General features: G+C 36.7%; 8 protein-coding genes across 9 annotated transcripts; all 8 read right to left on the reverse strand.

Moving 5' to 3' along the window:
* Positions 1–25054: 25054 nt before the first annotated feature.
* On the reverse strand, positions 25055–28907 carry tyrobp (transmembrane immune signaling adaptor TYROBP). Of its 2 annotated transcripts, none has more exons than XM_056475900.1 (5): positions 28642–28907; positions 26796–26816; positions 26533–26691; positions 26389–26453; positions 25055–25487 (listed from the first exon to the last, which is right to left on the reverse strand). In XM_056475900.1, the coding sequence occupies exons 1-5, from the start codon at positions 28856–28858 to the stop codon at positions 25431–25433; spliced, it is 519 nt and encodes a 172-aa protein (XP_056331875.1). In that variant the 5' UTR covers positions 28859–28907; the 3' UTR covers positions 25055–25430. The 2 variants fall into 2 exon arrangements, with proteins under 2 accessions (XP_056331875.1, XP_056331874.1); XM_056475899.1 differs by having other exon boundaries at positions 26796–26819.
* A 6414-nt stretch (positions 28908–35321) lies between these two features.
* On the reverse strand, positions 35322–40530 carry hcst (hematopoietic cell signal transducer). The gene is made up of 5 exons (XM_056475593.1): positions 40455–40530; positions 39934–40003; positions 38207–38227; positions 37140–37271; positions 35322–37068 (listed from the first exon to the last, which is right to left on the reverse strand). Exons 2-5 carry the CDS (start codon positions 39974–39976, stop codon positions 37025–37027), a joined length of 240 nt encoding a protein of 79 aa, XP_056331568.1. The 5' UTR covers positions 39977–40003; positions 40455–40530; the 3' UTR covers positions 35322–37024.
* A 2553-nt stretch (positions 40531–43083) lies between these two features.
* Positions 43084–52921, reverse strand: wu:fe05a04 (zinc finger protein 28). Its single transcript, XM_056476023.1, has 4 exons — positions 52692–52921; positions 50445–51062; positions 47189–48165; positions 43084–44998 (listed from the first exon to the last, which is right to left on the reverse strand). The coding sequence occupies exons 2-4, from the start codon at positions 51055–51057 to the stop codon at positions 43847–43849; spliced, it is 2742 nt and encodes a 913-aa protein (XP_056331998.1). The 5' UTR covers positions 51058–51062; positions 52692–52921; the 3' UTR covers positions 43084–43846.
* A 2143-nt stretch (positions 52922–55064) lies between these two features.
* On the reverse strand, positions 55065–61699 carry LOC130243743 (zinc finger protein 436-like). Its single transcript, XM_056476031.1, has 5 exons — positions 61594–61699; positions 60647–60843; positions 59663–59778; positions 58524–58667; positions 55065–56508 (listed from the first exon to the last, which is right to left on the reverse strand). Exons 2-5 carry the CDS (start codon positions 60798–60800, stop codon positions 55738–55740), a joined length of 1185 nt encoding a protein of 394 aa, XP_056332006.1. The 5' UTR covers positions 60801–60843; positions 61594–61699; the 3' UTR covers positions 55065–55737.
* A 300-nt stretch (positions 61700–61999) lies between these two features.
* LOC130243391 (uncharacterized) lies at positions 62000–84614 on the reverse strand. Its single transcript, XM_056475552.1, has 10 exons — positions 84504–84614; positions 80348–80986; positions 76531–77051; positions 70565–74199; positions 68776–69001; positions 67274–67417; positions 67071–67160; positions 66282–66477; positions 65978–66182; positions 62000–64222 (listed from the first exon to the last, which is right to left on the reverse strand). Exons 3-10 carry the CDS (start codon positions 76775–76777, stop codon positions 62996–62998), a joined length of 5970 nt encoding a protein of 1989 aa, XP_056331527.1. The 5' UTR covers positions 76778–77051; positions 80348–80986; positions 84504–84614; the 3' UTR covers positions 62000–62995.
* Positions 84615–86604: 1990 nt separating this feature from the next.
* On the reverse strand, positions 86605–94557 carry LOC130243087 (snake venom serine protease NaSP-like). Its single transcript, XM_056475137.1, has 10 exons — positions 94448–94557; positions 94009–94165; positions 93526–93785; positions 91659–91795; positions 91431–91568; positions 87941–87998; positions 87630–87783; positions 87253–87503; positions 87026–87162; positions 86605–86953 (listed from the first exon to the last, which is right to left on the reverse strand). The coding sequence occupies exons 1-10, from the start codon at positions 94485–94487 to the stop codon at positions 86804–86806; spliced, it is 1482 nt and encodes a 493-aa protein (XP_056331112.1). The 5' UTR covers positions 94488–94557; the 3' UTR covers positions 86605–86803.
* A 1380-nt stretch (positions 94558–95937) lies between these two features.
* si:ch211-261d7.6 (zinc finger protein 208) lies at positions 95938–104542 on the reverse strand. Its single transcript, XM_056475583.1, has 2 exons — positions 104131–104542; positions 95938–102048 (listed from the first exon to the last, which is right to left on the reverse strand). Exons 1-2 carry the CDS (start codon positions 104480–104482, stop codon positions 97955–97957), a joined length of 4446 nt encoding a protein of 1481 aa, XP_056331558.1. The 5' UTR covers positions 104483–104542; the 3' UTR covers positions 95938–97954.
* Positions 104543–106068: 1526 nt separating this feature from the next.
* Positions 106069–113850, reverse strand: zgc:66448 (uncharacterized protein LOC327401 homolog). Its single transcript, XM_056475620.1, has 2 exons — positions 113461–113850; positions 106069–109917 (listed from the first exon to the last, which is right to left on the reverse strand). Exons 1-2 carry the CDS (start codon positions 113840–113842, stop codon positions 106235–106237), a joined length of 4065 nt encoding a protein of 1354 aa, XP_056331595.1. The 5' UTR covers positions 113843–113850; the 3' UTR covers positions 106069–106234.
* Positions 113851–115536: the final 1686 nt, after the last annotated feature.

Genomic DNA, 115536 nt, shown 5'->3' on the forward strand with positions numbered 1-115536 from the left:
AACTGTTCTAATCTCACAAATATTGATATGCAGATGAAATAAAATAAAAAGAAATATCCTAACCTCACCATAGATGCATAATAATATACCAATATGAGCCATTAAAATGGTCTCCACGACTCCGGTGTTAAGATAACTGAGATACTTAAGAAGACTGCAATTATTTACAGCTCTTTGATTTGATAACTATCATTCCTTCTCATACTGATCTTCTTTTAATTCGCTGCTCATTCTCTGAAGTTCAAATGGATAATGCAATTTAAATAGCTGCGTCAAATAAAAAGATCCATTTCAATAACATTATGCTAATTCTTTTAAATGCTCCTTTCGTGGGAAAAAAGGCTAATAAAGCTGAATAATAAAGAGTATTGTTCTGCTAATTTTTTTAGCAGCAGTAATTCCACTGCTGATGAAGGGTTGAATGCAATGTGAGGAAAAAAGCTCTTCAGGTTCACCTGACTGAAGTAATCCTGCAAGAATTGGTTCAGGATAAATACTATTTCTGATTTGTGCATGAAGCTCAAATATACAGAAATTATTGTGCATTTCATTTTATTAACTACTAATGACAGGTATGCTCCGTTTAGGATTTTTGAAGCCAATACCGAGTACTGATTCCTTGTCATTGTGATCAACCAATTCTGATAATGATATTTGATAAAATGATATCTGATAATGCATGAAGCACTTTTTCCCATTGAAGTATGATAGTTAAGTGGAGATCTGGGCTTGGAAAATAAATAATGTAGCATATAGTCCCTTAAACACAACTCTTATAAGCATTTAGTGTGGACATGTCATGGCCAGAAGCAGCTTTACAGAACAAAATAGATAAAACATAAACAAAAATTGGTAAGAAAAATGATTGACAATGCAATTTGGAAACTATTCAAATGATGGAAGAATCATTTAACATGTCTCACTGAAGAAAAAGTTTGGGGTGCATATTTGATGCATAAGTTAAAATGCACACATATGAACATGACCTTTACTAAAAGGAAAGAGCCTATACTTCTGTTAATTGCAAGAAGTATATTATAAAAAGTTATATCTATTAATTTAACCTCACAACTGTAATGCTTAGAACATCGATGTGCCTCTCGCGATCTGTTTTCTTGCTCATCCACTCTCATCGCCATGATTTGCGGATCTCACAGAACAGCTATAAATATGCGGAAGACTCGCGGAGCATCCGGCAGAGGTCATATGGTTGGATGAGACACTAATCACAGCAGCTCAAAACACTGGATATACAATTGGGAGCACAGCGATTGCTCAGGCCCCACGCATCATATTTGTAAACCATTGTAAAATCGTAAACACTTGGAATCGGTTCATGAGATCGGCCAGATTCGCTAGTACCGATGGACTCATAAAATGTGATTATCGGCCGATACCGATCTCTGGCTAATCGATCGGCGCATCCCTACAAATAAAATTTCTTCGAAATTCATAATGAAAAAAAAAAAAATCACTTAGAGCATTTTTATTTTGCAAGTGTCATGTTTTCACGTTTATAATCAATTTAGACAATAAAATTCCAAAGCTTTAAGAGGTGCAATGAAGCAAAAATAAAGCAAATGAAAATATTAGTTATTTTGACCAAGTGTAGATTTTAGGGGGGGAGGGGGTGGCGGGGGATATGGGAAATCGTCCAAATAAATATTTTAAACTTGAAAGCCATGTCAGTAGACCTTTATTAAATAAAACCAATTTTAATATTGTGGGCAACGCAGTGGCAGTAGGTAGTGCTGTCGCCTCACAGCAAGAAGGTTGCTTGTTCGAGCCTCGGCTGGGTCAGTTGGCGTTTCTGTATGGAGTTTGCATGTTCTCTCTGTATTCACGTGGGTTTCCTCCGGGTGCTTCGGTTCCCCCACAGTCCAAAGACATGTGCTACAGGTGAATTGGGTAGGCTAAATTGTCCATAGTGAATGAGTGTGAATGAATGTGTGTGGACGTTTCCCAGAGACGGGTTGAGTCTGGGTTGCGTCTGGAAGGGCATCCGCTGCGTAAAAACTTGCTGGATAAGTTGGTGGTTCATTCCGCTGTGGCGACCCCGGATTAATAAAAGGACTAAGCTGAAAAGAAAATGAATGAATGAATATTAATATTACCCAAAACTCACACAGATAAACTGATAATATTCAAGTAGTGTCTTATTTTTATTTTTACACTGTAAACAATTATTTGAAAAACATAAAATCTGAAAAAAGTTAGTAATTTTTTTACAGTGTTTTGAAGAAGGTTTTTATTGTCTAAAAGTCTGCAATGAACATGTCAACCTGTACTGTAAAACCATCTTTAGATGTAGACATGTATTTTGAGACAACTGGTGGTGTATTTTGAGAAGTAAGGTGACAACTGGTGGTGTGTGTAGAATTGGTGTCCTGTGGAGGAATGTGAGAGGTCACCATTGTGAGGAGATGCTAGAGAATGAGTTTAAATGTAAAACATTGATTGTACATGTAAAACACACATGTGAAGTTATATCTGTAAGAGGCTTTTAGGAGAGTGAGTGACATTATAAAATTAATGTACCATCATGGGAATGTATGGGAAATACTCGGAAGAAATTGCATCTTTGAGAGATAACTTTTGCAGGGGACAGGGCCCAGAAAACCATGAACACCTAAAGATATATTTAACCTTTCAGTAGAGGAAAAAAAACCTCCTAAAACGGTTGAACTTAAAACGAGAACACCTAGAGATGGTAGGAAAAAACTGTATAAAGATTGTGAAGAACACAAACACTTGAGATTGTTCTCGGGAGATGGGTCTGTTTATGGACGTCTCTGCTTTTTTGGAAAATATTCCAATAAAGTATATTCATCTGATATCCATATCCTCCAGACTGAGTTTGATTCATTAATGGAACAGCTGGAAACCACAACAGTTTTTTACTGACGAGTAGATATACTGTGACAAAAGTTAAAAAAGAAAAAATGAATGAATGCAACCCAGGCTCATTCTGAAAACGTACCTCTACATACACACTTCTGGAGTCTGCAAAATGTGTCTCAAAATTCTCAAGAATCTCGAAATTCTCTCGAGAGTGCAATTCGCGCCTGCTGTTCTCACATAAACCCACCAGAGGCTGACTGTTTGACTGACTGAGATGTTTTGACTGACTGACTGACCAATCAACTGACACACCCTCCTCCTTCCCTAAACCCAACCAATTGTATTGGTTGACCCACCCGCCCACTTCCCTAAACCCAACCAACAATTTTTAAAAGCAATGCAGAAAAAGAAAAGTGCTCGTCTGCTTTTTACCACATTTTCAGATTATACCACATTCTCACCCTGTTATTTACTTGTTTATTTTATTTTTTGGATTCTGTTTTTGTCTTTCTGGATCCGTTCTTAACCGGATTTGAACCCCTCGTCGTGGTCAACTCCTCTCTGCATCTCAAGTCCTCCGACATACATGGCGAGCTACTGGACAAACTGGTCACAACAGGAAAGCCGTCCATACAGTTGTAAGTTGTCAGCTGGTAAGCGCGAAAAGGAATGGCATCATATCGCCCCAAAGCGTTCGTTTAAAAAATGAACTCCAGCCATACGTACCTCTGGCTACATAATTTGCTGTCTCCAGAAACGTATATAGGGCTATGTTTTTAGAATGAGCATATGTTGTAAAAATTTGACCACACAGAAAGGTGTGCACAGCAGATTGATTTACAAATATGTTAAGACAATGTTGGGCTAACCACTGGAAATTTTTCTATGAAATAAGTTTCATGAGTTGTAAATAAGTTAAGGCTTTAGTTTCGTTTTCCAGGAAATGCAGCATTGCATAACAATAGAGCTGCAGATAGGATATTTATAGCTCTCAGCAACAAATTCACTCCAGTAAAATGCAGTTGAAATCAGAATTATTAGCCCCCCTGTTTATTTTTTTCCCCAATTTCTGTTTAACGGAGAGATTATTTTTTTCAACACATTTCTAAACATAATAGTTTTATTAACTCAATTCTAATAACGGATTTATTTTGTCTTTGTCATGATGACAGTAAATAATATTTCACTAGATATTTTTCAAGACACTTCTATACAGCTTAAAGTGACATTTAAAGGCTTAACTAGGTTAATTAGGTTAACTAGGCAGGTTAGGGTAATTAGGCAAGTTATTGTATAACGATGGTTTGTTCTGTAAACTGTTGAAAAAAATATAGCACAAAGGGGCTAATAATTTTGAGCTTAAAATGGTTTTTAAAAAATTAAAAACTGCTTTTATTCTAGACGAAATAAAAGAAATAAGACTTTCTCCAGAAGAAAAAATATTGTCAGACATATTATGAAAATTTCCTTGCTCTGTTAAACATCATTTGGGAAATATTTAAAGAAGGGGGAAAAAAAATTTAAGGGGGGCTAATAATTCTGACTTCAACTTATTTGAAGGTGAATCAATCATTTAGTTTTGTAGTCAAGGGAAACTTAATACATTTCAGTTTCTCAGACGGTACTATTTCTCCAAAAGTAAAACGGCAGTCACTCTTAGGCCTAAATACAGCTTTCATTTGAAGGGAAGATTATTCTAGTGCAACAAAGCTACACCTCCCAGCTGAGCGATGTGTTATTGCAATTTATTGTGAGACTAATTACATGGGATCATTACGCTCCCAACAGCAATCAGACCCCTCTCCCGCAAGCAAAAGACAGATTCAAATCTTTACACATTCAACGGCATGGTAAAGGGAGAGCGTAATGGAAAGAATTATTTGCACAGATGACAGTGGTGTGAGATGGTATGAAGGGATGAACTGTATCAAAGCTCGGTCAGAAGGGTATTAGCTGAAACTCAGATAAAGCAGACTTGGCTTTTGGGAGAAGTTAAAGGGTTATTTTAGTCTGAAAGGAAAACTGTCATCATTTACTCACCCTCATGTTGATCCAAACTAGTAACTTTTGTTTATCTTCAGAGAACAAATGTAGCTTTTTTCAAATCAAATCCGAGAGATTCCTATTCCTCCATTGAATTTTATATTGCCTTCATAAAGAGATCAAAATATAAATCTGAACTGAGTGGTTTAATACAAGTCCTCTGAAAAGGCCTAATCTCTGTATAAGATGAACAGACTTAAGGCATTTGGTCACATATAAACATCAGCAGACAATGATTCCAGCATTCAGATTTGCTCACAGAAACTCAACCATGCTTACGCCGGCTCGTAGCCAGGGGGGTTCGAGTAGATTAAGGTAGGTTAAGGTAAATAAACCTTCATTGTAAGAATGAAAAGCTCTCATATTTTATCAATAATACTTTGATTTTTGTTCCAAAGTTGAATGAAAATCTCAGTTTTGGAATGACAACGAATAATTAAACGTGTAAGAAAAGAAAATAGAATAAAAACAAATACTAATGTATCCTTCAGGTTTTTGGATGACATTGTTTACAAACTGGTCATTTACCCAAGTCACGATAAGGACTGGTTGACTTTTATCTGTTTAAGTTGGGTACAATAAGAGGAACAAGAGGAAGTACAACTCCCTTCCTCATATCCTTGCGAGATTTCAGACAATTGTTGGAAATTGCTGGGAAAGCTCAGGGACAGAAGAGGCAGAGCCATAAAGCCTTGCCTAAAAAAGACAGGACTTATTAGAAAGTAAATGAGCCATAGAACTAATTTCTCTTAATATGTTATTTGCATAATTTAAATTCATAATCTGTATACATTTAAGTGAACATTTAATATTGTACAGACTATACAGGCCCATGAGGAGAACAGACTGGAGAAAACATAGTCATCAATCAGGTCAACTCCCCAAGAATATCATCATATCCTCATTAAAAAAAAGAAAAAAAGGAAAGATGCATTACCTGAACCCACTGAATCCATTACGTGCTAATGAACAGAACCAAGACTCCTCCTTACAGTCTGTTCCTGGAAACATGCTATCAGAAGAGCAGTTCAACCTCCAGGATTTCCTTGGCTGAAGAAACACTGCCGTACCAGTCAGATCCTTTCTCTCAAGACATTCTGTCAGAGTTTTCAGAAAGTCAAGGCCAGAACCGAATTCACTTTCTCAAAACATGTCCTCTGAGCATTTCAACTTCACTGAAAAAGTACAATTGGAGTTTTTTAGATTTTGCAAGTACATTGGAATTAAAATTTACTAAGTCATGAAAAATCAATGCTGTTTGTTGAGTATATATATATATTTATTTATTTTTATTAATTTAAAGCTTTCTTTGCAAAACTAAGTTGGGATTTACTTAAAGTGGTGGTCTGCTATGATATATTTGAAACTAGTTGATGTGTAATGTAGCTGTGAAAACATAAACAACATCTCTGAATGTAAGACGCTCTAAGTTCAATGCAAAGGGAGACATTGGCTTTTACAGAGTTGGCTTAGAAAAGTCTACAACGAACGAAGTTTGGGGACTACAAAAAAATTCAACCGGCTAGTGAGATCACAAACGGTTCTGGTTACGCACATTCACCACACGCAAACACTCTGTGCAGTGAAGGGGCATGGCCAGAGGCGCTGTAATGCTATAGCAAAGAAAGCTAAAATGCCGTCCTAACGCTGCTATTTCCACAGAGCTTGTTTTGTTTCTGTATTTGGGATTCAAATGGAAACGACACAAAGAAAGAAGTGCTTACAGTTTAAGTTAAATTATGTTCTAGAGAATTACAAACAATATATAGCCAGCGTTTAACAAAGGACAGAATCTTCCAAAATTTCCCAGTTCACTGCTGGATTCGGGTAAAAACTCCAATTATTATAGCAGAAGCTGTGGATTGTGAGCCACAACCTGTAAGTACTTTAATTTGTTAAAATTGATCGATTACATGCACGTTTTTAGCATTAACAGTATGTTGTAGCAAGGATGTAAACAACAGGAAATGCTGTTTGGCACAGTTAACAATTTAGCTACAAATTCATATTTATCTGTCAAACCCCAGTAAACACCCACAATCTTAAGCAGCGCTGCACTGTCTCTCCTTGCAACCACTTTACCTGCATTCTACATCTCAAAAAACAAACTTGCAAAAAATATTTGAACAATTTATATTACTTAAACCTGCTTATAACCCAAATATATGTGAAAGACACTTGTCTGAATTGATTTTAGAGGGCAGGCATGAGGTTCAGCTGAGTCTTCTTTATTTTCTGTCTAATTCAGGCTCACACTGACACAGCTACACTGAAAGACATTATTACACAGCAGAGGCAGAGCGCATGCTAGTGACTGGACTTGACGCTTTTCCTGGTGAAGTGGAGCCAGTCAGCGAATCACAGCACATTATGTTAGCTGACCAATCAGAGCCTCTTGGGGGCGGGTTTTTGGAGGAACTATGACAGTCGTTTTCATGTTAGCTGAGTAGATGCATTTAATCAAAGTAAGATTTATGAAAAAATAACGTGATTTTTACAAGTGAAGCATATTGCAATCTATATGACAATATATGTTCACAAGTGGCGTATTGAACACAAAGACCTCAAATCTTGATACACAATGAATGGTAAAAGTCAATGTATTTTGAGCATGAACATATCATTTTGAGGATGATTAGCCCCTAACAACAACAAATTAAAAAAAAAAAAACTGCGAAAAATGTGCCGATATCAGTAATTATTAAATAATTTTTTAACAATCCATTTAGGAATATTATAATTTTTTTAAATTAACCACTGTATTTTAATTTACCAACATTACTAAGGCAAATAGTTTTAATAGTCAAAAACAATCTATTTTTAAGAAAATAAACTCAAGTGGTGGTAAGGTAGATCAACATGTGTAAGGTGTGAATAATAATGATACAGCAAACCTCAAACTTTGTAAACAAAACAAATTATGATAATCAAGTCTGAGCTTTTCAAGTAAACCAACCATCATTATTCAAATACATACTGCAGCATTACAAATTGTGAAGTTCAATGACTAAATTATCCCCTATGCTAAAAATCTTTCCTAACATATCTACTACATCAATGTTTTATTTAGTTTGAATTGAGTACTTTTTTTATTGTGGAATAACAATTTAATTCAATTCAATTCACCTTTATTTGTATAGCACTTTTACAATGTAGATTGTGTCAAAGCAGCTTTTTTGTGAGCGATTCTGAGTGTGCTTCATGTAGGTGAGTGGGCTTGACAAACCACCTGTAGGAAACACATACAACCATCTGCCAAATGAATAAATGTTTTAATGTTGACTTTTCTTTTTTTTAGCTTGTCTGAACTAAATACTGAAACAATTATTTCTGCAAAATTGTTGCAAACTATTTATATGTGTTGAATTTGAACAAACAAATTAAATTTAGCAATGTTCAGCTTAATTAGTTTGTTTAAATTCAGCCCAAATAAAGTGTTTACCACCACTTAAAAAAGTAGTAAATCCAAGGAATCATCATTGAATTATTTTGTTCTGTGTATTTACTTCAGCACAGAATCATTTTATCAGTAACTTTTGCTTTTATAAACACCACAACACCTCTTGTGGTCGGTCTGTCTGTCTGGGATAGACAGCATGCTGAGTCATGACGAAACCTCAGCCGTTCATTCATGACATGATCTCCACGGCCTGCTGCACAAGCATCAGATGAAGCTTTAAATCCATCCATTGCTCTTTTCGATGCAGACTTTGACACTCATCCTTTTCTTTTGTGTCGTCTCCTGGATCTCCTCTAATCTCATATTTGCCAGAGCACAGACACCCGTTCAGCTCCCTGATGTGCTTCTCGTCTGGATAATTTGTGGCCAGTCACTGGTGAGCCATTGATGTGCCCCCATGATGGCCACCAACAAAGCCAGTGAATGACGCTCATTATGACCCCGGCTTAATACCCTTTCTGAAAGAGTGTGGCTGATTCATACAGTGTGATGAAGAACTCGAGTATGAGGAGCCATACAATAAACAACGTCACAAACAAGCAGAGTTAGTCTTGTTCGAGCCCATAAGCAAAACGTTGTACAGGGGTTCAACTGTAAGTTGAAATGATCAGTACAATAAAAAAGAGTAAATTATAAATTATATTATTGAAGTTACTGTAGTAATTCAGTGAACGATTCTCTCGTTTTCTTGTAATTCTCTCGTCTGTTTGATTAACATTAAATAACTGTGTTACTTCATGACCAACTGAAAACAATCGATTATTTTCCTACAACAGTTTGTTTCTAACTGTTCATGCTGAATGCGCTTTCTGGACAACTTCTTGGCTGACCTCTCACTTGATGCATGATGTGAGATGCATTCAAAGCTCCAGTGAGAGTAGATGGAAAACAACTTAAAGCTGGTAACTAATTGAAAGTGGAAAAAGAAATGTTAAAATGTCAGAGGATCATCGGCGCAATTGCCTAGTTAGCATGCTGACATATGGTGCAGTAGCACTTCAGGACGTCCTGAGTTCGAATCCCGGCTCGAAGATATTTCGCATCCCTACCCCCTCTCTTTCTCCTACTTCGCTTCCTGTCTGAAATACTGTCCCATCCACTTACGGCAAAAAGGGCCAAGAATACAAATAAAATGTCAGAGGATTTCACTGCAAGAGAAGATGTGCTTGAGTTTTTTTGCACAGCCACATTTGTATGAACTGGAGTACACATCATCAACATTTCCAGTGGTGTAAAGTAACAAATTACAAATACTCAAATTACTGTAATTAAGTAGGTTCTCTCAAGTATTGTAATTTGCTAAGTAATTTTAAAAATGTGTACTTTTACTTACCCTTGAGTACATTTTTAGTGCTGTATCTGTAATTTTACTCCACTATTTTCCTTCAATCTGCAGTCACTACTGTATTTCTTTCTTGTCTATGGGGATTGGCTAAAGTAGATAAAGTAGAAAAATCAGTCCTTCGATTCCTGTCCAATCAAATCACACATAGAATATAAATCACATCACACCGAACAACCTCAAGACATGGACGCTTTATAATTGCAACAAACCCTTTGGAAAGATTAAAAATGTCCAAGAAGATGTCCATAATCTTTCCATGAAATGACCGAGAGATTGTTTACACACTGGATGTCACTGATGAGAAAATGAAGGATGTCGACTGTATGATGACTGAAATCACTAAACAGACTTAAACAATCACTATATGGAACAAATGAAGAATGGACGAAAGGGCCAAATGAAGGAAGGACCAAACAAGGAATGGAAGGAAGAACCGAACGAAGGAATGACCGAACTAATGAAGTAAGGAAAAAGCAAGTGAATGAATGAAGGATTCAAGGAAGTACTGAACAAACTAAGGAAGGAAGGAATAAATGAACGAACGAATGAATGAATGAATGAATAAATTAATGAATGAACAAAGGACCTAATGAAGGAAGGAACAAAATATGAACGAACAAACAAATGAATGAGTGAACAAATGAAGGGAGGAATGAAGGAAGGACTAAATGAATGAAGGAAGGATTCAAGGACGCACTGAACGAACTAAGGAAGGAAAGAAGAAATGAACAACTGAATGAATGAACCAAGGACCTAATGAAGGAAGGAAGGAAGGAAGGAAGAAACAAAAAAACAATGGAAGGAAAGTTGAAAGGAGTGAACAAATATGGCAAGATCACTAAATGCACTACAGAAAGTTACGTTTACACATCCCTGCACAAACTGCATGTAAACGCATCAGCTTTTTACAGTGTAATACTCTTTATTACTCACTACTCTTGAGTACTTTTAAAAAGGCTACTTTTTACTCATACTTTGAGTAATATTTACAACAGATACTTTTACTTTACTTGTGATCCATTGGGGCAAGAAATGGCACTTTTACTTGAGTATGTTTTATCAATATACTCTTTCCATACTGATCATTGTTGGTATATGTTATATGTTACGTCATTTACCTGAAGTAAATGATTTGAGTTTACAATTTACAAAAAAACAAAACAATCAAAGACTCTTCATGCATGCCTTCAAAAAGTTTCAAAAGGTGTGTTGACCAAAAAAACCCCAAAAGAATGAAATAACTGAAGAAAAGTCTGCACGCTCTCAAACATAAAAAAAAAAAAAAAAAAAAAAAAAAAAACACCAGCGATATAACGTGCAGACTTTAGTTATTTCAACTTATAACTTACAAAATAACATTTTTTGTTGCAAAAACACATCAGTTTGCTTCATAAGGCATTTCAGCATATGGGGTACTTTCAAGATGGATTTATTGTGCTTTTTGAAGCTTCAAAAATGGCCAGTACCCAACATCATTATACAGCACGAAAGAGGATAAAATTTAGAACCACTCCAAATGTGTTTGTCTGAAAGAAGAAAGTCATATACACTGAAGAACATGGCTGGAGAGTGAGTAAATAATTTAGGAATATTAATAATTGGTTGAACTATTCCAACCAATAGTTCGAAGCTAAAATAAAAAAAAAAAAACACAATCTCTTTCACTGCATCAGCTTTGAGAGCAAGGGGGACACCTGGTGGATTGGGGGCCATACTCAACATGCATACTGTGCAAATGGGAGGATCTTCAGGAATGTAAACACATTTTATGTACTGATTTTGGAGTTGTGACGTTGCATGAAGCAAACCTATAGCTGATTTAAACACTTCAGTAAATGAGAAGCAGGGAAATGTGGGACGTTTTGAATTTGCCCCTCAGGCCCTGTCAGTTTTCGCCGCTCCAGTGTTCTGACAAGATAAGAGGCTGACCCTGTTACTGACTTTTTTCAGGCCAAGGATCATCAATGTGACACGTATTCGCCCAGCTCACTCTGACTGGCACTTTAGTCACACAACACTCCTTTACTCACTGCTGCTGAACAATGCAGTGCCCTCCACAAACACACACACACACACTTACCGAGGCAGAAAATTACCAGGGCAAGTCAGAATCAAATTATCCAATCTATTTCCCAGCACTGGCTCAGGAAAACTCAAATTGGGTCAAAAACTTTGCTAAACTTTTGATAGAACTATTTCACTTGAAAATGTTCTTGGAGCTGCTGTGGAGCATCCTGCTTTTGGCTCTGCATCATCTTTCATCATATGTAATAATCCAAATGCAAATTAAATTAAAAGAGAATAACTAAAACACCTTTTTGACATATATAGCTCTCTGACTGGCGACACAGGGGCTCAGTGGTGAGCACTGTTGCCTCACAGCAAGAAGGTCGCTGGTTCGAGCCTCGGCTGGGTCAGTTGGCATTTCTGTGTGGAGTTTGCATGTTCTCCCCATGTTCACATGAGTTTCCTCCAGGTGCTCCGGTTTCCCCCACAGTCCAAAGACATGCACTATAGGGGAATTAAATAAGCTAAATTGGCCGTAGTGTATGTGTGTGAATGAGTGTGTATGGATGTTTCCCAGTACTGGGTTGCAGCTGGATGGGCATCTGCTGCGCAAAACACATGCTGAATAAGTTAGTAGTTCATTCCACTGTAGCGACCCCTGATGAATAAAAGGACTAAGCCGAAAGCAAACAAATGAATCTCTCTGATTCTGGCTGTGAGGTCTTTCTAGTTGTAATAGTCTAACAAACAAGCTACAATTTTTGAACTACTTCTGCTGCTTTTGCATTTGGTATTGAGAAATCACGCTCGACACGTGCACTAGAAAGTTTTACCTTTTGTTAGTGTCTGCAATTTCTCTGCTCAAAAGTTATCGATAAACATATCTCTGTAGTTCTCACATTGATGTTTGTCAACACAGAAATCTACCATTTTTATTGTCTTCAGTAGTTTGTTGTGGCTCTTTTCCATCTCTTTTCTTTTCCAAAACGTCCCAGTACTGTGTTGACACTTGCGCAAGCTGTCCATACATTGTGTGTGGTTACAAAAATTGTCTAGTGCTCATACAGTATGTGCAGACTGCTTCTGGTGACTAAATTTGCATTATTCTCACTGTATATCTCGCGTACGCACACCAAGTGTAGTATATTTTTAAGTTTTATGACTGTAATTTCCCAGCAAACAATTTTTGTGTTTAATTGACATCTAATAGACATCTAAACGTAGACAGCTTGGATAAAACAAGGCTAAACTTGGTCTGTCAGTGAAAATCTAATAGACATCTAAGAATAGCCCAAAACTAGTCTAGTCGTCAAATAGACAGATTAGACCGACTTTATATGTGAAGTTATTCACTTTTGGTTATTTGATGACTAGTCTAATTTTGGCCTATTCTTAGATATCTATTAGATTTTCACTGACAGCCCAAATTTAGCCTTGTTTTAGCCAAGACGACTATGTTTAGACATCTATTAGACATCTTTTAAAAACAAAAATGATTGTTGGGTTATACCCCTGAGATAACTTAAGCCTACTTCTTTATCCAGATAGAGGAACTTCCTCTTACACAAGAAAATATATTAGTATATTAGAATAACATCCAAAACCATTTAAGATTTTAATGTCTGTGAGGTTTTCTGAAAGCAGTTTTCAACGTTTAAGGCTACAATTATTTGCATAAAATACAAAATTAAATGGTAAAATTAAATTCTAGTTTTAAACATTATAATTTAAAGTTTTAAAATGCCCGCTGTTCATTCCAATGTTATTTATCCATCTGATGAATTTTTCAACTTGATGGTGTGGATTTTCTGCTTTATGTCCACTCCAGGATATAGTAACATGTATAAATTCTTGTCTTTATAAATATTAATAAAGTTGACTGTTTAAGAGCCTAGATTATATGATGACCTCAGTGTCATCCCACTACAGAGTAAAACTGGAATAATATGTGTGATTGCTTTTCTGTATGCCAAATGATTTGTTTCCTCAGGATCTACCCAGCCAGGTCAGAGGCCATGGAGACCTCTTGAGTGGACCTGGACCTTTGAAGAATTTCCTGAGTTATTTGCCATTTTATATGTTAAAGCTTTTAAATGAATTCCTTTGTATGTAAGATGCCAGTTTGGATGTAGATTGTACCGGTTTTGAACCAGTTTTGATAGGACGGCTGAGAGTACACTCAGCCTTGGGTACGAAACAGATTGTACTTTGTGTGTGTGTGTTCTATTCATTTTCGGATCATTTCACAGGTCTGGGGTCAGCTCTGAAGTGGCTGTCTGACGTTTGTATGCTTGAGATATTGAGATATTGTACACACGGACATGGAGCTTCTCTTAGTCTATCTGTGTTTTAACCAATCAAGTTAAAACTCCTACAGTATATGTATGACGCAGTTAATGACATTATGCAAGAGTATAATTGTTGATGTTTTTGAAATTGTAAGCGGAGCGGCCTACGAACTTTTTGCGAGTGTTGAAGCTGGCTTCTGCTGACGAGACTGCAAACTATTTTCAGTAAACTTTCTTTTTAATTGAATCTCTGACTCTTCTTCATCTGACAGTACAATGTCCCCTACAAAGTCTTCAAAGTTTATTTAGCAGAGTGTGTACTAATTTCCAATTATCAGTGTTTAAAACCATGACAACTAACATATAAAGGTTTTGTTTTTTAAATAGAAAGTTAAATACAAAAGTAAAATACAAACAACTACTGTTGTTACTGTCACTTTGGATCAATTAAATGGACTGCTAATAATAATACTGACTTTAAGTACACAGTAACTGATTTCATGCAATAACTAAATTGAACAGCTTTTTAGGGCACATAATAATATACAGTGCACAGGAAAAAGTTTTGTCCTTCATCGCTAAAGCAATGAAGATAAATTAGCACTGGTGTTGGTTCATGAGCATGACATTTTTTATCAACACCAGCCACCTGAGCGCCAACACACAGTGGGTTTTTTTGATTTGACAGGGCACCAAATCTTCCTGCACCCATCAGGACTCATACTGTAACAATGAGGAGGGCATGACGATAACGAGCAGAAGCTAATTACAGCACCCAGGCTTTTACAACAGCACATTCGCCATCAGGTTACTGAGAATTATTCTGCAATTTCAGAGCTGGGAGTTTCACAATAACAGTCATTTTCAATAACATGAGTGCGAGTAAAGCTCATATGTTTACAAAACTACTGTACGTGTTGCTAAACTAAGACAGTGACTGCGAGTCATGCGGCTGAATGGTTACGTCATGTTTGACAATGTGCTGGCTACACCAGTGGCGTCGCTAGACCCAATTCACTGGGGCACGTGCCCCAGTAAAAATCTCCAGTGCCCCAGTAAATGCTTTGAGATATGATTTACTTCATATGCATGTGTATTTATTAAGGGTGGTCATTTCGAAATAAAGACGTTATTCTCTGTGTGCAACCGAACCAATGCTGGTGAAAGCAATGTGTTTAATCAAAAAGCAAACTGACGCATCTCCGTGTGTGCGCAGAGAACCCGCACGCCTCGCGCCTCGCGCACGCGCTGCTCTCGCACGCGCTGCTGTTCTCCCGGTGCGAGTCCCGGTAGTTAACATGCGCGCCAAAAAAGCAGGCTACCTGCTTGTTACGCGCCGCTCATGCGTTGTAAAACCAGCGTAACAGCCTTTTTTGTTTTGCAAGTGGACAAAACGAAAGTTTAAACAATATGATGGTGATCTTACTAAGCATGCCTCCTGATAGATTTTTTTTGTATGAAGCAAAAAAGGACGGATGACGAGTCAGGGAGGTAAGACTTAATAAACATAATTATCTGCCATGTGTCAAGTCTAAGACAACAGATAATCCCATAACACATCTTTTTATTGTATTTTATTGAATTGTCTATAGAATTTCGTTCAAATTAAATTAATTTTTATGCAAAATATTTTCTTAAATGATCTTAGCATCACTCCAGTTGTCTTAATATTGTTTTCCAGTTACATTTAAGATTATTTAGAATAATAATTGTATAATAATAAGAACACTTTTATTTATAATAAATATTTATATTAAAAATATATATGTAGTGTGTGTATATATATATATATATATATATATATATATATATATATATATATATATATATATATATATTTATTTATTTATTTTTAGGAGGGGGGTGCCCCAGTAGAGCTTTATGTCTAGCAACGCCCCTGGGCTACACAGTTACAATATAAATGTAACCATCAGTCCTTGAAGGCTATTTAATCGAATGGCAATTGGTGAAACCACCAGCAGTTCAACATCAAGCACTGCAGGTTTACACAAGGATTTACTAAAGCTTTCATTTTTCTGACCCAAGTAAGGCTTGTGTGCTTAGTGAAAGGTCACAGAATGATTTCGTAATTCCACCCATTTGGTAGAAAGAAGTGTGTGTGTGTGTGTGTGTGTGCGTGCGTGCGTGCATGCGTGTGTGTCAGGAAGTAGCCAGGTTTGTCACATTTTTGGGGTCCCTGACACAATTCCATTGTGGTTTGCGCTTTTTGCAGCATGTTACTCTATTTGCGTGTACCTGTTTTGTCAAACTGATGAAGATGTTTTCTCAATTTATTAGTTTTTTCTATTTGTATGTGTTTTCTTAACTTGCAGAGTTTTTGAGCTCTCTTGGCCATTGTAGTAAACAGGTTTCAAGATGCAATACCACTATCGTCTCCATTTAAAAGAAGAAATTGTGGTTTTATGAAAATATGTCAAGGACTTTTTTATTACATGTACTACCTAAACAAGTTTGAGCTCTTGAAAACTAAAACAACAATGACCTGCTACAAGAAATGAAGTAACAAGCTGAAAGAGAAAACTAAAAGAGAAAATGTGACACTTTGAAGATTACTTTATAATAGTTTTCGATTTTTCATTAGTTTCCCTAGATTTACTAATTTTATTAGTTTCCATATTTTGAAGTTTCTAAGTTTTAGTTTAGTTTTTATTAGTTTCTATATTTTGAAGTAGTTTTAGATTAGTTTTTATTAGTTACAGTATTCGTTTTAGTTTTTTCGTTTACAAATTAGGATATTTGTTAGGTGACAGATTCAAAATTATCAGAATAAATATTGTATAATAAAACTCAACCTAAGATACATATTTTTTTAACATGTATTCCGAGGACACTTGACGACTACCGTCTACCACTACTGTCTACCCATCTTCAAATTCAAATACAACAGCCCACAAGATAGCTGCCCTAAGTACAATATGTGTGCAAGGCTGCTTCTGAGGTTAGAGACACTAGTGATGGGAAGTTCGGATTTTTAACGTGAACCAGATCTTTTGTGACAATCTTCTTATGTTTGGATAACATACCAAAAAAATGTAGTCAACAATCTTCATTTCAGTCAGTTAAAACATCGCCATGATCTGAAAAGTTTCTTACAGTTACGTTTTGCAACCCAACTGAAGCATGATTCACTTATTTAAATTCCATTACGATTTTCTGTTATGAAATAAACTTACATTTCGACAGATCCTCTCATTCAAGCCCTCGGCTAACCCGCGTTGCAGTTGTTCAGTCACATCAGGTTCTACTGTTTGTGTTCGGTCCACCTGCTGAATCACGCATGCGCAGCATTATCAGTTAACCGGTTCTTAAATCTGATCTCTGTGTAACCTGCTCTTCTAACAACTGAATAACTCTGGAAATTTGTTTATTTCGAGCCAGAGGGGTTTCAGGCGTGTTAAAAAGTAAATAGTTTGTGGATGTGCTTATTGGAGACGCGAATCGTTTCAAATGATTCCGTTTTGTGTAGAACTAAATCAACCGGTTCTCTTAGAACATCCGGTTTAAAAGAACGATTCTTTCGCCATCACCAATACGGAAATAAAACTCATTAATAGAAACAAATGTGTTAAATTATTACTTTAAAGTCTCTGCTCTGGTCGTTTTTTAATGCAGTCATCGTGCTGCTGTTATGTACAGTCTTTGTTTTTGTCGTGGGATCAACAGCGAGGCCTGATTGGAGGAGGACCGCCTTTATCTGGCCAATGGCATCAAGTTTACTGGCAGCGCCAAGTAGATTGACTTCTAAAAGGCTTACAGTATGTATGAAATACATTTACAAAGACAAAACGAAGAACATTTTTGCTATAATTTTAGTTAGTTTCAGTTGGTTTTGTATGTACACAATACAGTTTCAGTTAGTTCTAGTTTTTTTAAACTCGTTTTTATTATTATTTTAGTTAACGAAAATGTTTTTTACATTAACTTTTTTATGAACTCATTATTTTTTTTGTTCGTTTTCGTTAACATTAATATCCTTGTGTCGGTCCCCATTCCATAACATGGAGTATAAAAATGCTATTGGAGTCAATGGGATTCAGAAATAATATGAAGTATTCAAAATATGTAAAAGAGTGAACTACGTCAGAATTGTAATTTTTGAGTCAACTATCTGCCTGTGAGACAAACTGTATTTGTTTTAGTTAGGGAATGTATTTTGATAATTTGATAAATTATCAAGCTCCATAAGGCAGAAGCTGATAACAGGCTGTCAAGGTCAGAGAAAAAAACTCTTCTGGTTCCTCCTTCATTTGTCCTGCTAGAGCAATCTAACAGCAGACGAAGAGTCAGTTAACTCATCATTCCACATATTTCATAAATAAAAAGAAGTGAACTATGGAGTGAGAAATTAAGCAGAGGGTTTGGGGTCAGTAGGATTTTTAAATGCTTTAAAATAAGCTTGTCCTGCTCACCAAAGCTGCCTTTATTTAATCAAAAATACAGAACAAATTGTGAAATGTTATTGCTCTATTGACCTTATTCTTCAATGCGGAAGTGCGCACGTTTTAGCGATTGTTTTAGAACTTCCGATTCAGCTGCCAATGGGAGAAATTACTATGAATAATAAACGGCAGAAAACGGTTAAACTACTTACTCTACAAACAAGTATTTGCATGACAATACAGACAAAATAGAATTATATAATAAGAAAATATCAGTTTGCAACATTAAGCAGCAAAACGAGCTGTTTTTAACGTCTGAAAATGAATGGAAGTGAATGAGACCGGAAGTCTCGTGCCAAAATGATTCAAATTGCTGCGCCCACTCATACGCGGAGAATAAGGTGAATAAAATAACTGTTAAAAAGTAGTTTAAAATTTTATTTAATCATTTATTCCAGTGATTTTAAAGATGAATTTTCAGCTTCATTACTCCAGTCTTCAGAGTCGCATAATCCTTCAGAAATCACTCTAATATTAATTAATAATTTTACTATTATTATAATTATTAATGGTAATAGCAATAAAAGCAATAATGACTGGAGTAATATAATTTGAAACTACATACAATAAGAAAGCAGTTATTTAACATTTTAATAAATATTTAACAATTCAACATTTTTACATTTAATAAATGCTGCTTTGATGAACAGAATCATTTTCTTTAAAAAAAAATAAAAATAAAAAAAAAACATGACCCCAAAATTTTGACCGGTAGTGTACATCTGAACACTCAAATGTGAACTAAAAGCTGAAAGCATTTAAACAATCAAGTATGGTAGATTTCCTCTAATACTGAATAAGGAAAAAAAAAAAAAACACTTCAGCAAACAAACCAGTCCAAATTCAGAAAATAATTGGTTTCTTTCTCTGAATATGTTCCTGCTGTTTCTTTCTGAGTAGTTCAAGCATGCCGGGCTTTGGGTAAATAGTGTGCAGGAAGCAAAAGAAAGTACATGTTTGAAATCCTATTAAAAAACCTGATGTAAGATTATTAAAAGATTAGCTTAACCTACTTTCATCTGAACGCTCTCTTTGTTTGTCCATGTGTCCTGCAAACAAATAGCTTTTAGGCACAACTGTAAAATATGCACTCATATGTGCTGCTTGTTTCCAATTATAACTGTAAAAGTAATCCTATATTCAAGTTTAGTGTGGATTTGTCTTTTCCCAATAAATGCAACAGAAGTGATGGAGAACAGCAGCCATGTGCAAGACAAAATCTGCTGAATGGCTTCACACACACAGCTGAGTGAGGATGTACTTCAGAAAACACTCATTATTAGGCCTGAAACATCAGCTACAGCCAAAATAACAAAGAGTACTTCCCTGTTGTGTACTAGGGCAAAAACTGTGAGTGACAAAAGTGTGTTATAAAAGACGAGTAACTCTTTTATACTGTGCATAAAGAAGGATTTTTTTAAATGCATCTCACACTAAACTGCTTGGACCAACATATTTTTCAGTCACAAAATGGTGCCAAACACTCAGGCATGGCGTCACCCACTCACTCACATATTCATTCATTCATTCATTCATTCATTCATTCATTCATTCATTCATTCGTATTTCTTCGGCTCAGTTCCTTTTTTATTAGGGGTCACCACAGCGAAATGAACCACCTAGAATGGCTTCGTGAAAGATAAGCATAAGCAAGTATATGAATATGCTGGGTCAACCAGTCAAGATTATTTGTAGTACTCAGACAAGCCTGTGTTATTAGCTTTAGTTATTGTTATCTGGACAAATATCTTGAAATGTTATGACAGTCCAGTCAGAATCAAGTATTCGAGAGAGCTGTGCAATATCACATTTATTTAGCAGATTTATAGCATGGCCTACTTATTCAAAATAAGTACCTACTCAAGTACTTGAGTGTGTGTGTGTGTGTGTGTGTGTGTGTGTGTGTGTGTGTGTGTGCTTGTGTGTTTAAAGAGCCCATATTATGGGTTTTTGAAAATGCCCTTCCATGTAGTGTGTCACACAGCTCTAAGTGAAGTGAAATATCCAGCTAAGGCTTAAATCTGTAAGTGTACAGTGTTTAAAACTATTGATTCATCTATAAAAGAGTCGACTCATAGTGCTTCAAACGAGTCGTCTTGATAACGAGTCATTAGGTGTTTCGCGATGACGCAGCTACGAAACACAAGTAGTTGGGCGCGCAAACCCGAGAGATTTAAAACCTGCGGCCCCGCCCACTAACAGAAAAAAAGTCACACACACACACACACAGAGACACACACATACACTGGTCAAATGAAGTCACGCTGTGCAGATGGATATTATGGACAGTCTAATCAAAGATGAAACATCAGCAATATAGCCCAGCCTTGAGCAGTTCTGAGTGCTTCTGAAAACTATCTGCTTTCAAAGAAGACTTCATCAGTTTGTTAAAGGAAGGATCAGTATAGACTGTCAGAACATGGATCAGTGCATCATGGATCAGTTTCTACCCCCATTTCACCAGTGTAAGTACGTGCGATTAAAACTGTTGCCTCGTTTACTCTATCTTGCACATGATGTATTTAGTTGTGTTTTGTTACTTGTAACCGCGTGTGCTGTATCAGGTTAACTCTTTATATTCTCATATCGCGTGTAAAGCCACGTTGAAAACGCGACGCGTACCGCTTTGATTACGGATCGTCAGCTGTTTACACACATGCAACGGACAAGTTTCAAAATATTTCAGCTCAATATTATTGTCTCCTCGTGTGTGTAACGCACGGGTATTCGCGGATATAACAGCGCCGCTCCTCTATGGACGCGCCGGCCCTGTGTGTGTGTGTGTCTGTGTCTCCTCGTGTGTGTAACGCACGGGTTTTCGCGGATATAACTGAGCGCCGCGCCCTCTCTATTCAGCCGCTCCTTTATGGACGCGCCGGCCCTCTGTGTGTGTGTGTGTGTCTCCTCGTGTGTGTAACGCACGGGTTTTCGCGGATATAACTGAGCGCCGCGCCGCGCCCTCTCTATTCAGCCGCTCCTTTATGGACGCGCCGGCCCTCTGTGTGTGTGTCTCCTCGTGTGTGTAACGCACGGGTTTTCGCGGATATAACTGAGCGCTGCGCCCTCTCTATTCAGCCGGTCCACTATGGACGCGCAGGCCCTGTGTGTGTGTGTGTGTGTGTGCGTGTACGTGTGTGTGTGTGTGTGTGTGTGTGTGAAAAGAGCAAGAAGACTGTGACCTCCTCGCCAGTTCTTGGACTTTTTGCTCAAAAAAATAGTTAGTCGTCAGTATTTTCTAGTCCATCGTCTGTGTTTACATTCACCCACTGGCAGCCAAAATCCACTATGAAGCGTGTATGCACTGTGACTACTTTTATATTGTAGATTAGCAGCTGGGCATTTCACTCTGTCTGGCGCTGAAGCCTTGTCCGTGTCGACCAATCGCAGCAGGCTGTCATCGGTCCAATCAGCGCAGATTAGCTTCGCGCTAAGGAGGGGGTTGGGAACAAATGAATCGCTGAACGATTCATATGGGAGTCGCTGGGATAATTAGATAAAAATAAATGCAGATTATAAGACCATCAAAGTGTTTTTTGACCTTGCATGCATATTAGACTGTTGTTGGAGACCCTTACAACCTAAATATGACCCTATTTCATGTATAATATGGGCTCTTTAATGTTTTGACTGTGTGCGAAATTGCCTACTACTCAGTAGGTACTGCATTTAACTTTGAGTTTACTACTTGAACATTAAAAAAGTCTGTTTCCATATAGTATAATGTGAGTAGCATCAAAGAGCATAGAATCAAGAAGGTAATTCTAAGCTCTTTGGTAGTATGTATGGCACTTGGACGTACTACATCTGCCATTTTGTCATGATCACGTAACCTACCCATGTCAGTTGCGACGGTTCACTCCCGTTCATGAATTTTCTTGTGGTGCATCATGGGATAGTATAGCGTCCATCAAATAGCCTACTTCAGAATGTCGCCGGAAGTATAGGTACTTCTCGTATACTGTTTTTTGAATTCCATGAATACTACTTTGCTTGCATACTGTCTTTAACGTACTCTATAGTATGAAAGTATGCGATTTCAAATCGCATTTAGTTTTTTCTGAATAAATAAATAAATAAATAAATAAAATACATAAAAGTTTGTTTTGGTAAAAAAAAAAAAATAAATAAAAATCCACACCCTACTCAATTCCAACTAGAAATAGATCAATATGCTGAAATAAAGGTCTCAGCAACCTCCAGTTTATACAGATTCTAATATTCAAAAAAAGTGCCATCTACAGTTTAAATGGCTTGAGAATGACTGAGTGAGTGGGTGAGTGAATGAGAGTGATAATTCTGAATAAAAATCATTTACTCATCCTCCACCTTTTCCAAACCTGTTTGAGTTTTCTTGGTTACACTTTACAATAACAGTACACAAATAATGATATTTTAATATGTAAACTAAACATTATTTTGAATTAATGAAGAGTTAAGGTACTCGTTATTCATAAACTAACTTTAACTACAGCATGAGTCACAAGAGTTCATGAGTAAATAACAGTTACCTTAATTACTTGTTAGTGCATGTTGTTAACATGTGACATTTACAGTTAAGCTAAATGTATTCAACATGAACTCATGAGCTGTTAATGTATAATTATGTCATGACTTTACATGGAGGGGCGCATTATCATTCACTCATCCTTAACTACTCATGTGTTTAAACTGTTCATTTTGATGTTGACAGATCACTTTTCTATATTCAGTGTAAACGCTCTAGACTGACATGCATAAGAAGTTCATGAGTAGTTAAGAATGGGTTAATGATGATGTGCCTCTTCAAGTAAAGTCATGATATAATTATACATTAACATATCATTGGTTCATGATGGCTAAATGAAGCATAAACTAATAAATGTGGCAATTAATACATGAATTAACAAACAAGCATGTGCAAGCAATTAAGGTAGCTCATGTGACACGTTAAAGTTAGTAGTTGATTGGCGCATGCATTAAATCATCATTAGTTCATAATAAAGTGATGTTTAGTTTATGTATTTACACACCATTATTCATGTACTGTTATTGTAAAGTGTTACCGTTTTCTTTATTGTCAGAAAGCAGCAGCAATTGACTTCCATAGTATTTGTATTTGTTTCTTTAAATGTCAATGGCTGCTTTTCTCCAACATTCAGAATATCAGAATATCTTGATTATTTAGTTAAAGGGCACCTATGGTGAAAAATCTTCTTTACAAGCTGTTTAGACAGAAATGTGTGTAAGTATACTGTATAATCTGTCATATTGGGGTGAAATAAACATACTCAGTCCTTTTTTTTTTTCAAATTTAACAACATAAAATTGGTGGACCAATTAGAGCGGTTTTTAGATCGACCGCAACTTTACGTAGGAGTGCGGTCCCCCCGCCCACCAATATTGATTGACAGCTGCGCGTATTAACATGTTCGTGTGTGTGTCCTCGCTGTGTGTGTACGTGAACATTGTAATGACATTGTGTGTGACTCATTGTTGCAACTCCACAAAAAATGCATCAAATAGTGATTGTTAAAGTTCTTACTGTAGTATTTCTCACACACGTTACGTGAGATCTGCTTCCTGAGGCAGCCGAGGGCGGCGATTGTTGACAGGCACGTGGGAACGGTGGGCGGGGAGGACTAGCCTTAAAGGGCCAGTACAAAAAAACAGCAACAACTTTTTCCCAGCTATAATATAGACACTTCAAACAGCTATAATAAATAATCTGATGGGTGTTTTGAGCTGAAACTTTACAGACACATTCTGGGGACACAAAAGACTTATATTAAATATAAAAAAGGGGTAACCTATGTGCCCTTTAAACAGTAAATAAATGAATAAACATTTAGAACATTTGAGTTTGAGTAAATGATTTTTCATTTTGGGGTGAACTATCCCTTTAAATCAAATCTTCTCTTTTAGGGGAACTACCCCTTAAAGAGATTTCAAGCTTGTAGTGAAATACCAATTTCTTTTTCTTTACTTTCCCTTTATTTTCTTAAATCCTTTAAACCAAAGCAGCTGGTAGGCTAACAGTCTCTTGTTTGAAAAATCAACACAAAACCGCCTTGACAGTTCAGGCTCTGTGTAAATTGGCTAATTATGATAACAGTCTGTCTAGCATTTGCCTTTAAACGATCATACTTAGTATTCCAACAATAAACATTCATTGTATGCAAAGACAAACAAACACTGACACTGTTTTAGCTCAACGGCACACCAATACAGGAAGAAGCGCTGAAAGAAAACACAAAAGTCCTAAATAAATGACAGTGGATGTGACATTAAGCACAATGAGATAATAGTGCACTCTTGTGGACGCTGCAAGTGGTCGCACTTAAACTAAGAGTTTAGGTGTCAGGAACTCTTCAGTTTCATTTCCTTTACTTAAAAAACAGAGAAATATGTCAGTAAAAGTAGACCAAATATTAGGATCCAGGTGTTACATTTCATGATTCAGGAAGTTCTGCATGAAAGAATAAAAAATAAGTTTTTAAGTATTTCCCTTTTGTCTAACTCATGCGGTTTTTAAACAGGTCAGCTACATCCACTTTCTTAGACTTAAAAAACAAACTATGCTCATTATGCTGACAAAAACAGCACATACAAGAAAAAAATCAAGAGCCACAAATTAAAATCAAACATATTTATTTTTACATAAGGACCAAGGAAATCTAGTTCCATAACAAAGATATACGTATTATGAATAAATACAAAGATGCAAAAAACTTTTACAACTATATTAAAATGTGGAATTAAATCTACAAGTTCTGGAAGAACATTTCCTTTTCACAAACCATTAACATTTATTTTGATGATTTTTATACAACCTGACCAATAATATTAATTTTTGGATTTTTTTTTTTGCATGTTTCAATTATTATAGCTTATTTATTTCAAATACACATTTGTGTGCCAGAACCACCATGAAACCGTCATGTACAATCTCCAAATATTGGTGTGAACACAACCCATTATTAATGTTACACTACACGTGGTGACCTTGTTTATTTCCGATACTGCTGAAGATCACTGTATATGTCTGACTGGACTCCATAAAGCTCCTGTCAAAACATTGTGAGTGAAATGAGTACAAGTATGAGCACCAAGAAACCATTATATTTTTTATATTAAGGCTAAATTTGATCATTAAGACACTTCAGATGGATATAGCTTAGGGTAAAACAAATGAACTAATAGTGATCACGCAGATGATTGATTACATAAGGAATTGCACTAAAATCACAAAAATCTGAACATTGAACTAAGCCTGGTTCAAAGTTCTTATTTTAGAGCCAAAGGTTTTTACAGAAGGGAATTCGGGGAGTTTTTTCGTCACTTAATATTTCGGAAAATATTGCAGACAGCTGTAAAATAAGTCAGATTTTTTTTGGCTGAATAAAATCTTATGAACATATCTCTGTGTAAAATTGTGTAGTTCAATGTGTGTAATAATAATTCATTTATAATATCATTTATACAAATATACATATGTATATATGTAATTTAAATGTACAGATACACACTAATAAAGTGCGACAAAAGACATACTTAAAACTGTATTTTGGATGTTTTCAACAGGATTGAGAAAACAAAATTTAAGAGAAGCCAAAAAGGCAAAGATCTCCAAACAGGTGCATGTAATATAGTTTTGGCAAGCAATGGCTCGGCTTAGTTTGTGAAATTCAACAAAACTGAACTTTTTTTTTTAATCTCACATATACTGTATTGCATTAATTACACTGTAAACAAATGCTGGGTTCCACACAATCGATCTGTGTTGGGATAACATGAGGGAATTAAGTTCACTTATTTTTTTATGCTCAATCCATTTAAATTTGTAAAAACTATTAAGTTTTTTCCAAAAAAACCCTTAAGAATTGTGTGGCTTTAGCTCATTTTAAATAAGTAGTTTGAACAAATAGCAAACATAATTTTTGAGTGTACATATTTAGCTCATTTTACCTGATAAGGTGATTCCACTTCAATTGGTTTTGCCCTCATAGATGTCTGCTGAAGTTTTGCTTTGCCTTAAACATCAGAAAAACATGTGATTTAGACTGAAACTCATAGTGACCGTTTTTTAAATTCTCCTACACACAGGCTCACCTGAGCCACAGCATCTGCCGTGTGCATGTAAACCCCCTCTCCTTTTCTGACGAGAAACAAAACAGTAGACGGAGAGCGCAATGAGAAGCGTGAGAAAAATATCACATGTGATGATCCCCACAGCCACTCCAATGTCCATCTGGTAACAGGAACTGCAGTCTGAAAAGCAGAACATCCATTAGCATATAATATGTATTAAAAACAACCAAACAAACCAAAAATATTCTCAACTGAATATTAAAGATGTATGGAAAAGTTGTTACCTTGATTCGCCTCTACAGAGCCTGCTGATCAAAGTGAAAATTTAAGAGAAAATGTTAAAACTGTGTGATTTTTGATGTTGATCTACAGCAGTGTTTCTCAACCCTGTTCCTGGAGGCACACCAACAGTACATAGTTTGGATGTCTCCATTTTCTGACCCATTAACTTCAGGTTTTGGAGTCTCTTCTGATGTTATGATAAGTTGATTCAGGTGTGTTTGATTAGGGAGAGGTTGAAAATGTGTACTGTTGGTGTGCCTTCAGGAACAGGGTTGGGAAACACTGATCTACAGAACTAAAATGCAATTAGCTTGATTACTTTGCAGTAATGATAACAAATCTACATAAAAAAATTAATCCGCAATTTTAAACAGACAAAATCCACAAGTATAACACAAACAAATAGATTAGTAATTTTATAATGTTTGAAACTGCTATTTTTTAAGTTTAGTTCTATTTTCTATTATTATTAGTGGTTGCACTGTGTGACACGATAACTCCACTGCGTAATGGTTCAGGGCGAGGTTTCGGGATAGTACCCATAGTTATTTGTCATGTGATCATTTTTAGTTTAGAACAATTTGAGTGTAAGTAAAGGTGAGGAAATGTTCATGTTTTGGGGAGAACTATCCCTTTATAATTTATATAATTTCATTGTGAACATGGAGAATAAATGTATTTTCTACAAAACAGTATTAGTAAACATTTATAATATTCATTAACTTAAGAGTGTGTTCATATAAAAATAAGAATCTTTGTACTAAATAATATACACTGCAAAACTTTCGCAATAAAATCTAATATTTAAATATTAGACTAGAATATTTAATTGTAAAATCTTGATCTGTCAAACAAGACAGACACACATACATACAATATGTGGATTTTATTGCAATAGTCTCTACATATAAACTCATATGTGAAAGTGTGTAAAATATACTCAATATAATCCAGTCGTGTCATGTTTTTTTTTCTACAAAATGGTGAAATGTTTTATGAGGTTGGATCAAGAAATGAAAGTTCACCTTCTACCTTCAACACGGGTTACTAAACTAAATGTTAGTAGACTCAACTTGTAATGTTTGTTTCAACACTCAGTCGAGAGGACTGAAAGTTTCATTTCTTAAAATATATCAACTTTAGTTTAACATCCAAAACTTGTCTTAACAACTTAAATAATCGTGTTCATAAAGGCACATAGAATGCAAGACAGTAACATGACTGTAACTTGATATGGCTGCCTTCAAAAAGGAGGGCAAAAGCTCATTTCAACAAGAAGAAATTAGTTGAAACTTAAAGAGATAGCTCACCTGAAAAAAGGAAACATAGTATTTTACCCTAGTATTTTCAAACCTTTACGATTTTTTTTTTCTCAGTTGAACTTGAACAGTTTCTTTTGAAGAGTGTTAGAGACGGGTAACCATTGACATCCATAGACAACAAATATCATGGATGTCAATAGTTACCGGTTTCCAACATCTTTTAAAATACCTTATTTTGTATTTAACTTAAAAAAGATACTCAAAAAGGATGTGTAAATGACAAAGAGTTCATGTTTGTGTCAACCATCTTTTTAATGGGTTAAAATGTTTTGTACCAGATTATTATCTATTTGTATAAAAGTTTTACCAATATGAAACATTTTAAAAAGCTCATTTAAACTTAAAACCCTACAGTTTCTGAAAATTTGCAGTTTATAATCACCAAACAGTCTGGTTTTGTGTTCTAAACAACTATTAAATCACCATCTAGCTTGAGTTCTGAGAGAAAATGATGCCAACAGTCTGTTTTTAACAGTTTAAAAACCTAAACCCGTACAGTTCATAAAAATTCTCAGAATGTACTCACCAAACAGTCCGTTGACGGGGAGCATTATAAACAGAAACCTTCTCATAATGAGCGCAGACAGGTTTAGGAAAGATTGCTCAGGGTTTGCGCAGCCCTGACTCGAATAAAAGAAGCCTTTCTGGCCACGAGCTAAAACACCATGAATATCAGAACCAATGATATGGAAATTGTCTGTGTGTGAAAAATCACCAAGAGTGAGATGATGACTTATCGCCATCCATCAAAATAGAAGCAGCGGTTACTGAGGAGGAGCTACATGTGCTTGTATTTGCTATCACACACAGACACACACACGCACACACACCTTAGTTTTTCATTTAAACTGTTTGTATTTTATCCAATCACTGTTAGAATGTTTTTAGACTTTAATTAAAAGACATTCAAAGCTAAAACCGAGTGTTTTTTTTTCCATGTCACACAGTTGCCTTTTTGAATGTCCTTCTTGGTGTACTTTCACTTGGCAATGTGCGGGAGATGGATAAAGACTAGCAAAGAGGGACCTGGGTGTTAATGTGGTTAAAAGGCTCACAGCACAGGATGTGACTGCTAAAGCCAGTATCTGATAACCACACATAGGTAGAACAAAGCGAAAACAATTGTCTGATTCTGCTAATAATACTTATTTGACTGAAAAAGGATGTTGTACTTTTACTGTGCGTTTCAGTAATGCAGAAGTGATACGACTAAAGAACAGTCCTGTTTACAAGACATATAAACAAAAGTTCCGGATGTTATTGCCTTTCTGAAGCTTGACCTTTTAAACAATTGACCTTTGTCTTACAGCACATAAACTTCTTAAAGATTGTTATCTGTAGTCAGACACATCAGTCTCAAAAAGTCATGTTCTTTCGCTTATCCGGGGCTACTTGTGGTCACGATTCTCAAAATCCATCATAAAAAGAACTGATGCTTGTGTTCATGTATTAAATGTCTTTAAAGTGATGACCAGATGTTAAGTGTATGTCAGTGGACAAGTGATACAATGTTTTGTTGTTTTTGCATAAACGCTGAATCCTCATTTTTAAACATAATTAAGTGGGCTGCATGGTGGCGCAGTGGTTAGCACTGTCGCCTTGCAGCAAGGAGGTCGCTGGTTCGAGCCCCTGCTGGGTCAGTTGGCATTTCTGTGTGGAGTTTGTGTGTTCCCCCCGTGTTTGCGTAAGTTTCCTCTGGGTGCTTCGGTTTCACCAACAGTCCAAAGACATGCAGCATAAATGAATTGAATAAGCTAAATTGGCGATGAGTGTATGTGTGAATGCGAGAGTGTATGGTTGTTTCCCAGTACTGGGTTGCGGCTAAAAGGGCATCCGCTGTGTAAAACATATGCTGGATAAGTTGGCAATTCATTCCACTGTGGCGACCCATAATACATAAAGGAAAATGAATGAATAAAAGTTATTTAAAGGGCACATAGTTTACCTCTTTTTTATGATTTAATAATAATATTATGGTTCTTCTGAGTGTGCCAGTTTAGGTTCAGTTTAAAACACAATTCAGATTTTTTAATTATAATGTGTTAAAAAGTGTCATGTTGGGGGCGTGTCCACAGTTCGCTGCTTTAGGGGTGTGTTGCTTCACATGTAAATTAGTTTCGGCTTCCCGCCCAACGTAACAAGAGGGCGGGGCCATGAGCTTTGCAACACAGACAGGCAGATTGAAAGGAGGAGGAGAGGATCAGCATTCAGTCGTACATGTATGACTCGGACACAGACCAAGCAGAAAGTACAAAATCATTTGTGTCTTTGTACAGTTTTACAGCCAACTGTGTGCTAGTTTCAAGTGCCGAGCTTGTACACAGAAACTAATAACCACGCACAATTAACTGATTAAACAATGAATTAACAATGAATTAACTTTGACTGAGGCACCGGATGCGCCGCTCGAAGCCGCGACACGGCACACCAGACACTCTCTGTGGCGCGGCAGAGACATGAAGTGTCCTGAATCGTCGCGCCACGCATTTTTGAATTCTAAACATAGGTTTCTGCAGCGGTCTGCGGCGCCCAGCCGTGGACTTGAGTGTACCCTGATAGAAACCTATGTTTAGAATTCTAAAACGCATGCTAGTTAAGATCACAGGGAGCTTCTGGGATCGCGAGAAATGCAAACGGCTGAAGTATAAGGTAGACTCAATGAGAAGTACACATTTTTGCAAACCTACCTAAAGAGACAACCAATAATTCCGATTAGAGAGATAATGTGGAGAATATTGATCTTGTGTTGAGCCCAATGAGCCTTGCATCTAAAAATAGAGCAAGGGTGTTCCTTTAGTGATATCGCTTCGACTCACGCTGAAAAGGGCTGACGTGAATCAACAAACTGAGGATATGATGACGCGCCTGTCAATCAATATTGGTGGGCGGGGGGACCGCTCTCCTTCATAAAGTTGCGGTCGGTTTGAAAACCGCTCCAATTGGTCCACCGTTTTTTATGTTGTTAAATTGAAAAAAAAAAGCACTGGGTGTGCTTATATCACCCCAATATGACAGTCTATACACCATACATGCACATATGGCTGTCCAAACAGCTTGAAAAGTAGATTTTTTTTTTTACCATAGGTGCCCTTTAAGTTCAAAAATATTATCAATAAATAACTATTTTAAAGAGTAATAGTTTACGTGGGTATAATAGAACTGTCATAAATAAATTAGGGGGAAAATATACAAAAGAGTGAATTGTAGAGATTCTTTTCTTTAGACTTCCTCATTTTTCAGAGGAAGAGTCACAGTCTTGTGGTTGTTTTGGACATGGGAATTTCTGGGAGATTCCAGAGAACAGTCATTAGATCCTTTCCATATTTATAACAGTACACATAAAAATAACCCGCTAGTATTGAATCAAACATAAACAATCAAAGAAAATGTTTTCTTTGCTATGAATTAACAGTTCACAGAAGGGTTTCGGGAATTTGCATATTCCTGCAATTACACTGTAAAAATGCTATGACTAAGTCAAGACAATATATATATTTTTGCTTTAACTTATTTTAATCAAGTTAAATAATTGAGTTAATCAGGTTTCAACTAAAAAATTTAGTTTTATAAAGTTTCACTGTTTTTTTTGTCAGCTTCATTGAGGTAAGTTGAGATGACTAGAAAACTTAATTTGATTCAACTAAAAAAAATTAAGATAGCAAAAAATGTTTACAGAAACAATCCAGTATTATGACCAGTGTTGGGGAAAGATACTTTTGAAAGTAATGCATTACAAATTTGAGTTACCCCCCCAAAAAAGTAACTAGTTGCATTACTTAGTTACTTTTTATGGTAAGTAATGTGTTACGTTCCTTTTGAGTTACTTTTGCATTTTTTTAACCTGACTGAGGCTTGATCTCTTTCAAAACTTGTTTTTATTTCATTCTTCTTTAATAGAGGAGCTCTGCAATGAACAATGCACCGTATAACCTACACCTACATTTACCTTTAAAAAAAACACATGAAAAATACTATAGGATAATGTTATCTGAAAATTTCCTGAACCCAAAACTAAACATGCCGTATATACAGATTATTGAAAGTTTAAAGCAATGTGTTTGCTGACAATGTTTGAGGCAATTCCCTTTTACTTTTCTTCGATGCGTTCAAAATAATGAACACACTCTCTCTCATTGACTGCATGACTCATTGTTACTATAATTTTAATTCCGCAATTTCTTTTTTAAAAGCTCGCATTACATTTTCAAAAAAAAGTTTAGCCCCCCTTAAAATTTTTTTTCTTTTTTAAATATTTCCCAAATGATGTTTAACAGAGCAAGGAAATTTTCACAGTATGTCTGATAATATTTTTCTTCTGGAGAAAGTCTTATTTGTTTTATTTCAGCTAGAATAAAAGCAGTTTTTAATTTTTTGAAAACCATTTTAAGGTCAAAATTATTAGCCCCTTTTAAGCTAAATATTTTTTCGATAGTCTACAGTCTACAAACCATCATTATACAATAACTTGTCTAATTACTCTATCTTGCGTAGTTAACCTAATTAACCTAGTTAAGCCTGTAAATGTCACTTTAAGCTGAATAGAGGTGTCATGAAAAATATCTAGTCAAATATTATTTACTGTCATCATGGCAAAGATAAAAGAAATCAGTTATTAGAAATGAGTTATTAAAACTATTATGTTTAGAAATGTGTTGAAAACAAAATCTCTCCGTTAAACAGAAATTGTGGAAAAAAATAAACAGGGGGGCTAATAATTCAGGAGGTTTAATAATTCCGACTTCAACTGTACGTATCTCGCGTTACTTGTAACGTGTTCCCCCAACTTTGATTATGACAATGTTATGAGATGCAGAGCAATCAACAGTCAATCACCAATTTCTTCAATCATCAATGCTTTCAGCGTTGGAGCTGGAAAAGGTCAAATTTAAAAAGCATCAATCAAAGCCTTTATTTTTTTGTAATCTAAAGTATCCATTCAGGAAAGCAGCCTAATACAGTCTGTCATATATAAAATGAGGATCTGCAGTATTGAGCCTTTATGCAAACACAGACACTGTGAATATACCAAATAAGGATGTTGAGTCAGGTTTAGCTTTGGACAGTGTGAACCATAAGCGTATGAACACAATGATTCATTGTTAACCTGCAGGTAAATTACGAGTACTGTGTAAAGCAAACAAGATAATCCAGGATTCTCTTTATCCAGGTCTAGAATGACACAAATGAGTAAAGCCTGGAAAAATACTGGAGTAATAGTTCTGAATAACATTCAGAGTGTAAAATCAGTTTTATAACCACAGATTTAATGACAAAGATGTACACTACCTGACAAAAGTCTTGTCGTCGTTTCCAGGTGTAAGAGCAACAAATAATTACTTCTAGTTGATCATTTGTAAAAGTGGCAGAAGGTAGATTTTTCTGATGAATCATCTGTTGAACTGCATCCCAATCGTCACAAATACTGCAGAAGACCTTTTGGAACCCACATGGATCCAAGATTCTCACAGAAATCAGTCAAGTTTGGTGTCAGCCTGAGGTATCAAGACATTTGTGCTGCCCATTATATTACAAACCACGGGAGAGGGCAAATTCTTCAGCAGGATAGCGCTCCTTCTCATAATTCAGCCTCCACATCAAAGTTCCTGAAAGCAAAGGTCAAGGTGCTCCAGAATTGGCCAGCCCAGTCACCAGACATGAACATTATTGAGCATGTCTGGTGGAAGATGGAGACATTAAAGATAAATCCAAAGAATCTTGATGAACTCTGGGAGTCCTGCAAGAACGCTTTCTTTGCCATTCCAGATGACTTTATTAATAAGTTATTGAGTCATTGCAGAGATGTATGGATGCAGTCCTCCAAGCTCATGGGAGTCATACACAATATTGATTCTTTCTTCACTGCACCATGACTTTATTTTCTATACTGTACATTACTTCTGTTAAAAATAATTGTTTCTGAATTCTTTTTTTTTCCCAGATAATTAACAGAAATTCTGACAGCCAGTCAGAATCCATTGAAACATAAAGGGCTCGGGGAGATGTTCACAGATTAATGTTTAGTCCTCTTTTCAAAGATTATTTAAAGATCATGTCTGTCTTGAAAACAACTGGGTGAAAGGGAATAATGTAACTTTACATGGAAGCCATGCGAGCAAACTGTAGTATAACAACAACAGTACCTCAGATATCCAGATGTTTTTATTCCACTAAACTGATTTTGATCGCTAAGTTCACTGTTTGATTGGATAAATTACACAAGCCATATAATATAGCACACTGACGACATCTGCTGGTTATAATAGGTATTGCAAAAATAAACAGATAAACTTAAGGGGATCATTATCTATTTTTTGTTCTTGACACAAATACAGTTATATTTATATTAATAGTTACTGTCCTTGGTATGAACGTCCCTTAATTTCTTTCAAATGTATTTAAAAAGTTAAAAAGCATTTGATATGTCATTTTTTCACACTGGAAATTAGTTAAATGAAAGCAGAAATGTCTGTAATAGATGTTTGTTGGATCAGCTGTGTTAAAATATCTATATATTGTACACTAAAAAATAACACTCTCATCCTCAATCATTCTGACCCAGTCATATATGACCATCTTTCTTCAGAAGAACACAAAATATTTTAGTCCATGTCAGTGTTGTGAACTGCCTCAAAAAAAAAAATTAGCAATAAAATATTAGTATTCGTCATACAGGTGCCTGTTGTTTCGCATTACAAGAGCTCTTCAGTTTGTGTACTTTATGCGTGAGGATGAATCATTTCTTTACAAGAGTCTTTATTCATGTTCATCTGAAGAAAGTCACATGCAGGCTACTGTATCATGTCACAAAGGAAGGATTGTCCCTTTAAGGGCTGCATTTTAATTGTTGTTATATGCACTAGAAATATGTTTTTGTCCTGTGCGACTGCATTGTTTCCCCCTTTAACCAATTTTATTTTTTCGTGTTTGTCTGCTAAAACATTATGTGCAATTTATTTCCGCTTGTGTTGAGGAGATGATTCAATATGATGAAACAAGAATTTCCACTCTCATTTTTATTTTTGCTTGCTTTCTTCTTCTTTTTTAATAATTAAGTACAGTTTAGAGTTATACTTTTTCACTTTCTCTCAAGTTCGTTTTTTGGCCACATATTTTTTCATCATTTCATCATTTAGTTACTAGAATAGAGTTTGTTTTCAGTTAGACATAATTTTTCAATTGGAGATGGAAAATGAATCACAAATCCACTTCTAAGAAAGATGACTTATTTATTAATTGTTAAATATGATGCATAGAAACTCAAAGCTCTGCATAGCAAACAATGCTGTTGAATATAAATCTTTATATAACTCTTTTTTTTTTGCACGATGCCAAAGACTTACTTAACTAATACCCAGGGGCAGACTTAACCAATAAGTGAGGTAAGCAGCTGCTTGGTGCCCCAGGGAATTGGGGGCCCTAAACAATGTCAAGAAGCCTATATTAATCATCTAGCTCTTTTATAAATTTTCTATCTTTTGTTGTAAAATCTGTCTAGAACCATTAAGATTTTAACGTTATTACCTCTTTTCAAAACTAGGAGTCCCCATGAACAGCCTAGTGGAATGTTCCTTCTGTACTGCACACGCAAATATTAAAATCGAACCACAAATACGGCTATTTTTATTTTATTTTATTTATTTCTTTATTTGTGAATTTATTATATTTAATTTTACATTAAGAAGATAAAGGTTTCACTTAAAATATATTTTAACATGCTGTCTATTGACAAAAAAATTAAGAATTTAGAGAGAAAAAAAAATAATAATCTAGACCATTTTGAGGGATGTAAACGAAAACAATGGTCCCAACGTATTTCCTGTTGTACATTTTTATTTCTATAGCCTCCGACAATCCAAAAGGAGCCACATATTAATAAATAATGTTATGATATCTGTTTTAACATTATGTTATGATTGAATTGATTCTTATTACAGTTATGAAATAGTTTGATAACAAGCAGGAAAAGTACATGTGTCAATGACATCACCACATTGAAATGGTCTATAGAGAAAGAGATTGAGTTCAAAGGCTAGGACCCCATACCTGAAATTGATTATATCCGGAATTGCTTAGGGCCCCAGAATCATTAAGTTCACCCCAGCTAATAACCATAACGCAAAAAACAGCTCTTTTTCTTTATGTCTGTAGAAACATAATGAATAATGCATGAACAAAAGTGAGAGGCATTAATGTATAATATTTAAAGGTATCATTTTAAAAAAAAAAAAGAAAGAAAATCCTGAAACCTATCCACTAGGTGGCAGTGTTTTTCTATACTGGTGTTAATCTTACTTGCTTTAATTATGTGCTATATTCTATACTTTCATAAAAAAATTAATTAATCAATTGAAATGTCCATTGAGTGATTTACAATGCAAGTCAAATGTCTGTAAACGTTAAGGTTTGTATCTTTTTTTGTAGACGACAGTAATATTGTGAGACATTATCTACATGTAAAATAACTTTAGTGCTAAATGTCAGTGTCACATGATGCTTTAGAAATTCATCTAAAATGCTTATCTAAAATGTTTCTGCTCTGTTATGATCAGTTATTACCGGAGTTCAATCTTTAATCAGGTTCTTATCATTAATGTTCAGTTCAGCTTCATATATTTGTGCAAATAAGAAAACAAGATTGTTTTATATTTAATTAAAATATTTGAATTTCATTTTTTTTACTGTGTTTTGATCAAATATACCTCGAATAAAATAAACTTTTTTTATAAAAATAAGAATAAAATTAATCCTAATGTTTCCAAATTGAGTGTTAGACAATTAGAAAATTGTGTCTAATTCACAAGGCCACTAAGATTAAAGCTGTGTATTCAAACTGTGTTAAATCATTACTTCATAATATCCACTGTCAGTCACTTAGTTTTCCGTTGTTGATGTCAGTCTTCTAAAGATCTTCACGTTTTGCAGTTTGCTCTAACATTCATGTAGACTTCATCAGCTAAAGAAATACACAAACATGTTAGAAGCACGTCTGTTTCAGAAATGCTGTTAGTCTGTGCAATATCTTACCATTTTCCTTCTTTTGTCTGCGCTTGCTGGCGTACCAGTAGGTGGTGGTAACAATCAGGACCGTCACTGCAATATCAGCGAAAATAATACCTGCTACTGTCCCTGAGCTCACTCCAAAACATGAATATTTGTCTGTGGAAATATTAAGGGTTTGAGGCATGTGAAGTACACACAGCATACACTCACATACTGTAACTGATACAAAAGTACACAATGCTATCTGTACTGTAAAGTCAGATCATTTCCAATGACTCAAAACATTTTGTAGAGGCTTAATGTCTCAAAACATTTTGAGTTTGTCTAAATGAATAGAACTTATTTTATTTTGCACTACAAAAACATTTAGTGATGTGGGCTGGTTTCCAGGCTTCCTTCATTAACATGTCACTGCTGATCATAATTGAATTAAAATATATAATAAACTCATTTGTGCATTTTGCTTAGATAATTGTTGCATAAAATACAATCCTTATGATTAAGTGTTAATGTAACTGTAAAAGAGACCATTAAGTGTTCATGCAAACAGTCTTCATGTTTTTCAGCCCATCCTCAATCAAACCAAAGATGGTTTACAATGGTAATTTTCAACATAACAGAAACCTCTGAAAATCCTAACATAGCATAAAATCACCGACACAAAGAATGTGGGAACTAGAACTCTGCATCTACAAATGTTCACGTTAATACTGTAATATTTTGGGTTCACATAACGTCACTTACTATGTGGGTGAAATGAACTAGTTTCATTATATTGGTTTTACTTTCAACAGTCAAATATTTAATGCTGATGATATTCTGCAAAACTTTTTGAGCAATGTTGCAGGGCAGATTTGGGAAATTATGCCATAACTGGGCAACTGGGTCAGACACAGGGTAACTAATTAGGGCAAAGCGTGACATAAACAATATTGTTGCCTTCCTAATAGAAAAGCAGTCAAGCAACATCGCTTTGCAAAATTGCCCTGTATCTTCAGCATTACAGATCAACATGACAAATATTATGAACTGTAAGTTGCTGACTAAACATAAAGATGCTGACCGAATCAAAACCTAACATAGATTCTTACCTCCATCAGCTCTGACCAAGCCTTGAAAGAGAGAGAGAGACAAACCAAATAGAGGATGAGATACACTTCCTTCTGTTTAGCCCCAAATACACCACAACTAGAGAAATATTTTTCCCCCAATTTGAAACACTGACTAATTCATTTTTCAATTTAAATGACTCAGAAAACCTTTACCATATACTCGGAGAGAATGAATTGACGTATAGACTAGCTGCTAAATATGTATACACTCTACACACCATAAGAAATGGTTCATGTAAATTCATGTATCTTATTTAAATAATCTAGACTTTTTATTATTATAATTGTTATATTTATCAAATATTATATCTGTTTGTCTGTTTTTTTTGTCATTTATGTCTTATTTACTGTATTATTATAATTTAATTTTTTATTTATTATTATTATTATTATTTAATGATTTTAATATACTACATACTTGAAGTGCTTTGGCAATACTGAACTTGAACTTGACAGAAAGAGAAAGAGAGAGAGAAATTTTTACAAACTTTAATTTAATTTAAAAGAATCATAATACAAATATAAAGTTTTGCAAACAATTTATTTGGGCTAAATTTAAACAAACAAATTAAGTTGAACATTACTAAATTTAATTTGTTTGTTTCATTTCAGCCCAAATAAATTGTTTGCAAAACTTTTTGCAGACATCTTTTTTTTTAGTGTATCAGACACAACATTATAAGGTTACAAAAAGGAAAAAATAATAAAAACGCAATTAAGGCACTATTGCAACAGAACATTTGAAATTATCAAAATAAACTGTAAACTTTAATACTTTTTAATTTTTACAAAATGTCACAAAACTATTTGATCATCAATCGATATTATCAATCGAAAAATAGCGTCTCCTCTTTCCACAATGTACATAAAGCTTCATTCACACACCATTTAAATTTAAATTCAAGTAAATTACCTGTGAGCTGCTCAAATTTATATTCCATTCTAATCCTTGACTGGGAATAAAAAATAAATAAAAAAGTCTAATATCTCTTTTCCCCTTCAATGGTCATTCTGCAGGTTTTCCAAATCGATAGTTTTGCTTAACGAACAACAAAATCTCTTGTTCTTCAGAATATTTACACTTTTATTAAAGAGCCTCCAAGAAGGATTATTACTGTTTTTTCCTAAAATATTGATTGTTAAATATACAGTTTATTCTGATTTATTTATTTTTTATCTGTATTTTTATTTAATTAAGAATAAAAAGAAAAAGAGAGCTAAGCTCCTTCTGTCATCGATTTAAGGAAGCTCTGAAGTTTCACGATGAAGAAATAAAAGAAGGAATAACTGCAGCTATTCAAACTGTTGCGCCCGAGATGCTACAAAGAGTGTGGAACAAGTTCGAGTATCTTTTTCTTTGTTCTTTTCTATTTATTTATATTTACTTCTATTTATTTACTGTTTACTATGTTTTTTTAATTATATACGCATGTTGAGAGAGAGAGAGAGAGAGAGAGAGAGAGAGAGAGAGAGAAAGAGAGAGAGAGAGAGAGAGAGAGAGAGAGAGAGAGAGAGAGAGAGAGAGAGAGAAAATCAATTTGCCTCAAACACTCAGAACTGTAATAAATGCAGATAACCCCCCCACTCAGATATGTGTGGAAAGTCACACCTCTGCCTAATACATCTAACAGGATATATGCACACTGCACTGCATGGTGGTCTCAGACAAAAAGAACAGAGAAGTGGTAAAAACAAGCATCGCTTACCTATCAGACAGAGGAAAAACAAAAGAAGCCCCTTCTTTGTCATTTCCTGTTTTTGCACTTTTTCAGCGATCTTGCTCACGATAAGTGAAAATGTGCAAAATATCACAAAAAAGGGGAAAAAAGGGAAAACATCAGTGAACAGCACATGTAATACAAGTACTATTTAAATTAAACATATTTTACTTACGTTACTAAAATGAGTGTGCTTTAGGTCATATTAAAAAAAATTAAACACATAAAATAAGACATGACTCGACAACTAAACTATATAGATGCAGAGAGGCTTCTCCAACTGCATTTACAACATATTATTAGCAGACACAAACTATCACAAGCGTTAACCTGCGTTTAACAGTAACAGCAGTCTTTTTTCTATTAACTTATCTGTTTTAATGGCCAAGTACACAACCACCTTAAGAACGCTTGAATCTAAATCGCATTAGAGACGTTTGTTTACTTCATAAAATGAAAGCATGAAGGTTATTTAAACTCTTCAATATCAAGATTAGAATCTTTCTTACCAACCAAATGACGAGCTGGGATTCATATAAACAGTTGACATGTTGATCGTCGAATTAACCGACTTCCGCCCACTTGGCTTCTTAGGTTTTTCCCTTTCCATTATGAGTCACAATATGTCAAACCTCCTAAATAATAGCCTACTAATAAGGCACGCATGTAGCATTATCAAACACTTTATTCTCAGAAACAGCGAGCGACTTTTCATATTACTTATTATTACAATATTTCACTATGAGCATCGTCTGCAGCAGGAACCCCCAAAAGGTGTAAAGTCAAATGACATCGAGATTATAAATGAACAAATGATGACAGCCACCAAAAAGTATAGCATAAAGTTACACAACATTTCCACAGAACTTTTCTGTTACTCCAAAAATAATTATTTTTGTTTTCTTGATACAAATTTTAACATCTGCTTCATAATAAACCTTGTTTTTATGCAGATTCTACATTCATAAAGGTACATTTTCAAATTGCAAGCCAGTATTCATAGCATTTATACAAGAGATTAAAAATTACGTACAATTCCAGATTCACTTGACAAGAAAGCACTCAAAACATATTCAATTTGCACGACCTTTAATATGTATAATCTACTAAATCTCTAAATTGCTATTATCATATTATTTTGCCCTCTTCACACCCAATTTCTTCTCTCTTATATATCTATCATCAGATCAGATGACCTATTGATATCTTTTTAATTTTTGTTTGATTTCTGTTGTTTTTTCCCCCTATTGTTTATCTTTTTTGATTCTTTATTGGCACCATTTTAAATAATCTAATGATTATTATTGTAAATGATGTGTACCAAATGTATCATTCTGTTATACAATAAATGTTCAAAATAATAATAAAATAAGTTACACAACATTAGTCATTCCAGAACAAATACTTTAACACAGCTAGCTTGAAGCTTCTGCTTTTATATCTGTACTGAAAGATGAAGCGAGAAAAGGAAAAAGAACTCCATGAAACTATAAGCATATGCTGGCACAATTGAAGTTCAGATGTAAAAACCTCTAAATGTCTTCTTCTAAATTGAGCATTTTACCAGGCTCCTGTGTAGTTGCAGAATTTTTCACTTTTATGGCAAAAATAAGCCATGATCATGATCTTTAAGGTGAAATAACTAGAACAACATAGAAGGCTGAGAAAATGCTCATTTTCCATTTAAATTTCAGATGGTACTTAAAGGTTTCTGTATCAAACTCTTTAATTAGATTTAGAATCTTTGAAATACCAAAATGCACTATTGTGGTTGCTTACCCTTGAGTAGAGCCAGACAGAATCTGAAGACGTTTTTTTTGCCATATCTGCGTAGAATATTGTAAAAAATCTAGATTGATGAGGAATGACTGGGTGTATCCTAACTGAAAACTTAATATATTAAATAAAAAATAATACATTCTTAACTTTTATTAATGTTTACAATGCAAATCCTATTAGATCCATTTATTTAATAAACAAAGCAAGTCTCTCATATATTATATCTACTAAAAAGCAGAAATTGTACATTACAAACTGTATTGTATAAATCATATGAATGTTTTTTTATTAGTCAATAATGTTACTAAAATTAACTTGATAAATGAATAAATTTACAAAAGTAAATAAATGGACTCAAAGATGGGCTGAAAATCTGCAGATTTCTGCGCACGCAGATTCCGTGTGGGCCCAACCATGAGTTAACTTTGTCATCTTTACTCACCCTTCATTTGTTCTAAACCTGTTTGAATTTCTTCTGTTGCACACAAGATATTTTGAGGAATGTTTGAAACCTGTACACCCTGACTTCCTTTTTTTTCTTTCACCTATGGATTAAAGTGTTAACACAATCAACAATGTGGCCTGTAGAATTTGTATACAACAATTTCTGCAAATGCAAATCAGAAAATATTAGAGGACTGAAGACCAGACAACAGTGTGCAGAATCTTCACACCAGCACAACTGTTAAAAGGAAACTTCACCCAAATTAGAAAGATTACTGTTGATTTACTCACTTTGCTTTGAACATTGTAGGCATCCGTATTTCGGATGAGACGTTAAACCCAGGCCCGACTCTCTGTGGTCGCTAAAAATCCCAGGATGTCCTTCGAAAAAGAGTAGGGGTTTAACTCCGGCATGTTGGCCAAATCTGCCCTCTTTACAATCATGGCCTCCTAACCATCACCATATCATAATTTGCTCCATCACTCAGTCTCCTCTCCACCAATCGGCTGGTGTGTGGTGTGGTCTGGTGCAATATGGCTGCCGTCGCATCATCCAGATGGATGAGGATATTCCCCCCAATGTGTAGTGGTTTGAGTGTCCAGAAAAGCGCTATATAAATGTAAGGAATTATTATTATTATGTATGAATTACCAAAAGACCACAAATAAAAACACCCAAAATCTTCTTTAATCTTCTACTGAAGTAAACCTTGGATAGTGTGAAGGTGAGAAAATGAACAGCAGATATATTTATTTCTGACTCAACTATCACCTTTAATATGTGCAGTAATACAATAATCAATGTGTGCTGTAATTAATCATCTGATCTAACACTATTGATTATCTGAATCAGTGATTCAAAAAAGTTGGGGTCAGGAACGCCTGGGGGGTTGCGGGACAATGATGAGGGGTCGCTTGATGACTTCCAAAACTCAAATTTTATTCAACTCTTAGAATTCCCATATTTTATTTATAAGAAGATTGTTAACAGTTACATCAAAGAAACTACAACATACAAATAAAAGTTAGCAGATTTCAATTTTTGCGACCCCAGGGGTGTTCAGATTAACCACAGCAATAGCGTCAGCTGCAGCAGAGTGATTTTATGGGGCCAGGTTAAGCTTTCTGGCAACCTTTATGGCACTCTAATACATAAAAATTATGATATTTGAGGTTAATTTTAGATTAAATTAATATATGACTAATAAAATAATTATATGGTTATTAAACTGTTGCAGTTTTGTGTTGTCAATATGTTTATGTTTATATAGGCCTATAGTTATGTGCAACGTTTGTATATTTATAACCATCTTCCAGAAAAATTAGGGTCGCTAGTCACTGACATGGTATTTTGGGGGTTGTGGGCTGAAAAGTTTGCAAACCCCTGATCTTAATCACAATGTAATAAATCATGAAAGCATATTTACCCACTTCCTAATCTAGATTTATTGTATCTTGTAGATCATAGTGAAATGCAAAATACAGTGAAAGCAAACCAGAATACATTCAAAAGACACTTGGTTTTAACATTCACCAAACTTTTCACCATCTGGGAAAAATAATTGTGACACCCGTTTCCCTAGGAAAATGAAAAATGTAAAGATGGTGTAATATTAATGAAGTCAAATCAATTTAAAATAATAATTTTAAAAATCATCTAAATATTCGTGCACTGACGTCACAGCACTGTGCCAGACCGCAGTCTTTTTCTAAGCGGGCTGTGTTGTGTAGTGTGTGTGCCACTGTTAACAGGCGAGGGCTCAGGACCGTCACTGACCACCGCGTGCTTCATGTAGTGCTGAACCATGTCCTTCTCTGGAAGAACTTGTCCACAAGTCACGCATTCATGAAGCTCACCATCCAACATGTCTACTCCGCTGTCTTCATCGCCAATCTCCATTTCTGTACTGCTCGAATCTACATCTTCCCGAATCTCCACCTCCACATCAAAGCCAGACTCATTTTGACCCTGTGGACCATCTTCTGCCTTGTCCTCCATCAAGGTAAATTCCATCTCTGACCCTGTGCACATCCTGTCAGATGAATTGACTTCTTCTAAACGTTGCTCGTCTTTACTTTTGTGATGAGTAACTTCTGACGAAGCAGAAACCAGAGAGTCTTGTGAAGTTTGTGAAGAATTCAGTGTTTCCTTCTGACAAAACGGTGTCACTGTGTTTGCAGGATCAACAGCATCTGACAAATCTACTGGGTTAGTTTTTTCATCCTCCGATCCATTAGATTTCATATTTGATTGAGTTTTTTGCTCATGCTCCATTACTTGTGTAGCAACATTCATTCTTTCATCTTGAATCACGATTGTAGTCTGTTCACCTGCCTTTAAGTTTTCCATATCAAAACCATGAACAGAACCTTGATCTTCTACAATGGTCCACCTCTTCTTTGAGGAACTGTCAAGACTTTCCACAGGAATGAGTGTGTTTGAAGGAATGTTGGGCTCTTCTTTAGTGATGACGCCGCTGGATGAGGCAATCGAAAGGGGAATGATATTTGAAGTGGTTGAAGGGGTTTCTAAGACTAATGATGAAGGTAGGAATGTTTGCGAGCTCTTGGTAGAACCAGAGGTGGGGACCGGCAGAAGCATCACTAAAGGCATTCCTGGAGGAGGCTGTTTATTTAAGGTCAGACTCCACTTGCCATCAGCAGTTCTGTTTTGATCACCCAGTGGAAGCATCTGCACATTATTCAAGCCACTAGAGAACATTGCAGGATTTGAGGGATGAGTGATGGTTTGAAAGATTATGCTTTGAGCAACTGGTTTTGTTATTTGTTGAGTAGGGCTTGCTTTCAGTTTGGGCTTCTTCACAGTAACCTGTAAATAGAAATACAAGATTACAATAATAGAACATTTATTTTTTACAACACATTTATATATTATACAAGTTCCTTCAAAAAAAGAGATCTCAAACTTTTGTTTTAAGATTAAACATATATATAATCAGTTTTGAACTGTAATTTAGGCAAGTGTAAAACTTTTTTTTATGCCAGAAAGCACACCGTTAAAGTGGAAGTGAAGCGCTCAGTCAAATTTACCTTATTTTGTAAATTGGTTTCCACTTTAATGAAGATATAAATAACAAACTTGATTAATGTAACTATTTTAAAGAAAATGACATGTTTTACTATAGCTTTTAGAGCTAGGGCAATGCTATCTAAAAAAAAAAAATCTATGTGTCTGACGACACCTAGTTTCGTTCCCTCAGCTAAACAGATAGAGTGGAAGAAATAGACTGAACACGGAGACTCCAAAGCCTAATTTAACCCAATGCGTGAAGTTGTGGGTGTGGAGCTAGTGCAAATGCAAGCATCAGATGTGTGTTTAATATAGGGCTGGGTAATAAAATAGGTATCGTTATTTATTGACCTAACACCATTGTCAAAAACAATAAAAAAAAAAGTTTGCCATGAAGTTTCAGTATGAAGGTTATAGTCTTACTAAAATGTGGCTGCTGAGCGCGTGCCCTGGAAGCAGTGCCAATAACTTTAGGGTGTAAGTTTGTAATTTCCAATGGAGGCATGCGACTTGCACGAATCACATTAGAAAAAAGAAAATAGTGAAGGAAACTATGCGCTCGTGCTTGTCACTTCATGTCAGAATTACAATGCATGCGAAAACGAGTGCAGTATGGCAGCAGTGAGGAGATTGTAAATAAAAAAGGATGCAAGGACGTCGCCACAACGGCTTTTTGGTTTCTTTTCTTGTGCATCGCAGCCACTAGCTCCCCATCTGAAACAGTTTTAGGGGGAAAATGTAGTCATTCACCTTCACTATTTGTAATGTTGCAGTGTGTATTTGAATAATGAGGTCTGGTTCCTTTACTTGAAAGCTCAGATTTGATTATCATAATTAGTTTTCTCTACAGAGTTTAAGGTTTACTGTATCATTATTATTCAGACCTTACAGATATTGATCTAGCTTTATCATTGCACACATTATTACTTTACATTATTAAAACTATTTGCCTTAGTAATGTTGGTAAATTAAAATAAAGTGGCTAAAAAAATTCCAAATATTCATAAATGTATTGTAAAAAATATTCAATAATTATCGATTTCGAATGATATGAAACATGATACCTTTGATCATTTTGTTCCAAATATCGCCCAACCCTAGTTAAATACATACAAAAATTATTTATTCTCTTTTCCCTTCTAATTCCCGATCATTTGATGCACTTTGGTCCGCTCTCTGTATTCTGCCAGACTGCCTGTCTGAGTTTCAACAAGGTCCGGTACTGATGTAATGGGGCAGGTACTTTCACCTTTCACCATTACAGCCCTCACCTCTTTTCATGTTTAAACCACACTAGGATCTGCACGTTTTTTTTCACATGGTAGGTTTTTACGTCCTTCATACATGTTGACAGATCGACTCGATCGACTTGATAAAACAATATGTTTTGACAATCCACAACGACGTGACTTAGTAAAGCGTTAAATCATGTATCATTTTAATTGTTGCATTAGTCTGAATGTAAATCCCCTTGTCAGGCAGCGCTGGAGCAGCATGGGAGAGTATGTATTTATTAGCCACAACTTTGATGCTTGTATTTGCACTAGCTCCACGCCCACAACTTCACGCATTGGGTTAAATTAGGCTTTTGCAGTCTCCATGTTCAGTGCATTACTTCTATTTATACAATAAAAAATAATTAGACTTAAAACTGTATCAATGTACAAGTATAATAAAGAACTGTTTTAGTGCAGTGTCCATAATAATGCTTGATATCCTTCAGTGTATTTTAAGTGTGCTGCAGTATCATTTGCCACTTTAAAAACTCTCTTATTGACTCTGATTGGCTGTCCATTTTTTTTAACCACTCATTGGATAAAAAAAAGTTCCAAAAGAGATGTTGTTCCTCTGTGCCATTAGTGAGGACTGCCCCATTCTTTTGATTTTAAAACCATTTTTATTAGACACATTCCCACCATTATCCTTCTTGTGAATGGGGCTAATAAACAATTTAATGAATGAAACAAACAAAAAAAAAAAGAATCTTACCACCGGTGGGGCCTCCACTCCACAAGTTTTCAGGTGGCTGTCATAACCCTGCTGATGGGGAAAGCCCAGGCCACAGTCCTGGCAGAGGCACGGTCGTTGTGCCGCATGACCTCCCATATGTGACATAAGCATGAGCGCCGAACGGAAACCCATCCCACATTCGGCACATTTCAGGACCCGCTGGTGTGTGCTCCCATGCTTCTTCAGCTCCTCGATGCTCGCAAACACTTTTCCACACTCCATGCAACGGATCTCATCGGTCTGGGTCTGCAGAGACCCTTGATGACCCCAGCATCCAGTGTCCTTCTTATGCTTGTCAAAATCCTCCTGACTCTGAAAGAAAACCAAACACGCCATGCACTGGAGGCTCTCAGGCTTACACTCGTGGCTGTGGTAGAGCGAAGGTAAGCGGAAATGACGTTTGCACTTCAGGCACGTGTACGGCAAGACGCCCAAGTGAGAGAAACTGTGGCGTAATAAAGAAGTCTTGCTGGAGAACGTTCTCTCACAGTCCGGGCAGGAGAAAAAGCCTCTGCTGTGCCACTCAAGGTGAAGCAGGAGCGAGTTGCGATGGCGAAAGCTGGAGCCGCATTTGAGACACAAATGTCGTTTGGCCTGTTGCCTGTGCGCCTCTACGTGATCCTTGCACACCTCGAGGTCAGTAAAAATCTGCTTGCAAAAATCACACTGGTAGAACTCTTTCTCAAAGTGGTTGGTGTCCAAGTGGTGTTGGAGCTGCTCCTCAGTCTCGAAGATGTTTGAACAAACGCGGCAGTGGATGGAGGCCTTCTGCGAGTGCGATCGAAGGTGCGTGCGGTAATTGACTAATTGGCAGAACTGCTTGCTGCATTCGTTGCAGCGGTAGGGCCGAACACCCGTATGCATGTTCAAATGTTCTCGGAGCAAGAAGAGAGAGGAGAAGGTGAGATCACACACATGGCAGCGATTGTCTTTGTTCTCTCCATTTTCGTTCGACTCTGAAATGAAAGAGAAAATATTAACAGATGAACAAACAAACACAAAAACTAAGTGAAGTTTATTTATAAACTAATTTCAAGAGGATCACATGCTTATGATTGACCGAGTCTGGTCCCACAATAGCCTATGATTGATTCACCAATCAGATGATTCCTAACTCACTATAATCTTCGTCTTGAAGAATCACCCCCACCCACCCCTACTCCCCCTCCTAGATGGATGACACGGCGGCCCAGTGATTAGCACAGTAGTGATTTCCTCCCACAGTCCAAAAAACACGCAACTTAAGTAAACTGAACATGCCAAATTAGCATCATACTCAAGCTCTTAGCAAGCCGTATATCTCTCCTTAGCCATGTCTATATCTGCCATTATTCAAAAATAAGTCGAGGGAGTTCATTGAGATCTACCTAAGCTCAAACTCTCCTCTAGCCCTGCTAATTGGAGGGAGCCCAGGGCTCGTGGATCTTAAAAGCTTAGTGCTCTTTTCCCGGGACAGCATGCTAAACGAGTTTATTACCAATCATCAGCTAAGTGTGAACAATAGTATTTTCCCAGTACTGGATTGCAGCTGGAAGAGCATCCACTGTGTAAAATATACGCCAGAGTAGTTGGTGGTTCATTCTACTGTAGTGACCCCTGATAAATCAGGGACTAAAGGCTGATTTATACTTCTGCGTCAAGTGCAAGCATATTTGTGTGTGTATGCTCCGGCGCAGCCTTCATGCAGTCGTTTAGCCCTCGCTGTGGCTGATGCTGACACTGACGCACACCTCTCAAAAAAATGACATCACAACAATGCAATGCGCAAGCTTTGCGATTGGTCGGCTTAGTAGCTGTGACCTGTGTGGGCGGGACCGAGAGCCATGCGAACCCGTTGGAGCGAGTGTTTACAACTGAGGAGTCCCGTGAAGTAGCTCTAGATTTTGTATTTACCTTATGATTAAAGTTGTTGCACATCCGCCGATTCCCACCTCTGAGTGAGCGGGTTGTAGCTACTTGTACATTAAGGCAGCATTCAGAAAAAACTAAACGCCCACAAAGAAACACGACACAGAGGAACATAAAAACCTACTGCCAGCTAGTGTTTTGGAGATGTTATTGCAGAGCAACACAAACAGCATGCAGAAGAATAAATGCACAACTACGCACAAGGCATGCGCCGAGGGTCACACCAGTCCCTCAACTCAAAACTATAAGTCATCCTTAAACCGAAGGAAAATTCATGAATAAAGTGCTAAATTAAGCAGAGATTACAACTAGTATTAAGATGCATATTGATTAATCGGATTACAAGCACATGAGAGACACATTCCCATTACCTTGTGTTTTAATCTGTACCAGTGCATACGTTTAATTACAAAGTATAATTACATTATGTAACTAGGGTGCATGAGAGAAAGGATTTCAACCTAAGAGAATAAAAAAAATCTAAAAGCAAAAGAAAAAGCAATTTGTAGTTAATTGAAATGTAATTAAAGTACAGATGCCGTGATATTTGAAGTCCGCATGAAATCCAAATTTGCAATGTGCATTTTGCTAGCTCACATTGATATTCTTTAGGTCAATAAATAATCCATGCACATTAATTCACCAAAAAAATTGTTTACTTTGGTAATCTTTAATAATAGCCTGACCAGCTATGCATTTACAGCAATGCAAAGATAATAAGACCATGAAAACACTCAGGTTCATCAATTTACTGGATGTCGAGTAAATTAGTACCGTATGCCATTTGGTATGGTTTGAGTAAAGCGTTACTATTTGTTTTATTCTGTAAAAGAATTGATCACAATCTTCACAATAAAAGAAAATAAACAATCTTCAATGAAAGTTTGACCATTTGCTGCCGTGGCAGTTCTGTTGACATTAACCTGTGGGCTACCATAGCAACTGTATGTTAATACCCTGTCTCACCATTAGTTTGCTATGAGGGAATGATGCGCCAAAAGAAAACTCCGCCCCTACTCAATATTCCATTTCAGTTGGAAGTACATACTGAACAGTCTCACCAATCTCCGGTTCATGCAGTCTTTAACTGGAAAAGTAATTATCTTCGCCCTTCATAAGTATAGCTAAACTAGTACACGGACACACAAACATCAGAATAAGCATGTACACCAATACTCTGAGCAATACCCAAACAGACTGTGCAATCTGAAATATATCCGTGCCAGAAAAAATAAATACTTACTGTTTAGTCTTCAACATACTACATTATTAAATCAAATTTAACCACATTTCTATTTTAAAAAATTTAATTACAATTGCACAGTACCTGACCAGGAAACATCCTCATCTTGTTCTTCCTTCTCCTCCTCCTCAATATCATCTTCCACGTCTTCATCATCATCAACATAATCTCCATCATCATCGTCAGTCAAAATATATTCCACTTCATTTTCATCTGTCCCTTCCTCACCAGACAAAACTTCCTCCATGGTAGGACTGGAGATCCCCTCTGCACATGTCAGCTCCTCTTCATCTTTGTCCATTTCCTCTTCTCCATCTTGAGAGTCATCACTGTTTCTTCGTCCTGCACGCTCTCTTTTTCTCGCTTTATTCCATGAGTTGCAAATAGCTTTATTTTTCTTTTCTGAGCTAACGATACTTGAATCACTCTGAGATGTGTCTGCGTTGATGGGAGATTTTGGTTTGAAGGGACAGAAATACTGATGGTCCTGTAGAAAGCTTTTTTCTGTCAAGGCATTCGGAATGAAGCAGGGATCTTCATGACAGTCTGCAGGGGTTTCAGTCTCAGGCTTTGGTTTTACAGTGGTGTTCTGAGTTGGCAAAAATGTCTCCTTAACACTTGGTGGCTCACAGAGAGGAAAATTCCAGTTTGAAAAACCCAACTCTGTCAGCTGGATATCAAGGGTAAACTCTGACATGGTGCCTTGAGAAAGAAAAAACAATATATAAATGTTGCTGTTTGTTTATTTATTTATTTATCAAGATGAGACACTGTTTTTTCATGCAACTGTACATTTAGAGATTTTGGGCTTTTCTGGGGGGTTTTTTTTAGTCTAAAAGGAAGAAAAGAATCGAATTTACCCTTTCAGTGTTTCTTTCGTAGTATTTTATTTGGAATGGAGTTAAACACAAAAAAACGTAATATTTCATCAATGTGTGCCTGTACACTACCTGACAAAAGTCGTCGCCTATCCCAAGTTTTAGAAACAACAAATAATAACTTGACTTCTAGTCAATCATTTGGTATCAGAGGTGGCTTCTATGAAAGGCAAAGGTCTCTAGATTACGCTTATTTTACCTAAATAAAATATGATCATGCCTTGATTTTTAATTATTTAATTAGGAAAATAAGGTCTGACTTTGTGAAGACAAAAGTCTTGGCACTTAACAAAAATATTGTACAATATAGAATATAAAGTCATGGTGCAGTGGAAAAAGAATCAATATTGTGTATGACTCCCATGAGCTTGGAGGACTGCATCCATACATCTCTGCAATGACTCAAATAACTTATTAATAAAGTCATCTGGAATAGCAAAGAAACAGCGTTCTTGCAGGACTCCCAGAGTTCATCAAGATTCTTAGAATTCATCTTCAATGCCTCCTCCATCTTATCCCAGACATGCTTAATAGTGTTCATATCTGGTAACTGTGCTGGCCAATCCTGGAGCACCTTGACCTTCTTTGCTTTCAGGAACTTTGAGGTGGAGGCTGAAGTATGAGAATGAGCGCTATCCTTGCCTCCTCCTGTGGTTTGTAATGTAATGGGCAGCACAAATGTCTTGATACCTCAGGCTGTTGATGTTGCCACCCACTCTGCAGATCTCTCGCCTCCATACTGAATGTAACTCCAAACCATGATTTTTCCTTCACCAAAATTGACTGATTTCTGTGAGAATCTTGGGTCCATGCTGGTTCCAATGGGTCTTCTGCAGTATTTGTGATGACTGGGATGCAGTTTAACAGATGATTCATCTGAAAAATCTGCCACTTTTCCAAATAATCAACTAGAAGTTTAAAGTTTCTATTTGTTGCTCTTAAAACTGTGATCGACGACAAGACTTTTATCAGGTAGTGCAGATTTCAGTTACACTACATGGGCTGTTTTCTCAAAATAAGTGTGGGTCACAAATCTTAACTTCAGCAGCACGTACACCTTAATTTAAAGCATTATTCATATTTATAAACAGAATACTTTACAGGGGAATATGTTCATGTATAATCAGACAAATTATATGTCATTATGCAAATCTGACGAATTTACTAGAAATTAAATCATCCACTTAAAATGAGGGCATAAAATGGTTAACTTTATTTAAATTAAAAGATGTAAACGGTTAAACTAAAGATAAAGAAATAACCTCACATAAATGCGTCAATGAAGTCAAATAAATATGAATTATTTGCTGATTCTGGCTGTAATTAGGAAATCCAGGAAATTAGGTACTGGATGTAATTTAAACAGTGTCCAAAATCTAACATGCATATGTGAAAGACAAAGTAAGTTAGTACAGTGAATGCACTATAAATCTTTCTTCATTCAGATAATTACCTAGTTGTCTTCGACGAGCATTTGCAAGCACTACTGTTCAGCAATGCAACAATGAACCTTTGATACTGCCTGGTAACTTATATTCATTCCTTAACTGCCATGACCGGCTTTGAAGATATCACCGACTGCTTAAAGGGTGAACGAAATTGCCGTCAACGCGAAAACTATTTTATAACGACACAAAGTAATAATGCACAAATCAGGTTGCATGCAGAAGGTGAGCTGTTGTCCATTCGATTCTTCCGGTATGAAACGCCTGGCCGAAATGCGGATGTTGCCATCTGTAGGAGAGGAGCGTTAGTGCGGTCAGTACAGTACGCCAATCGGGTTGACAATAGTTTGCTGTTTTGCGTAAAGAGAAGGTAAAATAAAACATTCGATATATTAAAAATATAAGCATTTAAAAATCACACAAAGCTTTTCTTACTTTTGTCATGTTGTCTTAGTCCTGTGCCTTTCATTAATAGAAATGCCCCTTGATGAAAGACTGAGGGCACATCAGTGGCTTTGTAGGGGATTTTGGGTGATGGATGGGGAAATGTGTTTGACAGAAATTACTCAATCATACAGTTTTACCATGATTAACACAAGACAACAATTCGAATAGCATAAGTGTAATAAAGTGTAAATAAAGAGCTATGACTAGGCCCACACAGAATATGTGCGCACAGAATTCTGCAGATTTTTAACCCATCATTCTTTGTGTTTATTTACTTGTGTGAATGTGTTTTTTAATTTTTTAAATTACAGTAATATTATTGACTAATATGAAAATATTCATGATTTATTTACAACACAGTTTGTAAAATAATATGTTCTGTATTTTAGTAGAGATATTATGAGAGACTTGCTTTACCAAATAAAGTAGGTCTAATTGGTTTTGCATTGTAAACAGTAAATAAAAGTTCAAAAGGTTTTTTTTTTATTTTATATATGAAGCTTTTAGTTATGATACTCCCAAAATTATTCCGCATAAATCTGAAGATTTTTAACAAAATTCTGCGCAGAAATAGCAAAAAAATGTCCGCAGATTTTGTATGGCCCGACCTGACATTTTAAAACAAGTATCATTTGACATATTAAGTCTCTTATTTGCCATTTTCAGTATTCACAGCTATGTTCACTCTTCTTTTACTTATGAGGATTTACCCATTTACCACATAATTACTTTAATTTAATTTGATCTCTTATTCTTTTACACACACACACTTATTTATTTTCCCAAAATTAGAAACATTAGACACGTGCACATAATATGCTGTCAATGTGTACATACACACATTCTCAATTTACTTGATAGATGATAACGTTGTACTTTTGTTTAAACACTTTTTCTGGTATTACAGAAAATTGTGTGCTCTTTACTAAATCCCTGATAATAAATGTAAATATGTAAAACTACACTGTTCTAAAATCAGTTGTAGCTAATCAAACAAGATACTCTAAATCACTTAGCTCAACTCCAACTCTAAAATATGCCTAGATTTCTAACTAAAACCTACAAGAAGGATGATCATAGGCAAATGTTTAGTAAAAGTAGAAGCTGCAAACTACAAGTCTAAAGAATATTAAAATGATTAAGCAGGAAAAGATCTGCTTAAGATATACATACAGTGTTCAGCATAAGTGAGTACACCCCATTTTGAAAAGGAATAATTTTATTATTTCTCAGTGAACATAGGCAATGTATTTTGGTGCATTTAAACAAAACAGATATATTTATTCAAATAATATTTTAGTCACCAAACATATTTAGACAAAAAATATGAAAAAGAATAACCTACAAAATTTCAACAAAACTTCTTTTTCCCTTCTCTTGATTTTTCCTCTTTTTAAAATTTCTATTTAATATTTTTCTCAAATATAAATTTGGCTGTACTAGTTTTTGGACCGTTATCGTAAGTTATTTAGTTAGATACACTCCAGATTTGGCTTCAGTACTGACTAATCTAATGTATATGCACAAATATAATATTGTATACATCGTATTAAAATATGAATTTAAGAGAGATTAGTGAGGGGTGTACTTATATATGCTGAGCACATATATTGCTGCATAAAAAACATGCCAGAGTAATGGGCAGATAATTCCGCTGTGGCAACCCCTGATAAATCAAGGACAAAGCAGAAGGAAAGAGAGTAAAATTAATCTTCAATTTGGTTAGAAATTATGCAGAACCTTATCCCAAAATAAAAACTGGCACTGGGAAAAAAAAATGTACACTTCAGTCTGTGATAGTTATACTATATTTTAGGACTAAACTGAAAAACATTCAAAGAGTTTCAGAACAAAGTACAACTCCTCCCTTTTGAATCCTTGACGTTTAAATGTTTATAAATGTTTTAAAAAAAAGCAGAAGACATTTAAAACACTTTCAGTGAATTATTTAGACATTTACTTCACGCAAAGAACTGCCTTATTTGTTGGTAACATTAAATTCAAGTCAAATGTCAAGTCATACCTGTAGAAAATGGAAACATTTGAAATCATATCAAGTCAAACCTCATCAGAAAACAATCATTATGTAAATCTTTCCACTCCTCATTGTACACTTCTAAAAATGACGTAAAAACAACAACACATTCATAGAAAAGACTTTAAAATCTTCAACAAAAAAGAAAACAACAATTTGAAGCCTTCAGACAATATAACAAGGTGTTTTCTGTGGGTTTCTCTTGATGGTTTTAGTTACAACATGATTACCCTACAAATGAGACTTCAGCTGTGGTATGAATCCTTTGTTTCTTGCCATGCCAAAGCTATGTACAGATGTCAAGATACAGTGAGGCACCAAACATGGTTACTATTAGTTAACCTTGAACTCACAACCCTTTGGGTCTCCAGTTTTCCAACGTCCACATAGTGTTGCTCTCAAGCATCACTCAGTTGAAGGATTGCCTGCTATGTTACAATTTCAGCCCTAAAGCAAACCTTGCCCCAACCTACATTTCTATACACAACATATTAAAAAAAGAAATGTGTCTTGTTAACGTACACCTGCAAAAAAACAAACCAAAAAAACAACTGAACACAACTCCAACTGAATTATCTTTTTCCAGCCAGCTTCTCCTCTTTCTCGTGGGTCTGCTGATGAGCCTTCAGGTTGCTCTCTCTGCCAAAGCTTTTCCCGCACGTGGGGCAGGTGTGCCGTCCGGCGCTGTGTACTCTGGTCATGTGAGCCTGCAGTTGCGCAGGTCGGTTAAAACTCTCCTCACACTCTCCACAGGGGTGAGGCTTCTTCTGCGTGTGCTTCTCTTTCTTGTGCACTCGCAGCAGCGTCAGGCTGGGGAAAGTAAGATCACATTCAGTGCAAGGGATCTGCCGTTCTGGCTCGGGGACAGATTTCTTGTCATCATTTTCTGCCTTCTCATCTTCCGCCTCGGGCTCCTGGGTGGATTTGGCAGGGCGACCTCTTCTTCCTCCTGTTTTTGCCGGTGTTGCAGAAGCGTCCTCTGAGTGATTGGTTTCCTCTGCCTCTTCATCTTTCTTCTTTTTCTTTGCTTTCTTTTCACTGGGAGCTGCTGCCTCATATTTGGGAGGCCTCCCTCTGCGTTTGACAGCAGCGCCACCGTTGCAGTGCCGGTCTCCTGCGTGGTTCTCCTGATGCTGAAGGAGCTCTGCCTCTTCCTCAAATCCTCGTCCACATTTACCGCAGCGGTAGGTCTTGGAGGGATCTTCCGCATCCTCTTCATCCTGGGGCACGGGGTGCTGCATCAAACGATGGCTACGCAAAAGTCCAGGGCTTCGAAATGTCTCATTGCATTCTTTGCACACAAACTGACGCTCCGGACACACCTGCCGCCGATGCGTTGTTAACTTGTGGAGAGAAAGTCACACATTTGGAAAATGAAACATAGGGTTCTATTAACAATTGTGCAAAGTCTAAACAAACATGGTATGGGTACATCAACTCTATACCATTTCCCACATCCTCAGACTCATGACAAGTCAATATTTAGTAACTGTGTATTGTAGGGCCCCAGGATTTCACCATGAGAAAAATGCAGACAGTATCATGGCATCCAGTCCGAAGAATGTAATTAGCTCTATGTAATAAAATTTGCTCAATTATGGATGAATGAATCAGAAGTAGAGCTGTACTTAAAGTCTGGCTGCAGATTTGCACTTGCACTTTCAGGCTTGCACTCTCTGACTTGCACGCTCAGGAAACTGTACTTCCTTTGCAAGTGGCGTCATTTACAATCGCCACCTGTTGCCGCTTGCATGAAAGTCCTTCAGTAATTTAACTTAAGAGTGTCCCTGAGGGGGAAAAAATCTCTGAGGTAAGGGATTTCATTAGGATCGTTGCAAGAAACTTCTTATCTGTCACCTTTACCTAAGTGCCTTTTTTCTAAACGTTTCACTGTAGTTTCTGGGACTTACGGCGACGGGTGCCGCAGTTGCTATAGTTATGTAAACAGATCATAACGAACCACGAATGCTTGCCGTACAACAGCTCTGCAGTAATGTTACACATCATCTATGTCGATTTCTTTCCATTAAGCGAGTTGAGATGTTTCTTTATCGAGTCGATCTCGACGTTATGTTGGGAGGACCTATAAAACTGGGCTGGGATCATGAAGAGACTTTTGAAGCTGCACTGAAACTGCGATTTCATTTGGATGCACTCCTGCGCAAACGTGCTAACTTATCAACACATATGACTTTATTTATTTACAGTCCTGTGAGTGTTTTATTAAAACATTTTTGTTATGGTGAGAATGTTTGCATTTTGAGTGTCATTTGTTCAAGGGAGCTGATTAGGTCCCTTAAATGTTTTACGAGGAAATGGTTACTAAGCACTAAGGGGAAATACTTAATGGCAGCCTTAAATTCCTTAAGTTGATCTTTTTTTTCTTTCCCCTGGCAACCCAACTTTTACTAAGTGTACCCTTAACCTGAGGGGTTTTTTGTTTAAGGACTTTCATGCAAATGAGCCCTACACTCTCCTGCCACGTCACTTGCACCGACATCTGCATTCTTATTTGCAATCGTCCTGCTGAATAAAGAATAGTTTCCCAAGTCGTTCAAAAATCATTGCTGCAAGTCCATAATGTGTATCCGTTAGTTGTAATACTACAACTTGAAATGTAAAAAAAAAAAAAAAAAAAAAAAAAAAAAAAAAAAAAAAAAGATAAAGCAAATTTGAATTTTAGTTTTATTCATAACTGTGGAAGAACACTTTGTATGTCTATTTAGACCTGATAGGTCATATAAATAAATAATAAGCTTTGCTGGTATACATGTTAATAGTAGCCTGCTTTGGTCAATTTACATTAAAAGCATTATAATCATATGATGAATACACAAACCGCTTTTCGGGGGGAGGGGGGATCTGTCATGGTATACAACTTAAGTACTTAGAATTATTTGACAACATCGTCACTGGCAACGCAAACGAACTGGAAACTTTTAGTTTATTTGTGTTGATTGAAAGTGACGTGACAGGAGAGTGCAGGTGTCGATTGTAAATGACGTCACTTGCATAGGAAGCGTGGGTGCATGAGAGTGCAAGCTCGAGAGTGCAAGCCTGAGGGTGCAAGTGCAACTCTGCAGCCAGACCCTTCTCGCTGTACTCCTAACCAAACCGTGATGTGAACTAGAGTCAGTACTGTACTGCAAAAAGTCTATTTAAAGTATACATGTGTGAATTAATGCGGCAGAAAAACATCATCATATCACATACACAAAGAAACACAAGCGTCTTTATAAATTTCCATCAAAATAAAAGCTACCTTCAATTGAAATGAATTGTGACGGAACACTTTTAAAAATATGTATTATATTGATGCAATCATTTAATGTTCAAATTCTTTCAAAATAGTTCTCACCTCTGAGAATGTACGAAAACATTCTTGGCAGTGAACACATTTGAAGGGCTTGTCCTCCTTGTTGTGGGTCGACTGATGTTGTGTCAGTTCCTCAGATGAGGGAAAGGTTCGGTCACACACATAACAAGTGAAGAGAGTATCGCACTGTTGAAACAAAAACAGTGAGTTGTGAATAGACATCACTTTTTTAGTGGTTCTCATTTTAATTACTGATAAGAAGTGCAGAAAAGGCAACGTGATGGCCCAACGATTAGCACTGTCGCCTCACAGCAATAAGGTCTCTGGTTCGAGTCTGGGATTGGTCAGTTGGCATTTCTGTGTGGAGTTTGCATGTTCTACCTGTGTTGGTGCTCTGTTTTCCCCCACAAGTCCAAAGACATGCGCTTTAGGTGAATTGAATAAACTAAATTGGCTGTAGTGTATAGGTGCGTCCCAAATTGCATACAAGTAGTGCAAGTAGTGTGTTCACATTGGAAACACTAAAAATCTTATGTGCACTTGGATGATGCACTTATTTAACTAGTAAAATGATTTGAATGATGGAGGACCAGGAATCGAACTTAGGTCACCGTGACCACCATAGTGCCAACCACAAAGCTATTGGCGCAGACAATTGACATCACTTTTAAAACCAAAATCATTTCATGAACCATTAAAAAAAATATTTTGATTTTTTTTTTTTTAAATAAATGGTTTTTTTATGCAAATCAAACATCCCTTTTAACATTGAATCGAAGATCATAAGACCAAACATAGTAAGATTCACATTCAGTAAACAGACTTTTGGTTTTAATTCTGCCCCAAAGCAAGTCTTCACTTGATTGAAACTGTACTAAGAAACTTTTGTGTTCAAAATTAACTAAAATATATTTAATTTCTACAGGTTGTTTATGTGTCATTTCCTGGCCCACTGCAATGAGACAATTAAGTGTTTTTATTGGGTCTATTTTAGATCTTTTGGGTCTATTTCTGCTGTGTAATAGTGTGACTTGTTACTAATGTTGTTCCACAAAAAAGACACAAAAAAATTACAATGGTTTTTAGAAATTAAAGAATAAGATTAATATTTTGCAGATATATGAATCCCAAATAATCAGTGATACAGGCTCCAATGCCATTAAATTATCACTTCAACTAACCTGCTGAAGTTGCTGTTTGTACTCTTCCCGATGACTCTTCTTCATGTGCCTTTCCTTGGCTTTTGAGTTACAGAAAGTTATGAAACACTGGAAACACTGTAGGCTTTCATGCTGGTCTAAACACAGAGAGAAAGAGGAATGACAAATGTAAACATTATTATGGGGGACCAATACATTATTGATTTTAAGACTTGCAGATTCTTTATCTTATTAAGAAACAAACTCTTGTTTTGTAATATATATATATATATATATATTTATGTATTTTATTTATTTATTTTTTTGCCACAGCTAATATGCTTTATTCAAATGTATAACTTCACCAATAAATCTTTGATACCCAGGTGCTTCTTCTGTAACATAAATTAAACAAACAGCAAATAGAAAGCATAAGAAAATAAAGGAATTGTGTAAACAACAACATTATTAATCAAATAACACAAAACAAATGTTTTTGTGAAATGGAAGTTGCTGCAGACTTGAATATTTCCAACTGAAACTGAATTTTGAGTATGGGTTGTTTATGCATTTCATATTTCACTCACAGCAAACTTATGGTTGGAAAGGCGTGTCTAAACATATCTTGCCCAAGCGGCCAAACTGACATCAGTTATTCTAGAGCGGAAGCAAATGGTTCAACTTTAATAAATATGACCAAAATTGCTTTCTTTAGTGACTTGCATGAATTAATTGTTCACCTTAAGACTAACAATGTGTGCTAGCAAAATAAGCACTGTACATTGACATGCAGTACATTATCATGCATATTTAAAATATATGTATTCTATTTTAGTACTGCTGTTTTTATAATCCTACTTTCCATGCCCTAAAGATTAATTATAAAAATTAACCATTCACCATTACTTTTTGAAAACAGGAATAATATCAGTTTAACGCAACAGGTGCTCATTAGAAGCATACATTGTAAAGCTGGACGTCTGTGAATTAACTGACCCAGGACAAATTCAATGATTTCACACTCACATGACTGAATGACAGGAGGTGGCAAGCGGTCCTTAATAGAGATGGCGTATGAATCCTCTGTCTTCTCTGGGGGCAGTTCAGCAGGGGCAGCAGCAGCAGCAGCCTCTCCACCTCCCATCACCATCTCCTCTATCTTCAGTAGGTCAGAGTCCATTCTCAGGCTTTAAGAATTCAGTGTACACTTGCTGTAAATGTTACTGTAAAGAAGAGATTATAAGGTTTAACTATGTTTACATTTATGCAGTGTATATATTGTGCAAGAATCACAAAATCCACTCATATATCCACTAGCTTGCCACTTAAATATTAAACAGCGTGAGGAATAAACTCAACCCTTTCTACAGCTAGTTTTAAGAATGAAGTTTTTATTGCTGAATGAGACGGTGCCATTAAATCACATTAACTTAACGTTACGCGAGCTTAAAGTGTGATATTTACCCACCTTTGTTACATGCGCTTTACACCCCAGCTGCTGGTCAACATTTTGTGTCGGTAAAATAAAACAATTAAAAAGAGTTTTGTTTTAGAAAACTGGGTTAGGGAACCAAATGTTTCAAATCGCGCGTTTTAGAGCCGCCTACCGTTTGTTCGCACTAACTAAGCAATGCTAAGCTAAATGCTACTGGCTAACAAGGCCTACAGGGGCCTTGAGCTTCTGCAAAACAAACCCGCGCTATGTGGCTAACTAGCTCATTGCTTCATATATTAAAATTAGTCCCGCTGTAGTTCTACTAAACTCGCCATCAAAACAAGTTTTTAACCATTTTGTGTTAGTGTGTTTAGCGGTTTTTACATTAACCAGCTGCTGAGTTCGAGGTTAAACTTGGTCCAGACTATCAGCCAAGTTCGCTAACGTTAGTCAAAGCTTATTCAAACAAAGCCTAAAAAGAGGGCTGTTTCTGATTTATTTCCATTAGAGTTTTAAAATATTAAGGCGTGATTCTTACCTGGAAGTGAATAACCTTTTCTTGTCTGGAGGGAAAAGGCATAAGCCTGACATATGAAAAGAAAGGGGGCGCAAACGTGTAATCAGTGACCCGCTGGTAGACTGAAAAAACCTGCATCACGTGCCAAGGCGTCCACTGTACTTTCCATTGTGTTGGGTGAAAAGCTAAACAGGTATCGAGGTGCCTCGATTGTCATGCAAAATGATTCAATCGCTTTAATATTTTAATAACCCAGTTAAGTGTGTTGCTACACATAATTTATTTTTTTTGCATAATTTATTTTTTGCAGGAACTATACTAAAACTGTATATATTACACTGGATAAAAGTGATTATAACAAGAAGATTGAGCCCGTTCAAAATGTAAAGGATTTTATTCTACAAATAAAAAGAAAATGCTTTGCCAATGTACAAGAACAATTCAAAAAAGCCACAAAATGAAATGTAACATTCTTACAAAACTCTGTATGACATGATTTAAAATATATTACGTATTTATAGTGACCACAAATCAAGAATTTATTCTCATTTTTATCAATTTGTTCGCTACTTTTAATTTGTCATCATGAAATAAGAATTCCCAAATTTTTATATTTAATACCCTGTTTTAGCAAATAGTGGCCATACTGAATTAATTTGTTACCTTGTTTTAATTTAAATACAAGGCAACAAATTATGACATAGCCAAAATTATTTCATGCACACAGAATACTTAAAATGAATTAGTGGAATATAATTAAATGTATAATTTATTAGAACCCTACTAAATTTAATTTTGTCAACTAAAAGGAACGTTTTAGATAACAAATTAAGACAATTAGATTTAAATAAATAGTTATGGAAACAAATTAGTTAATTAGTGGTCAAGATATACATATTTTCCCCCTGTCATGTGATGTGCTTCATTCATTTTAAACCTTTCCATTTTAGGAAATAGAATGCTGAATTAAAGCATTAAATTAAATGCTGAATAGAATTAAAGACTGTTTGCAAGATGCAAAACCCAATTAAATACAACTTCTGGTTAGAACAAAACCATAGAGCACAGTGTAATATTCATTATACATTCAAATGGGTTTAACAGAGTCATTTTCACACAACTATAATAAATATGGGAGGATGGCTTGAGTTTTTGCTGAAAAAAAACAAATAAACTTGCTTATCTGTATTATTTAATACAATTAGTAAAAATGTTAAAGTAATAGTTCACCAAAAAATCTAAATTTACTCCCCCTCAAGTCAATGGTAATTGGTTAACAACATTATTTTGTGTTCAACAAAACAAATAAACAAATAAATAAATAAACAATCAAACAACAAAAAAAGAGTTAGTAATTGATGACAGTTTTTAGATTTTTGGGTGAACTGCCCCTTTAAATTGAAAAGAACACAGCTTGTGAGCCTCATGAAGACCCCTGACTGTGAAACTTCAGGAAGCAATTGTGGTTTCGGGAAATGCACAGGTACACACAGCATTTAAGACACCGCACACGAGATGTTCTCTCACAGCCTCCAAATCGACACCTCCTTGCCTCCTCGCCCTCAGCCAGCTGCTCTGGCCAGTGGCCGAAGCCATCGTACCGTGTGTGTTCATCAGGCAAAGGGCTGTCAAGAACCTGAGAAGGTCGAGCGTTTGTATCCGAACTGGGAATTTTGGGAGCAGGAGGGCAGGGAGGCGATGAGTCTTGTGCGTCAACACCACTGGAGAGAATCAGCGCTTTGGCCACCTCCAAACGAAACGACATGAGAGATAAAAGATCGGTAATATCGCTGTGATCTTGCTTATACTGTATCCATGCGTTTACCAACACCAGATCGATCAAGTCCCAGAGGACAGACTGTGGCCAAGCGCTGATGGCCGAGTTTGTGCAAGGAGTACGATAAAGACTTCTTAAATCACGGTTGAGATTCGCAGCTTTAATCGCTCGCTCAAAGCCGCTGACGAGAGATGTGGAGCGCGGCTTTTCCTTTACCACAGCTGAAAGGATAAACCCATGGTGACATCTGAAAAGTTTGAGCTTTCCGTCTGAGCTCACAAACTCATCACCTATTTGCCCTCTTGCCCCGCCGACCTTCCCAGCACTTTGCACACCCGCTTCTAAAAGATGCTCAAGCATAGAAGGTGTGGAAAGCTCTGGTTTGCAAAGAAACACCATCCCTTCGTTCCTTTCCTTCCCTTTAGAGACCATTTTTTCAACTACGTTTTCTCTATTGGAGTCATTTATGCTCAAGCTGAAGTCCAAAACTAACCCTCCACCACTTACGACAACTGTGTGCAGTAATGAATGCGTAGGGTGTCTTTGAAAAGGAAGGGTGTACTGGTCGACCCCGTAGCTTCCATTTCGGTCAAGTGCCTGGCATCCATCTTGAACTCTTCTAATCAATGGCATTACCTTCCACAAAGGATCTGTCTTTGAGTTTGTGCAACCATGTGCTGCCTTGCTACTCTGTCCTGGTTGCTCTCTGTTACTTTCTTCAGAATGCTGATCAATACTCAACTCCGTGGAAGATGTATCAGAAACAACCAGCTTCAGTTTACAAGCAAGTTCACAGAATCTGGAAGCCGACATGGCATCGGAGATCAGAGGTACTCGTGTGTAATCTTCCCAGTAGAGCTTAGTGCTTGGAAACTTTTTGGGGAAGGAGAACAGAGAAAAAGAGAGGGAGAACATTTCAGTTTTATTGTGAACAGTCAAATGTACTATTGAACTATCAGATGGTGACAATAATCAGACTTTTCAACTATCAAACTAAACTAGCTCTTAAACAATGTAAATGTTAATTACAATTACATTTTGAATATAAAATAAATGTAATTTTGTTCCTTAAATGCCACCTATTTTACCCTTTTTTCAAGATTTAAGAGAAGTCTTTTGTGTCTCCAGAATGTGTCTTGTAAAGTTTCAGCTCAAAACACCCATCAGATTATTTATTAGACCTTTGAGATCATTGGGATTTTCTGCTCTGAACACAATGTAGCTGTTTTTGTTGCCTGTGCCTTTAATGCTAGTTCTCCCCGCCCACCGTTCCCACGTGCCTCTCAGAGTGTGCCTCAATCTCAGCTTCAGCAACATCAGATAAACAGCACAGTGACAGACATGAAGGAAGCAGAGCTCACGTAACTGTTGTGAGAAATACTACAGTAAGAATTTTCCCAATGATTATTAAATGTATTTGTTGTGGAGTTGCAATGATGAGTTGCACACAGCATGCACATTTAACTTTACATTGTTTTTGCACACAAATGTGACAAGATACATGTTAATATCCACTGCTGTATGGAGATCCGTAATGTTAATTTACAAAATAAACCTGATTTAATGTCTACAAACTGGAATTGAGGCGTCTTCTTGTACTGAAACGTGGCGGTGGTGATAAAGATGGTAAAAATCGCTGTACATTACAAACATGCACTGTTTTAAAAACGTTTTAAACTTGTAAAACTCATTCTTGATCACGTTTGATAATGATTGATGATCACAGAGAGCTGAACAGATCTTTTAATTCCAGCTACTTTGCGCACATCCTGTCTTGTGGATATGATTATACGTGTTACTACGGAAACATGTTAATATGCGGCTGTCAGTCAATTCGGTGGGCGGGGAAACCGTACGCCTACGTCACGCTGTGGTGGGCCTCAAAATGGGAGGGATTTGGATCCTATTGTAATGTCAAGAAATTTAAAAAAGAGACTGATTGCGTTTCTATCACTCCAATATGACTGTGGACACACTATTCCTACACACAGTTCTGTCCAAACAGCTTACAAAAGATAATTTTCATCATAGGTGCCTTTTAAAGTATGTTTTAAAAAAATGAGAAAATCTGTTTTAAAATAACTGACAATATATTGCTTAATATAGGTAGAATTGTGATTTGAAATGCCTTAAGCTTGAGGTAGTAGAAAGACAGGTTAGATTGGACTACTTTTGTATAGTAAACCCACTTGTGGTTGAATGCATCCAAACAGCCACTAATAACCACCTCCTCTCTCTGTCAACATTGATGTAGAGCGGGATGGAACAATAGGGAAGGGTTTCATACAATCCTAACATAAGTGCTCAGATTTGAATGCAGCTTAAAGCCATGCACTTAACCCAGAAAAACAAAACAAGTAATAAATATATAAATAAACAGTAATGCCATAAAATGGTGTAGGTGCATGTTTTGTTTTTCAGGGCACTCAATGAATCAGCATAAGTGTAATAAAAACATGTACAAAACAATATAAAATCAATCCAAATCATATGATTGAATGCTACCCTTTCCATGGCTGAAATATCAAAGACAATGATTGAAATGTCAAGATGTTTGTCACCATCATTTGAGAATTATGCTATTTTCTTAGCATTTTTATGGTGTCTTACATTAATGTAATGACTAACCTTCAGTGTTCCCATTGCAATATGTATTCCCACATATTTTGCAACCTCTTTTTCTGTAACAGGGTTTGGCAGAGTTGAGGCTTCACTTGTACAAACAGCAATTTCCTTCCACGTGTCCGAATTAAAATACTTATTGAAGTAGTTAATGGGCGTCCATAGCTGCCTCTCTGGTTCTCTGTGGCTCACTGGAGAAGCACCAACATTTCTAAAGAAGAGTGGGGAAAACTGTTAAAGATTGCTGAGTGACAGTAATTTGAATGTGGTACATTATTATTATTATTATCATTATTCCAACAGTACTCACGCTCTACCACTTGGATCACTTCTTTCTGTGCCGTTATGATGTACTGTCCCATTACTCTGTATTCCATGGTAACAGGAGAGGACGATAGTTTCAGCTTCTGGTTCAGAATGGATATTACCTGCATCAACTGCATCCGTATTCTCAGAAAGAAACTCTAAAAACCCTTGAGTCCTCTGCTGTTCAGAAATAACATCACCTATGGAAACAGTGAAGCACATTCTTAATTGACCTCAGGGAACAGACCACATATTATATATACGGTTGAAGTCCTTTGAATTTGTTTTTCTTTTTTAAATATTAACCATGTGATGTTTAACAGAGCAAGGAAATTTTCACAGTATGTCTGATAATATTTTTTCTTCTGGAGAAAGTCTTCTTTTATTTCAGCAAGAATAAAAGCAGTTTTTATTTTTTTAAACACCATTTTAAGGTCAAAATTATTAGCCACTTTAAGCTATATATTTTTTCAATAGTCTACAGAACAAACCATCTTTATACAATAACTTGCCTAATTACCCAAACCTGCCTAGTTAACCTAATTACCCTAGTTACGCCTTTAAATGTCACTTTAAGCTGTATAGAAGTGTCTTGAAAAATATCTATTCAAATATTATTTACTGTCATCATGGCAAAGATAAAATAAATCAGTTATTAGAAATGAGTTATTAAAACTATTATGTTTAGAAATGTTTTGAAAAAAGTTCTGTTAAACAGAAATTGGGGAAAAAAATAAACAGGGCTAATAATTCTGACTTCAACTGTACATAACCTGGTCATGCTTTTATTTACCCTCTTCAGAGTTTGTGTACAATTGCTGCATGTCCATTTGTACTGAATCCACTCTGATTTCCTCACATTCTTCAAGTCCAGATGAAGCCCCTGTGTGTTACACGTGGGACTAATTAATAATAGCATTCAAAAGAAATGTATTCACACAAATTATATTACTTTATATAAATATCCTACAAAATCCAAAATTGTGTGCGTCTTACCTGTGTGCTCTCTAGAAACCAAGCTTGTTTGAGCTGCAGGAGGAGACTCCACTAAAAGTTCCCTCTCTTCCTCTTTAACGGGATAAAATATACATTGTTTGCTGTAATTCTGAATGGGCACCACAGTCTTATCAGCAGCCTTATCTGAAAGAATTAAAATATTCAACTTAGCATAAAAAAATGGAAGAACAGGCACAGAATACTATAAGTGTTGAATTACATGTCAGTAAGTATTAATATTTAAGATGTTTTCTTTGATAAAGTGTTGAAGACATTTTGAAAATGTTATTTTATAGAAACGTACGTGTAAGCAAAAATACATAAATTAATAAGCCAATGAATTAAACGGTAATAAAGAAAATACACATGAAAGAAAACGTGATAAAAGGACAAATATTTCAAACAAACATATTTCATTTTGTGAAGTTTATCATTGATAGTGATCATTGATACTACTGTATTAGAACAGATACTTGGCCTTCCCCTATAACTAGTTTTGGGCAAAACTTTTTGTCCTCCTCCCCCAAAATACTGTGCAACAGGGGCAAGAATGGTAATGTACACTTTACATTAACATCATTGAGGTATTAAATGCTCCCATTTAGACAGCATTTAATGGCTATACTTGCTATATATCGAGTTATTCTATCAAGCATATAAGCTATTTCTTGCTATCAAATAGATTATATATCTTTGAAACCAATTACTTGGGCCAGACAGAATCTGTGGAAATTTTTTGCTATTTCTGTTGTGAATTTTGTTTAATTACTGTAATTTGTTAGAATTACTTTGGGAATATCGTAACTAAAAACTTAATATATGAAAAAAAATAAAAAATAAAATAAATAATAATAATAATAATAATAATAATATAAATATATATATATATATATATATATATATATATATATATATATATATATATATATATATATATATTTTTTTTTTTTTTTTATTATTATTTTTTTAAATTTAATGTTTACAATGCAAATCCAATTAGAAGCACTTATTTGGTAAACAAAGCAAGTCTCATATATTATCTCTACTAAAAGACAGAAAACATTACTTCACAAACTTTATTGTAAATAAATCAAATGAAAACTTTCATATTAGTCAATATTATTACTGAAATTAATATAATATAAATGTACACAAATTTACACAAGTAAATAAATAGACTCCATGATGGGCTAAAAATCTGCTGATTTCTACGAGCGCAGATTCTGTGTGGGTCTACCAATGACTAACATTTTTATTTCTCCTAACTAGTCGTTATTGTCAGGAAAAGTTTAAATGATTGCGCCTGTTCATCTGTAGCTGTCAATGTGGCTGTGTGCATGTGCTTGTGACTATTGGCACAGAGATAGATGAGATGACATGGCAGAGTTAATGTAGGAAGTCACATCCATATATTGGATCAGGTTATATCATATCAGTTGATATACTAATTAGCAAACCAGACTCTAACAGTTAAGTCTATTTATCATTTGTTCAAAACTGACCTGGACATGCAACCCGTTGAGGTGGTGCTGGCTGGAGTGTCTGGAATATCTCAGTTGCAGACACGTGGTCTTCTGCTTTCACCAAAAACATTTGTACTCCACGTAATGAACCACCCTCAGAAGAAGTCAGGTTGTGCTGAACCAGATTTGTAGAACGCTCTTCCATTTTCACATCAGAAGAGGTGCCGGTTGAAATCACTTTACTGGTATCCATCTTGGAGTTTGCCTTTAAAGAGAACATTAGGTAATCAACGATACACTTGTAAATCATGCCTCATTTACACTGAATGGTACAGGACAGTAAAGTACGATTATGTATGGGTGACCTTAATCATTTACACTTACACAATAGAAAATAATGTGTGGTGTTCGCTAGAAATATGCGATTAACATCATTCCTACTAGAAGAAGCCTTACAGGTTGTTTACATATTGTGTATTTTGCACAGTCAAGTTCATTACTTCAAACATAGAAATGCACACAGAGAAGAAGCAGTCCCACTCATGCTTGTGTGCTCCATAAACAACAATGGAGGACATACAGCAGATCATGTTCTTGCTTCTTTTCAAATGGATGTTTGTCACAAAAAGAGAAAAGCTTTGTTTGAGGATGGATTCATTTCTGCATGCCGTCATCGAGTTATTACATTATTGTTGTGTTTCGGCTGTGTATTCCAAAAATTGAACTTCATTTTGTTGTCATTTCCCTGACTTGTCATATGTGCAAGAGTTGATTATCTGATTATCTGTCAACCAATAATGTTTAGCACTGAGTCTAGCTCGAAACATTTGGTACCACAGTGTTGAGCCACGTACCCTTATGAAAGAAAAAAAAGGGCTATGGTATAGTTGCTATTTTAGTATTTCTTACATTGGAAAGCAGCTTATTGTATGCATATTGTACTGTACAGAACCATACCATTTAGTGGAAAACAAGACATTACACAACACAGTCAATAACCTATAAAAGAGCTTAACCCTTTCACTTTTCACTGTTAATTCAAATCTGATGGCTCGTGCAAAGGCATAGAAAGAGGTACACTTATTTTTCATTAATTACAATCTATCAGGCTAAAATACCAGTGTTGAAGTCAATGGTGATGGCAATAATAATTATATCTCAATGTAATTGGACATTGTGCCATGTAAGATAAACATTGTTAATGTTAAAAGAACATACTCTATTCCTCTCCCAGTTAAACAGCCACTTCATGTATTTTGGAAAAAAATAATGAATTAACATGGTGTAAATCCAGTAGCTCTGATCTCTCCTGCAGCATAGATTAACATGGCGGTGCCCATTACCCATCATAGATCAAACAATATGATAAGTATTAAGCTGTTTAAAGGTCTCATGAAAATAAAAGTCTTTTTAGATGTCAGTATCAGTATTATTCGTTATTAGGATATCTATATAAGCTAGTGTGCTCCAAAACAGTGACAAAATTTGCATTTAGCAAATATAAAACCAATATAAACAGGTAAAGCTTGTAGTTTGTCACCTCCACTCAATTTGGATCAACGTCACCTCATACTACAGTTTCTCATCTAATCATAACCAATCAAATGCTCTCTAGTATCTGACATGCCCCGCCCCCTTCAAGACACTTCTTATTTGCTTTTCATTTGATGCACTTTAGCTCAACCACTCTCACTGGCAGAGCGGTGATAAAATGAAACGCTATTGGCTTTTTTTGAAATAGGGGGAGGAGCTACAGCATGTCTACAGAACCATATTGGCCAAAAGGTCGATGCATCTGACAAGTCAGAAAACATGCAGAAACACTCACCTGTCTAACTGGACTTTGGATGTTTGGGGTCTCCATATTTCTCTCACGAGCGGTCAAGAATTTTTCCAGTATGATTCCAGGAGAGTTGCCTTCTCTGACCAGCTCTCTAGATGTCTCAAATGATCCTTTTTCAAAATTGACAATATCCATTACACTTGTGGTAACAGAGTCCAATTCAAAAACCACTTGCTCCTCAGGAGCCTCCTCAGAAGTTGATGCTTGAGGAGTTTCAGAGGCATTAACTCCATTCTTGTCCGTTTCGTTATTCTTTTTTTCTGGACTGTCAACTATACAGAGGTGATACAGAACTTGGCATTCCTCTGGCTCCTTATTTCCTTCTATGTCCTTTTTACTTCTGTTTTCTGTGCTAGTTTTTTTTCCAACTGATTTCTTGCCCCGGGCTCTTCCAACCCCTTTCTTACCTTTCTTTACAAAATTCCCTCCAATCACTCTTTTATGATCATCAGCTCCGCGGACAAGGACCTCCTCCTCTTCTTGCTTAATCTCTGGCTCAGTAAGTACATTCTGATTCAAAACGGTCTCTGCATCTTTTGCAGGCTCTTGAGACTGGGAACATGGATTGCTCCCTTCATTTTCAGGCTCTTGAGAGACAGTGTTGTGGTTCTCTTCTGCATTTTGGTCTCCAACCATGATTAAACTCACCCCTAAGGGCAGTTCTTCTTTAATTTCTTCCTCCGCTGCATCTTTGATTTTGTCGCAAGACATTTCTGTGATAGGACTGAACTCATTGCTTTGCTCTTTTACGGAGACACTCTCAACAGCATCTTCAGTGATCTCCCGGGGCACGATGCTTTTGACTAATGCTGGGGTTGATGACTTTGAGATCTCAAACACTTCAGAAGAATTTTTCTCTGCATGTTCCTCAAACCCAAGAGCAATTCCTTCAGCGCCTTTGTCTCCTTCTTGTTCCTTTCCATCAGCACAATTTGAAGCAAGTGTCAAAGATGGAGATGGACTTAATGCTGGGAACGACAGTCTTTCACCCACAATCTCACCCACTTCAGTCTCTATATCCCAGTCTGTTGCAACCTGAATTTCAAAGACATTAGATAGCATACGTTTCTCATTAGGGCTCGTTTGAATGACACGTTTTTTAGCAACACTCATTTCATCTGAAAAGGCCAACTTTCCAGCAGAGTGCCAGGATGCCATGTGTTGCTGCAAAGCCGACACCTCTGAAAAAGTCTTTCCACAATCTTGGCACCCAAGAGTAAGTTGAGAATATGGAGGGCTCAAAGCTATTTCCTGGTCCATCTTTATAGGAGCTTTGCGTTTCCGTACAATTTTGGGCTTTGTAGGCACAGAATCTGGACTATTCTCAACAAGGGGCATTTCCAAAGACAAGCACTCTCCCTGACGCTCCAACAATTTGTTTCCACCTGCCATTTTTTTCTTTTGGTGTGCTGCATTTAAGGATTTACTCTTTGCATTTTTGTTTTTTTGCAGTACTTTGTTATCATTCTTGCTTGGGGGTGATTTCTCAAGTTCAGTGGCATCTAACTTGTGTACCTTCAACTGAGGTTGCTTGTGGCCTTTTAACAAGAGCAAAGCTTGTTTCTCTAAGTGAGCCTGATCTGCAACACCAGGACTAGATTTTGCCTGTTTTACCTTATGCTTTGGTATTTTTTGTGTTTTTTTCTGAAAATGATCATTTTGGGTCTTTCTAACCTTGGGTTTTTTAGCACCGACGTCTTCAGAAATTTTAGCTTGTTTCTTTTTCTTTGGCACATGCACTGCTGGTTTATCTTGTTGAGCCTCTGGCACGGACTTTGCCTTTTTGACCAAATTGGTTGGATTCTTCAATTTTCTCTTTTGAGGTTTCCCTTGTTGTGCTGCTTCTGGTGCCACCAAAACACTGTCAGTTGCATTATTAATTTGACCCACCGACTTCACTGTTGCTCCTGAAGGAGATTCAACCCCCTTTCCTTTTTTATCTTTTTGCAATTTTTGGTTAGAATCCAATTTACTGTCATTCTGAGACAAAGCAGGCACTTGACCTTGATCACAAATTTGCTGGTTCTGATTTTGTTTTGTTTTAGATGTTTTAATCACCTTCGGTTTAGAGGATTTTTTCTTCTCACTTGGTCCAAACCTTACAACAAGCTTTTTGTTTTTTGCATTTTCTTTTTTCTTAGGATTGACTTTTGATGAAGTTTTGACTTTCTTGGATGATGTTGCCATATTGTCACTTTCTTTACTCGGTTCCTTATTCTCTAGTTCATCCCCCAATTGTTTCTTGGATCTTTTCTTCTTTGTTGGAAGTTTCTTCTGAACAAAAGTGCTATCTTGTAACCCAGCTTGAGTCTGGTTTGGTGTTGGCACAGAGCTTTGTTGGTTTACTATTGTGCCATTCTGCACACTATTAAGGGAATCAGGCTGTGGTTGTGGCCCTTCTATGCATGGTTCTTGTTCTGACTCAAACTCCTTTTGAGCTTGGATTCGCAGAAGTTCTTGAGGCTTGCTTAATTTGTTAATATCGTCTTGTTTAATTATCACCTCTAAGTGTGATCCTATTGAAATGTCTGTTGAATCTTGCGTGGGACGAGCTATTTCTGTTTTGGAAACAATTTCCTCAGAAGCTACTGTGAAAACTTGCACAATGCCCTCCTCTACATGAGACTTTGCCACTTCAGACTGAGAAATTTGAGGTGGTTCTTTGTTTATTTCAAAAGCTGCAATGCCTTCTACATGATTAGGCTTTGTTTTAGTTTTAGCCTGAGAAAATAAAAGTACTTCATCATTTGTTTCCAAAGACGCAATGCCTTTCACAAGACAAGACTTTGAGGTCTCAGGTTGAAGAATTAAAGGTGGGTCATTGTTTCTTTCCAAAGCTGCAATTCCCTCCACATGATTAGACTTTTCCATTTCAGGTTGAGGGATTAAATGTGGTTCTTCATTTGTTTCCAAAGTTTCATTAACTTGTGTGACTGTTATATTTTCCTCTATTGTATGTGGCAGCTCATGAACAGAATTATTTTGAGATGCCTCAACCTGTAAAGGCGTTTGATCAAGCAAAACAGAAGGTTCGGTCTGTATCGGTATGAGTTCAAGGTGAATTTCTTCCATTTGCATTTGTGGCTCAGTTTGGCTTAGTTCAACAGGTGTAACTTTGATCCCAGAATTTTCTGAGGAAAATGATTTTTCCTCTTGGGACAGAACAGCAGCTTCCTTTGGTTGCAAATTTGGGAGGTTAATTTGATCAGCATTTGATGGGTCTGTGTTGGGTTGTTCACATTGTGTTTGCTGAGTAAAATTCACATGTAATGGTTGAGGATGAGGTAAACCAAAACGTTGTGGCTGTAAAGGCAATATAACCAACTGATTTACCTTTTGTACATTTCCAAGTTTCTCAATTAGTCTTTTAATTTGCACAGCATCCAGCTTATTTGCAGTCATTGGATGTGATGCTGGTCCTACAGTTTCCACAAACAGAGTCGGCGGTTGTCCATTTGCTGTGTGCACCAGAGTAGGTCCAGGTGCTTTGGGCTGGGGCACCAAAACAGTGCTATTTTGCGACTTCTGAGAGTGTTTATTTTTGATGTGAAGAAGCCGAGCTTTAGAGGCCTTGAAAACTGCATCACAGTGCGGGCATGGAAATTTCCGTTCATTTGTTTCTGCAAAATAACAAAATGAAAAGTATGAAGAAACAAAAAAGGTCAGCTCAGCAACACTCACCCTAAATTTAAAATCATCATAATTGACTCACCCTTTCTTGTTTGAAACAAATCAAACTTATATGAGTTTCTTTCTTACACAAAAGAAGGTCTTTTGAAGAAAGCTGGAAACCTGTAATTATTGACCTTCATAGTATTTGTTTTTTTTCTACCACAGAAGTCAGAGGATACAGTTGTTCAGATTTCCTCTGAATATCTCCTTTTGTGTTTAAAAGAAGAAGAAAGAAACTCAAAAAAGTTTGGAAGCACGTTAGGGATGGTAAATATTGATTTAAATTTACATTTTTGGGTGAGCTATCACTTCAAGTGTCATCTATAATGAACCCAATTTGTTCTCTTAAGTCTTTAACGGCCCCACCAACAAAAAAAAAATTGGATTGCATTTCTTAGCTCCTAATGTCGCTAGTTAACACACTCAATACATTTTTTTCAACACATTCCATAATTTCTAAAATATCAACCATTTGATAGAGGTTGATATATTGATTTCTGGTAAAAGTACCAGAATTAATACATATACTATGAAAAATCAGAAAATATGAAGTGTAAGACCAATTCATTTAAAAACAATCAAAATAAAACATTTTTGAATACTAAATCATCTTCATTTTTGGAAGCAGGCCATAAAATATTTCAGATTCTCAATTAACACGTTTCTTGGTTTACAATAAAACCAAAATCAAGTGTAGTAGTGCAACAGAATTATGTTTGTTTGAGTTTTTTTGTGAACAATAATCTTTATTCAATTCTTTAAATGACTTTAACAGTCATTATTTAAAACAGTCAAAACATGGTCGACCATTTGGTAGAGCAGGCATTTAAAGGGTAAACCACCTTCTAATCACACTTGATATCTAACATTATTGAGGAAATCACAGTATAAAACAAGGATGCATAATTTGGTAGTGTAATACTGGTTATCAACAAGTGTAAATTTTTCATAACGGTATATATCAGTATATACTGGACTTCAAAAATGAAACTGAACTTTTTAGTGATTATTTAATTAAAATATATTATATTATTTAAATGGCGAAGCGGTAGCACGTTCGCCTCACAGCAAGAAGGTCGCTGGTTCGAGCCTCGGCTGGGTCAGTTGGCGTTTCTGTGTGGAGTTTGCATGTTCTCCCATGTTGGCTTGGGTTTCCTCCAGGTGCTACGGTTTCCCCCACAATTCCAAAGACATGTGGTACAGGTGAATTGGGTATGCTAAAATTGTCCGTAGTGTATGTGTGTGAATGAGTGTGTATGGATGCTCCCAGTGCCTAATTTGTGAATTGCGAGGTCCCGGAACAAATCGGGGTAACGGATCCGGCATGTACCCAAGGATATAGAGGTGTTGCGCAAGACAGTGGAGGGGGGATGGGGGGTGTTGGATGGCAGAGGGGTGTCGCGGTTGTTGCTAGATCGGATACATTTGTGGCCGGAAGTTAATGAGAATTATTTCTATTATTTATTAAATTTCCCATTTATTGTATTTTATTAACATCTACCCCACCCCAACTCTAAACCCAACCGTCACAGTAACGTAAAAACAGTTGTTATACTGAGTATTATTTATGTTATATATAAAATTACCCAATAAATTGTATTTTTTTAATGTCTTCTCCCACCCCAACCATCACAGTACTGTAAAAATATTAAATATTGTTATACAGTGTCATAAAAAATGCTGCTTTATTAATGTGCATATCGCACTTCCGGCCGTATATGATCTAGACTTTACCGGGTGGACGCGGACTAAGGATGAAAGTGAAGAGCGGTGGGTTGTCGCGGACGAAAGTGAAAAGGGTTGGGGAGTCGCTGAAGAAAATGAAAGTGAATAGTGGATGGGGGAGGAGGGCGGTTGAGGAGGGGGATCGGTAAAATGAGGTGCCGGATCAGATTTCAGAGGTTCCGGGTCCGGAATGTTCCAGCACAAATTAAGCCCTGGATGTTTCCCAGTGATGGGTTGCAGCTGAAAGGGCATCCGCTGCGTAATACATACGCTGGATAAGTTGGCGGTTCATTCCGCTATGGTGACCCCAGATTAATAAAGGGACTAAGCCGAAAATGAATTAATGAATATTATTTAAATATCCAGCTTTAGAAACTGATTATAGACTTGTGAGTATCTGCTTGACGTGCAATATCAGTGCATCCCTACAATATGTCTGTTTATAGACCACTATTTTCCACATCACCGCATAATATCTAATTAAACTATACATAAATTTATATTAAATCTCTACTTGATCAAAAAAAAACAAACATAAATGCTAGGATGATTACCTTTAGTCTTCTTTTTCTTAATGGTGGTTGAAGCATTTGTCTGGTCACCCTTGCCCTCTTCTTTTTGATGTTTTTGTAAATGGTTCCGAAGAGATTTAGACGTAGAAAATATTTTATCACAGGCTTCGCGTGGGCAAACATAAGGCTTTTCTGCTGTGTGTACCCGCTGGTGGTATCTGAGCAAAGTAAATGTTTTAAAAGGCTTGCTGCACTCTGTGCAAGAATATCCATGCTTGTTGTAGTGCATCTTCTTTTGTGGCTTGTTAGCTCGGAGGATGTGTAAAAGGCCTCACTACAGAAAGGGCACTTGAACCGCCCAGTATCTGTGTGTGTGCGCTGATGGGCCATGAGCTCTGTGGAGCAAGTGAAAGACTGATCACATACATAGCACGTAAAGACAGCATCTCCCAGCATATTCTTATGATACTCTGCAGGGTGACTCGATTTAATGTGGCGATCTCTGCTTTTAGCGTCACTGAAGATGATGTGACACTCCATGCACTGTAGTGAAAGCTGGGATGCTGAAAAAAAAAACAAAGCAAAATGTATTAGAAAAAGAACAAATGGGTAGAGTCAACAACAACAACAAAAACTACAGGCATTAGAAACAGGTTTACTTTCAATAGATCTTCGTTTGTTTTCGTTAGACAATCCAATAGGGTATATGCAGAATTATGCAGGACTTTTAATTTTGCAGTAACCTGGGTCAGGCACTTCAGGTGAAATGTATGCTATGCAGTAACAAAATCGGCATGTTTTAAGATCTGTTTTCTTTAAAAATCTCCACTGCCTGATTGATATATGATATAAAGTGGGTCTCAGATTGCTCAAGTAGTACTGCATTAAATTACATTTTACATGTATTTAAAATATGAACATTTATTTTACCCCAGTATATTTTCAATGATGTTTCTGCCCTCGGCTGCTGATCCTGACGGGTGTGTGCATGTAAACGGCTTTTTATCTTGTTTTGCGCTTGAACATCTAAATGAATGCTGAAGTCTAATTAACTGATTGTTTTTAATTACATTACAACATTGATGCTGTAAAAGGAACCTTATAAAATTGAAAAAAGTCACATTGACCGTTCACCGGAAGTGTATTGGTATGGGACGAAATACTCTATTAATAGAGTATAAAATACTCTGTGAATACTCTATTAAATATACCCTAATAAATACCATTTAATAGCATAAATACCAACGTACAACATTTGTCTCAAATGGCACACTATACACTATGCACTTATGCACTTACACAATCAACAGCATAGTATATGTATGCAGTGTCGTCACATGGAACACTAACATTTTTTTTTTACTAAGAGGAAATTCAAACCATTTCCCTGATGACATTATTATAGCGTCAAGAGGCGCTATAATCACTCTTGTAGGAGAATTTTGCTTTCACAATCCAAAATAAATAATGTAATCTAACACGAGTGCCCGAATGCTCTGCCCCTTCCGCTATGTGTGCAAAGCATCGGCCATTGAGTGTGTGAAGTGTCCAACAAACCACACTTCTTTTTACCTTTAAAGTCTTTAAAGCGCACTGATTATTTTTAGTTTTCAGTGAGAATGCACTACTTACACTATTTATACTACAAAGTGCCATAGAATAGTGCCTAAGTATGTGATTTGGGACGCACCTATTATTTGGGATGTTCCATAATTTCCATAAAAGCCCTTTTGTGGTGTTTTTTTATCTTTATCTTCTATTTTAAAAGTGACAGATTGAAATATAAGCAAACATGGACTAAATTAATCTTTTTCTTTCTTGTTCTAGACTCAATGAACGAAGAGATCTGAACTACATTAGGGCTGAGCGATTCATTGTGATGAAATTGCAAATGCAATTGAACAAATCTACAATTCTCATGCACAACTTGTCAGGAAAGCACTGTATGATCTAGGGGTGTAAAAATTAATTGATTCTTCGGTGCACTGCGATGCAGATTCCATATCGGTTCAGTAATAGATCATACCTGATTATTACGTATTGACGTCATTTATCTCCTATGCGCAATGTTGCAGTAGAATACTATGGCGAAGGACGCGAGGGCGAGTAAATAAAATGCTCCTACTACTTAAAAGGTAGAAAACTATGCACAATTCAACTGCTTGTGAATTTGCTGGAAAGTCCTCATTGACACTGAAGAAGGCATGGCACACGAGCCGCGATTTCACTACTGGGGAGAAATGCTGTAGAACTCCATCTCTGCCTCTCTCTCACACACTTTTGACATTTGACCCGCTGCGCTGACCTGTTTGTGAGGTAACTTTTCCTTTCCTCTCGGCTGTTAAAGCGAAACTTGTGGATCCAGACGCAAGCATGCCTGAGTTGTGAGTTTTCTCCACTGTGTCTATTACGGATTACCTGTGATAACCGCATATTATGCACATATAGACTGTAACCGCGGCTGTTCTTCCCGCGTGACTCATCGGTGAACAGCACTTTCATTTCTAAAGCCAAGCGCAGCCCTTTCTGTTGAGCGGGGATAACAGCGCTCAAAAAGAAAGCAGGATAATATTTACAGAAGTTCATTTGCTATAAATGCTCATGTTGTCTTTTGTGCATGTATTGGAGTTTTGTTTAATATATTCAAAAGAGTGTTTACTTTGAGCAGGTAAAATAAAACATACAGTTCATATATCTTACTGCTTGTATTAAAGGACAATATTGTATTACAAATAATGTATAAATATTAGTATATTTATAGATTTTAATTTTTAAAAAATTATTGTGTTGAAGAAAAAAATTGAATTGTTTATGGAAAGCATTGTCAATGCACAGAGATATCGAATTGAACCGAATCGATGGCATGATAATCATAACCGAACCGAACCGTGAGACCAGTGTAGGTTCACATCCCTAGTATGATCTGTAGTAAATCTCCTCCGAATGCCATAGGGCGCTCTAACAGAAAAGCCTAATTCCAGGAAATCACCATAGAGGTTGCTGAATAAACAGAAAATGTAACAGCTTTAATTGATTTACTAATTTTTTAGCGAGATTATTGAAAGGAAAGCATGGGGAGCAGAGAGAGGGGAAGGTTTGGGCATAGGACCACGAGGTGGAAATCGAACTCGGGTCGCCGTGATCACTGGAGTGCATGTGTCGACGCACTAACCACTACAACCACTGACGCCAACATGAATTGATTCACTAATTAACTGACTAATGAACACTTGACTATGGAATCATCTCACAATTAAAGACTTCAAACACTCGACTGACATTATGCAGCGAGTTTGGAGTAAAACCATGTTATTATATGTATTATATTTCACGTTCAGCCTTTACTTCATGGAGTCTTAGTTCATTGTAGTGATGCAAACAGCTGTCATTATCACAGAACAATCACCTCTATGTTATTATCTACCGATTATATTGAATTTGATTTTAAATCTTAGCTTGTCAGTGAACTATGGCTTTGTGTAGTAAATGTTGCTCCATCTTAAAAGCACATGCTGGAGGCTTACAAGAACCGGCTTTACTGACAAAATGCCCAAGAACATTTTCTTCGATTAATCTCCCAGCCCTGAACTACATATGTGATTTCTAAGGGAAATGACTTCCGATAAAGGGCTATGACTTCCGATTATTTGGATTGTGAAAATGATGTGCAGTACAGAAAGAGTAGATTATGACATTTTGATATTACAATGATATTACAAAGTCAAAACGTGCTAATGTAAAAATAAATGTATATATGAATTGTTCAAAATGACAGCAGTAATCTGCATAAAAACTGATTTTACCATATATAAAACTTAAAGAATTCTAGGAATACACAAATAATAGATGATTAACTTACAGGTGAGAGGTATTACTTTGGCCATGTCAATTCTCAGAGGGTTAAATTTGTCCTTCTTTGGAGGGATGGTTTTTCTCTCTGTATTGTACACTTTACTTCGAGATGATGCTTTAATGTTGTCACGTGTTTCTGGTGTTTCTTTGGAGCTTACAGCCTCTTCTGGTTCACAAGTTGCAGCCTTACAGTCTGAAGAGGCCGTTTCATTGGATGCTTGTTCACATTGTGCTTCTGTCACAGTATCTGAGCTCGATTCAACCAGACTTGGCTGATTTTCACACTGAAAATGTTTAGCATTGGCATCTGTTTTCCCTTTTGTGGCTTCAGGTTGTGTGTCGTCCTCTTGTGTTGCCACAGGAAGAACACAATGCTCCACTGTTTCCTCTACAGGAGTTATCGGCTCTATGATTGGTGGTATTGGGACATAGAGGTCCAGTTTTAACTCAAGGCCACCGTTCCGATCTGTAGCCTCTATTCCATGTTCAATACCATCTAATGGTGCTTCCACAGAAGACAGATTGTCTGAAAGTGAAAGGTGCTCAAGGTTTGCTTCAGAAATAGCTGGTTCACAGAGCGGGTCAACAGTGAGTTCCATTTTGCTCAAATTCCAAATTAACTGGATTCAGAACTTTTAAGGTTTTTCTAAAACAGAAAGAAATTATGTTTATTGTCAAGAGGAACACACCAAAAACAACAAAACAAAAAAAAAACACACATTGCATTTCACAGATCAACACAGTACCACTGTATAATATTCAAGGCCGGATTTAACCAATACGCAAGGTAAGTGGCCACTTACGTCACCAGGAAATCTGAGGGCCTCCCAATAAATACCCAGAAGTATAAATTATACCTATGAATTATATATAACTTCGTTTTTGATCATATTTTGTTTGGTGAAGGTATACTTTTTTATTTGAACGTAATCATTACATCTGTGCAAATGTGTCCCCCGTCCTCAATCATGGAGCAGTCCAGCTATCAAAAAAGTAAAGATTTAGTTAAAAAAAAAAGTTCATTTAATATTTTTAATTGTCAATTCATTTTAAGAATTTTTTTTTTTAAATGTTCTATATGTTTTACATTTCATTTTCATTTAGAATTAAGATAAAATGTAGAAAATGAGATTAAGTGATTAAAAAAAAATAGCAAAAAATTTCTTTGGCTGAATTGCTTAGGGCCCCTAAATCCACTCCTGATGATAATATTAAAGGTTTAGTTCACCCAAAAATGAAAATTCTGTTATTAATGACTCATCCTTGTGTTGTTCCAATCCCCTGAGACCTTTTTTATCTAATATTTTTTAAAACAAATTAAGCTGAGCTCTCTCGTCCTACAGTCAGCAACAGTCCCAAAATGTCCAGAAAAGAAACCAAAAACACTGTCAATTTTCTTTTTTTTCCTTTATTCTTGAAATTCATGAGCTTCTTCATCCTCCACAGACCGCAATAGTCAAAAGATGTTCAAAATCCAGATAGGGCTGCACGATTAATCGAAACGAGATCACGATCTTGATTCGTCCCCCCACACAATCTTAATTCAGCATTTCTATGATTCAGCCAATTATATTTTCAAGGTCAGGAGAGAAGCGCACAAGTCTTCACATTGTTTTACAAACGTTGCTCAGCAACATGGACACCTCCAAATAGTGTTGAAAGAGTTACATACTACACTTAAAAGGTATAATTTACCCAAAAATGTCATTTCTGTCTTATTATAATGATGTATTCGTGCCCGCGAAAGACACATGAGCGGACACACTGTTTATTTGATACTGAGAGGAGGTGCTTGTGCCCATGAATAATGTGTGAACAGAACCTGCATAGACTGTAGTAACAGGTAATAAAGTTGTAATTAACGTTCAGTTTGTTGCACAGAGCGATCATTTGAGAGCTGTCTGGTAAGTATGATTTGCATGTATGTTTTTTTTTCCCTCAGAGTAACGGCAGCCATGACATGAGCACACTCGGCAGTGAAAGTGAAACCGAAAGCATGCACATTATTTAAATGATCATATCGCATTTTAGAGTTATTAAGACAAGCATTTTGATATATTTTTTCTTTCATAGCTAACACAGAGTGTTGTGTATGAAAATAAATGTTTACAGAATCAGTATAACTACTCTAGCCTATATAATGCAGGAGGGAATCTGATAATGACAAATGTCTGATTTTACCAGTGAAAAAAGGGTCTAATAATGTTGCCAATGACAGATTGCAAGCATACGCCTCAAACATAATAATTCAACTTTAGAATAATGAATAGTTGTATTCTGATGTCACCACTTTACTGTGCATTAACAACAAGGACAAATTTAAAGTCTATTCAACTCCACCGTTTTAAGTCTACACAAAATTTAGCATTTTAACCAACAGTAGACCTACACATACAGTAGGCTAAAGATTATTGTTGTTGTTTTACCATGTGTTTGAGAATAACAATAATAGCCTCCTCATATTAACCTTTATTTTACATCTACAGAATCGTGAGAAAATCGTGATCTTGATTTTAAGAAAAAAAATTGTGATTCTCATTTAGCAAGAATTAATCCAGTTAAAAAAACAAAAACATAAAAAAATACACTCCATGTGACTTATGCCAAGTTCACACTGCACAATTTAAGCCCTGCTATTAGAGTCAGCCCTGCAACACGCAAAGATCGTATTGCCCATATAGTAAATGCACAGATTTAGGCAAACAAAGTTGTTTCTTTTGCCACACAAAAGTGTTCTTGGAACTTTATATGAAAACGGTTGAACCACTAAAATAAAACAAAAAAATGACAGTTGCTGTCTATGGAGGATGAGAGAGCTCTCAGATTTCCGGTGTTAAGGGATTGAGTAATTAATAACAGATTTTTTATTTCTGGGTAAATTTGCCCATAAACCCTTATTTGTGACACACTAATGCAGGCTAAATATCAGTAATCACTAGCATAGTAAAAGTGAACTCATTAATTGAATAGCCTTTCCATAAACATTCATCTATTCTCACATCTAATTGTTTAAAACATGTTTTATTGGTACATATGGCAAGATCATTTAATCCCACCTGCTTTTCTGCACATTTTCATGACTAAGCCTCGTATATCTTTGATATAGATGTCAGTAGTACATACAAACATATTGTTTACCAGCATCAATTCAGTTTTTCTCCAACAGAACTCCAATAGTTCAATAATTCACTACAGGCTTTCTTATATCTTACCATGGTCTTTGTCTATATACTCTCAGCTAATGAGTTTTCTTTGTTAAAGCATAGTCTACTTGGACTATAGCCATGTTTCCATCCAAAAGTTGTGAATATATACTTTGTGCAATATTAAAATATTTGTGAAGAAAACAGCATTTGCATTTTTATTGTTTTAACAGATTTTTGTTGTAGAAACTGCAGGACTTTTTAAATGCATTTTATATAGTAAGTGGGTTTATAGTTCATAGTTTGTGCAAGTGCAAGTATTTGCACATTTCTTGGGTTATTTTTATATTATGTTTTTTATGCACATTCCTTTACATTCTTATATGATATTCTAAAATGTGTATAAAAATAGCTGGATGGCAACTTCTCCTGTGTTATGTTAGTTTAAATAAAGATGCTACATGACCTAAGCTAAATTACTAAGGTCACAATGCACAGAATGGAATAGACAAACTGGCAGCCTAACTGGAAAGCAAGTGCAAAATTGGGATTTATTGGACTGTACATGCTCGAAAGCTGCATCTACCTATTGCAGTTAATAAAATAATAAAGAACTATACAACAATACTTAGATCTATTATACTCCATAATGTGTGTAAATGTAACCTATGCAATGAGGCTTTCATTTAGTGAATTAAGTAGCAGTCCTGTAGACTGGGCGTTCAACAGAATGAAACCAGTGTTGATGATACACATCTGCTGTCTATGAAGGTACTAGGCTTTGAGACACAGCCCACTTTGCACGTTAATTGCAATCAAATTAATAACGAACTAAAGAAAATAAATAAATAAATACGGCTGCAGCAAAATATGGCCTTTATGTTCACCTGTACATCAGTGAAATCTTTCAATGTTTCGCTAACACGAGCTTATGCTGTTCTGATCCATTGTGTGCAAAACTGCATGTTATATGGCGCACAGCTTTAGCGATATAATAATTCATAGAAGCTCCAAACTCACCGAATTTTTTTTTCATCCTCCCAGTATCGGTTTATGTACAGCAGATCCCTAATAACTCGTTGGTTTTGCAGATTTAATACGGCCTTTATGCAAGATCGCCATATCACAACACTGGGATGCAGACTGTGTGACGTCACGCTCAAGTCTTGATTCTATTGGGAGTTGTAGTTCACAGAAACGAAATACTGTAGTCCTTGAAATCAGCACGAGAGGTTTCAGAAATGTCATGTGTACAGTTAAATATGACTGATACAAATAGGTTTTACAAATTCAGTTTTACGAGTTTTATTCTCTTGGTATTTTGTTGTGAATTTGGTACAAAGACCTCCTGTGACATCTTATTACAGACAACTTGTTCTGTTCCTCCTGATTTTTTTCTTTGTACACTCTCAGAAATGAAGGTACAGGAGCTGTCAATGGGGCAGTACCTTTTTAAAAGATACATATTTGTACCCTAATAGTCCACAGTGGTACCTAAAATGTGCATATTAGTACCCAAATGTAACAAAAAAGTACCTTTGAGGTACCATTACGAACCCTTTAGGTACAAATATGTACCTTTTGTAAAAATTTGTCTAAATCAGAGGTAGGGAACCTATGGCTTGGGAGCCACATGTGGCTCTCCAGCTGTCTCTCTTCAATAATATTTTAAACTAAAGTTTAAAAAATTATAACTGTCACTAGGTATCAGTTTCCTACTGAAAATACAATTACAATTCCTTTTTATTGTATTTTCTAAAGCAAAATAAATAAATACTCAGTTTACAATAAAAGGACTTCTTAACTAATGCGCATATGTGATGCTGTGGTTTAACTTGAATCGTGACACCAATAAAGGACAAGCAACTTACATTTCTATGGTAACCATGCACATGTAAATTCAAACAACATTCATTAGTGGCGATGGCAAAAAGAAAAAAAAAATCTATAAATTTCCTTTGTTCATACATTGTGATGCGTTATATTTCCTTATTTTAGAGTTGTGCATGAACATAAATAAAGGTTTTGTTTATTAATAAATAAAGGGTTTGTTATATACACACTCCCAATGGCTATTTAAAAAATACATTTGATAATAAAAAATCAGAAATGGCTCTTTGCTGAAAAAATGTTCCCGACCCCTGGTCTAAATAAAGGGAGAACCCTTTGAAAATCAATCAGCATTGCAGTAAATAACAGGACAATTCTAAATATACAGATAATATATACTTTTAATAGCCAGTAATTTTTAACATGTGTAATATTGCTGCTAATTTAACTTTGGAAGTAAACCATGAAGATTGAATTTGCAAAAAACCTCACTCATTCACTACCCTTCGGATTAGGTCCTGATTTAGCCGAATAAACCGCCAATTACTCTGACATATGTTTTATGCAGTGGATGCCCTTCCAATCATAACCAGTGAAAAATTCATACATTCTCTCATTCACACACACTATCAATTTTATTTACTTTATTCACCACATTGGGTAAACCAAAGCACCCAGAGAAAACCCATACAAACACAGAGACAGACACAGAAATGCCTTCTGGTCCTGCAAGGACTTGAATCAGGCGACCTTCGTGTTGTGAGGTGACAGTTCTAACCCCTGAGCCACCATGTATTCCCTTGCAAAAACCTGCCAGCTGAAATTCTCTTCCATTTCATTAAATTCATTTTCTCTGCTATATAAGACATGCTATATTTAGAAGAAAATATCAGATGGCACTAGAGGTTTTTGCATCTGAACTTTTTGTATGTTGGTAATAATTTTGTAATCCATTTACACAATTAAGCATGCCTTGCTTTATGTTCAATGGATGAGGAGTTGTAATTAAACTTAAGTCATCTGTTTTTGAAAATTATAGGGAGGTAACATCTAAAATATTTTACTGGCAGTCATTTGACTGTTCACAGATGCTACTCCCATTATTTGCTCAAACTATCATGTGATGTCGGGAAATGATGAATAATTTGCAGGAAAACAAAACAAGGTTCTTTTCAAAATAAATGACAGAAAGAAGTTTCAAGCTGAATTTAATTTAAAATATTTCAAGAATACACAAATGGTTGTTATCTACAATGCTATTAGCCCGTTAGTGTAGCAGCAGCAGGATATCTCAGAATACTCTAGGTTTGTCCTTTAAAGCACAGTAGTAGCCCCAACAAACAACACCTAGCAGTTGCGTATTAAACACTAGCGTATAATATGAACTATTGCCCATATGAAATAACAGAAATCTTTTTGTTTTGTTGCAGGCTGAGAAAGCGGTTTATTTAAAGATGCTTTCAGCAAGCCCAATTCAGCTGAACAAACAGTTAGTTGTTTGCGATGGTGGTTGCGATCCAGTCAGTGTAACGGCAGACCTCAACATAAACTGCAGGATATCCTGGTTCAGCACAGCCTGCTCCCCACGAAACAACTCCTCGCAGTTCACCATTGCACACAAGCGGACCACCAGAGTCACCCTGAGAAAAGTTGGGAGAATTAAGGTATATCTTAATGCAAATGTAAAGATGCAGACTAAGCCATTGACGTACATGACAAACGCCTTTTCCTCCCTCCATGAATCCAGCACAGAGCATGTTCTGAGTAAATTCATTTTTATACACACGCTCACACTCCTGTCTCGACTGTACAGCCAAATCCAAACACTGCAGCGCAGAAGGTAAACCAACTGAGAAAAGAACACAAGAAAAACATTTAACTTATTTCATATTGAAGATCTTATTAGGAAAAAGTAATTTAGAAAAAAGAGACATCTCACCTTCAGTGTAGCCCCATCCTGAAACCAAGCACTGCTCTCCTTCAGAAGAACAGCTGGTCGTCAGAGGAATCGGCTGAACGTACAGGGTGAACACTGCAGGCTCTTTCAGCTTGATCAGCATGATGTCGTTGTCCAATGAAGGAAGTTTAAATTCTGGGTGAGGAAACACTTTCTCTGTCTTGATCTGCTGCTCTGTTTTGTCTACAACATCTATGTTGTGCTTTCCCAGATAGACAGTAAGAAGATTAGCTCTGCTTTTCAAGACAATTACAGATTAACAATCATGCATTAGTGTGCTAACAGGTGAACATTTTAGAAAAGAATAACCAACCTAATTTTTCCATTTATATAAATGAAATGGGAAGCGGTTTACTCACGTAATGTTGCAGTGAGCCGCAGAAACGGCCCAGTTATCGTTAATCAGAGATGCTCCACACCAGCGTTGCCCATCATTAGTAAGGTAGATCTGCCAGGGCTGTGAATTTTGAGGACAATCATAACCTCCAATGATTTTGTCAACCGGACTACAAGCTTCAGAGAAAAAAAAATGATAATAAATAATAATAATAATAATACATTTCTTTCACATTACCATTAAATCAATTTATCGGTTAGCATCTGTATCCTGTATCTGTAATGAAGCTATAACAGCGAACATGCATGATGTCCAATAAAAGAGTCAACATACCCACAGTCACAACAAGCAAAGCAAACACAACAGTCTTCATTGCAGTGGAGAAGATGAATGTAAATCAATACTTTATCAAATCCGCTGAATCTTCAATGGCTTTGTGCAAAAGTCAATGAGCATATATCCAATGTCGACAACTCCATGGCTTATATAAGGATTATGAAGATCAGACTCCCACATCCAAAGCCCACCCAGTCCTCCTACATTTCCTGAGCTGGTCAGTTTACTTGCTCATCTTAGCTAAAGGTTCTTGTTTTTCCATCTGATGACACTTTCTAACTAGAGTTAGGGGATACGGATACATTTTTTTCTCCTCTTCAAAATAAATTAAAAAGGTTCTTTCTCCGCTCTTTATTGTAAAAGCCAAAATTACACACTGAAAAAAAATTATTCAAAGATGATTCCTTGGATTTACTCAATTTTTTTACGTTAAGTGGTTGTAAACAATTCATTTGGGCTGAATTTAAACAAACAAATTAAGTTGAACGTTGCTCAATTTATTTTGTTTAAATTCAACACAAATAAATTGTTTGCAACAGTTTTGCATGCAACACTTTTGTCAGTGCACTTGTAAGACTTTAAAAACTCTTTTATATAAAAACTTCCGCTTTGTCTTGTTGAAATATTCATGAGTGTCTCTGGAAAAGAAGGCAGCATAACATGCTTCAAAATCCCTATGTACTTTTCAGCATTATGGTGCTTTAATGCTGAGTGACACCTTTGCCAAGAGCACTGACACAACCCCATACCATGACAGACCCTGGCTTTTGGACTTGTTGCTGGTAATAGTCTAGACGATCCTTTTCTTTTTTGGTTCTGGAGCACATGCTGTCCATTTCTCCAAATAAATACATGAAATATTCATTCATCTGACCACAATACACATTTCCACAGCGTAACGATCCATCCGAGATACCTCAAAGCCCAGAGAAGTCGACGGCACCTCTGGACACTGTTAACATAGTGCTTCCTTTTGGCACAGTACAGTTTTCACTGGCATATGTGAATGTAACTTCATATTGTGGTACACTTGACAAAGGTTTGCAAAGTAGTCCTAAGCCCATGTGGTGATATCACTTCCAGATCAAAGATGATTTTTGATGCAGTTCTGCCTGAAGGATCGGAGATCACGGTAGCTCAGCTTAAGTTCGCGCCCTTTTCCTTTATGCACTGAAATTCCTCCAAATTCCTTAAATCTTAAATATCCAAATGTCTGTCTTTCTTTTTTGAGGAACATTGTTTGTAAACAGTTTGATAATTTTCTCATGTATTTGTGGGCAAACTGCCGATCCTTTGCCCATCTTTGTTCTCAAAGGACAAGACCTTGGATGCTACTTTTGTACTAGATCACAATTACAATCACCTGTTGACATCACCTGTTTCAAATCACATCATTATTTAACCAGTTTACCTGACTACTAGCTTACACTTTTTACAATGTGTTGCAGGCCTGAATGACAGGAAAGGATGTATATTTACAAATAAAATGAAGCTGACCAGACAAAACATGAAATATATTGTGTTCATATTGTCTGCAATGAAATACAAGTCAAAGTAAATTTGGAAATCACTACGTTCTTTTTTATTTGCATTTGCCACAGTCTAAACTTGTTCTGATTTGGAGTGGTATTTCCTCATGTGTTCTGGTACTTTTTTGACATAGGAATGAATTATGAAGGCCTCCCTACATTGAACTTTTGCTCACTGTCCCGACATCACAAGAAGAAACACATTTCTTATCAGTAACACATGACGCTGATATCAGTAAAGCAGCAAACTCCTCTTTACATAAGCATCAATTTATCATCAGCCTGGCTATATTTAGATAGATAAAAATATATAACAAATTACCAGAATGCATGTGAGAGCCTGAATATGAATACCTTATTTTACCTCACCTTATTTTATAGCAACAAAATGAACCATAATCGTACTAAAGAGCAAATTCAATTAACAAACAAATACATCACTCACTGCAAAAAAGGCCATGAGCTACGAGTTAAAGAAGTGATATTAAATATTGATGTCTAAAATATACCTTTACAGGAAAACATTAGTGGTCTAAAGAAATCTATATCAAGAGTTACAGTTAAGATCTATTTTAAGGCATCTCATGGCCTTGCGTGTCATAATTAACTAACTGAACAACAGCAAACTCATCAAATACATCATTGTGTATTGCACAATATGAGCATTGTTTTGGGCACATGATATCTAAAAATGAGCATAACTTCCCATCATTCATTTTCTTCCCAGCTCCACCTTTCTGCATTCTCGGATTCATATTGTGTGCCTCATCTCCTGTATTCTGATAAATAAATGAATGACAAAGATCCACTAACATTACTATCTCTCATAAGTGTAACTGCGTTCTTTCACGTAAAAGGAATAACACAATTACAGCTTTTGCGTAGTCACGCTTTTGTGAACACACTCTTTGGTTTAAGGACATCTGTAATATCGCTGATGTCAGCCATGCTTCTTTCTGTAAACAAACAATTCAGCTAGAATTTAGAAGTTTTTCTGGAACATTTAAATAATCCTTTTTAACACTGCAACATGATTGATTAGTCATTTTAAAAGTATTTTATTAATGTAAAGAAAATAGTTCAACAGCTAGACTAGTGTTAAGTACCTCAATTTTCAAGTGTACTGAAAATAACCTCAGATGACTTCAAAACACTCTAGTCATCTACAGTTAAACAGTTCACTTGTACCATTTTGGAATCCATTCAGCAATTGGAGCACATTTAACTTATCAGTAAATCATATTAGACTCCATATTAGACATTCCAGTGTAACAATCAAGGAACTATGCTGCTGTACCATGGCTACAACAGGTGCAATGATATTATGCAGCACCTGAAAGTAGTGCCCAGCTAGATAACTTGGTAATAGCACTCTGTAATATCATTGTACAGCATATATCATGTATAATTGTGCCTAGATTATACAAAGTTCCTAGATTATTATGCTGGAATGAATTCAAAGCAACTGGTTAAACAACTGTTTAACTCTAGGTGACTTGTAAAATGAACATTTTAAAATAAAGGTAGTGTTCCTTTAATGTAATATTGCTATACAGTGTTTGTCTTGCTTCTAGGCAAATTTGTTTGTTAACCTCTTTAATACATAAATCCTTTTGATAGAACTCATTGAGATTTTTGATAACACAAGTCTATGATTGTGAACACACAGAATTTGTGATTTGACTCCCGCGGTTTTGTGAAGATCTTTTTGTGAAGTCTTGTCCAGGTTGTAGCCTTACAGGAGCTACGGGATCTCTACAGTTTAGTGTGCTGCTTGAATAAGTATTCCAGTTACATTTTTAAGCTGAGAGCAACAACAAAAACCTTAAATATACCATATTTATACAAAACACAGACAAAAGACTACTGTTGGTTCCAATTTGAATTTAATTCACTTTTAGAAAATTAACTTTTAATCAAATGGCCACAATCGGATAGAGAAATAGTTAGTTGTTTGCAATGGTGGACGCAACCCAGTCAGTGTAGCGGCAGACCTCAGTATAAACCCCGGGATAGCCTGAATCAGCACAACCATAACCCCAAGAAACGACCCCTCGCAGCTCACCATTGCATATCACAGGGCCGCCAGAATCACCCTGAGAAAAGTTTGGAGAACGAAAAGGAAGTGTGATTTGGTTTGAAAATATGTAACCCAGATAAAGAAGAAGACCGTGTTAATGAGATACCTGACATGCGTCTTTGCCTCCCTCCATGAATCCAGCACAGAACATGTTTTTAGTGATTTGCCATCCATACGCACCCTCACACTGGGCTCTTGTCAGAACAGGCAGGTTCAAACACTGCAGCACATCGGCATAGTCAACTGGAAAAACAGTCAAAAGCTGTTCATCTGCTGAATCTTTTATTAGCCTTTCAAACAAAGATCTGCTACAAGAAGCCATTATTTTGACACTTGTATTCAGCTTTAATATAGGCAAAAATCAAGACTATGATGAGAAGAAACAGGTCTATGTCTTTGGTCTATTTTGGGTTTATATTTCCAACTAACTACACCAACGTTTTTTTGCAAGTGGACAGAGAGCCAAATTGTTTCATGGCATTTCAAAGAAATCCTGTCTGCTCCAACTTGCCAAATTCTGCAGAATGATTTGTCAACTAGAATCAACTTATCTAGACCGAAAATGAGGGAATATGTTGGTAGTCTACACTACCTGACAAAAGTCTTGTCGCCCATCCAAATTTTAGGAACAACAAATAATAACTTCTTGTTGATCATTTGCTATCAGAAGTGGCTTTTATAAAAGGTAAAGGCCTCTAGATTATGCTTATTTTACGAAAATAAAATATGATCATGCCTTGATTTTAATTATTTAATCAGGACAGTAAGGCCTGACTCTGCCTAGACTAAAGTCTTGTTACTTAACAGAAGTAATGTCCAGTATAGAATATAAAGTCATGGTGCAGTGGAAAAAGTTTTTGTGTATGACTCCCTTGAGCTTGGAGGACCGCATTCATACATCTCTGCAATGACTCAAATAACTTATTAATAAAGTCATCTGGAATGGAAAAGAAAGCGTTCTTGCAGGACTCCCAGAGTTCATCAAGATTCTTTGGATTCATCTTCAATGCCTCCTCCATCTTACCCCAGACATGCCCAATAATGTTCATTTCTGGTGTCAGGGCTGGCCAATCCTGGCGAACCTTGGCCTTCTTTGCTTTTAGGAACTTTGATGAAGAATTTGCCCTCTCCTGTGGTTTGTAATGTAATGGGCAGCACTGTCTTCATACCTTAGGCTGTTGATGTTGCCATCCACTCTCTAGATCTCTCGCCCGCCCCAATACTGAATGTAACCCCAAACCGTGATTTTTCCTTCACCAAACTTGACTGATTCTGTGAGGATCTTGGGTCCATGTAGGTTCCAATAGGTCTTCTCCAGTATTTGTGATGATTGAAATGCAGTTCAACAGATGATTCATTGGAAAAATCTACCTTCTGCCACTTTTCCAAATGATCAACTAGAAGTCAAGTTATTATTTGTTGCTCTTACACCTGGGATCAATGACAAGACTTTTGTTCAGGTAGTGTATTTCAGGCTTAACTTGTCACCCTGTACTGGCATATCACTATAAACTAGAGAGAAAGCATAATTCTAAATGTGCTTCATGAAGGTTAATGGACTTGACAAACACCTGTAGGAGGCGCACCCTTTCCTCTTCAAATGCACCAGAGACTTTCTTATAAACAGTCCATGTTTCTGTGGTAATGTTGTGCAATTCTATAACACACACACTCTTTCCTATCACTCTCTATACGCACCAGACACTTTCCTACAAACACTCGGGTTACAAGAACTCAATCAATAAAATTAAAACCATGCTTAGCTAACTTAAGAGTTGACATGGCATCCATATACTGCCGCTTTCTGGTGATTTGAAGTGCATATTTTATCCTCATTTGTAAATCACTTGGGATAAAAACATCTCCTAAAGGAATAAATGCATAAATGTAAAGCGGCTGAAACATCTCCACAACTATTACACAGACCAACAGCCTGTCTAGAACTCCCACACAAAGACTTTTATAATAATCACCTCCAGTGTTGATCTGATTCCCCCATCCAGAAACCAAGCACTGCTCTCCTTCAGAAGAACAGCTGGTCGTCAGAGGAATCGGCTGAACGTACTGGTTGAAAACTGCAGGTTCTTTCAGCTTGATCAGCATGAAGTCATTGTCCAATGTATAATCATTATATTTCGGGTGAGGGATTACTTTCTCTGCCTTGATTCGCTGCTCTGTGCCTTCTTCAACAGCTATGTTGTGCTCTCCCAGATGGATAGTAAGACGATTAGCTCTATTTGACAGCAACTCATTAATAAAAGTGCATAATACAACTTTTATCAACAACATAACATCAATGAACAATCTAAAGTGATTGTACTGTTATACTATTACAGAATTGCAACTTTTTTCTTCACAGCAAATCCTGCAGGTTTTATATTTTACGAATATCTAATATTAGTATAACATTATTCATGTGACTGATTACCTTTATAATAAAAGCATGATATACTTACACAAGATAGCAGTGGGCAGCAGAAACGGCCCATCTATCATTAATCAGAGATGCTCCACACCAGCGCTGACCGTTATCATAAGTCAAGTAGATTTGCCAGGGCTGCGAGTTGGGTGAGCATTCATAACCTCCAATGATTTTATCATCGGCACTGCAAGCTTCACAAACAAAACATTTAATTGTATATAAAGCATGCAAGACAAAGCAAAACAAATCAGTTTAAATAGTGAATGAATGATTTATTAATGGTTTTCAGTAATATTTGATACTGTATATCTGGTCATTTGGATGAGACTGTCAGATTAAACAAAATGAAGTAACCCAATTTTATTATGAGTTGATGAAGATCAAATTGGTCAAAATGTTAAAAGAATTAGGATATTACAAGTAAGTTACAATCAAATGACATAAGTAATAACTAATAAAAAATATATACATACCCACAGCCAGGACCAGCAAAGCGAACACAATCGTCTTCATTGTAGTGAAGGAGAAGAGGACTGTTCACGCACAACTTCAGACAGAAATCATCTGCAAAGCTGTTTTTAAATAATCGATTTAAGTTTGATACCTACAAATCAGCCAATGAAACCATGGCAAATGATTCAGAAGTGAAAATGAACACCTGGGACAACAACTCTTATCACACTGTTTTCCATGAACTTTGTTTCCATGAATCTAAGGTAGTGTACGGGCATCAGGTTAAATAAAAATAGCTTTTATGTTTTTAGTGAAGTATACAAATGTAAAACTTTTAAACGTTTAAAAGCATGGCTTCAAGACTAGAAGGATCCAACATCAGTCAAGGTCTTTACAACGAGTTTAAAATAGTGATACATGCTAGTATCAATACATTTCTTACTAAACTAAGGCCAATCAGATAACAGTGTACCTAAAATACTCAAATTTCTCAATTTAAGTACAAAGTGTCCAAATGACCATAAGACAAGCCAGTAGTGTTTAAACCAACATCATACAAATCTCAAAAATAAACTCAGAGAGTAAAAAAATATCAAGTCTTAAACATTATGTTACAATCACCCTGATATATTTTTAAAAACAGCCTTTTTAGTATTCCCCAATTTATACACTTATATTCAATATATCTATGTGTCAAGATGCTGAAGATACTGTGGATGTGTTCTCTGATGTGATGATAAAATCATCTACTCAAATTTAACAGATTAATGCTTCAAAATGTACGTTTTTTTATTCTTTAGCTATTTATACTAAAATTACAGAAGTTTTATTTGATTGCAGCAGTTCAAATAAATAATAAGTTGCTATATTAAATGACTAGTTCACCCCAAAAGGACAAATCTATCTTGCTGTTCCAAACCCATTTGCTTATCCAGGGAGCAGCTCTACCCTAACCCATTTTTAAAATAAGCATTAAAAGTGTAATTCAGCATATGGCTTCAGGTTATCCCAGAAAAACATCATCGTTTTTTCATTAAAATGTTTCTGTCAAAATAGCGATCTGATTAATTTAAAGGTTCTACACCCATACAACATTCATTCAATCCTCACAGTGCAAATAAAGACATTTCACAAAAACTGTCCCTTCAATAAAACTATATATACACACAAGTATTAATTTAGAATCATATACATTTGTTTTTTTTAACCAGCTACAATTGGTTGAATGTAGAATCCATTAAATAAAAATGCTGACAGAAGAAATAAATCAGGTTAATGCTTGTCAGTAGCCTTTTCTGATGACATGATTAAAAAAAAAGCATCATTATATTTCTAAAAATTAACTAGTCCTACCTTAAGGACGAAAATTCTATTTAAGTACATTTCTGTCACCAGTGTGTTAAAGGTTCATCATTCATGCATATATAAGAAAGATATTACAACAATAAGGAAACATAGCAACATGAATAAAGCCTATCTACATGACAAGATAATAAGCAGACAATTATTCAAGGAAATTATGACCTTTTAATTAAAGACAGTTTCTTAGTCCATGTCTACATTCACTGTTTTTTAAACAAGGGTACACGTTTAAACCTGTAATTATTGGAAAACCAACAAAAGCAAGTTGGGGAAAGTACAATCAATCCTATTAAAAGCAACACTAAATAAACATCTCTCAATTAGTGAGACAATGCTTGTCACAAAACTCATTTAAGGCATTTAAGCACGCACTGTATCTATCAGCAAACAAGAATATGTACAGTATTTTGGAGTGATCACTTAAGATGACCACAGTCAGTAGAGGTTTCAGTGCAGTTAAAACGTCTTGAGGTCTAAAGTTTGATGATACATCAATGCAAGTTTAAAGGGATAGTTCACCCGAAACCGAATATTCTGTCATTATTTACACACCCTTTACTTGTTTCAAACCTTGAAGAGTTTCCTTGTTCCGTTGAACCCGAAAGAAGATATTCTGAAGAAAGCTAGAAACCATTGAGTTCTTTAGTATTTGTTTTTTCTACAATGTAATTCAATGTTTTTCAGCTTTCTTAAAAATACATATTTTGTTTTTAACAGAAGAAAGAAACTCATTCAAGTTTGGAACCACAAGTTAATATTTGTTGGGTGGACTATATCCCTAAATGCCCACCATTATTATTATTACTTAAAGGTCCCCTTCTATCTGAACACATGCATATTTTCAAGGTCAAGTAATATAGTTAAATATCTGGGTAATCTCAACAGTTTTGAAAACGAATCAACTTTATAAGAATACTAAAAGACTGTCATTTATTAACAAACCAGAATCTAAACCCTCACATCCATCCAAGATACAAAAACATATCCATTTAACAGTTTAACTTTAAGTGACTCGCTTTTTTATGATTCCACATCTTATTCATACATTCTCAGTGTCATTAGCATGACCGAAGGGCATTTCCACAAGCACATAGCGTTATTATACCTAGCAAGGAAACAATTCTCTGTACAGACTTATTATTTTTAAGAGAAACATAAACTCCTATGTTTATCCAAAAAGTTGAAAGGTGAACATATTTGTACATTTTAACTTTAGGGAAATGTGATTTGAAAAAGGAATGATGACACTGACATGAACAGATACTGTGCAAATGACAAATCTAGCATGGCCAAACAAAAGGTTGAAGCTGTAATGCTCACAAAAACTCATTTTAAATAGCATGTACATCAAATATCCAAGCAACACCTTCGTAGTTTAAATTAAATACTCTTTCAAAAAACAGAAAGCAACAGAGGGAAGATATATCTTTAAAACCCCATAAACACCAAAACGCATCTGAGAGGTACACTATGATCCCTTGCAGAGATCTCATAATATTTTAAAGGGAATAAAAGAAATTTACATCTCCTGTACAAGTAATTCAAGAACACACTGTTTGGTTTAGAGCAATGGCCTCAAACTCAATTCCAGGATGGCTGCAGCTCTACATAGCTCCAACCAGCTCTAACTCATGCCTGCTTAATAGTCTCTTGTAGTCTTGAACGCCTTGATTTGTTGGATCAGCTATGTTTGATTAGGGTTGGAGCAAAACTGTGCAGAGCTGCGGCCCTCTAGGAATCGAGTTTGAAATCTATTGTTTAGAGCAGGGGTGCCCAAACTCAGTCCTGGAGGGCCAGTGTCCTGCATATTTTAGTTCCAACCCCAATTAAACGCACCTGAACCAGCTAATCAAACTCTTCCAAGGTATACAAAAACTTCCAGGCAGGTGTGTTGAAGGAAGTTGGAGCTAAACTATGCAGGATACTGGCCCTTCAGGACCGAGTTTGGGCACCCCTGGTTTAGAGTATCTGTAATAATGCTCTGAATACAGTAGAAATCTTCCTCTATAGCAGAATTGTACAAATTTAAAAGCTGACCCTTTCTCTTCAAGACATACAGTTGTTCTACTGTATGCTTGCAGTTACAGCAGGTAACAAACCTAAATAAAATCTGTGCAGATGCATCAAACAATGTACTAAAGAATCTGTGTCTACTTTAATGCAATTTAGAGCCCCTGTGCATGTTCAATATAATGCTGATGCAGTTCTGTTTCCTGCTTGAAGTAAATCCCACACTCTGTGCAAGTCAGGTTAGAAGTATCTCTTTCTGACGGAACAGAGTTACTGTCTTTTAGCTCTTTACCACCCAAGCACTCTTGATGGTGGTCAGTAAGACTCTTGAGGTCAGTAAAGGTCTGTGAACATGACGAACAAGGTTTCAGTTTCTCGTTTTTGTGAAGAGTCTGGTGCTGCTGCAATGCACGAGGTGACAGGAACGTTTTTCCACAGTGTGGACATTTATGACTATTAGCTTGCTTGTGGTCTACTATAGACTCGGATCTTTGTGAGAAAGTCTGCAGGTTGTCTGAAGGTCCAGGTGCTATGGAAGCACTCAGTCTGTACCGCAGTTCGGTTGGCAGACGCTGACGTACTTCATTGTGCCATGCAAGATGCTGTTGCAGCTGGTTTTCCGTCCAGTAGCCGCGACAGCAAAGAGCGCAGCAGTGAGGACGAGTCTTCGCCACCGCCTTATGAGCGTTTAGGTGATCCTCACTGGGAAAGGATTTTGCGCACTTATTGCATCTGAACAAACATTTAGCGAGTTCCACGTTTCGACTGCACTGTACAGACTCCTCTTCAGTATATGGTTTTAGCTCTTTCTTCTTTGGCATTTCACAAGAAGCAATGGCCTTTGTATATACCAAGGGTTCTTCTTGAGACGCAGTGGCCTGTTCGCTAACCTTGTTGTGTTTCTGCCACTTGTGCGCACGGAGGCCACGTATGTTCAAGAAGCTCTTAGGACAGTGGGGGCATTGATAGTGCTGCACCTGAGTCGTCTCTGTGTTGGTAATATCTAGTTTGTATGTGTATGATTGTTTGATGGGGGAATCCAACTCCTCTGTAGGGACATTTTCAGACTGTTTCTCAGTCTCAGTTGTCTTGCTGTGATGATCTGCAAAGTGAGTTGTTAGCAGAGACCCAGTTGAGAAAGACATCTGACAATCTGGACAGGTATAAAGATCATTTGATTCAGCAACTTTATTGTCTTTTTGGGGTTGAGCCTCCATGGGAGGATGATGCAATTGATGTCGACGAAGAACACAAAGGTAGAAGAATCCTTTCCCACACAAATTGCATAAATAAGGTCCACCGTCCATACTTTTCCTTGAGCGCACCTTATTGGTCTTTGAGAGATATTTGGCAAATGTTTTGTCTTTGTGCCATCGCTTATGTGTGCCAAGAGCGGAATTTGTCCTAAAATGTCTTCCGCATTCAGCACAAATAAAAGGTGATTTTGCTGAACACTTCTCTGCTTTTACTTTGCCAAGCTTCAACGGCTTTGCCTGATAAGATTTAATTTTTTTAGATTGGTGACCTTTGCGATGAATTCGCTTGTGAAAGTTGAGAGCACCAATTACAGAGAAGCTTCTACTGCAGTCTTTACATTTGTATTTCATATTTGAAGCTGGAGGTGCTTTCTGTTCTTTTTCAGAAATAACGGAATGAGACATTTCACCAACATCTTCAGATTTCTGGGAAGATGCATCTTGTATATATGTTTCAACTTTATCATGTTCCTGTGGAGGTTCCACGTTGTCCTCTGGTTTTAAACAGTGTTTCTGATGATCCTGCAGTAGCGACTCAGACGCAAAAAAAGAATAGCATTTTGGACATTGGGGTCGCTCAGATGAACCAGGGTCAGTCACAGGAAGTCCAGTCTCAAAGCCATGACTTTTCATGTGAAACTGGAGGGCCATTGCACGGGAGAAAACTTTTCCACAGTCGGGACATTGGTAGGAGTTCTTTTTCAGCTGTTGAACTTGATAGTCAAATGATTTGACAGCAGGTCGGAGACCTTGAGCATCATGGACAAGCTTGTGTTTAAGAAAACAAGCCAGCATATGGTATGATTTTCCGCACACCTCACATTTATGTTCCACTTTTGAATTCATAGGGTGCACTTTTTTATAACCACCCCTACGACCCCGTTTCTTGCGTCGTATGTGGCCATTCTCAGTGGTGACCGCACTTGCAGGCCTCGTCTCAACATCTGCACACTCAGAGTTGTTTTGTTTGTGATGACAGAAGGCTCCCATAGACCAAAAACCCTTACCACACTTTTTACAGTGATGAACTTTTGGACCCAAAAGTGTTTTGGTCGGGTTGAAATGTTTTGTCATTTCATCTTTGGCGTCACCACAGCAAACTTTCTGATGGTTGTACAGACCGCTTGCAGTTGCATAGCTCCTTTCACATTGCAAGCAAGCAAAGTGCTTCTTTTTCCCACTGTGAAGCTGTTGGTGAGAATGCAAAGCAGACAGTCTGGAAAAACACATGCCACACTCTTCACATTTTATATTATTCTTCTGCAAATTTTCAAGTTGGTATGAAATAGACTTGCATGCTACTTTATCTTCATGCTTTCCCATGTGAAAGTAATGAGCACTCTTGGAAGGACTTTCATGGCCACAAACCTCACATGTTAAAATTACCTTCTTAGTTGGTGACAAAATGTCAAATTTCTGCCATTTGTCTGCTTTTTTTCTCATGGACCGTTTGTGCCAAAGTACGTGACAGCGCAAGGACGAAGCCTTGAAAAACTTTCTGTCACAGTGTGGACAGTCATACTTTGCCACTCGAGAACGGCTTTTGCTCATCAGATCTGCATGCACTATTGGTTCCTCATTTAAATGCTCGTAATCGATCTGCACAATTTTAACATCAATCGCTGGATTCAATGGCAAGGACGATGTGGATTCAGCTGTCAAGCCCAAGTCATCTTTTTCCTCTTGGTCTGATTCACAAACTAACTCAAGATCAGGATTTGGATCCTGTGTGCTCTCAGAATCATCTGAAGACGTGATATGGACAACTTCATAATCAGCATCTACAGCATTATGCTCCTCTACTGTGTTGTTACAGTTAATATCTTTCTCTTGAACTTGAGCATCCGAGATGTCCTGAGGCTGAAAAACAACACTGTCAACATGGTCCTTCTGGTATACTTTCACAGTGTGAATGGCGGTGCTCATCTCGGGTTTCTTCTCCATGATGTCAAAGAAGGCGTCAGTATGACAGAGCTGATGCGACTGCAGTGCTGATGCTCGAGAGAACCGGCGCCCACACTGCTGACACTCAAAAGCTTTCTTCTTGAGCTGAATAACTTGATGAAGGAAAGATTTTGCTGCCTGCTCTTCACTGTGTGCTAGACGCTGATGCTTATTGTAAAACGTGAGCGAGGTGAAGACCCTGTCACATTCTGAGCATTTATACGATTGGTTATTGCAGACAAGTTGCTCCCGTCTTTTATGCCAACGCTGGTGGCACAACAGAGCCACAGAGCTAATGAAGGTCTTACCACATTCAGAGCAGACAAACGGATGCTTAATTTCCTCCTTCACCTTTCCTTCTGAACAGCTAGTTGAGAACCTCTGGTGTGTCCCGAGGCCACACATAGTACGAAAAGATCTGCCACAAAAGCACTGAAAAATCTTTTGTTCTTGCTCCTCTGTCTGTTCAGAGCTGGTACCATTGTTCTGATCTTGAGCCAAAGCTTCATTGAGGGACAGAGTTTTCTCAGTTTCAAAGGTTTTTGACTTCACCAGCTTTACCTCATGACAACGGCGATGTGCATCAAGAGCCGAAGCCCGAGAGTAACAGCGTCCACAGGTGGGGCACTGAAATGACTTTTTCTTTAAGTGAGCAATCTGATGGAAAACAGACTTTGAAGCCTGTTTATGCGAGCGCTCATGGTTGAGACACTGACCAATAGTGGAATAAGTTTTTCCACAATCTTTGCATTCAAAAATCTTCTGCCGTGCTGCACCAAAGCTGTTACCTGTCTCACGTTTAATGGCTTGATTGCGGTGTTTCATTTGATGGTTGAAAAAACCTTTTGAGCTTGAAAACTTCTGTCCGCACAGACCACAGAATAATGTTCTCCGACCTCCGTCTGTCGAGATGAGCAGGTGATCCCACTGCGAATCAGTGTCCAGGCAGACTATTGGACCATCGTGGATATGCTCACTGCGATGCTCCAGGTATTCCTCTTCGTTCCCAAAGGTCTCACTACAATCCTCACAGCGAAATGGCCAATCTCCTAATGTAGAAAGAGGAAAAAGAGAAGTCAGGGTAACTCCTGTTGCCACAGGAATGATAAATATGATTTAAAAATGTACACAGCTGACAAACATTGTAAATAGGCAAGGGACGATAACCGGTTTCAAGGTTTACCGCGATTTGCCAAAGTCAAGGTTTCAAAACCGCCAAAGTTTTCTGTTATGCCGTCCCTAAAGCCTGGCTCACCCTGCAGTTTCTTTTATAATCCTGAACGATTGTCTCACGTCACACTGCACAAACATGGCTCCCATGTCACACTGTAAGATCTCAGCTATCATAAAGTCAGACTAAACGACAATGAAGATGCACCAAACACAAAAGAAAACGCCCCCGGAGTTTGACGTCATCCACCTGTGACACTTTCACTATCCCGTATTCTGAAATGATTCCTCACAGCAAACGTAAACAACATGTAGCGGCCATTTTGCACATGGCGAGTCTCAATAATAAAACCAGGAAGAAAAAAATATTTTTTGACATTTCCCTCAGTCATTTGAATTGTCGCATGGATTGCGTCATTAAATTCAGAGCTCCTATTGGGTCTTCAATTGTTGCTCATCGTAACTGTTGTCACACTGCAGGAAAGTGTCTGAATTCTTCTGACACTTCCTGAACTTCATCAGAGGAAAAATCTTATCGCAGTGGGCACTAAGCTGCTGTCAGTGAACCGATTTTAGCCTAGGATTTCAGGAATCTTTTAGGATTTTCAAAATTTGTCTCAGACGATAAAATCGTGGCTTAAATCTCACAGTGTGAGCAGGGCTTTAGGTATATGTAAGATTTATTTATTTATTTACTTTTTACATGTTTTTCCCAACTATTTTATTTAGTTTTTAGGGGAATAGTATCTCCAGCAGAAAAGAAACCTCTAGATCAAAAGCTACTGGTCCAAAATATTTTAAATGTTTCTTAAATAAAAATATATTGTGTTCAGTAGAGACATAAGTTGTTGCTTTTTACCCAGACATTACAAAGAACTTATTTTAGAGCAATAATCACAATATCGCTATATTTTTATCCAAGGTTATCATACTGTCAGAATCTTATACCCACCCATGTCTAATTGTATATAAACTGCAAAAAACCAACCGACTGCAAAAAAAGTTTAGATGTTTGAACAATTTATAAGGGAGAAAAACTATAAGAAACTTAAAGTGGAAAACTGTATTTATTCAAGCAAATTTGTAATAGTACAGAAAAAAAAAGTACATTAATGCAACTAAAGTTTTTCATGAGAACAGCATAAAATACATATTAAAAATCTACAGTACAATGGTTACAATGATCTGAATGTTTCTGCAGAGCTGTAAATATAGTTCATCAACATAAGCTTTGATGAAAAGATCTGTTGCCAGGCAACGGCAGAACAATTCATAGTCTTGCTCAATTTATTAGTTCCACCTTAAATTGTGTTAAAAGCCTGGTCCAACAAGCTGTATTATTACATTTATAAAATGTTAAAAATCCCAAATATATTGCAGACAATCTGAACGTGCAAACACTGTATTTTAAAATAATATTTAATAGAATTTATGTTATTACACACATGCAATTTGAAAGTAAAGCCTGCCATCTACTGACAAGTCAGTGTTACTTCTATCTAATTTAAGGTGGAGCAGATTTTATGAACGACCAGCCAAATACAATGACTGCACAATTGGTTTTCAAGTCTTTTGGTCTTAAATTAAACCCTCGTCTTTGTGTCAGCCAAAATCAGCCAACCCTATTCTAAGGAATCATGACAGCCAGCAAGCAGGACATGTCTAAAACAGAAATTCCTCATGGTCATATTGTACAGTTGCTGCTGTTTTGCCTTTCCCCGTGACGACTCGTGATACTGGTGGAAACGATTCCAGCTGTTTTAGCGCAAAATATATCAGTTAGATGCAAGACTTTATTATGCACTACTGCATGATGATAAAACCCAAATTATGGCTTACATATTATCAGATGTTTAAATTGTGAGGTGAAATTATTTTGGGGCTTATTTTATTTTCCAGCTTGATATGATTTCAAGGTAAAACGACGTTGTCAACAATAACAACAACACAAAGTTGCTTACCCTCGACACTTTCACCTCTCCCAGACGAGTCTCCTTTACTGATAGACATAACAGCCACATCTGCGTCCCCAGCCTCGTCCACATGTACAATTACACACTCCTCTTCCTCCGCCTGCTCCACTTTAATCTTCACGGCTGAAACTGCAGCACCGTCGGCGTGGTCTTGGGCTTTGAACGCAAGGCCAGCGGGACTTAATGCCATTTCTCCGTCTGTGTTTTTAGCATTGGTGGCTTTGCTATTGCGCACTGGATCGATATTCATCTTCTGGGCCGCGACATTCTTATATTCAGGGGACAAACTGCCTTTATTTGACTGCAAACTGCACTCCTCTGCAGAATTAACCGCAGCCATAACGTGAAAGGCACCGCACTTTTCGCGGTAAAGGGGAGAGTTGATGTTGGGGGGGAGGCAAACCCTCGAATCCTACTATGGCGACAGCTTATCTCATGAATATTAATTAGGCTACGTTCCCTCTGGCTCCAGGATGGTTGGCAAGCAAAGTCTGCTTGAACCACTGAGCTGTGGCATGAATATGTTAATATATTATATATAACTATGTATAAAAACCAGTTGATTATTATACTATATACATTTGTTACAATATGTAATGAGGTATTTCGTAACAATAATAATGCAACATGTAAAAATAGGCGTGGCTTAGCGGCCCGGACGTTGTTTAAAATTTGTCGGGTCATCTAGACAAAATTATATACAATTATTTTTTTCTTTTCACTGTGCACTTTCTGGTTTGCTGTAGTAGAAAATGCTGTCCATTTGATTTATTAAGCTTAATTGTTAAAATATATTACAAGGGTGGTATGATAACTTATAATACATATTTCAGCGTTTACTATTTTCTTGTTCAATGTTTAAATTAGCAACGCAACGAATTATGAGATTATGAAGATTCATAAGTGTGATCAGGTTTTAGCTCACCACACTACCTGATGAGTAGCCTAAAGCTCTCCACCTAATTCAAATGGCTAAATAACTTTTTTAAAGCTGAAGATGTAAAAACAGCAGAGGATTTTCTGAGGGAATGTTTAAAGTTAGCTTGAAGGAACATAATAATCATTAAGTCAAATTAGACCTGTTTTCACAGCTTTCAATATGTGTGTGTGATCGTACAGTAATAAACCACTTTTTAGATAACACATGACTGTAGGCATGAACTAGTTTGAACATACACAATACCACCCAGAGACATACTTGGTAGTAAAATTCTGGCATTTCGCTGAGATATAGTTTCAATAGTTTTAATTGCATATTCTTTTGGTACTGTGTTGTACTACAGAGATAAAATGATCAATTGTGTGCACTTGTTAAATATTAATATTTTAATCTACATGATAATTATTAAAATATTTGTTTTACTTTTGGAAACACCTAATTATTATTTAAAAATGGTTTTAGAATTTGTAATATTTTATTTTGACCCTGAAAATTGACCTTTCAATGACACATATACATTATTAACATGTTTAACTTTTAAAACACTCTAGTCATTACGAACCTGCAAACTGATCATACCATCATATGATCATCATATGGCTTGTAAATAACCATAGGACAACAGTATTTCTGTATTAAAGCAAATGAAATGAATTATGATTAATCTGAAATTAGTATATGTTTACCTTAAACCAGGGGTGTCCAAACTCGGTCCTGGAGAGCCAATGTCCTGCATAGTTTAGCTCCTCCAACCTGCCTGGAAGTTTCTAGTATACTAAGAAATGGCTTGATCAGCTGGTTCAGGTGTGTTTAATTGGGGTTGGAACTAAAACATGCAAGTCACCGGCCCTCCAGGACTGAGTTTGGACACCCCTGCCTTAAACTAACACTGTTGTTACTCTTTAATAAATATTTTATTAATTTTTATTTGGTTCATGAGGTTTATTGAGTGTGATAAAGCACAGGAAACCTGAATGTGTTCAGCTGGAAAATTTAATAACTGAATAAAAACATTAATACATCTTAAGTCTTCAACAAACACTCCAGCAGCTTAACAGCAATGTACAACAGCAATGTACAGTAAAACAATGGAAAGACAATCTAAACCAACTAATTTTTATTTTGTGTGTATATCATTTCTAAAAATCAAAATCAGACGTCTCGCTGTGCATGTTGCATATAATGCATCTGTAATTCTAGCTCTCCAGGCAAAGAACAACCACAAATCATGCACTGGAACAGATGATCTGGGGCGAAAGGTAATTTATTGCCCATTTTGTGAGGCTCAGTTTGTTGCACTAACTGAGGTAAGTTTGTTACTTGTGGCAGAAGTGCCATCTCATTTATGGTACCCTGTGAAGTGAAGAAGATGCCCTGAGGCAATGGACCTGGAAGAGGCCTTCCAACAGAATGCATTGGATGTGGAGCAGATAAATTTAGACCTGGTGGAAAAGGGGGCGAGATATAAGTTGGAGGCTGATTTAGTGGAATACGTGGGCCAGAAATTAGTGCTACGTGTTGTTGTGCCTGGATGTGGCCTTGTGGAACTGGTCCATTTACGAGGGTTTGAGAAACAACTGGAGCAGCTTGAAACCCCCACAATGGAGGTCTGTCCCCGAGGGGAAAACGAGGTGGTGAAAAAGGCAAGTTCACTGGACCTATCTGGTTTGGAGGAGCTGTACTAACCCAAGTAGGAGGTATTTGAGCCTGTTGCGCATGGATCTGCTGTTGTAGCTGCTGCGAAATTTGCATTTGCTGTGGCAAATGCTGTATTAGTCTGTTTTGCTGCTTCTCTAATGCATCCCCAGGTATTTCTTGTAAGCTCACAGGTACAGACATTTCTAGAGTTGTTTTTATGCCCCATGGATTACTATTCGATAGGCAGGAAGCACCAGCGGACAGCACTATACCACTAGATTGACCCATGTCTGTTTTAGCCACCCCAGAGGAATCTGACATTTGTAAATCATGAGATAGTTTATTAGAGTCGCTGATGGTTGGTGCTTCTAAATCAACAGTTCCTTTACCATCTGAAGAGTTACTAAACAGCTCTGGCTTGCCTGTTTGCAATGGATCACAGATTACTGGCCACTGCGATGGTTGTAGGTCTTGAATAGATCGCTGGGACTGTAATTTCACACCCAAAGTGGAAGGCCTGTCCATGTGGTGTTGCGATTCTGAAGAGGTTTTCTGCAGAGTGGAGTTTGGCGCATTCATCCAGAGTGCAGGATGCTTGCCTTTTTGTTCTATCTCAGATGCATTTATGTCAGAAAAGTGATTAGGTTGTGCTTGAGGAGGTTGCTGCTGGTGCATAAGCTCGGGAAGACCATCACATTTAGGCAATATTGTCTTATGATGAGTCCCTGTCCAGTGAATATGCACTGTATTGGTTGGTGGGGCTTCCATTAAACTTGCGGACTTCTGCGAGTGCAGCAGCTCTTCTGACGATGATGATGATGGTGCAATTTGTATCTGCCATTCTGGCTGCAACTGAACTTGCTGCGAATGATTCCCCGGCTGTGGTCCTCTACTTGTACCAAACTGCTGCTGAACCACATTTGGCAACACTGTTTCTGGTATGATTCTTTCAGGTAGAGGCGGCGTCCTCCCATTGTCTCGATCTAACCTTGGCCTACCTCTTCTGCTGGGGCCTATTCTACCTCTTTGAGAATATATGGACAATGAGTAACTATGACTCTGACCTTGCCGCTTGCGCACATGAATCTTTTGATGCACAAGCAGGCTACTGAGCCAAGGGAATGACTTGTGGCACTCCTGACAGCGGTGGGGTCTCTCCCCAGTATGAGTGTTCAGATGGTCTCGGAGCAAGTAGGCCAAAGCAAAGCTCTTGTCACACATATGACACTTGTAAGGTTTTTCACCTGTATGGGAAAGCATATGTCGTTGAAGCTGATTTTCATCGCTGTATCCCTTCCGACACTGTGTGCAGCGAAAAGGCTTTTGTTGATGCAGCCGTTGGTGTGTTTTCATGTTATGATGAAATGCAAAATCTTTACCGCAGTCTGGGCACTTATAGGGCTTCTTCCCAGTGTGGATAATCGAATGCTGCTGCAAATAGCTACTAAATCTAAAGGACTTTTTACACACTTGACACTGGTAGCCCTTGTTGTGTATGCGCATATGCAGCTCTAATACTGACCGGTAACGAAAGCACTTTCCACAATCTCGACACCTAAAGGGTTTCTTGCCTGTCTGGTCCTCCAATTCCCCTACTGCTGACACACGGTCAAGATCTGCCCCATCCATAGCAACATCATCCTGCTTTTCAAGCACTGCTTTAACTTGATTTGTGATATGTGTTGCGTTTATGCCTAAAATGTTTGTCAAGTGTGTTTGTGAATGTGCTTGTAGTTGGGATTCTGTCTGGAACTTGAGAGAACAGCACTGGCATGCATAGACCTTATCGAATTTTTTGCCATTAGTCATTCGTTCATACTCTGCTTCATGAATCAACATGTGTGTTCTCAGATCAGAGGCTTTGTAAAATATTTGAGGGCACAGTGGACAGTTGCGCTGCTGCTCAACACTTGCATTCTCTTTACCTACTTGCCCCACAGCAGATATATTATGGTTTATACCATGTGCTTCAGACCTAGCGGAAATCTTTTTATGTTGGCGAAAATGTGCTCGCATGTTTTGTGCAAAAGCGAATGTTTTGCCACAGTGCGAGCAGTGGTAAGGCTTTTGGCCACTATGGAGATACTGGTGCTGTTGTAAAAGGCTACTGTATTTGAAGTTCTTCCCACAGATTTTGCACATATGCTCCCTTTCATCCACATGCCTCCGCCGATGGTCCTCCATGATGGAACGATGCCTGAAGACCATGCTGCAGTCTGGACACTCATACGGCTTTAGCGCAGTGTGAGAGCGTTGGTGGACATACAGGTTCTCCAAAGTCTGAAATCCTTTGTTGCACTCCTGACACCGATAGCGGCTGTCCAAAGAGTGACTTTGCATGTGGGCATTAATAGACACCCTGTACTGAAACTCTTTGCGGCACAGAGGGCAGCGAAAAGGCTTGTCCACTTTCTGCTCACAGGCATGAATTTTTAATCGGATTATTGTTGAGAAACACACACCACAGTGCTCACACACAAATTTCTTCCGTTCCTTGGATATGCTCGCAGAGCCTTTCGAAGGTGAGACACTTGCTTGGCTGCTTTCTTTATGAATACTGCGGTGTTTAATGAGGTCACTTCGATGCTGAAAAGTGATGCCACATTCTTTACAAACGAGGGAAGCCTGCTCATCCTGGTGCATGTGAAAGTGGCGATGCAGGTTGTATGTTTCGCGGCGTGTGAATTTTTTACCACATTCGTTGCATTCCAGTCGGCTTTTCCTTCGCTTGACAGATAAACCTGTCCCATCACTCTTTGATTCATCTCCTCCTCCTCCTTTCTCCTCTATGTTGTCCTTATCCTTCTCTGTGCTCTCGTCCATCTTTGTCTCTGTGCTTTGCGTGGTCTCATCTTGAGGTTTTGATTTTTCTTCTACACTTGCAGATTCATCTTTTTTAGGTTGCTGTTCTTCCTCTGAAAGCTTAGATTCTTCACTCTCATTTGTCGGTTCATCATCTTGTTTTGGTGGGTGTTTATTCTCCACGACACACTCTGATTCCTCACTCCCATTTGTCAGCTCATCATTTTGTTTTGGTGGGTGTTTATCCTCCACAACACACACTGCTTTATTGCTCCCATTTGTCGGCTCATCTTGTTTTGATGGGTGTTCTTTCTCTGTGACAAGCTCTGAATCTTTGCTGATGCTTTCTTTAGTTGTGTTCACTGATTCTTCTTCTTTGTCTATTTCTTTTCGCCCTGTTGGGTGATACACATTAGATAAGAGTTTATAAGATAAGCACCACAATCATAGCTCATTATATATACATAAGCTATTTGAAGTACTTTAGAGTAGATCGACTACATTTTTATATGTTTGATATCTTGGCAAAATATCGTTCAATCATTTTCCTTTGTCTTAGTACCTTATTTATCAGGGGTCGCCACAGCGGAATGAACCATCAATTATTCCAGTATATGTTTTACACAATGCCCTTCCAGCCGCAACCCAGTACTGGGAAACACCCATGCACGCTCACATTCACACATACACTTATACACTATAATCAACGTAGTTCATCCAATACACCACTTTGGACTGTGGGGAAAACTGTCCCAAAGGATATTCGCACGAACATGGGGAGAACGTGCTCGAACCAGAGACAGTCTTGCTGTAAGGCAACAGTGCTAACTACTGAGCCACCTTGCCCTTATTATATAAAATATATATTTTTTATATTATGCATATATATATATATATATATATATATATATATATATATATATATATATATATATATATATATATATATATATATATATATATATATATATATATATATATAATTGGTGGTTCATTCCATTGTGGCAACTCCTGATAAATAAGGGACAAAGCCGAAGGAAAATGAATGAATGAATATATAAAGCTACAGATAACTGAACACACTGACCTTTCGTGACTTCATACTCAAACATTCTATTGGAGGCTCATTTTAACTATTTAAAAGAGTGCAAAAGCTTAAAAATATATATGAAACTAAATATCAAAACAATTATTTTGAACAACAAACCAGAGTGTGCAATTTGCCACCTTTTCTCTGCTAGTGTGACTAAATGTAGTATGAGGTTGAGCTACAACCTGTTTGCATGATAATTGATATTTGTTCTATGATATATAAGATAAAGTGCCAAACTAAAAAGCAATATTTGTTTGAACTGTGTTCTGTAAAAAGTACATTTCTAACATTCTAACATGTAGCTTAAGCTTAACATAGTTCTAGTAAAGTCCAGATTTCAAAACTGTTCAGTTTAGTTCAGTTCAGTGTGGTTTAAATTTCACTGCTGAAAGTTCAAACACTGTAGAGCAAATCCACCGAAGTGCAGCTCCACAAGTCCCGATCCAAGTAAGCCAGTGGTGAGGAAAAAAACTTCACCAACTGATGAAGTGAAGGGAAAAAACCTCGAGAGAGACTAGGCTCTGTTGGGCATGACAATAATTCTTCTGGCCAAACTTTGTGTGTGGAGCTGCAGTCTAGCTGTGTGGTAACATGCTAATGAAATGGCCTCTTCTGACCAATGCAATTAATCTCTCTATTTTTTTTCCTCTCCTTCATATGGAAGGTCACATAAACCCTATTGTGGTTGCTGTTGTTTTTCAGTAGCTGCTGGCAAATACAGTTCATCCAACTATGAAACTTCAGCTTCTGAGAAGAACATCAAAAAAGGCTGTTTTATTCTGTATGCTCTGTGCACAACGTATGCATACATACTTTAAGCAGCTGTAGATTGTTGGGAAACTGAGTTTGCAGATCTTCATGGGAGTAGTCTGACTGATCATAGCAGATTTCTCTGTGGAATCATAGGTGTAGTTTTTTCTTTTCTTGTTTTTAACCAAGAACTTGGGGGAATTGTTCATTCAAGATTAACACTGATTAACAACCTCAGGCCTCGGTTACACTAATACGTTTAAAACAGCGTTTTAGAATGAAAACGATCCGCGTCCACACTAGTGCTTCACCCAGCATTTCTGAACAACTCTCAGTCTACATTACACCACTGAAAACGCACCTCATGTGACCACACACACACACACACACTTTGGCATGCACGGCAGCGTGCTTTGAGCACAATTGTCCATATGAGAGCTCTGCACGTCGGACTGTTGATCAAGGATCTACCGCTGGATCTAATCTCACTATGTTAAACGTGATATTTAATTCATCTTGTTGTCTCCATCTAACGACATATTTCCCGACTTTGTCTGTTGAATCTAATACTTGTTCTCTGGTAACGCGTTTTGGCTGAGCGCAAAGATAAGTTAGATTAATATATTAATTAATGTAACCGCATACATTGATTCTGCACATTTGACTGATCGCTTGCCTTTATTTCCTATATTGTATAAACTTGTTGTACGTTATACTTTTATAATGGCCATTGTTGATTATTAAACCTGATATTCTGTAAAAGAGACAGGGTATGTTTCATATTTTCACTGAAAATGAAAGGAGGCAGTAAGGTTACAGGCTCTATTTTGTTATAAATATGCATACAGTGAAGATGACGCTCATATAAATATGCAGCTACACAACGCCTCAACATTTCTGGTGTTTAAGTTGCAAATATCAAAATGAAAATAGGCAGTTCCTTATATCATGTTTTCATTTTATTGTTAAGAAAGTAAAACAAGGTAGCAAGGGTAATGTGAATGAGGTTATACAGTACACTGTTCTCTTTGAAGATTTACCCGATGTGTCCTCGGGAGTTTGTTTTACATATCAAACTTGCAAAGTCTGAACTTACAGGGAAAAGATGCAAGACTTGAACTGTGTGTAGGCTACTTAATATTGAGGAAAAAGCCCCAATCAGATAGGCGTATGTCTGCAGCCATGCCTCAGTTTTTTAGATGTCTTCGTTTTCCCCCATCCACACTGAGATGGAGCAGCAGCGTTTTAGAATGAAAACGGCCTCTTCAGCGTTTCCAAAATGCTCAGTGTCCGACGCACGAAAACTCTGGCATAGTGTGGACTCAGTTTTTTAGATGTCTCCGTTTTCCCCCCATCCACACTGAGATGGAGCCGCAGCGTTTTAGAATGAAAACGGCCTCTTCAGCATTTCCAAAATGCTCAGTTTCCGACGAACGAAAACTCTGATGTAGTGTGGATGGATAGCGTAACCATAGCAAAACGTACGCGATTTAAAATGAAAACGTATTAGTGTAAACGGGGCCTCAGTCTCAGCTCCAGTACCTCTCTCTTTTAGTGGTGAACAAGTTATTGTTCAAAGTCAATTCCACTAGGAGAAATTGAATAGGATTTTTTTCTTAACTTGCGAAAGCTTATAAAAACCTGGGAAAAACCTGTTTTCATTTGTTTAATAATGGGTGACTGTAACGATAACAAATGTGTTTTTATATGCCTATCCAAAGTGTCTATTCTGTATTTAAAAAAAATGAAAAATGTATCGTCAACTCTGATAAACAGGACTTTTTTGTCTTTTTTTTTTGTGTGTTTTTAACTGATAAATGTAAAGGTTTATTTAAAAAAAAAAGTTGCACTCAATTAAAAGCCTCATCCTTCAAGTATGAAAGGGTTAAACAAGCAGTTGTGTTTCTGATTGGGTTAGAACAGGCCAATTACAGAGTTATAATTAATTGGTGCACATAAAAAAGGACACGTTTTCAGTTTTCACGTGCTCTCTTCTAACAACTGTGTGTGGAACTGCACAAGAATGTGCGATTTATTTTACAACAGAGAGCGTGGTAGGTTTTACCATTTACCCTTGATGCAAAGTTAAACTTACCAATGTTTTCATTGTGGAAATGACCCGACGTCTCCCCAAAGTCCCTTCCGGGCTCGGATGAACACTGCTCGCCGTTATCCTTACTAAGCACATCCGTGTTTTCCTCGCCCGCCTCAGATGTCCAATTACACGACATTCCTGAAGCATCTTTGTTGCTTGGTAAAGGAGCAGCGCCATGTGGAGGTGAATTTTCACTTGCTGGTGAAGACGGAGCTGCAGGCTCTGTTGTTCCCTTTATGTCGGTGCTCTGTGCACAGACCACCGCGTCCCCATCAGCGGCCACAGAAGACGAAGCTTGTAGTTCGGAGTTATTTCCAGCGAGCGTTCCGTTAATGAGTTTATTGTCTAATGGTTCCTCCGATTCAGACTGTACAGTAGCCATTTTTCACATATTTTTTCTTCTCTCATTCTCCACCCCTAAGAACATGGATGCCAGCGGTTGATTGGAAGCGTGTTGCTACGTCACATGCACCGCTGCGGCCACGCTTAAAGCGACACCTTTCGATAAATTTGATGCCTGCAAATCTTCCACTTATTTGCATTTCAGATTTACATAGATTTTGTCCAAACGATTTATTATATCGATAACATCCATGTATGCCCGTGTTATTGTAGGTCATGTTTTAGTAATTTTGGTTACAACCGGGGTAATATTTTACTGAAATGTATACAAAATAACAGAAACATGCATGTGGGGTGCATTTTAACTACATACACAGGGGTAACAGTAATGTTATGAAATGTGATTGAAAACAAAAATGATTTATGTTTTAATGTGTAATTTATTCCTGTGATGATAAAGCTGAATTTTCAGTCCCAGCTGAAATATAAACAAAAATGTGCTACAAATACCATTAAAGCCATCAAATTCGGACCATTTAAAACTGAACATTTGAAATGTTTGAAGAGAGTTTTGGAGCATATTTGGATTTATATTGCCGCCTGTAGAAAACAAAAAATTAACAGTAGACCCAAAGGATCATTACTATTTTTATTAACCAATACAATTACCATTATATCTAATAAAACAATTCCTTCGCGAGGGATTCAGTTACACTTTACAACAATGGACAAGTGGTTAATGTTAGTTAATGAATTTCTGAACACGAACAAACAATTATCAATGCTTGTCCAGCATTTATTAATTTATCACAGTTCAACATTTACTAACGCATTATTAAAATCCAACACAGTGCTTGTTACAACATTATTTAATGCACTGCAATTAACATGAACTAGAACAACTGCATTTTCATTTAATAATGTTAAGAAAGATAAATTCATGAATAAATGTATTCTTCATTGTTTGTTCGTATTAGTAAAAACGTTAACTAAAATTAACTACATATCCTGTTTTGTGAAGTGTTAAGAAGGATGCTGTTGTTTATCTTTTCAGCTGGGTGTCACGCAATCATCCAGACATCTGTTTAATGTTCAAGAAAAATGTCTGTATCAAATTTAGGAGCTGTTGAATAAGCATGAGTCAAAGTCAAAAGAAGACCGACCAACTCACATTTTTGCAGTATGTCTGATAATATTTTTACTTCTGGAGAAAGTCTTATTTTGGCTAGAATAAAGGAAGTTTTAAAAACATTTTAAGGTCAAAATTATTAGCCCCTTTAAGCTGTGGTGTTTTTTTTTCAATTGTCTACAGAACAAACCATCATTATACAATAACTTGCCTAATTATCCTATCCTGCCTAGTTAACCTAATTAACCTGGTTAAGCCTTTAAATGTCACTTTAAGCTGTGTAGAAGTGTCTTGAAAAATATCTAGTCAAATATTATTTACTGTCATCATGGCAAAGATCAAATAAATCAGTTATTAGAAATGAGCTATTAAAACTATTTTTAGAAATGTGTTAAAAAAATCTCTCCGTTAAACAGAAATTGGGGGGAAAAAAAATTAAAAAGGGGGCCTAATAATTCTGACATATTTATATGTATGTGTGTGTGTATATGTATGTGTATATATATATGTGTGTGTGTGTGTGTGAAAATACATCTTATATAAATCAAATGCATATTTAGAACCTAATTCAAAAGATGATACAACCGTTATGATTTATCAAGAAG

This window comes from Danio aesculapii, chromosome 16, assembly GCF_903798145.1.
Source record: "Danio aesculapii chromosome 16, fDanAes4.1, whole genome shotgun sequence".
Taxonomy (NCBI): Eukaryota; Metazoa; Chordata; class Actinopteri; order Cypriniformes; family Danionidae; genus Danio; species Danio aesculapii.

What these genes read in the sequence shown, in the direction of transcription:
- wu:fe05a04 (XM_056476023.1), bottom strand. Translation starts at nt 51,057, where the DNA reads ATGTCAGAGTTTACCCTTGATATCCAGCTGACAGAGTTGGGTTTTTCA. An exon ending in TGAGGATGTTTCCTGGTCAG is followed by an intron (nt 48,166 to 50,444) that starts GTACTGTGCAAT and finishes CTTTCATTTCAG; the next exon opens with AGTCGAACGAAAATGGAGAG. An exon ending in GAGTGGAGGCCCCACCGGTG is followed by an intron (nt 44,999 to 47,188) that starts GTAAGATTCTTT and finishes TTCTATTTACAG; the next exon opens with GTTACTGTGAAGAAGCCCAA.
- hcst (XM_056475593.1), bottom strand. Translation starts at nt 39,976, where the DNA reads ATGACAAAGAAGGGGCTTCTTTTGTTTTTCCTCTGTCTGATAG. An exon ending in CTTGGTCAGAGCTGATGGAG is followed by an intron (nt 37,272 to 38,206) that starts GTAAGAATCTAT and finishes ATATTTCCACAG; the next exon opens with ACAAATATTCATGTTTTGGA. An exon ending in CAGACAAAAGAAGGAAAATG is followed by an intron (nt 37,069 to 37,139) that starts GTAAGATATTGC and finishes GTATTTCTTTAG; the next exon opens with CTGATGAAGTCTACATGAAT.
- LOC130243391 (XM_056475552.1), bottom strand. Translation starts at nt 76,777, where the DNA reads ATGCACTACAACAAGCATGGATATTCTTGCACAGAGTGCAGCAAGCCT. An exon ending in TCCAAAGTCCAGTTAGACAG is followed by an intron (nt 69,002 to 70,564) that starts GTGAGTGTTTCT and finishes TTCTCTTTAAAG; the next exon opens with GCAAACTCCAAGATGGATAC. An exon ending in TTGCAATGGGAACACTGAAG is followed by an intron (nt 64,223 to 65,977) that starts GTTAGTCATTAC and finishes TTCCCCAAAAAG; the next exon opens with TTTCCAAGCACTAAGCTCTA.
- zgc:66448 (XM_056475620.1), bottom strand. Translation starts at nt 113,842, where the DNA reads ATGGCTACTGTACAGTCTGAATCGGAGGAACCATTAGACAATAAACTC. An exon ending in TTTCCACAATGAAAACATTG is followed by an intron (nt 109,918 to 113,460) that starts GTAAGTTTAACT and finishes ATCACCCAACAG; the next exon opens with GGCGAAAAGAAATAGACAAA.
- si:ch211-261d7.6 (XM_056475583.1), bottom strand. Translation starts at nt 104,482, where the DNA reads ATGGCTGCGGTTAATTCTGCAGAGGAGTGCAGTTTGCAGTCAAATAAA. An exon ending in GAGAGGTGAAAGTGTCGAGG is followed by an intron (nt 102,049 to 104,130) that starts GTAAGCAACTTT and finishes TTTCTACATTAG; the next exon opens with GAGATTGGCCATTTCGCTGT.
- LOC130243087 (XM_056475137.1), bottom strand. Translation starts at nt 94,487, where the DNA reads ATGAAGACGATTGTGTTCGCTTTGCTGGTCCTGGCTGTGG. An exon ending in GCTGCCCACTGCTATCTTGT is followed by an intron (nt 93,786 to 94,008) that starts GTAAGTATATCA and finishes GCTGTCAAATAG; the next exon opens with AGCTAATCGTCTTACTATCC. An exon ending in GAGGCAAAGACGCATGTCAG is followed by an intron (nt 91,569 to 91,658) that starts GTATCTCATTAA and finishes AACTTTTCTCAG; the next exon opens with GGTGATTCTGGCGGCCCTGT.
- LOC130243743 (XM_056476031.1), bottom strand. Translation starts at nt 60,800, where the DNA reads ATGGACTCTGACCTACTGAAGATAGAGGAGATGGTGATGGGAGGTGGA. An exon ending in ACCTCCTGTCATTCAGTCAT is followed by an intron (nt 59,779 to 60,646) that starts GTGAGTGTGAAA and finishes CTCTGTGTTTAG; the next exon opens with ACCAGCATGAAAGCCTACAG. An exon ending in ACAAACAGCAACTTCAGCAG is followed by an intron (nt 58,668 to 59,662) that starts GTTAGTTGAAGT and finishes TTGTTTCAACAG; the next exon opens with TGCGATACTCTCTTCACTTG.
- tyrobp (XM_056475899.1), bottom strand. Translation starts at nt 28,858, where the DNA reads ATGGCGATAAGTCATCATCTCACTCTTGGTGATTTTTCACACACAGAC. An exon ending in CCCCGTCAACGGACTGTTTG is followed by an intron (nt 26,820 to 28,641) that starts GTGAGTACATTC and finishes CACTTTGATCAG; the next exon opens with CAGGCTCTGTAGAGGCGAAT. An exon ending in AAGTGGAATCACCTTATCAG is followed by an intron (nt 25,488 to 26,388) that starts GTAAAATGAGCT and finishes ATGTTTTGACAG; the next exon opens with GAGCTTTATGGAGTCCAGTC.